General features: G+C 39.2%; 7 protein-coding genes across 11 annotated transcripts in view; 5 read left to right on the forward strand and 2 right to left on the reverse strand.

Moving 5' to 3' along the window:
- Positions 1-27,132: 27,132 nt before the first annotated feature.
- LOC106551680 (cytochrome P450 4A2) lies at positions 27,133-42,607 on the forward strand. Its single transcript, XM_087719708.1, has 12 exons — positions 27,133-27,306; positions 27,805-27,949; positions 28,959-29,003; positions 30,848-30,975; positions 31,735-31,865; positions 31,980-32,134; positions 32,862-32,968; positions 35,106-35,296; positions 37,034-37,167; positions 39,456-39,520; positions 39,813-39,895; positions 41,553-42,607. The coding sequence occupies exons 1-12, from the start codon at positions 27,133-27,135 to the stop codon at positions 41,719-41,721; spliced, it is 1,527 nt and encodes a 508-aa protein (XP_087575834.1). The 3' UTR covers positions 41,722-42,607.
- Positions 42,608-49,167: 6,560 nt separating this feature from the next.
- Positions 49,168-74,373, reverse strand: LOC106557169 (cytochrome P450 4B1). The gene is made up of 12 exons (XM_087719709.1): positions 74,114-74,373; positions 70,579-70,723; positions 65,726-65,770; positions 63,419-63,546; positions 62,809-62,933; positions 60,221-60,372; positions 59,724-59,830; positions 56,620-56,810; positions 56,053-56,186; positions 52,318-52,382; positions 51,714-51,796; positions 49,168-50,996 (listed from the first exon to the last, which is right to left on the reverse strand). The coding sequence occupies exons 1-12, from the start codon at positions 74,270-74,272 to the stop codon at positions 50,825-50,827; spliced, it is 1,506 nt and encodes a 501-aa protein (XP_087575835.1). The 5' UTR covers positions 74,273-74,373; the 3' UTR covers positions 49,168-50,824.
- A 2,855-nt stretch (positions 74,374-77,228) lies between these two features.
- Positions 77,229-94,995, forward strand: EFCAB14 (EF-hand calcium binding domain 14). Of its 4 annotated transcripts, none has more exons than XM_087719710.1 (11): positions 77,229-77,767; positions 79,400-79,548; positions 82,040-82,185; positions 83,331-83,429; positions 84,440-84,549; positions 85,133-85,235; positions 86,753-86,944; positions 87,044-87,124; positions 89,082-89,187; positions 90,026-90,157; positions 90,900-94,995. In XM_087719710.1, exons 1-11 carry the CDS (start codon positions 77,535-77,537, stop codon positions 91,073-91,075), a joined length of 1,527 nt encoding a protein of 508 aa, XP_087575836.1. In that variant the 5' UTR covers positions 77,229-77,534; the 3' UTR covers positions 91,076-94,995. The 4 variants fall into 4 exon arrangements, with proteins under 4 accessions (XP_087575836.1, XP_087575837.1, XP_013931803.1 ...); XM_087719711.1 differs by having other exon boundaries at positions 90,029-90,157; XM_014076328.2 differs by lacking the exon at positions 85,133-85,235 and having other exon boundaries at positions 77,231-77,767; positions 84,440-84,550.
- Positions 94,996-95,596: 601 nt separating this feature from the next.
- TEX38 (testis expressed 38) lies at positions 95,597-98,084 on the reverse strand. Its single transcript, XM_087720763.1, has 2 exons — positions 98,002-98,084; positions 95,597-96,152 (listed from the first exon to the last, which is right to left on the reverse strand). The coding sequence occupies exons 1-2, from the start codon at positions 98,082-98,084 to the stop codon at positions 95,597-95,599; spliced, it is 639 nt and encodes a 212-aa protein (XP_087576889.1).
- Positions 98,085-101,039: 2,955 nt separating this feature from the next.
- Positions 101,040-116,809, forward strand: ATPAF1 (ATP synthase mitochondrial F1 complex assembly factor 1). The gene is made up of 9 exons (XM_014076327.2): positions 101,040-101,304; positions 101,826-101,934; positions 102,811-102,855; positions 104,015-104,077; positions 105,969-106,019; positions 106,244-106,291; positions 106,828-106,923; positions 114,493-114,600; positions 115,378-116,809. The coding sequence occupies exons 1-9, from the start codon at positions 101,084-101,086 to the stop codon at positions 115,576-115,578; spliced, it is 942 nt and encodes a 313-aa protein (XP_013931802.2). The 5' UTR covers positions 101,040-101,083; the 3' UTR covers positions 115,579-116,809.
- Positions 116,810-130,017: 13,208 nt separating this feature from the next.
- Positions 130,018-131,898, forward strand: LOC148044603 (zinc finger BED domain-containing protein 5-like). The gene has a single exon (XM_087720764.1). The coding sequence runs from the start codon at positions 130,018-130,020 to the stop codon at positions 131,896-131,898; it is 1,881 nt and encodes a 626-aa protein (XP_087576890.1).
- Positions 131,899-139,793: 7,895 nt separating this feature from the next.
- The window catches only part of MOB3C (MOB kinase activator 3C), a 55,041-nt gene continuing 50,655 nt past the window's right edge, over positions 139,794-144,179 (forward strand). The window contains exon 1 of one of the 2 annotated variants that reach the window (XM_087719714.1): positions 139,794-140,102. The gene's annotated coding sequence lies outside the window, so the exon portion shown is untranslated. The remainder of the gene's footprint in view (positions 140,103-144,179) is intronic. The other variant, XM_087719713.1, reaches the window with a different exon arrangement.

Raw genomic sequence — 144,179 nt, forward strand, 5'->3', positions numbered from 1 at the left:
TTCGTAATCCACAGCCTTTTCTTTTTTTTTGGCTGTGGACAGAGATTAGATCCAGCGGGAGCGGAGCTTTTATCTCCAGCCAGTTCTTCTCAGCTGCCTTTTTTTGGCAGCCCAGACAGGCTAGCCCCCCCCCCAGGACAAAGCAAAGTTTTTTTCAAGCTAGGTTAATACGGGCGGGTCCCACTCCTGTGAGATTTATGCTTTTATTACTATCTTAAATACCAGCACCATTCGTCTTAGAGACTTCTTTGTCTAAATGGACTTCAAAATGGCGATTTCCCCCCGTTGGTGATTGATAGCGGATGTACTTAGCCGGTTTTACCTTCCTGCAGACCGCTCCTTAACAAAATAAACTCTTTTTCTTTGGAAACAGAGGGGAGCAAAAGCGCTGCTTATCTGTTTATTTATTATGGCACCCAGATCAAAGAAGCGTCTTGCTACAAATGTGCCTAAAGAATCTAAAGAATTTATATTGGAACCACAGCCTTTGTCTCCTATGCCCTCTACTGGAGAATTTTTAACACAGGAATATTTCTTTAAAATGTTTAATGATTTAAAAAAAGAAATTAAGGAATTTGTATTGGAACTATATGATGATTTAAAGTCTAAAATTAACCAAATGAAGGCAAATACGTTCGCAGCCGTGTCTGCCCTGTCAGATTATTCTGCTGAAATAGAGAATAAATTGGAAAGCTTGGAGAAGGCTAATTTTAATTTGACTACTAATATTCAAATATTACAACAAAAAATTAGAGACACTGAAGAACAGCTCATGATGATAAATTTTAATAGGAAGGCATTTGCAATAAGAGTTAGAGGATTCCGTGAAAAGGAGCAAGAGAATCTGAAACAGACCTTTGCTGAAGCCTTCAGCCATGCGGTGGGAAGCCCGAGACTTAACTTTGATTGGTAGATTCGGAAAATCTATCGCCAGAACTCATTGGTAGCGGAACAGTGACAGCTCCCGAGGGACATAATTATATATTTCTCCACAAAAGAATCCAGAAATGCGATTGTGCAAAAGTTTCATAATAACAGTCTCCGAGTTGATGACCAGGACCTGATTGTCTTCAAAGATATTCCTTTCCAGATGCTGAGAGCAAGAAGGGACTACGCCTTTTTAACTAAAGAGCTTAGGAATCAACAGATTCGATACAGATGGGAGGCCCCTGCCGGCATTACGGTCACATTTGAGAATCAAAGATTTCGTCTTAACTCTGTTTCGGAGGCCCGAGATTTCTATTGTAGGACTTTGAAGGCGGGACTTCCTGACTCACTTGGAAGAGAGGAGAGACAAGCGGAAGGAGAAGGCAAACGGCAGGCCGCGTGGCTGCAAGATGGAGGGGGTAGCCTTTCCTCCCTCAGAGAAGCAGAAAAACAGAGATCGAGAATTTAGACATTTTAAAATATTTGCCAAAGTTGTGGACCGAATGGGGGTTTGCGACTTCTCTCCGGTAGAAAAAGCGGATTAATTCTTATTAGAAGGGAAAGTTGGGTGAAATTACTTTGAGCTAGATCTTAAACTAATGTCAGTATAAATTTGATAGTGGTAAACATCAGACAAGCAAGGGATGAGGGTAAAATATATGCGGAATGATTTACGTTGTTTAAAGCTTATTAGAAGAGGAAAAGCCGGTTGGGATTATCTTAAGATAGATGTAAAATGAATGCGGAATGAATTATGTTGTTTAAATTTTGTTAGAAGGGACTACTTTAAAACAGAAGGTTAACTGACTTTTGTTGAAAGTATTATTTGAATATGTGGAATGATCCATGCTATTTAATTCTTATTAGAAGGGAAAGTTGGTTGAAATTACTTTGAGCTAGATCTTAAACAAATGTCTGCATAAATTTGATAGTGGTAAATATCAGACAAGCAAGGGATGAGGGTAAAATGCATGTGGAATGATTTACGTTATTTAAATCCTATTAGAAGAGAAAGTCGGTTGGGATTATCTTAAGATAGAAACTGATTTTTGTGTAAAGTAATACTTGATCTACGCTGCTTAAACTTTACTAAGAAGGGGAGGCTTGGTTAGATTATTTTGAATTATTGTTTGAAAAGGAGGTTAAGAAAGATTATTTACGCTGTTTAAATTTTATTAGAAGGGAAAGTTTGATTATTCTTCTGTAAAGTAATATTTGAATATGTGGCATGAACCACGTTGCTTAAATTTTATCGGAAGGGATCAATTTTGGTTAGACTGTATATTGATGCCTACACAAATTTGTATAAATGTTTACCTGAATATAAGGTTTAGGAAGAGGAACGGGAGAGTCTACAGAAGGTTGGGGTAAATAACAAAGAAGTAAGAGACGAGAATAAAATATAGATAGAATGACTTATACTATTTAAGCATAGATAAAGATGGGTGGCTGAGATCAACACAAAGAGTGGTTTCTTTTTTTTTCTTTTTTTTCTTTTCTCTTTTCTTTTCTTTCTTTGTTTTCTTGTTTTTCTTTCTTTTGACATATTACTTTTATTTTTAATCCATATGTATACAAGATATTTTAGACAGAAGGTAGTGCCAGGTGTGGGCCCTGGGAAGTCGGGAGGATTAGGGATGGGGATTTGTGGGGGGGGTGGGGGGGCGTTAAAATAGTCTCAATAAGAACAAGAATGTATTTATATACGGTGGTTTTTTTTCTTTTTTCTTTTCTCTTTTTTTTCTTTATATATATATATATATATATATATATATATATATATATATATATATATATATATATATATATATATATATATATATATATATATATATATATATATATATATATATATATATATATATATATATATATATATATATATATATATATATATATATATATATATATATATATTTCCTTGGTTTATTTTACTTTTATCAGATTAAACAACACTCGAATAAAGGCATACACCAAGGAGGGAGATAGAGGGAAAGAAGAGGGAGGAGTAAGGAAGGAGTAAGGGGAATGTAAGGAGGGCGTGTGGGGAGTAAGGGGAGAAGGAAGGTTTGAGGGGAAAGGGAAGTAGGAGGGGAGTGTTAGAGGGAGAAAGGAAAGTTGGAGGAGGTAGATGGGGTGTATGGAGGATGGAAGTGTTAGGTGGGGTTGTGAATGATGAGTTGTGTTGCAATGCACGTCAGACAACCAGCACGTTGGTGCGGCCATGATACCCCGTTCGCACAAGATAGCGTGCGTTCGGGGTGTGTAGAGTCCCAGGGCAGATGCCCTGCCAAGTAAAGTAGAGAATTCTGATCCTGCGAACTCGCTTCCACCTCGGACTGTTCTACCCGTTGCAGCCTGCGCTGCCATTTGTCATCCCGTGAGCATGCAGTCTCTGGTATGGGATGCGCAGCGGGGTGACGACTGTGTGGAGCGACGAAAGGCGGAAGTGGGGCCGGCGTCCCCATGGACTTTGGACGGGGATCTTTTGAAGTGTCGGGGCCGTCTATATGTCCCCGCAGGGCACATCCGTCGAAAAGTGCTCTCGAAGATTCATTGCGTGTCTGCATCAAGACATTGGGGGTTTGTTCGGACGTTGCGCCTGGTCTCCCGTCAATTTTGGTGGCCCCATTTGAAAAATGATGTCCAGAGGTGCGTGAAGTCATGTGCCCAGTGTCATTGGGCCAGGTCTCCAAGGAGAACTCCACCGAGATTCCAGCCTTTGTCGACTTTGGTCCCCGCAGCACTGGACTTTGTCTCTAGGTTCCCAGTGGGGTACCAGGGTCTTGGACCGTGTTCCAGGGAGGCCATCACCAACCCTCCTGGGCTGCACCCCGATCATCGAAACCGGGGGAAGGGCTCTGCGGGAGGGGATTGCGTGGTGGCTCAGCCAAAGCTGGTAGCGGTGCCATCAACCTCTGACAGTAGGGGGCTGGGGGGTCGGCCTTGCCGAGGGTGGAGGACCCTGGACAGGGTGTTAAGGCTCGGCCGAAGCTGGTAGAGCTGCCATCAACCTCTGATGGTAGGGGGGCTGGTGGGTCGGCCTTTCGGAGGGTGGATGAACCTGGACGGGGTATCGACACCGGGAAGGGTGGAAGGAAACATGGTGGCCACCGGATACCTAAGGAGTTCCGGTTCAAGGGGGCTATGCCTCCAGAGGTTTGGGACTCATGAAAGAGGCACCAAGGGAAATGGGTGCGGGTCTTCTTGTGGACACGTCATTCCCACCGCATCCAGACCATCGGACCCCGGGAAAAGGGCCCTGCGGTGGGAGATAGTGTTGTGACTCAGCAGACGTCTTCTGTGAGTCTTTTCAGGATGCAAGATTAATGATGCAGCTGGGGCTCATTAGGGGATATTCTGGGGATAAAAGGATGGATGGTGCCACGCCCTAGTTGCAGGAGTCAACGTTCCTTGGTTTGTTCAACATTGATTGATGATCAGTCATGGTTTATGTAAGATACACTTGGATAAGTGCTTTGTTTTCTGTAAGCCTGATTCGTAGAGACTTTGGGAGAAGTGCATTGCTTGTAAGAGTTTTGTTTTGTATTCTGTTATCTAGTCAGAGACTGTATTTATGTTATTTTTGGGCTCGCAGCCAGTCTGAGTCGAGAACTGATAAAGAGAGTTCCTTTTAAGTTTGTCTGCCTGCCATTTGTTAACGAGCGGAGAAGGGGGGACAGAACAGAAACCAATCCTTTTTTAGGATTGACTTCATACTAACAACCAATCATTTGCTTTCTAGGGTAAAGAAGACGAAGATATGTTCCAGATTCTTATCAGATTATAATCCGGTTTGGATGGAGTTGTGTGCATGCGCAAGGAAGATGGCTGCCTGAGCTTTACCGCTCAGGTTCCTTGAGGAAAAACGGCTAAAAGATACAGAGCCGAGGTTTCGAGGACTGAATTGGGGTGATAATAAGGCAAGAACAACATAAGGGGGATCCGGGAGAAGCAGCTAATGGAGGAAAACATCGCTTCAGAAACAGCTGGTCTCAGAAAATGCCGCTGATCCTGCTGACATCCCACCAGCTCTGGCCGCCATTCTACTGGCTCTAGCCACCGCGACTGCCGTTTTACCTGCTCCGGGCGCTGGCCTGGCACTGCTGTTTCGGGGGGGGGGGTGACTCACCACTATTCCACCTTTTCCGGCCATCATTCCATCTACTTCGGCCGCCGCAGCCTGGCCCTGTTGCTTCAGGAGGGCCGCCGACCCTGCCACCGTCCCGCCTGCTCCGGCCGCCACGACCACCATTTCATCTACTCTGGCCGCCGTGGCCTGGCCCTGCTGCTTGGAGAGCCACCAACCCTGCCACCGACCCTGCCGCCGTCCTGCCTGTTCTGGCCACCATTATTTCATCTGCTCCGGCCGCCGACCTGGCCCTGCTGTTTCAGAGGGGCCATCCACCCTGCCGCTGTCCTGTCCACCCCGCCCACCATGACCACCGTTCTATCTACTCCGGCCGCCGCGGCCCGGCCCTGCCGCTTTGGGGGAGCCGCTGTGTTGTGCCGCTGTGCCTGTCCTGTTGCCTGTGGAGCCCGCAGAGCCGTGAACTGGTGAGTCTGTGTCAGTGTGACTTGGGACTGGGCGGCTGGCCTTTTTTTGCTGCCGCCATTCCCATCCTGGACGCAGCTCCCCCTCCCTCCCTTCTTCTTCTTCTTTCACCGGGGCTCTTGGACATCGTTACTGCTGGGCATCTCGATCGGTGTGGGCCCTTTTCTGTTGTTGCCCTGGCTACTGCGGCCTTGGCTCTTTGGCTCTTTGACCTAAAGCATGCCAGGCCAGGAGGAACTGTTACTGTGCCGGCTGCTTTGTACACTGTTCTGTGACATACGGCCCCACAGAGAGAGAGGACAAGGATGAGGAGAATGGGGAATCTGCTCTTCCCAACTAGCACCAACTTTCCCAGTCCCCTCAGACTTTGGCACCATTTTCAGACTATGCGGGGGAAAGAACGAGGAACCCCTCTCCCCCAAATTATTACTGGCCCCAGCCGCCTCAGACTGCGCTGACCATCTTTGTTTTGCGGTTTCAAGAACGGGGTTTTAACTAGTGTGCTGAGTGTATGACTGTACGATTGTGAGAGTGAATGCGCCCACTTTTAATTTAATTAATTTAATTACTTTTATTACTGTATTGTATTTTTATACTGTGGGGTGTGTCTGAGCAGAATGTTTGTTGAGTGAACATGATAGGACTGGGGGTTCTCCGGAGACCTGGAGCCTCCGCCACTGAGTGCAGAAGCAGAAGTGGATAGGGGCCCGGATCTGCCCCTCGCCCTAGAGTGAATGGTGTGTGTGGCCTGCCGGGAAGAATGGGGGCCATGGGAGAGGGTGGGGTCTATGGGTGGGGGAGAGGGTCGGAGCATTTCAGTTATGACCAGGAGGGGCAGATATGATGGGAGCTGTAGGGTTAGCCATTACCGGGGACGAAGGACTCGCTACATTACAGTGATTCCTTGTTCCGGCCCCTCAGGCTCACCTCAAGAACCTGGTGGCAGAGAAGATCAGGGCCCTGGTCTCAGGTTGCTGCTGCTAAATGCCAGGTCTGTTGTGAATAAGGCTCCCCTCGTCCAAGACTTAATATTAGACAAGGGGGCAGACTTGGCATGTATAACTGAAACCTGGCTGGGCCAAGAGGGAGGAGTCCCCCTTTCCGAGATGTGCCCAGATGGGTTCCAGATGCTCCACCAACCATGACACCAGAGAAAGGGGTGGGGGTGTAGCAATGGTCGTCCGGGAGTCATTAGTTCCTCGCAGGATCTCTGCCCTGGAGATTGTGGGGTGTGAGTCTCTTCTCTTGAAGTTGGACCTAGGGGTTCAAGTGGGCTTGTTCTTGACGTACCTACCTCCCAGCTGCATAATGACAGCCCTGCCTGTGCTACTAGAGGCAGTAGCCGGGTTGGCAGTAGAGTTCCCCAGGCTAATGGTGCTGGGGGACTTTAATTTACTGTCTCTTGGTGAACACTCTGAGGGGGCACAGGAGTTCATGGCTTCCATGACAACCATGGACTTGACCCAAGTAGTTCAGGGTCCAACCTCGTATTTGGACTCGACCTCGTATTTCTCTCGGGGCAGTGGAGACGTGATCTGGAATTCAGGGGAATAGAGACTTCGCCCTTGTCATGGTCAGATCACTCCTTGCTGAGGCTTGACTTCAGGAAACTACTCCCCCATTGCAGGGAGGTGGAACCGATTAAGTGGTTCCGCCCCAGGTGCCTGATGGACCCGATGGGATTTCAGAGGGAGCTTGGAGAGATACCTGACTCCCTTGCCCACAATCCAACCGAATCCTTAGTCGCTGCCTGGAATGCTATGGCGACTGAGGCACTGGATTGGATTGCGCCTTTGAGGCCTCTCCGTGGCAGTGGATCCAGGAGGGCACCTTGGTTTACCGAGGAACTCCGGGAGATGAAGTGCCAAAAGAGACGCCTAGAGCAACGTTGGAGGACTAGTAACTCTGAATCTGATCGAACACTACTAAGAGCCTTTATTAGGACTTACCTAGTGGCGATATGGGCAGCAAAATGCATGCATTTTTCCGCTCTTATTGCGTCCGCGGAATCCCACCCAGCCGCCCTGTTCAGGGTGACCTGCTCCCTCCTGAAATGTGAGGGGGTGGGAGAACCCCTGCAGGGAAGAGCTGAGGAATTTGTTCAGTTTCTGTCGGATAAAATCACTCAGTTTCAGACAGACCTTGACTCTGCTTGGGCAATACCAGCCGAGATGCCGAGGGTAAGTCTAAGTCGGATTTCCTGGGATGAGTTCGAATTTGTCACCCCTGAGGAAGTGGACAAGGCCATGGGAGCGATGAGCGCCTCCACCTGCTTACTGGACCCATGCCCCTCCTGGCTGGTCTCAACCAGCAGGGAGGTGACACGAGGCTGGCTCCAGGCGATTATCAACGCATCTTTGCAGGAGGGGTCTTTCCCGCAACCACTAAAGGAAGCGGTGGTGAGACCCCTCCTCAAGAAGCCATCCTGAAAAACTACCGTCTTGTCTCCAACCTTCCTTTTCTGGGGAAGGTTGTCGAGAAGGTGGTGGCGCTTCAACTCCGATGGACCTTGAATGAAGCGGATTATCTGGATTCCTTTCAGTCTGGTTTCAGGCCTGGGTACAGCACGGAAACCGCTTTGGCCACACTGATCGATGATCTCTGGTGGGCTAGGGATAGAGGGCATTCCTCTATCCTGGTGCTTCTTGACCTCTCAGCGGCTTTCGATACCATCGACCATGGTACCCTTCTGCGATGTCTGGAGGAGGTGGGAGTGAGAGGCACCGTTTTACGGTGGTTCTCCTCTTACCTCTCCGGCAGGTCGCAGTCGGTGTTGGTCAGGGGACAGAGGTCGACCCCTAGGCCCCTCAAATGTGGGGTGCCGCAGGGTTCAACCCTGTCTCCCCTCCTATTCAACATCTACATGAAGCCGCTGGGTGAGATCATACGACGGCACGGGATAAAGTACCATCAACATGCAGATGATACACAATTGTATCTATCTGCCCCGTGCCAGCTCAGTGTAGTGGCAGACGTGATGTGCCGATTCCTGGAAGCTGTCAGGATCTAGATGGGGATGAAGAAATTGGTACTCAATCCCGATAAGACCGAGTGGCTTTGGACGTTGCCCCCGAAGGACAGTTCAGACAGTCCATACTTTATCCTGGGGGGTGAAAACTTACACCCCTCAGAGAGGGCCCACAATTTGGGGGTCCTCCTGGATTCACAGCTGACTCTGGAACACCATCTGTCAGCTGTGACCAGGGGGGCCTTTGCCCAGGTTCGCCTGGTACACCAATTGCGGCCCTACTTGGACCGGGGGGCACTACAAACGGTCACTCATGCCTTTGTCACCTCAAGGCTGGATTATTGCAATGCGTTCTACATGGGGCTACCCTTGAAAAGCGTTTGGAGACTACAGCTAGTCCAGAATACAGCCGTGCGAGCGATATTGGGTGTACCAAGATACACCCATATTACACCTGTCCTCCGTGAGCTGCACTGGCTGCCAATTGGTCTCCGGACGCAATTCAAGGTGTTGGTTATTACCTTTAAAGCCCTACATGGCTTAAGACCAGCGTATCTGCAAGTCCGCCTACTGCCACACACCTCCCAATGGCTAATAAGATCCCACAGGGTGGGCCTCTTTCAGATGCCGTCAGACGGACAGTGTCGGTTGGTGGGCCCCTGGAGGAGAGCCTTCTCTGTGGCTGCTCTGACCCTGTGGAATCAGCTACCCCCAGAGGTCTGGACCTTACCAACTCTCATGGCCTTCAGGAAAGCTGTTAAAACTTGGCTGTTCTGGCAGGCCTGGGGCTGTTGACCTTATTGTCAAGGTCCAGCCCCGATTAGAATGTATGCGTGTTGTGAATTTTTAAACTATTCTTTTATTTTGCTTTTCTTTTTCTTCTTTCTTTGTAAGCCGCCCGGAGTCCTCTGGGATTGGGCGGCCTATAAATTTAATAAATAAATAAATTGAGTTGGGATTTGGGATGCAAGCAAGAAGGACTTGGAGATTGAATGAAAACTTATTTAGATATGAGAAAAATATTAATGAATGTAAAAAATTGTTAAGAGAATACTTTGTTTTTAATATGAATAAGGGTACATCTATGGAAATGGTATGGGACGCAAGTAAAGCGTATATGAGAGGAGTTCTGATAGATTTAAATAGACTACATAGACATAAACAGGGGGAAAAGAGAATTTAACTTGAAGAAGAAATTAGGAAGAGAGAGCAGGAGTTAATTCTAAAACCAGGAGACAAAAAGATTAAAGAAGCAATTACCTTATTAAGAGAGCAATTTAATATGCTGATGTCAGACCAGGTAGCTACTAATTTGCTATATGCAAAACTTAACACTTTCTGTAATGCAAATAAATCTGGTAGATGGTTAGCATATTTGATTAGGAAAAAACAGAAATCTCGCAATATATCAAAATTACATTATAAAGGGAAGGAAGTGCATCAACAGGATGAGATTCAAAAGGCCTTTCGTGAATTTTTTACAGGATTGTATATGAATGATAAAATACAAGGTTTAGCTATAGATAGATACCTGGATAAAGAAAAAATACCTATAGTTAAAGACGAGCAGAGGGAGAGATTGAACCAACCAATAACTTCAGGGGAAATTTTCCAGGTAATCAAACAGGTAAAGGTAGGGAAAGCACCGGGTACAGATGGCCTGACATCAGCTTATTACAAAAATTTACAATTAGAAATGGTAGAACCTCTCAAGGAATTATTCAATAAGATCCAAATGGAAGGGAGGGTACTCCCATCTTGGAAGACAGCTTTTATATCCTTGATACCAAAAGAGGATCAAGATCTTACTCAACCAAAAAATTATAGACCTGTATCATTACTCAATATAGATTATAAATTTTTTACTAAAATACTAGCGAATAGGTTAATGTTGGTTATTCAGCAATTGATTCATAATGATCAAACAGGTTTTACTCAAGGGAGACAAATGAGAAGTAATGTAAGACTAATTGTTAATACATTGGAATATTTGGGAAAGAATAACCCAATCCCTGCTGTGCTTATATTTTTTTTTTTTTTTTGAGAACTTTTTTATTTTTCTTTAAAAAAAAAACACAAATATGTCATCATTTGTCAATCATTAAGACATTGAAGTACAATTTTTTTTTTGTTGTGTATACCCCTCCCTCCCTCCACCCCCCCATCCCCCCTCCTCCTTCCCCCCCCCGACTTCCCAGAACCCGTACACGGTATGGATTTTTAACTAACACAGTCTAAAATCTATTGAGAAAAAAGAAATAAAGAAATTAATGACATTCTAGATTGAACTTAGCTTCTTCTTACTGAACTGACTTTTAACAGTTTAAATCATTTCTGATCTTAAGCATAGGCTAACTGGAATTTCTTAGTCCCGTATTTATTTTGTATATAGTCAATCCATTTTTTCCAGTCTCGTTTATATCTCTCATTTGAATAATCTTTGAGATATGCCGATATTTTAGCCATTTCAGCTAAGTTTGTTACTTTCAATGTCCATTCTTGGATTGTAGGCAAATCTTCCTTCTTCCAATATTGCGCCACCAACAATCTTGCTGCAGTTATCAGGTGCAAAATCAAATTGGTCTCTACCACTGTAAAATCAGTACATATACCTAGTAAAAATAACTGAGGAATAAACTTTATCCTTCTTTTAAAAACATTTTGCATGACCCACCATATTTTTATCCAAAATGCCTTAACCTTTTGGCAGGTCCACCATATATGATAATATGTAGCATCGAGAGAACCACACCTCCAACATTTAGGCTGTACATTCGGATACATAGAAGCCAACTTTTTAGGATCTAAATGCCATCTGTAGAACATCTTGTAAAAATTTTCTCTCAGATTTTGAGCTTGTGTAAATTTCACATTTCTTACCCAAATTCTTTCCCATGTATCCAACATTATTGGTTCCTCAATATTTTGAGCCCATTTTATCATACAATCTTTAACTAATTCTGTTTCCGAATCCATCTGTATTAATACATTATATATCCTCTTTATATGCATTAAGCTTTGATCTCTTATTTGTTTAAACAGATTATCCTCAACTTGAATAAAACCAATTTTTTGATCTATTTTCCACCTAGCCTGTAATTGCCCATACTGGAACCATGTTTGAACTACCTTCTCCTCTTTTAATACCTCTAAAGATTTTAATTGTAATACCCCCCTTTCCGAGGTAAGAAGCTGTCTGTAAGTAAATCTGTCCTGTTTTTGTGCTGTATTCATATTTTCAATTGCATGTCTAGGAATTGCCCACATGGGTATCTTGTCATTTAATTTATATTGGTATTTCTTCCAAACCCGCAGTAAAGCATTTCTTAAAATATGACTTTTAAAGTTCTTATCCAATTTTTTGTTGAATAACAGGTAAGCGTGCCAACCAAATACCAGATCGTGTCCCTCAATGTTCAATATTCTATCATTGGTTAAATGAATCCAATCACTAATTACAGATAATGCCACTGCATCATAGTATAGTTTTAAATTAGGTAGTTTCAGTCCTCCTCTCTCACGTACATCTTGCATTATTTTCATCTTTACCCTCGGCTTCTTTCCTGCCCACACAAATTTGTTGATACCCTTCTGCCATTCTAAAAGGTTCGCATCTTTTTTAAGTATAGGTAACATTTGGAAAAGAAATAAAAATTTTGGTAAAATGTTCATTTTCACTGCCGCTATCCTGCCCAGCAAAGATAAGTGCAATTTCTCCCATTTTTTCATCTCTGTCTGTATGCTATGCCAAAGTGGTTCATAATTATGCTTATATAACTTCCCATTTGAAATTAAAATGTTAACTCCAAGATATTTGACTTTTTTAACTACCTCACATCCTAGCATCACTCCTAATTCTTCCTTTTGTTTAATATTCATATTTATAGCTAATGTTTTGGTTTTTCCTAAGTTTATTTTAAAGCCAGACACTTGACCATATTGATTAATCGTATTCATTAAAACCATACTGGATTCCTGCGGTTGTTCCAATATTATGACCAAATCATCCGCAAAAGCGCGGACTCTATATTCTTGCTGCCTAATCTTGATCCCTTTTAAGCCATCCAAGCCCCGTATTTTATTCAACAATACTTCCAAAGTTATAATAAACAATAATGGGGACAAAGGACAACCCTGTCTTGTACCTTTTCCAATTTGAATAGAGTCTGTTAAACTTCCATTGATTATGATTTGTGCTGTTTGCTGTTGGTATATTGCTTTAATTGACTGTAAAAAATTATCTCCTATCTGCATTTTTTGCAATATCTTCAGCAGAAATTGCCAGTTAACTCGATCAAAGGCCTTCTCAGCATCCAAAAATATAAACGCAGCAGGGATCTGGTTGTTCTTTCCCAAATATTCTAATGCATTAATAATTAATCTGACATTACTTTTCATCTGTCTCCCTTGTATAAAACCTGTTTGGTCCGTATGTATCAATTGTTGAATGACCAACATTAACCTATTTGCTAATATTTTAGTAAAAATTTTATAATCTACATTCAGTAATGAAATGGGTCTATAATTTTTGGGTTGAGTAGTATCTTGATCTTCTTTGGGTATCAAAGATATAAACGCTGTCTTCCAAGATGGAGGGACTTTACCTTCCGTTTGAATCATATTAAATAATTCTCTAAGAGGTTCTACCATTTCTAACTGTAAGTTTTTATAGTAAACCGCTGTCAAGCCATCTGTACCTGGTGCTTTCCCTGGCTTTAATTGCTTAATTACCTGCAGGATTTCCCCCGAGGTTATTGGTTGATTCAATTTTTGCCTGTGTTCTTCTCTAACTGAAGGTATTTTCTCCTTGTCTAAATATTTGTCTATGTCTAAACCATTAATTTTATCCCCTTTATACAGTTCTGTAAAAAATTCCCAGAAAGCCTTTTGAATCTCTTCCTGTTGGAACACCTCCTTCCCTCTGTAAATCAGTTTAGATATATTTCGAGTTTTCCTTTTTTTCCTAATCTGATAAGCTAACCATCTGCCAGGTTTGTTTGCATTACAAAAAGTATTGTGTTTTGCATATAATAAATTAGTAGCTACCTGGTCAGAGATCAACATGTCAAATTGAGATTTTAATATGTTAATAGTTTCCTTAACCTTTGTATCGTCTGGTTTCCTTGTTAACTCCAGCTCTTTTCTCTTAATTTCCTCTTCCAGTTCTGTTCGTTTTAACCCTTGCTTATTTCTATGTGTTTTATTTATATTCATCAAAACTCCTCTCATATACGCTTTGCTTGCATCCCATACAAATTCCATAGATGTACCCTTATTCATATTCAAAACAAAATATTCAGATAGTAATTTTTTACAATCATTAATATAGTTTTCATATCTAAATAAATTTTCATTCAGTCTCCAAAACCTTCTTGCCTGCACTACCCTTCCCAACTCCATCCAAACTGGGTTATGGTCCGAAAGGACTCTAGCTGCAATCTTTGTTTTCTTGACCCTAGAAAGCAAATCATTAGTGGTTAGAATAAAATCAATCCTTGAAAGGGATTGATGCCTGTCCGAGAAGAAAGTGAAGTCATATTCCTCTGCATTTCTTTCTCGCCAGATATCTCTCAATTCAAAATCATCCATAATGTCAAAGAAGGATTTGGGTAACTTTGCTCGCATCTTGGTATTTAGGCGGGAAATCTTCTTATCTCTCTTAGTGTCTATCACTCCATTCCAGTCACCCAATAGTATACAGGAACTATAGTCCCACTGTACTAATTTAGCATGAAGATTTCTATAGAATCTATCTTGCTGTTGATTGGGTGCATAAATTCCCAAAAGTAATGTCTTTTTCCCTTCTAAGATCAAGTCTAAAGCAATATATCTTCCGAAGGGATCTGCTTCTATTAATTCAGCTTTCATATCTTTTCTTAAGTATACAACTATACCATTCTTCTTTTCCATAGCAGAAGCTGCAAAATGTTGACCAAGTTTTGAGTTAATCAAATATTTTTGATCAGTTGACTTGATATGAGTTTCTTGCAAACAAATTACATCGTTCTTAAACTGTTTAAGATAATGAAATATTTTCTTCCTCTTCTGTGGAGAGTTCAGTCCGTTGACATTCCATGTTAAAATCTTAGTTGTCATCTTTGGTTGGTTGAAGCATTTTTAGAGCTTCCTGCACGGCCTGTTTAACCTTAGGTTTAGCTCCTCCCACTGCTTCCAGATTTGTTGTTGTAGTTCCTTGATCGATGGCCGATAATTGTTGATACTGTTGCTTCTTAGCTTGTTTCTCCATACGTCTAGTAGTCATGCGGCTAGGTCTTGGTTCCATAGCACCTTGCACTTCTAGAGAAGAGAGATGCTCCATCTTGTCTGGTGGTTGTGTAGTTTGCTGTCTATCCTGTCCTTCTTGTGGTCTTTCTCTAGGTCCAGATGGTGCAGGGTGTCCGGCCTTCAATATATTATAATAAAAATCTCGGGCTTTCCATACAGAGTTGAGGCGGTACCTTTGCTTATCAAATGTAAATATGATGCCGAATGGTGCATCCCATCTATACTGTATCTGACGGTTTCTGAGTTCTTCGACCAAAAAAGCGTAGTCTCTTCTGGCTCTTAACATTTGAGGTGGTATCTCTTTCAAAACAGCCAGGTCTTGACCGCCAATTTGAAGCTTAGTGTTATAAGACGCTTGCAGTACCATATTTCTGAACTCTCTTGTAGTAAAATATATAACGATGTCTCGAGGAAGCTGCTTCTGCTTTGCCAGCCAGGAGTTAACGCGGTAAGCTTTGTCAATTTGCCAGCCTTGGTTGGTCCCTGGTCTTCCCATCAGGCGGTCAAAAGCTTCCGATAGGATCTGTTTCAGGTTCTCCTGTTTCTCCTCACGCAGCCCCCTTACTCTTAATGCAAGCTCCATTTGTCGGTACTGTATCATAATAATTTCTTTTTCAGCATTTTCCACTTTTTGTTCCACCACCTCTGTTTTCAATGTCAAGTTAGCATTGGCATCATTAAGAACCTCTAGAGTATCTTCCACTCCAGAAATATGTTCTGTTAATACAGTTACAAGACTCAGCATGTCGTCTCTAATTTTATCAACCTTAGCCTCAAATTTCTCATACAACTCCTGTTTAAGTCCTTTTATTTCGCTTTTAATTTCACTTTTAATTTCTTCTTTCATTTCTTTTATTTCCTCTTTTCTCTCCTCTCTATTATCTCTAAATTTATCTTCCATTTTAATTGTCTGTGCATTAAGAGCCTCGCTTAGATTACTCAGAAAAAATTCTTTCGTTAACACATCCCCAGCAGGGGGCGTAGGAAGCGGAGGCTGCAGCTTTGTGCCAGGCACTGAGGGTGTGCCCCTGGAAGTAGAGGGTGAAGACTTCAAGTTAATATTTGGTTTAGAGGCCATTTCAAAATTTGTCTGCCTGCAGTTAATAAAACTCTATCGCCTAAATATGCAGCTTTAAGTAAAGAGGCTTTTATTTTGAAGTTTAAGGCTTGGCAAAACTTTCAGTGAGTAAACATTGTAACAAGACCGTTCAACAGATTCATCACCATTTAACTTCCAAATAACAAAGTTAATGAAGGAGTAAAATTCTTCTATTGTGAAACCAAAACATTTGATAAGCTATCTCTTTTGTTTTGAATTCTTTTGAAGTCTTGTGAGGATTAGCAAAAAGTGTTCGTTATTACCGGAGAAACCAGCCTGCTCGGCGCCATTTTAAAAGCCTCTGAGTAAATAATTTTTCGGAGGAGAAAAAGAGAAGAAACTAAAATGTTGATAAGCAATTATTGTCCTCGCAGTAAACGGATTCAGCTCGTGATAAGATTAAATCAAACAAAACTTAGAGCAGAGTGGGAGAGACCTACTTTGTCCTGCACAAGGCAGTTTGAAGTTCCCAGCACGGACAGCCGTTCTGCCTTGGGCTCGCCCCCCTTTCCTTGCAAGCACAAAAGCTGCAAAAATCGAAGAGCATTTGCCAGCAAAACAGTTTCTTCTTTCCCTCTTGCCTGAAGGATAAGAAAACCTGATAAGACGTCAGATGGAAGATCCTCTAAACAGGTACGTAGCCAGGAATTCGGAGGCAGCTGATTTTTTGCTGCCTTCACCAGTAGGCCCTGTGCTTATATTTTTAGATGCTGAGAAAGCCTTTGATCGAGTGAATTGGCAATTCTTACTGAAAATATTGCAAAAATACAAATAGGAGAGCACTTTTTAGAATCAATTAAAGCAATATATCAGGAACAAACAGCTCAAATCATAGTGAACAGACTCATTTAAAATTGAGAAAGGTACAAGGCAGGGTTGTCCCTTATCCCCATTAGTGTTTATCATAACTTTGGAACTAAGTATTTAAGTATTTAAGTATTTAATACATTTATAGGCCGCCCAATCCCGAAGGACTCCGGGCGGCTTACAGAAATACATTTTTTAAAAAATAAAGAATTAAAAATAGAGAAAAAAACAGATTAAAAGATCACTTCATGCACTCAATCTAGGCGGGGCTGGACCTCATTCATGAGGTCAACAGCCCCAGGCCTGCTGGAATAGCCAGGTTTTGGTAGCCTTTCGGAAGGCCGTGAGAGTGGAAAGGATCCGGATCTCTGGGGGTAGATCATTCCATAGGGTTGGAATAGCTACAGAGAAGGCCCTCCCCCGGGGAGCCGCCAGACGACATTGTCTGGTCGACGGCACCTGGAGAAGGCCCACCCTGTGTGATCTTATTGGCCGTTGGGAGGTATGCGGCAGAAGACGGTCTCGCAGATATCTGGGTCCTAGGCCATGTAGGGCTTTAAAGGTAATAACCAGCACCTTGAAACGTGTTCGGAGACCGATAGGGAGCCAGTGCAGCTCGCGGAGGATAGGTGTAACATGGGTGTATCTTGGTACACCCAATATTGCTCGCGCGGCTGCATTCTGGACCAATTGTAGTCTCCGAACACTTTTCAGGGAGCCCCATGCAGCCCCATGTAGAGCACGTTACAGTAGTCGAGTCTTGAGGTGATGAGGGCATGAGTGACCGTTTGAAGTGCCTCCCGATCCAGATAGGACCACAACTGGTGAACCAGGCGGACCTGTGAAAAGGCCCCCCTGGTCACAGCTGACAAGTGATGTTCTAATGTCAGCTGCGGGTCCAGGAGGACATCCAAGTTGCGGACCCCCTCTGAGGGGTGTAAGGTTTCACCCCCCAGGCTTAAAGATGGAATATCTGGACTGTCCTTGGGGGGCAACATCCACAGCCACTCGGTCTTGTTAGGATTGAGTGCGAGTTTGTTCACTCCCATTCAGACCCTGACAGCTTCCAGGCACTGGCACATCACTTCCACCGCTACACTGAGTTGGCACGGGGCGGAGAGATACAACTGAGTATCATATTGATGGTATTTAATCCCGTGCCAGCGAATGATCTCACCCAGTGGCTTCATGTAGATATTGAATAGGAGGGGGGACAAGACCGAGCCCTGTGGCACCCCATATTTAAGGGTCCTAGGGGTCGACCTCTGTCCTCCAACCAACAACGGCTGCGACCTGCTGGAGAGGTAAGAGGAGAACCACCGTAAAACTGTGCCTCCCACTCCCACCTCTTCCAGCCGTCGTAGAAGGTTATCATGGTCGATGGTATCGAAGGGCACTGAGAGGTCAAGGAGCACCAGGATAGAGGAATGTCCTCTATCCCTGGCTCGCCAGAGATCATTGGTCAGCGCGACCAAGGCAGTTTTGGTGCAGTATCCAGGCCTGAAACCAGACTGAAAGGAGTCTAGATAATCCTGCAGAGACATGTTCGTGATCCTCTGGAGCCAGCCTCCTGTTACCTCCCTGCTGGTCGAGACTAACAAGGAGGGGCACAGGTCCAGTAAACAGGTGGAGGCACTCATCGCTCCCATGGCCTTGTCCACTTCCTCAAGGGTGACAAGCTGGAACTCATTCCAAGAAGTCTGATCAAGGCCCTCTCTCGGCATCTCCGCTGGTACTGTCCAAGTGGAGTCAAGGTCTGTCCAATCTGAGTGATTTTGTCCGACAGAAACTGAGCAAATTCCTCAGCCCTTCCCTGTAAGGGTTCCCCCGCGTCCTCCTCTTTCAGGAGGGAGCGGGTTATCCTAAACAGGGCGGCCGGGCGAGATTCTGCGGATGCAATGAGAGCGGAAAAATGTGTACATTTTGCCGCCTGTATCGCCACTAAATAAGTCCTAATAAAGGCTCTTAGTTGTGTTCGGTCGGATTCGGAGTTGTTGCTCCAAAGTTGCTCTAGGCATCTCTTTTGGCACTTCATCTTCCGGAGTTCCTCTGTAAACCAAGGTGCCCTCCTGGATCCACTGCTGCGGAGAGGCCGCAAAGGTGCAATCCGATCTAGTGCCTCAGTCACCGCTGTATTCCAGGCAACGACCGAGGACTCTGTCAGATTGTGGGCAAGGGAGTCAGGTATCTCTCCAAGCTCCTTCTGAAATCCCAATGGGTCCATCAGGCGCCTGGGCCGGAACCATTTAATCGGTTCCACCTCCATGCAGTGGGGGAGTAGCTTCCAGAAGTCAAGCCTCAGCAGGAAGTGATCTGACCATGACAAGGGCGAGGTCTCTATTCCCCTTAGTTCAAGATCACGTATCCACTGCCCCGAGAGAAAGACGAGGTTGAGCATGTGTCCCGCTGTATGAGTCGGACCCTGAATTACCTGGGTCAAGTCCATGGTTGTCATGGAAGCCATTAACTCCTGGGCCCCATCAGAGCGTTCACCTAGAGATGGCAGGTTGAAGCCAGTACTATCAGTCTGGGGAACTCAACCGCCAGTCCAGCTACTGAGTCTAGGAGTGCAGGCAGGGCTGTTGTGACGTGGCTGGGAGGTAGGTACATCAAAAACAAGCCCACTTGACCCCCTAGGTCCAACTTCCCGAGAAGAGACTCACACCCGACAGTCTCTGGAGCAGGGATCCTGCGAGGGACTAATGACTCTCGGATAATAGCTGCCACTCCCCCACCCCTTTCTCTGGTGTCGTGGTTGGTGGAGCACCTGAAACCCTTCTGGGCACATTTCTGAGAGCGGGACTCCTCCCTTATGGCCCAGCCAGGTTTCAGTAATACATGCCAGGTTTGCCCCCTTGTCTAACATTAAGTCCCGGACGAGGGGAGCTTTATGAATCACAGACCTGCCATTTAGCAGCAGCAATCTGAGACCAGGGCCCTGACTTCTCTTGTCACCACGTCCTTGAGTTGAGCTTACAGGGCCGGAACAAGGGATCGCTGTGATGTAGCGAACCCTCCTTTCCCGGCAATGGCTAGCCCTGTAGCTCCCGTCATACCTGCCCCTCCCGGTCGTAACCAAGATGCTCCAGCCCGTACCCATCCCCGTAGACCCATCCTCACCTCCCACAGCCCCCGTTCTTCCCAGCAGGCCATTTGTACCATTCACTCTAGGACGAGAGGTGGGTCTGGGCCCCCATCCACTTCTGCTTCTGCACTCAGGAGCCGAGGTGGTGCAGTGGTTAGGGTGCAGTACTGCAGGCCACTTCAGCTGACTGTTATCTGCAGTTCAGCGGTTCTAATCTCACCGGCTCAAGGTTGACTCAGCCTTCCATCCTTCCGAGGTGGGTGAAATGAGGACCCAGACTGTGGGGGCGATATGCTGACTCTGTAAACCGCTTAGAGAGGGCTCAAAGCCCTATGAAGCGGTATATAAGTCTAACTGCTATTGCTATTACTCAGTGGAGGGGGCTCCAGGCCGCACTCTCAGTCCTCTCATGTATACCGCACAGGCATTCTCCTCATACATACCCCACTGTAACCGTTAAAAACATATAATAGTACAATAATACAAAAATATAAAATTAAATTATAATTATTCAACTAAGTAAATATTTGTAAAAGTTTGTTTTTCAAAATTTTCATTAAAAAAAAACAGATAACAGATTAACAGAGTTGGAAAGTACCTTAAAGATCCATGATGGCAAACCTATAGCCTGTGGGCCACAGGTGACACACAGAGCCATATTTGCTGGCATAGCAGGCCTCAGCCCCGGCACGCATGTGCATGCTGTCCAGCTGATTTTTGGCCTTCTGGGGGGCCGAGGTGGTGCAGTGGTTAAATGCAGCACTGCAGGCTACTTCAGCTGACTGCAGTTCTGCAGTTCGGCTGTTCAAATCTCACCGGCTCAGGGTTGACTCATCCTTCCATCCTTCCGAGGTGGGTAAAATGAGGACCCGGATTGTTGTTAGGGGCAATATGCTGACTCTGTAAACCGCTTAGAGAGGGCTGAAAGCCCTATGAAGCGGTATATAAGTCTAACTGCTATTGCTATTGTTGGGTCATTTTTCGCCTTCCCCAGGCTCTGGAGGCTTTCCTGAAACCTGGGGAGGCCAAAAAACAGCCCAATGGGCGGTTGAGCCATTGGGCCTGTTTTTCACGTTCCCCAGACTCTGGAAGCTTTCTTGAAGACTGGGGAGGGTGCAAATGGCCTCCCCTAGACAGCTATGGGAGGCTGTTTTCACCCTCCCCAGGCTTCAGGAAAGCCTCCGGAGCCTGGGGAGGGCAAAAACTCTCCCACACACACGCCGAGGAGAACACACACATGCATGGGGTGGGTGTTGCGCATGCATGTGCAGGTGGGGGGGTCATGTGCACATGCACAGGTGGGTGGGCACGTGTGTGTTTGTGCGATAGTGTTTGCGCACACAATTTTGGTACACCTTTAGAAAAATGTCATTACTGTTATAGTCATCTAGTCCAACCCCACGCTACAGCAGGAGACTCTATACCTCTTCTGACAAATGGCAGTCCAATTTCTTCTTGAAAAGTGTCTGAACTCCTTGTGTAAAAAGGTTATTGATGCCAAAAACATTTTTAAATGCTGGTGTGACAACAGCCCCATAGTCAAGGACATGGTCATGAAAGGGACAAGATTTGGGACAAATCCAAATATTCCATAGAACACCTACAATCTCCTTTACAGCAGAAAAAAGGAAGCAGAGATTACAAAAAAATTGATATTCCTGGCAATCTACAGGCCTTATTTGCTTTGACTAAAGCCAAGACTCCATCATCAGAAAAGCACTGGATTTAAAAAAAGAGACCCTACTTTGAAATAGCAGAGTAGAAGCCATTGAATCTTGATGCTCATCTCAGGTTTGTAAAGGAAACAAAATAATAGAATGGCTCTCCAGACTTCTGAAAGAACATTCTGTGGGTAGATGAGTCCAAAGTGGATCTTTGGGGTCTACTTGGACATTAGAAAACTAGCAGAAACCAAACCCCACTTTTATGCTCCAAGTCTTAAGATATATTCCATATTCACTCTATCCTGGTGGTTAGTAAGGTTGAAAGAGATTTCATTTCCTTAGAGTCTTGCAGAAAAATCGGGTGGAAGAACGGCGGATGACTTCTTTCTATCGGTCCACAATAGAAAGTGTCCTCACATACTGTATAACAATATGGTACACTGGTTTAACAGCTGCGGACATGAAGGCACTATAGAGAGTGATAAATTTGGCACAAGAAACCATTGGTTGCCCTCTAACTAAGGTGACCAGATTTTCAGATTGGTAAAGAGGGACACCTTTGACAGGGGGGGGGGAGGGGGGCTTGATTAAAAATTTTATACGGAGCAACAAAAATTTTCATATAACACAAAAATAGTATTGTAATATTTTTTTTATTTCAACTACAATTTAAAAATATAAATTGTAACTGTTGCCAAACATCAAAATTTTGATCGTGTGACCATGAGGATGCTGCAACGGTCGCTAAGTGTGAAAATGGTCGCTAAGTGTGAAAAATGGTCATCAGTCACTTTTTTCAATGCCATTGTAACTTTGGTCACTAAGCCCATTACACCACCTTTCTTGCCACAGTTCTTAAGTGAATAACTGTAGCTGGTATTTTGTATTTTGGATAGAATCTTTTTTTAAATAGTCTAAGACAATTTAAAAAAAGAATCCACACAGAATCAATTTTAAAAAAATCCTATGCACAATAAATAAAATATTATTTTAAAATACATTAAAAAAATAAAAGAAAAAAACCCAGCTCACTTACCAGCAGGCACAAGTGAGCACTCCAAGTCAATCCAGAATGATGTAGATGTTAATACAAAGAACTGAGCAAATTAAAATTGTGAAATTAGTCAGGGAAATATTTTTCAAAGAAACTTTGCCACCATTTTTTCCATACGAGCCGACCTCCAACCTCCGTGACCCTCCCCTCCAGAAAATCCAGGAAGGAACACTCACTACCTCTCTAGCCAAGTATTTCCTGGAGCTCTATGGTACTTGGTCATTTTTTCTTATAAAATGAGGTAAAAGGAGCAGGAGGGGGTCCGTTTTCTTGCTTTAATATTTTAATATCTTCAATTAAAGTACTGAGACAGAGAGAGGGATTAGACAGGGTGTCTTTTGTCTTGCCCTGGTTAGGATTTTTAAGCAAATCCACTGGTCTTTCAACATGAAGCCAGAAAATCGGGACTTTTTAAAAACGCCCCTGGACACGGGACAAATTGTTAGAAATCGTGACTGTCCCGCTGAAATCGGGATGTCTGGTCACCTTACCTCTAACACCACTGCCAGGTCTCTCTGTTTCGGCAGAGAAAGATAAATACTTAGGGATGATTCACACCCTGGGCAGTGTCTCTTTTCATTTTTACCATCAGGCAAAAGACACCAAAATATAGCCAGCTGGACAAACAGGTTTAAAAACAGCTTCTACCTATGAACTGTCAGACTCCTAAACACAATATAGCACCACAAGCAGATTAATACAACAAATTTCACTGGTGCCAGTGTAGTGTGTAATATGTATATACCTTAATATAAGATCAAACACCAGAGTAATATACATGTTGCACAGACTATGACGTATATATGGAAATGTATGACTAGGGTTCCCCCCCCAACTACTTGTATAAGGATTATTCTTTATATTATTCATGTTGTCTTGTATTCTTGTATGGACTGCATCAGTAGAAACGAAACCAATTTCGTTGTATACATGTAAACATTCAATTCACTAAAACCTAAAATCTTCTGGTTCTTAGAAAAAAAGTGGTTATAATTTCATCCAAAGAGATCCAGAAAATCCTCTACTGGTAGATAGAATCACCAGGAATCAGCAAACTGTTAGAATAGCTGTAAATTCAGTCGTTTTATTTTCCTTACCTTACTATTCTTTACCATGCCATTGCCATTACTGTCTAGACCATTTCATTATTTCTCATCTTTTTCAGCAGCCACCATCTGTTTTGAACCAAAAGAGACTTCATTTTCATTTCTACTGCATGTGAACCAGTTCCTAAAGCATGTATCAATGTGTCTCTTGTGATATTCTAGATGTCTAGATTTCTTATACGTATTTTATTTTTGCTGACAGCTTCCATTCCTTTATTCATTCATTAATTGGATTTTTTAAATGAGCATTTATGTTTCCAAACCAACTCTGTTAACTTTTTCCCTAGTTGCTTAAATACACAAATTCCTTACAAAGCATAAGCAGTGGCTTATAACCAGTAGTTCCACCGCATTCATGTACCATTTTTTGTACTTTCAACTTCTTACCTATGGTACATCTTTTTTGGGTTTCATTGGCTACATCCAATTGCATCTTTCTCACTTTTCCCTTTTCTTTTGACCTATTTTCTATTCCTTCATATGCTTGCTTCATAGTTTGATATTATCTGTGTATCTATATGCTGAAGCATCATAATATACTTTCGTTGTATTGTTCACTTATTTTTTAAATTAAATCCATATTTATGCAGGATCCATTCCATTTTTTTTACCCCATTGTTTCTTCTTATTTTACTATAGCCACAATTTAAGCATCATGTTCCATTACATTCCTCAATTCAGGAGTACAGTACCTACCTAACTTTCACTTTGATATTGTTTACTCATAGCCATTTTTGGATTACTCCATGAACATGTACTCTTTACAACAGGCCACATAACATCCGCTGTCTTTTTATCAGCATTTGCACATCTTCAAAATTCTCCCTGTGTTTTCCTGTCTTTAGTAAATGTTCCAATAAGATGCACAAAATTAATGACTTGCTTTATGTTTTCAATATTATGTATATCCATTTACTATTCATTCAATTTTCCCTGTTAAATATAGCTACTTTGGTCTTCAGTACATTACTTTTAGATGCATAATGACTCATATAACATAATAACATTCATTGCAAATAATTACACAACATTCTATATAGATTTATTCATATGGTAAATCCATTAAATTAGCAAGAAAATTTCCCAAATGCTTATCTTGCTCTCTGCTCAATGTTGAACTATTAGCTAAGCATTTCACTTATCCTGATTCATGCCCTGTTTCTATTACATGTCTCTTTCATCACCTTTTTCTTAATTTCATTGCCTCAATTAATATAAATTCATTATTTCCCCTCTTACATTCTAAGGTGCAATTTTTCATTGCCAAGGTTGCCACCAAATGGTCCTATAGATATTGACTTCTGCTGTGCATTATGACTTTAATTAATCAAGGATTTCATGATAGTTTTCAGTAAGAGAAAGTATAAACTAGGTCACCAATCTTAATTGTACCTGCAGCAAACAGTAAAAGCAATAACAATCAATTATTTTGGCTGGTGTGTCAAAAGCCCAATCAGAACCAATATTGTGCTCATACTTTTCTCATCTGATTTTCAGGCTCTTCACTGAATAGGATAATAGAAACTTCTGTGCATGTGCAGACGTGTTGCACACACGAGCAAGTGCATGTGGAAGCATGCCTGAACTGGTAATAAAAATATTTGCAACCCACCATCGATCCTTCCATTCTCCACCATTCAGTCAGAACTGAAGAAGCTTATCAAATGAAAAACTAAATGTTTTCAAGCAAAATTAGAAAGTTCAGTTGCCTTTTGAAAAAAAGCACCTTCGGGTAAGTAATTTTTAAGTATTTTAGGAAGACTCTTCCTCTCTTGGCTTAATTCTTAAATTCTTAAATCTTGGCTTTAAAAGAAACTTTTTCTGTTGCTGTCAAGGGGACTAAAGTTGGCTCATGAAAATGTGTAATTACAGTACAGTAGTCGTGTTGTTCAGTGACAATATATATTTGCACTGATGTGGATGTTTAAAAGAAACCCCAGATTCTACCATTTGCCATAATCAATTAAATACCACTTTTTTGAAGTTTATAGTTTGGAACTGTAAAGAAGCCCCAGTTTTAAAATTTTGTCCAGGCACTTAGCAACTTCATAAAATTTGGAGAAGCAGAGAAACTAAAAATGGCTAATGAAAAAATTACTGTATTTGGAAAAAATAACTACCTTTAGTCCTTCATAGACATTCTCCGCATCCTGCCCATTTGCAAAATAAAGTTATGTAATGACACTTGTTTTGAAAGCCCAAGGGCCGCAATTTATTTTTCAACAGCATGCCATGTAGAAACTAGTATTGATTTCATCTCATTAATAATTTCAACATTGGATCAAAATTTAATTTCACATCTATATTCAGTTACTTCATGTGCTACATCTTCTGTTACATTAACAATTCAATGCTGTAATGAAATTTGGAGACGTCAATGGAATTTAGGCACTTTTCCCTTCACTTCCGCAAAAGATCATCCTCCGTCTTTACTTACCTGCTCTATAGTGTCCAAGTTTGGATGAGCAGGCGATAATTTTGCAAAAATGGCTTACACTTATTGATCATTGCTAGCAAAGAACTTGTGGGAGGAGGGAATTAGAAAAACAGGCTTTCCCTATAAATGCACTGAATTATCTTCATGGTGAAGAATTGTTGTTCCTCAGTACACCAATGCAAAAGAGTTGGGAAGACATATTCAAACTCCGGAAACTTTATTTATTTATTAAATTTATTTGTCACCCATCTTTAACTTCCTGAATGGTTCAGAGTAGTAAAGCCACTCTCTCTCTGTCTCTCTCTCTCTCTCATTATGCTTTCTGCTAATCATTATGTGTGTTTTCATCATGTTTTGGTAAGCATGGATTAGCAGTCAAGAGATCCAGTGCTTTGGGTCAAATCAGTTGCTTACACAAACACTTCCCTACCAGTGGTGGGTTGCTCTTACTGTCAGCATGTGCACACTTTGCCATTTGCCATAAAAACAGGTATAGACCTACGCTCTCAGCTTCTGTACCTGCAGCAACCCACCTCTGCTTCCTACTAGATACTAAGCTCACATTTAAATCTCAGGGGGGAAAACCAGAGTTCAAATAAAATTTTTCCAAGCAATTACAGAAAATTCCCATCAAACAGTTTAACTCATGCTAAGATAAAGCCATATCTGTGATCTCCAAGATTAGGAGTGTCTGACCTTGGCAACTTTAAGACTTGTGGACTTCAACTCCCAGAATTCCTCAGATAGCTATGCTGGCTGCAGAATTTTGGGAGGTGAAGTCCTCAAATCTTAAGTTGGCATGGTTGGACACTCTGTCCAAGGGTATGATTCATCTCACAAAATGTCATTTGAGTTTACTGATGAAAGAAGGAGAAATCTGTTGACATCTGCTATTTTACTCATAACCACTTCTAAGGCAAAGGTTAGATGAGATTATAAGTTGTTTGAAAGCTTTACCTGGAGTTCACTCCCAAGCAAGTGATTAATGGTTGAGAAAGTTTATGTGGAAGTGGTCCAAGTACAACAAAAGACTCACTTGAGGAACACCCATTTTGCAGCTTATTGGTGATGACATTCATCCTCTTATTAAACCCAGCCAGTAAAATACCATAACACCATTGCAGAGGCTTCAGCCTTGTGTGAGCATGATGGAGAAAACATCAGGTTTCCACCAGTTCACATTTATTTGTTCTGCATTTTGTCTTGTTTATGTCCTGATTAAAATCATCCAACTGTTTTACAAGAGACAAAAGCAGCTTAAGGCTTATAAGAATTTCCCAGGCCCTCCAACTCACTGGCTATATGGCAACATCTATCAGGTAAGAAGCAGCAAAATATATGGTGAGGTGATGGGGCAGAAGAAGACAGGGAATTTCTGTCGTGATTAATTGCTAGTGTATCTTGAAATTATTTAAATATTGTAACTGTGCCTTAAATAATATTGAATATTCTTAAATCATTGGTTCTGGTTCCGTTATTATCAGATGAATAACTTCATTCTGGTGCCCGTGTTGCACAAAGTAATCTAAGATGCGGTTAAGTTATTTATCTATTTTATTTATTTATATCAAATTTATCTAATTGCTCATCTCTCTAATTCAGAGAATATACTATATTTTCTTAAGTGTGCATTATATTATGAATGCCTTACCCATTCTTAACTTTGTTTGCATTACTCAGGCTGAATGAAGTGGATGAATATTCTGACTCTGATGAGTGTGAGGGTTTAAACACACAGCTTTGCAACTATACTGTAAACATGATTTATTTTCTTTCTTTCTTTCTTTCTTTCTTTCTTTCTTTTTCTTTCTTTCCAGATACCTAGTCAGAAAGAAGAACTAAAGTATATGTTGGAGTGGTCTGAACAATATTCTTATGCTTTTCCAAGATGGTTCGGGATATTTTTTTCTTCTGTAATTGTCACTCACCCAGAATATGTTAAAACTTTGTTTGCCAGAGGAGGTAAATCCATGCCAGTTAGAACAATGACTATTTCCCATGCAGTTATGCATATAGAGAGATTTACTAGAGAATAGTATCCAGGCTCTGTTGGATTCTATCAGAGCTTCAGTACCTTTCAGCTTCTTCTATAAAGTTTATATTGATAGTAATATAAGATGATGCTAAAAAAGACAAAAGTGAGTTACCTTCCTGTATATATTTGGCAATCACTTTATACACTTAGTTAAGAACTCTTTTAAACCTCGTAATCATTAAAGTATTCTCTTCTCTACTGCAGCTTAAAAGACCAACTTCAGAAGAGTAAAAAATAGTGTTATCAAAACTGAATGATTTCCATTAAACTTCGCTAAACTCTTCCTTGCAAACATGTATAAAGTTGTACTGTACATTTGTATCATTTTTCTTTTGTTGTGATCCAATGGTTAATGTGTATGTGTATGTGTATGTGTATGTGTATGTATGTATCAGTAGTGAGATACAACCTCTACGCCCCTGTACGGGCGTACCGGTGCCTGCCGGGAGCACCAGGTACTGTTCCGGTACGGTGCTCTGGAGGGCCACCTGCCTGCCCAGTTCCTTACTGGTATTTTAGCTCTTCGGTGCTTCCGTGCATGTGCACAGAGTGTAAGGCACCTGCGTGATGCTCCACCGAGCAGCTGGAGCATTGCGGAGGTGTCATGGAGGCATCACGGAGCATCGCAGGAGTAAGGACGCATGCACACGCTGCACGCATATGCACGTGTGCTGTGCGCATTCATGTGGCGGACGCTGGGCCCCGTTGCACCGTACCAATTGCAACAGGATCCGGAACCCACTACAGGTATGTATGTACATACATACATACTGTATCTTACATGTTAGAATTACTGTTTCTCTCATATTTGTTTAATGAAAGAAAGATGCAGTAAACTTCCAATGTGGACTTTCTCTATGCCAAATACATTAATTATTTCAGTATATATTTAGAATTGTGTTATAACTTTGTTCTGTTCTTCTTTGAATTTTCTAGATCCAAAGCCTGAATTCATCTATGCACCTTTGATTCCTTGGATCGGTATGTGTAAAAATTAAAATCAGTTATAAGTATTTTTTCTATTTCCCCTTTTTTTTAAAACAGTTCAATTGATCATTTAAATGTTGTTATGTTGCTTGTTTTAGTGTAGCTTTTTAATGTTAATTTGATCTTCTCCGGTCTTCTGCAGATTGGTTGTATATAATGGGACCAAAATCTGGAACTATATTCAGAACCACACCCGAAAGTTATCAAGTTGCGGAGGCTTGATTTAATTTACAAGAATTTCAATTTGGTCAAACAGTCTGATCATCACATCTACACTTTAATGAATGAAATGATGTATTAAGGAAGGTCACCCAATGGCTTCTGTGCCTAATGGAGGACTAGAACCAATAAAGTAATACCTTCTCAGCCCAAATCAGTATCAGATACTTCAAACAGTTTGTCCTACTATGTAATGATAGCTTTGTTATATGAATTGCAGTTGTTATAACAATACAAAACAAGCTCACCCTGCAAGTGGGACAACGCCAGGAAGAAAAACAACAGAGTATAGAATAACAGAATAACAGAGTTGGAAGGGACCTTAGAGGTCTTCTAGTCCAAGCCCCATTGGAGTGCCATTTCAGACAAGTGGTTGTCCAATCTCTTCTTAAAAAATCTCCAGGGTTGGAGAATCCACGACTTCTGGAAGCAAATCCTTCCACTGATTAATTGTTCCAATTGTCAGGAAATTTTGACTTAGTTCTAGCTTGGTTCTCTCCTTGATTAGTTTCCATCCATTGCCTTCAGATGCTTTGAAGAATAGGTTGACCTCCTCTTCTTTGCGACAGCTCTGAGATATTGGAACACTGCCATCATGTCATCCCTAATTCTTCTTTTCATTAAACTAGACATACCAATTCCTGCAACCGTTCTTCATATGTTTTAGCTCCAGTCCCCTAATTATCTTTCCTGCTCTTTTCTACACTCTGTCGAGAGTCTCAACATCGTTTTTATATCATGGCAACTAAAATTGGTTTCATATTCCAAGTGTGGCCTTACCAAGGCATTATAAATGGGTATTTAACACTTCATGTGATCTTGATTCTATCCCTCTGTTAATGCAGCCTAGGACTGTGTTGGCTTTTTGGCAGCTGCTGCACACTGCTGCCTCATATTTATATATATGGATGAAGAAGGGATAATTTAAAAAATAACTTTCCTCTTTAATTAGCATGAAGTGCTGTGGATGAAAGCCAACTCAGATAAATTTTAAACCAACTATCCATTTGTATTCCTATGCAATTTTCCATGGAGTAAGTATTCTTATATAATCTGCTACATAGAAATAAAAAAGCTCATACTGCATGAATAAAAGCAATTTCTTCAATTCAAAAGCTTCAATATCTGATTCCCCTAACATTCAAAGAATGGATGAAAAGCTACAAAGAGAAGAAAAGGTAAAGTTTACCTATGTTTCAGTTGAATAAGCAAAAGAGAGATAAAGAAATAATATTCCTTTCAGAAATTCTAAGACAACTTGAAATGATATGCAACAGTCCTTGAGCTCTGTGCTTGAAATATGCCCATCACTGTGTCAAATGAATATCAAAAGAAGCAATTCTGGTTGGTCCGGACCCATTTTTAAAACCCTGCTGTCATTTCTGATGAGTTTTATTTTATGAGATTTTGAAAGATGGGCCTGGACACTGCAGGTGCATTGACTCTGTCTTAGCACTTTCAAATGTCTCCAGCATGAGATTAATTGCCTATCAAATTCTGAGTGCAAACAATCTCTTAGCTCAGTCAGAGCAGATGGAATAATATCATCATAATTATCACCACCACCACCACTACCACTTCATTCAATGTAATTTATCTTTTTCTTTTTGTACCTCTAGGAAAAGGACTGCTTGTCTTAGGTGGCACAAAATGGCATCAGCACAGACGGTTGTTAACACCAGCTTTTCACTATAATATTTTGAAGCCCTATGTGGCATTAGTTGCAGATTCCACCAAAATTATGCTGGTAAGGAAAGTCTTTTTTCTCCGAGGTTATACAAGCAGATGCAAATGGGACCATTGCCGCCCTGAGTCTCTCGGGAATAGGGCGGCATATAAATGGAATAAACATTTCAAACATTTCATTTCATTGTAAACTGAGCAGGACCATTCTTAGCTAGCTCTTGGATAGGCAACCATCAGAATTTCTAGGACTGTAAAATACAGGTAGTCCTTACATTTCATTTAGAGACCATTCAAAGTTACAACAGCACTGAAAAAAGTGACTTATGACAGTTTTCACACTTATGACCACTGCAGCATGTAATCAAAATCCAGATGCTTGGCAACTGACTTATATTTATGTTGGTTGCAGCATCCTGGGGTCTTATGATCATCTTTTGTGACCTTATGCCAAGCAAAGTCAACGGGGAGGCCAGATTCACTTACTAGCCATGTTACTAACAACTGCAGTCATTTACTTAACAACTGTGCAAGAAAGATCTTAAAATAGGGCAAAACTCATGAAAGCACTGTCTCACTTAGCAACATAAATTTTGGGCTCAATTGTAGTTGTAAGTCAACGACTACTTATAAACTAGTCCAGAACAATTCCAGAAAATGAGAATGGGAAATCTCTTCCATGTTGTTGCTAAGTAAATAATATGGACATAGCTGTGTCTGAAGCTGAGCTGAACTCAATGGTACATTGTACAGCAGTTCACCAAAATGGCATATGGCATGGGAATTCGATAAACAGCTGATACAGTTCTATTTTCCCCACTAGGATAAATGGGAGAAACTGATTGCAAAGGAGCCCATGAAGTCTTTGGAGATGTTTGACCATATTAGTTTAATGACTCTTGACAGCATCATGAAATGTGCATTCAGTCACAAGAGCAATTGCCAAACTAACAGGTTAAAACTTTTATAATAGTACATTCTAATAATATGAGTATTGGAGAATGTTGCTCATATTTGTGTAGCACGCGTTTTTTTTTGTAAACAAAATGCTTTTTTCCCTTCCATTAGAGACCTGGATTATTATGTCCAAGCTGTGTCAGACTTAACTTTCCTGTTGTTTCGGAGAATTACCTCTACTATACTTCGGAGTGATTTCCTATATTCATGTACCTCATCAGGACAGTGTTTTAAAGAGGCTTGTAAATTGGCACACCAGCATACAGGTAACTCTTGTGTTCTTTGGTAAAATTAAATTAAAATTACTATGAGCTCCCAGGTTATATGAAGACGGAGGAAGAGTGGCTGTAGCCTAAGGTCATCTTTGGTGGACTGTTTCACTAATTGAAAGCAAACATGTTGAAACCACTTGGAGGGAAACTAATGCCATTATATAAGAGCTATTATATGACAAGTAGAAATGTTTTCAAAACATTGTTTTATTTGGCAGCAAAATAGTTCAATCTTCACTCAAAAGTTAATGACCTGTATAGATTGTGGTATGATGCTTAAAACAGCATATATTAATTTTTCACTTAGTTCATAGCCTTATCCTTTACATGTCATCTTGAAGTTTCATAGACTTCAATAAGGCTTATTATAATATAAGCAATGTTTTCTGATTCTTCTAATTATGGGAATAAGCATCATTATGGCCTTGAGATATGTCAGTGAAATCCTTGATCTGCCAACACACAATGACTTTTATTCATCACTACTCAAAATTGAATAGCATCAGAAAGACACTGTTGAATTTACTTGGAGCCTAATAAGGGATTTTGGTGTATACTTATTTGATTATGAATAGTTCTTAGCTTGCATATTGCAATTTTTTTTTATAATAAAAGGAATCAAATTAATCTCTCAGAGCTCTTTTTTCCAACATGATAAAACAAGGCAAGCACAGTGAATTTCTCATTCTTGGCATTAACTCCTCTTGTATTAACTTCATAGAAAAAGTAATTGAAGAGAGAAAGAAATCACTGCATAATGAAAGAGAGCTTGAAAAGATGCAAAAGAAGCGACATTTGGATTTTTTGGACATTCTTCTTTGTGCCAAAGTAAGAAACTAGAGGAAAAAATTTTTAACAGCCTCTTGTCTCACACTGTTATGAAAGTTATTAAAACACAAAATGAAATATTGTTTTGTTACAATTGTTAAGTAGAACAACCTGGACATAAAATTGATGTGCTAATGAAAAACTGGTAAATCGGAATAGGTATTATAATAAACAGCCCAATTAATTTGAATCTTTGTTACTGACTTATTTGCAATGTCTGTAAAAAAAAACAGATGAGAAAGTCAACAGTGCCAGAGAAAAATACAGTTAAAGCAACCTATATTTAAAAAAGCTTGCAATTTTTATACTAGAGATAGGAATTTTCTCTATCAAATGGTTGCTGACTCAAAGCATTTGCACAAATAAATTGTGGAACAAATGAGGCTGCCAGGTCAGGGAGTCAATATTCTCCTTAAAAGTTGCAGAGAGGGGAAATTTCATCAGATCTGTTATTGCAGCACCTAAGAGGAGCAAAGTCTATATGGTAATTCTGTTTTTTTGTTTCTATTATCGGACAAAATGTTCAAGGCTATAAAGAGGAAAGCTTCCCTGTTTTCCCTTTTATATCACTTTCCCATGCAGATGCAATGGGAAAACAGAAACAATTCTCATTTCCTTTAGCGAGGCAACACTGGGAAATTTGCTAACCAGGGTTAAAGGCAGGGGTGGGTTGCTACCGGCATTACTGCTGGTTCGGTGTGCAAAATTTTTTGCATGCACATGCACTCCCTTTGCTCACGTGCATGCCAAATGTACGCTTTGTGCACATGTACATTTGTACATAAAAAGGTCTGTGCATGCGCACATTAGAAAAGGAAAAAAAAATTTTTTCCAATGAAGATTGTTCTCTGCATGCGCAGAACTAAAAATCAAAATGGTGGTGCCACCGATAGAACTGGTTCAAGGGCGTGGCAGGCCGAGTTACTACCTACTCGGTCAAACCGGTCCAAACTGGTAGGAACCCACCTCTGATAAAAGGCAAATGGTCATGTCCTGCCCATCTTATCAGGAAATCAGCTTATCATTTTTGAAGGACATGCCCATGTGACTGTTGCCTTGGTTTCATTCCCAACCAATTGCAGAGAAAAAGGTTTTCCTTCTACCAACATTTTGGCTGAGACGCGGTCTATTTTATGGCATTTTATTGGTCAGGGTGGGATAAAGAGTCTCTGAGGTATACAATTTTTTTTTAAAAAAAAGACCCTATTGTCATTTTCAATTGCAGAAATGAAGATAGATGGTGGGGGGGTGGGGTGAAATCTCACAGTTCCTTGCAAAAGTAGCACTGAATGAATCAGATGTATTGTAGTATTATTTTGATAAGACAGGAGAAGAAAGTAAAATAAAGATAGCTGTTTATGTCAGGATGCTTTTTGACACTTCAAAGACTAAAGCAATATACATTAACTGAACCAAAAGGAAGAGCCCTATTTGTCTTTGTTCAAACCATAGAATAATAAATCCCAATAATATCAGTGTATCTGAATCTATATATGTAAAAGCGAAATACACTCATGCATCATCACGAAATCTCCAGAACCATAAAGCCTACAAACTTGAAATTTGGCATGTATGTTCCTCTTGGCTTCTAGGTGCTTGGTAAGAAAAGATTTTTTGAAATGACCATCAAATCATTAGTATTTCTTATATTATTATTAACACACTCTGATGTTAAGGTGTTAGATGTTCTACTCCCCCTCCCAACCTGAAAATAACTCTGTTCCAACTGCCACTTGGACATGGATGTGGCCAGTGTGTGCGGCCTGGGAGCTTGGAGAAGAGCCTGAGGGAGAGAAGGAGTAGGAGAGGAGAGGTGTCTGTAGGCAAGCCTGAGGGAGAGAAGGGGATAGTAGAGGCTTCTGTGGAGCCAGCCTGAGGGAGAGAAGGGGAGAGGAGAGGCCAATCGTAACTACTCATTAATTTTTAAGCTGTAAGTGTTGATTTATCAAGCCTGATCACATAGTTTCATAGTGGAGCATGGGTATTCAGCTAGTCCAATAATATCATAAATTAAAAACTCATTTTTAACACTTTTGTTTTTGGTCTGATTTTATGATGACTTAATTTTATTTTATTTTTCTCTAAATGAATGCTCATTGAAGGTGCCCCTTGCTGATTGTCCTTCTCTGTTTATCAGTATGAAGATGGAACTGGACTATCTGATGAAGACCTCCGTGCTGAAGTGGACACTTTCATGTTTGCAGGCCATGATACAACAGCCACTGGCATCTCTTGGCTACTGTATATAATGGCTAAGCACCCAGAACATCAGCAGAAATGCAGAGAAGAAGTCAAGGAAATCTTGGGGGATCGGGAAGACATCCAGTGGTGAATACAGTATTGTTTGCTTTAGATTTTTTTTCATTGGTGACTTGATTTAAGCATAACACTACACGATATCCATTTAGAAAGCATTTTTAAGCAAACAAAAATCAGAACACTTGGAGGCTGCCAGGAGGATGAATTGGTTAGATGGGATGTTTAATCCTTTCTCTGATATCACCATATTCTGTCTTTTTGAATCAAGAGGAAGCAGAGGGAAGGACAACCACCAACATGGTTCTTTATGTTATGTTTAGACCCACAGGATTACCTATACTGTAGTATCACTGTCAGTCAGTGTGATCATTATCTATGGCAATGTGCTGCAATAGACATTATTATTTCCATTCCATTGTGCGAGTTTAGGATTAGGAAGGATACTGCTACATCTTGTTGTCTGTCTACTGCAAAACTTCTTCTGCACCCTATTTCTTTAAACCTACTGAGGAAAGAACAGCTGGAGGTGGAGGTCGTAGGGAGGAAAATTGCCCATCTACTTGTTCATCCTCAATTAAAGCTCCCAATTCTATTTTTCCCAATAAAAAATAGACTATTAGTATCTTAGAGTTCAGACTATTATTCTTGCAAGAGAATAAAAGGCTTGCTACACATAGTACTCTCTTAAATGCTAGGTAGCAGCTCAATTTGCATACTGATTTTATACACCAAATCATTTATTTAGAGTGTTATAAGATATGTAGAAAAGATGAAAACAATTGGATACAATATGATACCTGAACACAAAACATAACACAGTCATAATTAGGTGATTATGATTCAATGAGAATATGTTTCAGGCAAACATATTAAAATTAGCAATTTTAAATTTAAAATATTCAGAAGTTTAAAGATTGCATTGTACCTTTTCTTCCTCCTTATAGTTCAGTGAATTAGGTGGGTGTCTGATCCACTTTTAAATATTATCTGGACATCCTGCACTTACTTCAGCCCTTTTTCTCTGGGCAACAAGGTTTGTATACTTCCATCAAGGTCGTCTTCCTTACTTTTTGCAGTGAGACTGGTCCATTTCCCATTCTCCCAAGGAAGGACTGACTGTTTATGCTATTCTTCTTTATAACTTTTGTTACTCTTCTAAGAAGTGGCATTATAGAAATTAGTTTGACCTTTTAGTTTCCAGAAAGGCAGGTTGGGTTGTGTAAGCCTTAGCTTTCTCCCACAGGGTCAGGCTAGATGCTCTGGGAAGATAGATGATGATAGCAGGAACTACCAAGACTCTAACCCAGGGGTCAGCAATTTTAAACCCTCAAAGAGCCATTTGGACCCATTTCCCACAGAAAAGAAAACACTGGGAGTCACAAAACTCTTCCCATGCCTGACTATTTCCTGAGCAGCCACAAAACTAGCATATGTTCCATTGTGAATTCTTACTTCCACTCCTTGCAGTTACCTACCAAAAGACAAAACCTAGTACCTTTGGTGCACATCGAAACTTTCCTTGGATGGTGTAGAATGGCAGTGGTGGGAGAGAAGGAGGAATAGTACTTTATATCATTGCAGTTAAGAATAAGTTAAACTTGTCTCATTCATGCCCTTGGGATGAGATGAAGGCAATGTCACAGGTGGAATTAAAAAGGTGATACCATGAGATATTGGGGCCAATGTTAAGTGTAAGTAAATAATAAATTTGCTTGATTGAGTTCCAGCTGATTCCAAAGCTCCCTTCTTTGGCACCTAGCATTTTACTAATAAAAAGGTTAATTGATTTTTCTTTATAACTTTCAGGGATGATCTTGGTAAGATGACCTATACCACAATGTGCATAAAAGAGAGTCTCCGTGTATACCCTCCAGTTCCAGTGGTGTCCCGAAAGCTCAGCAAACCTATTACTTTCTTTGATGGACGCACTTTGCCTGAAGGTTTGCAATTTTTTTATTTAAAAAATGTTTTTAATGTTTCATTCCATTATGTGCTGTTCAATGTTGGATGATGTCTAAGCTTTCAATATAAATACAGTTGGAAAAGGGCAAAATCACAGTAATAATGATAAAATGTTCGACACACTCTGATTTGAAATCTTCCCTTCCAATCTTCCCCCTTTGCCTTCTAAGAGACACAGTTAAGAAATTTTAATTCATTCATACTGTATATTGCAGTGATGGGATTCAATTTTTTTTACTGCCGGTTCTGTGGATATGGCTTTGTGGGCATGGTGTGGCTTTATGGGTGTGGCAGGGGAAGGTTACTACAAAATCCCCATTCCCTCCCCACGCCACTAACCTGCTTTCCAGCTCTGTTCTCCTGTTCAGGGCAACAAAAGAAGATCGGCTGAGAGGCTGGGAAGCAGTAGGGGCGGGACCAGCCTATTTGCCGGTTCTCCGATCTACTTAAAATTTCCGCTACCAGTTCTCCAGAACCTGTCAGAACTGGCTGAATACCATCTCTGGTATACTGTAGTAAAATGCAAATCAGCCCATGATAGTTACTATTAAGAATTTGCTTGAATGTAAACTTTGGAAAAAGTGCAGAGAAAAGCAACTAAGATGATTAAAGGCCTGGAGACAAAAACATATGAAGAATGGTTGCAGGATTTGGGTTTGGCTAGTCTAGAGAAAAAAGAAGGACTGGCGGGGAGGAAGATATGAAAGCAGTATTCCAGTATTTGAAAGGCTGCCACAAAATGGAGAGGGTCAACTTATTTTTTAAAGAACCTGAGGGCAGGACAGGAAACTATGGAAACAATGGAACTGGAGGAGAGAAACAACCTGGAATTAAAGAGAAACTTCCTAAGAGTGAGAACAATTAACCAGTGGAACAGCTTGCTGTCAGAAGTTGTGGGTGCTTCATCACTGGAGGCTTTTAAGAAGAGTCTAGACAATTACTTGTCTGAAAGGGTATAGGGTCTCCTGCTTGAGCCAGGGGTTGGACTAGAAGACCTCAAAGGTCCCATCCAACTCTATTCTGATTGGCTAATATTCTTTGCCTATTTAAACCTCTTCAAAATAGTCCAAAATTAGACCAAGAGTTCTGAAATTATATAAATTAAATATTACATTATGTCTATAAAACTATACTGATAGTACATCTAACTTATTCTAGTTAGAATAAGCAATTGCCATTTTAACAAAATTATTAAAAACACTAATTTCAAGCATTCTGAATTAATTGAAGTTCTCTGACATCTTTGTTCCAAGAAGCCAATTTTTAGGCATTACCCTGTTTTCCCAAAAATAAGACCTCCCTGGATAATAAGACCAACCAGGCTTTTGAGCGCATGCACTAAAATAAGCCCTCCCCTAAAAGTAAGCCATCCCCCCAAAAAATATTGCAACACAACAGCAGCCACAAGGTGACCACACTAGCCACCTCCTGGACCTCAAAAATAATAAGACCTCCCCAAAAATAAGGCCAAGTGCTTATTTTGGAGAGCAAAAGAAAATAAGACACTGTCTTATTTTCTAGAAAACACGGTAGATAATAATTAATTGGAAGCTTGCAAAGCAAACTGCCAAGGCCTAAGCAAAGTAAAATCTTGGATGAGAGTTCTTGGATAAGAGATTATTAGGAAATTTGGGGCTACAGTTTAACTTGACAAAATATCCTAGAACAAAACTGTGGCAAACCACATCTATATTGTTCCCTGAAGCCTCCGGAGGACTAAAAACAGCCCTACGAGCAAACTCCTCCAGAGGCTTCAGGGAAGTCTCCTGAAGGTCCCTGAAGCTTCCGGAGGGCTTAAACTGATCCTACGAGCAAACCAGAAGTGACTTCTGGCTTTCTCATAGGGTCATTTTTTGCCCTCCGGAGGCTTCAGGGAAGCCTCCTGAAGGTCCCTGAAGCGCATGTGCACTGGGGGGGGGGATTGTGCGTTGCACTATGGGTGGGGCACACCAGCGTACGACCCTCCTGCGCTCTCCCCTTATGGCATGCAAGCCAAAAAAGGTTCGCCATCACTGGTATAGATATTTATACTTCTATATGTAGGATTATCTATCTACCATAACACAAGACAAATCCATTGAACAGGTAATAAATTAATAAAAATTTGAGCAATTTGCCTAGGAACATTTTGCTTGAAAAATGTAAACGCCAAACCTTTCTGGCTGGGTGGAACTGGCTGCAGAATTCTTCTCATCCTGTCTTTTGATCTTGTTTCAACCACTGAGAATGTTTTAATTGCTGTCTTCTCTGGTTCTTTATTTTACAGATATTATAGTTGCAGTTGACATTTATTCTCTTCATAAAAACTCCAGCATTTGGCCAGATCCTTTGGTAAGTAGTTTTTTTTTTTTAATGAAATGATGACAGTGATAAAGGGTTATAAATAAATAAAATTTGTCACACTTAATCGAGACTTTTATAAGTACACAGATTCTCTGTAGTAGAGATAATCCCCATTTATCAATTTTATTGACTCACTATATTTTCAGAGCAAAGCATAAAGTGATTCTGAGATGCTTCAATAGCTTTGTAATAGCACAAGTACTGTAATGAGAAAAAGGGTTGTAAGCATAGCAGATTCACTTTTTTCTCTCTCCAATTTTCATTGGTTTGTTTATTCCAGGAGTTTGATCCTATGAGGTTTTCATCAGAGAACACCTCTAAAAGACATTCTCATGCCTTTATTCCTTTTGCAGCTGGATCAAGGTGAGTCTACAATCTATTTTTTAGACTATTGGTTTCAGTGGTGGGTTTCAAATTATTTTAGAACCTCTTCTGTAGGTGTGGCCTGCTTTGTGGGAGTGGCTTGCCGGCCATGTGACTGGGTGGGAGTGGCTTGGCAGTCATGTGACTGGGTGGGCGTGGCCAACTTGTAAAATGTGGTGAAACTCACTTAACAATGCTCTTGCTTAGCAACCAAAATGTTGGCTCAGAAACTCTGGCATTTGAAGCACGCAAGTCTTAAAGCTGTCAAGTTACAAGACCTTTGCACCCCTAACCCTTTAGAAAAAAACCCCAGGGGTGTTCAAACTTGACAGCTTTAAAACTTGTGGACTTCAAGTCCCAGAATTCCTCCTCTTGCTCTTCATCTTGATGATGTGCGGACAGACGGGGGAGGGAGCTGGAATCGGTTCTAAACGGCACTGTAGATTTGTGGAACCTCTTCTTTAGAAGAGGTTAGAACTAGCAGAAACCCACCCCTGATTGGTTTTAAAATGAATATCTCTATCAGTGTTTCTCTTCCTTGGCAACTTATTTGGACAACTGGATGCAAATTCTGAAGAGTTAAGTCCACACAAGTTGCAAAGGGCGAGAAATGCTGTTCTATGCCTATCCCAAGCATTGTTATTTGCTGTCTTTTTAGAGTCTTATGAAATGTTCTTACAGCTAAGAATGACAAACAGATATGTTAAAGGAGCAAAATAATCATCCTGTCAGCCTCTGCTTTGCTGCTGCTTCGGCTGCCATTGAAACAGGGGAGGGGGGCATGGTATTTGAGAAGGGAATACTAATTGTGCTGGAGGAGGATCCTGGAGTTTGCTGCCTCTCTTGCTGCGCATGCGGAGGAGGTTTCCCGCCAAGGCCAACGGCACCAACATTCCATCTGGGTGATGCCTTTCGAAGTTATCTCACACCTGACACTTGGGAGAATTATGATTGGACTGTAACTGGGATGCCAAGGGGTGGGGAATGGGTTATTTTATATATCAATCGCTTTCGGGCCTAAATAATCAGTCTTTCACTTTGCTACGCTTCTAATCATTTATAATTAGTAAAAGTACACTTGATTTCTATCAATGGAGTCTCATGGTTTTCTTTCCTAATTATTCAATGGAGGAGTGCTGACACATCCCTCAAAACTATACAATTGATGCGGCTGGTTTTTTTTAATTAAGTGTGAAAATGTTTTCCTAGTTAGAAGGACAGACCTAGTACCTGCTGTTGTGTATTTTGCACTGTATTTAGAAGCCTTTCCAGATAGAAAATTTCAGCCAATGGTTGAAAACTGGGCATAATTCAAATATGATATTCACTTGCTGATTATAATTTCCTATGGTGCTTTCCTGCTTAGTGATTTCAGTTAAATGAGGCCCCTGTAGAATAAATGCTTGCACTGAAGAGAAATATTTCATACATTCACACCTTGTTTTAATTGAATCAATATATTGTTCTCACCTGTTCAGTTTTTAAGATATCTGTAAATGTTTGCACTTCTCATTACACTCTATATTTAATTTGCATGCTTACTAACTGGTACATAACTGAGTAGGAAAACCCACCCTAACTTGTTCTGAATGTCAACCAGCCTCCTTTTATTTTGAGTATAACACAAAGGGTTTTCTTCTCTCCTTTTTCTTGTTAGGAATTGCATTGGACAGCAGTTTGCCATGAATGAACTAAAAATAGCACTTGCTCTGACACTGCTTCGCTTTGAACTAATACCCGACCCAGAAAAAACTCCAATTCCAGTCCCCCAGGTTGTCCTCAGATCTGAAAATGGAATACACCTGATTTTAAAGAAACTCGACTGATCCTGAAAAATTATTGCAGGAGTTGATGCCAAGAGGCTGTAAGACAAAGATGGGGCATTAACAGACTATGCAAAGTCACCAAAAGCATGGTGCATACACCAGCTTTTTTAATCGTAATATATCTCTCCACTTCGCCCAAAACTATTCTCATTTTTAACTTTAATTCCTTTTAAATGCTTAAAAACTCAGCCTTCACTATTGTCAAAGGAATGCATCATAACCTATTTGTCATGGAGTCATGTGTTGCCCTATCTCAAAATGTAAAATGTTGACTGGAAAACTCTGCTAACAACTTATACCTTAATATTTCATACAACAATTGTCTAACAGTAGCTTAATTGTAGAATCCAAGCCTTTAATCTCAAATTGTTCCATGCCTGTGATTCCCCCATACCTTCAGATGATTGCACTTCTTCCGTCCGTTGCTGCTCCATGTACACATGACAGTACATAATATAGGGCAGCTGCCAGATGTATACAATCTTTTATGCTTCAGTGCCCATTAAACTGGATGCCCAAGCTAGATAACAAGTACGTACTATAGTGAATGGGATCAGAGAGGCTCTTACTGAGTTGTATGCTGATATAAAAGTCCCTCCCTCCACTCCCCCAGTCTCTTGTCTGCTATTGCTCTCTAAAGAGCCAGAGGTGGGATTCTGATAACATCTGCTTCAGTGGTGGGTTCCTGCTGGTTCGGCCTGGTTCGGCCGAACCGGTAGTGGTTTGGCAGCCTGAGTCGCTGGAACTGGCAGCAACCCGGGCCTGCCAACGCCCCTGAACTGGTTCCCCAGGTGGCATTGTATGCACCACCATCTTGTTTTTCAGTTCTGCGCATGCACTGAATAATTTTAACTGCACTTTAATTCATCTGAGTTGTGACAGAACAATGCCGAACACAACTGGAATAGGAGCGATTGTAAAGAGAAAGAAACTAGAGGATCTCTAGACATACACAATAAACAGATGGGGGAATATATTAATGGCTTATCTTTGCAACAGCAGAAAACTTGGGAAGAAAAAAAAAACAGATACTCTATTTTAACGAGCACACTAATAACCCAGGGCTGGAAGGTCTTGTCACTGTTTTCAAGATATATTTTTCTCTAAATCTTGTATTAAATCTCCTTGAAAACTTGTTTAATTGATTGTGCCTTTTTCTGTCCCTTAAATTTGGGGAGAGGAATGCAGGCAAGGTACACCTTAGAAGATAAAATCTGATAAAGGCTGGTGGCTTCTGGGACTGGGATGACCAATCTAATTTTAGGATTTTGTCCAGAAGCCTCATTCCTACAAATGTGACTTTTGATAGATAGCACATCACTTCTTTTATAAGAAAGTGTACAGGAAAGGAGGGATGTAAAATGACTGCGAAGCCATGTACATAACCTTATTGCTGATCAACACTTCCAGCTTGCCTTGGTTTAAGCAACTATACTAACCATCTGTGAAGAATAGGAATTCATAGATATAATTTTTAACCATCTCCCCATCCCACAACAAAGAAAGGTTCCATGTGTCTTCTCTTGCACCACAACATATTTAGCACAGGTATCAAACTCATGGTGTCATGTTACCGTCATGTGATGTTTCGCAATGTTTTCCCCTTTGTGGAACTGGAGTGGGAGTGGCCCACTGGTGAGATTCACTTACCTTTGCTATTGGTTTGCAAATGTGAGCACGCTCGCATACGCCACCTTCTGTGCATGCGCAGAAGGTCGCACATTACATCAGAGCGGATGGGTGGAGCCTCCAGCAGCTGCTGGTACCGGTTCGCCTGAACCAGTAAGAATCAGCCGAATACCACCTTTGGTATGGCCTACGCATGATGCCTTGGGCCTGTGCGCCACCAGTTTGACAACCCTGATATACAGTATTTCCCAAGTCATGCTGCTTTAAGCTGTGCTGAACAGTTACACTGTTTCATGGTCAAAGGGTGAACTTTTGTTATTTTTTTTCCTAGTGAACTGATAATGTAGTGATTTTAAAAAAAATCAGGTGGAATTGTCAGAAGTTCTGTGAATTCCCAATTCTAGCCCCAGTAACAGAACTAATTACCATAAATGTAGTGTTTTCCTTTTTTTATATACATTTTCTGGTGCACATACCAGACTGGAAGATACTAAGTAGAGAACTCATCAGACGGCAGCTTATAGAAAGTTTCACCTGTGAAAACGATGTTGCTCTAAAGTCCCATAGAAAGGAAAGGGAATTGCTTTCTCAGAACAAAGGAGAGGATCAGGGGAGGAAAATCTATTAGCCTGTTTCTCTGAAAATAAAACCTAACCAGAAAATAAGTCCTAGCATGATTTTTCAGGAGGCTCATAATATAACCCCTACCCCAGGGGTGAAATGCTACCAGTTTGGGCCGGTTCACCCGAACTAGTAGTAAAAAAATGCTACCGGTTCATAGAACCAGTAGTAAAAAATACTAGAAAAAGGGGAAAAAAAGTTTTGATGATCACATGTCACACAGCTGAACTTTTTTTTTACTTTTTGAGCAATTTTTTACTACAGGTTCTCTGGAAACACGGGGGTGGGGTCCGTTTTTGCTCCCAGCAGGCTTCCCTAAAGCCTACTAGGCCAAAAATGGGGGGGGGGGATGCTGAGAAAGAGAGAGAGAGAGAAAGAAAGTAGGGAGAAGGAAAGAGAACCAAAGAAAAAGAAAGGGAGGGAGGGAGGTAAAAAAGAGAGGAAGGAAGGACTATAAACCTGACACTAGATGCAGCTTCAGAAGATAATCCAGGGCTGGAAGGGACCTGGAGGTCATTTAGTCCAATCCTACTCCAGCAGGACATTGTTAAAGTGAGTTTCTGTCTTTTGATCCCCCATGATTACATAGTCACATGGCCCCACCAAGCCACGCCCACAGAACCAGTAGTTAAAAAAAATAGATTTCACCACTGCCCTACCCCCCCCCAAATAAGCCCCATTAAGATTGTCAGCCAGATGGATGCATTTAGTACCATATTTTCCCCAAAATAAAACCTAACCACAAAATAAGCCCTAATGCATCTTTTGGAGCAAAAATTAATATAAGACCCAGTCTTATTTTGGGGGGAACACGGTAATAAGAGGTTGATGTATCCACTCTCTGGGCAGAATACCTGACTAGCATCTTTGCGAAAGCTGACAGCATTTTCTTAAAGAGGATTCATTTCCAGTTTGTTTCAGTCTGGGAGACAAACAGCATAAGACTGCTGTGTAGGATTACCCATAGAGTACTCTTTATTTTAATCAGCAAAAACAAACTTTATGGCTTGGTAGTAATCCTTTTTTTGAACAGAAGCCTTAGATATAATGCAAACTGCATGGCATGCACAAGAAGTCCAGGATAGAAGTGTATTGACAAAGCAAAAGATTGGCAAAGAATGGTGTGAAGTCATGTTTCCTGTTGCACATACAGGTTGTCCTCGACTTACAGTTTATTTAATGACCATTCAAAGTTAGAACAGCACTGAAAAAAGTGACTTAAGACCGCTTTTCAGAGTTACCACCTTTGCAGCATCCCCATAGCCATGTGATCAAAATTCAGACGCCTGGCAACTGGTTTATATTTATGACCGTTGCTGTGTCCCAGGGTCATATGATCACCTTTTGTGACCTTCTGACAAGCAAAATCTGTGAAGAAGCCAGATTCACTTAACAACTGGGTCACTAACTTATCAGCTGCAGCGATTCACTTAACAACTGTGGCAAGAAAAGTTGTAAAATGGGGCAAAACTCACTTAACAAATGTCTCGCTTAGCTACATAAATGTTGGGCTTAATTGTGGTCGTAAGTCGAGGATTACCTGTATAAGAAATATGGTATGCTTCTAGAACATCTAGGAGACTTCCCAAATGTATGGGTTTGGAATAATAAAGGGCTGTGCTTGAGTTATCCTATTAGGATACTTAAAGAGATCCCTGTGCCTCCTACCCTGATGGGAATCCAGGAGGCCTTCTTTTCTTAGGCCTTGTTGGAGGGATTTTGTGTTAGATAGGGTGAGCAGATGAGGCAGGACTAAGGCTTCAGTGACAACAACAGCTCTTTATTCAGCAAACTATGTACAGATCCAGCACTGGCCTGACGGCTAGCCCTTTTATAGGAGCTGTCAGACGGCTCAGCCCATCAGCTTCGAGTATTTTCCCGCTGGTATGGAGGACCTTGGTAGACCCTATTGCTCCAGTCTCAATGTCTAACATTTTGCATTTAGACAGTTTGCATTTAGAACTGTCCAGGTGGAAGTTGATTATTTTGTATATCTTATACTGTGTATAATATATTGTTTTAAATTGTGAGCCTCCCAAGCTCCCAGAGACACTTTGGAGTCAGGGTCTAAATTAAGGTGACCAGATTTTCAGATTGGTAAAGAGGGACACCATTGACCGGGGGGGGGGGGGGAGGGCTTGATTTAAAATTTTATATTTTGTCAAAAGGTCACAAAAGGCGATTACATGACCCCAGGACACTGAAACCATCATAAATACGAATCTGTTGCCAAACATCAAAATTTTGATCACGTGACCATGAGGATACTGCAACGGTCGCTAAGTGTGAAAATGGTCGCTAAGTGTGAAAAATGGTCATCAGTCATTTTTTTCATTGCCATTGTAACTTTGGTCACTAAATGAACTGTTTGAAAGTTAAGGCTAGCTTGCATTATAATGCCTTATGCTAGCTTACATTTTCAAGAGAGAGAAGCTAAACTCCTTGTTAGAATTGAAATAGAAATGAGTAGAGTAGAGTAGAGTAAAGTAGAATAGAATAGTTTATTAGCCAACTGTGATTGGACACACAAGGAATTTGTCTTTGGTAAATATGCTCTCAGTGTACATAAAGAAAAATAAAATAGTAGGATAGTGGGATCCTTGCTGCACCAAGCTCAGAAAGCAGGAGATCCCACCATCTCCCAAGCTGGGAGGAGGTGTGTGAGGTGAGGGATCCTAGGTGCACCGAGCTCTTTCTGAAAGAGGAGGTGTGTGAGGTGGGATCCTAGGTGCACCAAGCTCTTTCTGAAAGAGGAGGTGTGTGAGGTGGGGGATCCTAGGTGCACCAAGCTCTTTCTGAAAGAGGAGGTGTGTGAGGTGGGATCCTAGGTGCACCAAGCTCTTTCTGAAAGAGGAGGTGTGTGAGGTGGGATCCTAGGTGCACCAAGCTCTTTCTGAAAGAGGAGGTGTGTGAGGTGGGATCCTAGGTGCACCAAGCTCTTTCTGAAAGAGAAGGTGTGTGAAGTGGGGGATCCTAGGTGCACCAAGCTCTTTCTGAAAGAGGAGGCCCGGGGCGAGTCAGCTGCAGTGCAGCGGGCGGCGATCCCACCACCATCCGGCCGCTCACTCGCCCCGCCTGTCACTTACTCTGAGTTCGGAGAAGAAGTGGCGGCCCCAGGTGGCTCTTTTCGCAGAGGCTTTCCCACGGCTTGTCCGGAAGTGGGGCTGGAAAGGCGAGCTTGCTCCCCCGCCCATCTGCCCGCTTACTCGCTACGCTACCCCGCCCATGCGAGCGGCAGTGGATGGGCGGGGGAGCGAGTTGAAGAAGGCGCCAAAATTAAGCGGGATCTTTTGGGAATGGCCCGGGACGCGGGAAAAATTATGAGAAGGCATGCCTGTCCCGCCAAATGCGGGACGTCTGGTCACCCTAGTCTAAATCTAATAAATATATTTTAGACCAAAAGTGTTCTTGCAAATAAAGATGGCAATGTGCAGCATGCCATAACTATTTTCATATAAATATTTTTGAATGCAAAATGAAAGATAGGAGGAACTTGAAAGTCACAAAGAAATAGATATAGTTTATTGAAAACCCCAACTTTAAAACTTGAGATTTCTAAACTTCTATGGGAGCTATCAGATTTTCTCACATAACTCAGTAGAACATTAGATATTCCAAGATCATTTGAGTGGTTTCTCAAAGAAGACAGCATCCCAGTAGCCATAGATATAACCATCTTCTTGTCTGTGAATCTCTCTTTGCACAAGTGGAGAAAATCCAATCCCAGACATCTCGATTACAACAGTAGACAAATCCATTAATGATAGCTTTATGTTGTTGGGAGTCACATCAGGGCAGTTAAGGATCTATTAGCTCTGTTTTTAAGTCACCTACTTCTACTGAAATAAGTAGCTTGTTTCCCCAAAGCAACTCAGAAACTGTGCTGATCCATAATTCAGTTTAGTTATTTTCCTTCCCATAAGTAAATAGGATGGAAAGTAAAACAAAGAGATATGAGAATGAAATATAGCACAATAAACAAAACTGCTCTCTCATTTTGCAAAAGGTCCAGCGTCTTGCACTGTACCAGTGGTGGGGATTCAAATTTTTTTACTACCAGTTCTGTGGGCGTGGCTTTGGGGCATGGCATGGCTTTGTGGTGTGGCTTGGCTTGGTGAGCGTGGCAGGGGAAGGTTACTGCAAAATCCCCATTCACTCCCCACCCCACTAATATGCTTTCTATATCTTTTTTTCCTGTTAAGGGCAACAGCTGGGAGCATGGGAGGCAATGGAGGTGAGGCCAGCCTATTTGCCAGTTCTCCAAACTACTCAAAATTTCTGCTACTGGTTCTCTAGAACCTGTCAGAACTGGCTGAATACCACCTCTGAGCTGTACTATCACAGTTCTTCCATATTGTTGCCTGAGGACATTTCTGGTCATCTGATGATATAGCATTCAAGAAACTTAAGCCATACTTGCTGGGAAATAAATACCATATTTTTCGGACTATAAGACGCAACCCCCCCCCCCCAAAAAAGTTGGCCGAAATATGTCTGTGTGTCTTATAGAACAAATATGGGCCCATTTTGGGGGCCCCAAAGTCGCCCCGTGTCCTGTTTTTGCCTACCCTGGCACCCCAAAGGCCATTTTTGGCTTCCAGAGGCCTCTGCAAGTCACATTTTTGGCCTGCAGAGTACTTCTGGATGCAGGGGAGGGCAAAAACAGGACATGCGGAAGCAAAACACTTTTTTTTCTTGTTTTCCTCCTCTAAACCTAGGTGCGTCTTATGGTTCGGTGCATCTCCTAATCCAAAAAATATGGTAATTTCTATGAAGTTTTATTTAACATATCATGGAATGAACTTGAGGATTTAGGTGAAGAGATACAGCCTAGGAAACAATTGGACAAGAGAGACAGAAGTCGTCCCCCCCCCTACTGCCAGTATTCAGAGAAATTATCTTCAGAGTAATTTAGGATCAAGCAGTTAAAAGTGGTGGTGGAAAATGTAAACTTACAGACATACAATATTCTCCTAAAGAAGCCTTACAATAAAGTAGAATTAGTTCATCTTCTTGCATTTCCTGTCTGGATTACCTGGGACCTATGGACTTATACTTCGAAGGAGGAAGGCAAGGAGAAGTTACAATTATGTCCTGAGATCAAAGGAAACTTTACTTACCACTGAATTAAATGTTCCATATTTGCTGTTGTCGTGCACTTCATATTTCATTCAAAGGTGGTTTGGAACATTATAGTTTGAATACAATTAGTTTAATAATATCCAGTATGACAAAGCATGAGACTTTAGTTACAAATGAATTTTCTTTTTGATAATCAAATACTGTGATCATATTTAATATAATAGTTCCAGGGGCATATATTCTGGCTTCTGTCTTGGCCCAACTTGGAGCTGAATTACTCTACAATATGAGTGACTGAAAAAACTGACCTACATCAAGGAAGGTCATACCACTGCTGTCAGCACCTCTTCATTGGGTAATTAGGAAAGAAGACCACGAGACTCCATAGGTAGAAATCAAGTGTACTTTTACTAATTATAAATGATTAAAGGCATAGCGAAGCAAAGACTGATTATTTAGGCGCGAAAGCGATTGATATATAGAATAACCCATTCCCCACCCCTTGGCATCACAGTTACAGTCCAATCATAATTCTCCTAAGTGTCAGGTATGAGATAACTTCAAAAGGCATCACTAAGATGGAATGTCGGTGCCGTTAGTCTTGGCGGGAACCTCCTACGCATGCGTAGTCCGACAGGCAGCAGAGCTCCAGAATCTTCCTCCAGCACAATTAGTAAACCCCTCTCAAATACCATGCCCTCCCTCCCCGTTTCATGGCAGCCGAAGCAGCAGCAAAGCAGAGGCTGACAACTGCTATATATCATGTGAGAAGAAAGAAATTAAAGTCTATAACTATAGACTGTAAGGGGTATGGTGGCACAGTGGTTAGAGTGCAGTACTGCAGGCTACTTCTGCTGACTGCCGGCTGACTGCAATTTGGCAGTTCGAATCTTACCAGGCTGAAGGTTGACTCAGCCTTCCATTCTTCCGAGGTCAGTAAAATGAGGACCCAGATTATTGGGGGCAATATGCTGATTCTATAAACTCCTTAGAGAGGGCTGTAAAGCACTGTGAAGCAGTATATAAATCTAAGTGCTATTAATATGGTGATAACAAAAGACTTATAGCTGGATGCTGAAGGCCACTCAAGTGTTAATCTTTTATCTTCCCACACAGTTTACTCATGGCATTTAAAAAAGATGTGAAACAACTACACCTAGAGTTTTGGAAAAACACAGCATCCTTGGTCATGTTCATCCAGGTGATAATTTTACATATGTAAGTCAATAAAGAAGTGATAGTGATAAAGAAAAAAATAGAATAAATGTATTAGGAATAGGAAAGAAATACCAATTTCAAGACTACTGACATTTCCATTCATTTTGTGGACAAGGGGATCTACTAAGAAAGGCAAGAGGGATTAACTCATGACTAAATGGAAACACTAACACTAAAAAAATAGTGACTTAATTACTGAGTGAAACTTTTGTTAGTGTTGTAGTTAATTTAAGAATGAATTGATAGTAGAAGAATCTCTTGGGCATTCAATCTTTCATCAGGATAAAATCTGGTTCCTGGTAATTATTGCAAATATTCTATTATATACATTCTGTTTTGCATTTTCAATAAATTAGCAGCCCCCAGAGATATTATTATTATTTTAATTCCCAGCCACCATAATGAAAGTCATTATTAATTTTTTGAAGAGCAACAGAAGTATTCTTGGAAGTATAATCTCAAACCATGTACAGAGCACCTGGCTGGATGAGAAAATTATACAGAAGCCCTTACATGCTCCCCACATGAATTATTTCCTCTATTAATTATAGGTTCACTCCAGTTTCTTCAAGCAAACATGAATTCCTTTGTCAGAACGCAAGACAACCAGAGGCACTGGAACAGGCGGAGGCTTTGACAGATCAAGTGACAATTCAAACCGAAGCAAAGTCATAGCAAGAACCACTTTCATCTCATTCATGGCAAACTGTTGTCCAATACAGTTTCTGAAAGGACAAGAAAGCTTGTTATTAAAGGCACATCTATCTGTAAAATAATTCCTAAATTCTTAACCTTCTCTTTAGATCGCAGTTCCCTAAACTAGTATTTTACGGTTGCCTTTGGACTCTTCAATTCTCCAAATTCTCTGATAGTTAATTTATCTTGCCCAGACTTTTCTTTGAAATATACTACTAGGAATGATAGCAAAATTCTAAGATGTTTCTGGGAAGATGCTGTGGTCTTCTATAGATATCTTATAGGTTACTTTCCCCATTTTTAAAGACCTAGAAACCCTTTGGATTGATAGTCTGAGAAATTATTACCAATAATAAAAAGGAGAATGGAGTACCCTGCAATGAGTATTACTTTTTCTACCACCAAGTCTTCTGTCAGCAAAGGCAATGAAAACAATAATTCTATAAAGGAGAAGACTTACTGCTACCATCTAGAAAGGCCTCTAAATATACCCACCTTTATATACTCTTTTTATGCTCACTTTTCTTTTTCTCCTTTAGTAATAAATATCAAAAGCAGGTCTTTAGAACCAAAAATTCTACTGAAAGAATGCTTGTCTCAGCACTAGATGATTCACCTACCAAAGAAATCTGCTCCTAAGGATCACGATGTTGGCTTCATTGTGTTCAGCTCAGTTTTGGCAAGACATGGATAAAGACATTCTGGATCAAGTTAATGTGCTTTATATCTATATAATATAAACTCACCTTGGCCCTGCAGCGAATGGAAGAAAAGCATGAGAATTTCTGCTAGATAAATTCTCAGGAGAAAATCTCAGTGGGTCAAACACCTAAAACAAGAAAGGGGTTGTTTCAATAGGTGGTTACAAAAGAAATATCAAGTCATTTTAATTGACCAGGTTATTAGAGAACATCAATTTCTATCAAGTGCCATAAAAAGAGAAAATTAGAATCACTTTAGCTGGTCTTTGAACACATTACAAAGCTGTCTTAAACTGAGCCAGACCAGCAGATCAACTTGTTCAGGTCAGTCTACTGTACAATTATTCTTTCAGCTTTCAAGCAAGAGATTTTTCCAGTCTGTATCTAGAAATGCTACAGACTGAAACTGGGACCCTAATATGAAATCTACTATTGCCCCTAATCTGAATATATATATATATATATTTGAGTTGCTGTGTTAATACTAAATGTTTTGCAAAATGAAACTTTTGCATTATTTTTATAGATTATGTTTTGTATTAATCTTAAATGCCATTTAGAAGTGACAACTCTCTACTTTATTCTAGTCATCCCAAAACATGTGGCTCTCTTTTGGAAAAAATAATTGCAATGTCACCGAATACTGTACCTCTGGATTAGGCCATATACTGGGGTTCTTGTGGATTAGGTGAATGCTTATCACAACCCAGGCACCTGTGAAACAATCAATATGGGAAAAGGAGTCATATTGGATTTCATGCAGTGAGATGGCAATAAAAGCTCTGATGGAGGAGGAGCCAATCTCCCTACAGTACGGACATGTGGTCTCGATGTTCTGAGACTGCAGCCGATACTTTTGCCATTGGGGGGTCCAATCAGACCTAAATTGTCCCAAAGAGACAGTGAACAGGAAGACCACGCCTTGCTGATATCAGGGACAACACAAGTCTCTGATTGATACAAGAGAAGGACTTCAAACTGGTGACAAAAGGCAGCCTGGGCTGATGAAGTGGGGACGGCTAAGGAATGGAAGGAAATAGAAAGAGAAAATGTGATCATCTGGTGAATCCTTTCTGTTTTGAAAAAAAAAACTGCCCAAAAGAATCTCTTTTTTATGCTAAATTAAATCTTTAAGCAGAAAAAGTTAGCGGCAGAACTGATCTTCATTGTTTTGTTTTGGTTAGTATGCTTTTCTTCTTGTAACTATTGAAATGCTCCTCACAATTTTTTTTCTCTCTCTCCCCTCTTCTTAAAGTGAACGGACTGGTTTTTCTTCTTCGGCTCCTTCCTGCTTTATTTTTCAACTTAAGGAGTAAAACCTCTCTAACAAAAATCTTCTATTATTTGCTATTAAACTCCATTTAAGAACTTTGTCCCTCCTAAATCTGAGACAACACAAGAAAGTGAAAAAATACTAATTCTGCTACTCGAAGGCTACAGGCTAGAGCTCTTTTTGAAACCACGCATTTGTTCCTTTGATCTCACTGTCTTCGTCCTTCAAAGCTCTGTAACTAAAAGTGATAAGAGCCAAGGGCACAAATTGTTTACCACAGTTATCTCTTGAGAGCTTTATCGGCACTGGGACAGGGGAAAAAACAGAACCTCTCTCTTGTGAAGATTAAAGCTACGGTGGCAGTAATTTACAATTTGGAACATGGAGGAATTTACAGAAGAGGAAACTTTAATTTTGCAAAAGATTTGGGATGCAATTCAAAAGTTATTGGTAACTTGGAGAATTGATAAGAAGATAGAGTTTATACCGGAAAAAAATGAGGGAGATGGAGCTCCAAAAACTGAAGAGAAAAATGAACACAAAGATAAGAAAACTAATGATATGATTTCTGAAATGAAAGTGGTTAAAAGTGAAAAAATGGGATTTTGGAGGGGGGAATTCGATGGTCCGGAGCTCTACCCAAAATTTCAAGGCACAAAAGAAGAAAAAAGAGAAAAAATGATGGTTTTAAAGAGAAAAATCTTATCAGAAACAAGATTGACAATCAAAGATAAATCAATTAAAGTAGCAAAAGGGCGCCGAGATTACCTGAGAGATCCAACAGACAACAAGGTGCAGAGTCCATAAAAACTTTACCAAGGAAATAAATAGAAAATTAACTCCACAAATGGCAAAAGAAATAAGACTACATGCCTTCTGGAAGGACACAGGTTGATATATGAAAATTGATGATAAAAAATAATAATAGCTAAGTTTGATGATTAGTAAGTAGGAATTTAGTAATTTTTTAGATTGCTTGCTTAAATAAATAGTTGATAATGGTAACAAGGTATATTTCTATGTTGGCTGGAGGTGAGGAAACTGGATATAATAAATGATTTTGTTAACAAATATTAATGATAACAATAATAATGAAATGATAAGAGTTATAGTGAATGAGGTATATATGTACTGGTTTAATATAAGGAATTTGGATATAAATTTCAAACAATGATTTGGGAAAAAAGGTTTAGAAATTTAATTAATTAATTCTTACTTTGAATATGTTATAAAGGTGTAATGTTATTGAATATATGAAAGTAGATAACAAAAAATGTAACTAAGTTTTATAATTAGTAAGTAGTAATTTAGTAATTTATAGATGGTTATATTAAATAAATAATTGATAAGGGCAATAAGGTATACATATATGTTGATTTGATGAGAAGAAAATAGATATAACAGTAAAGGATTTTTGTTAACCAATATTAATTATAACAACTAACAATGGAATGATAAGGATAAAGGATACAGTTAGTGATATATATATATGTACTACCATAACAAAAGGAACCTGGACACAAATTGTAAACAGTGATTTGGGTGTGGGGGAAGGGCTTAGAAATTTTGTCAACTCATTTTTCTTTAGAATATGTTATAAAGGTTTAAGGCTATTGGATGACTCTGTAATAATTAATGAAATGCCATTAGGTGGTTGTGCTTTTAACTATGGATTATTCTAGGCAAAAGGACACTAAAACAATTTCAGTCAAATGAAAACTATGATATATTGAAAGTAAGACTCATTAAGAACTTTGACATTTGATATGAATGTAAGTAATGATTGTGGAAGAGATGCACGAAAGCTAATGGTAACCAATTGACACACTTTCTACAAGATGTAATGTAAGATGATTATTTTTGTGTGTGTTGTTTGTTTAATAAAAAAATTGTAAAGAAAATAAAAAATAAAAGGTCTGATGGACTCCGGACTGGAGGTTTTGTGTCCATTCACTGATGGAAATTGAGACTGCAATACGGTACACAAATAGTAGGAACTTGACATTTCCTGATGTTTCTGAACCAAAACAGTAGAATTTCTATTAATTGATTTGGGTATTTTGGAAGCTTTCAGTGCCTTCAGCTATACTATCTTTCTAGTAAGGCTGCTCAACAAAACAAACATGAATTTTCTGCCAGATCTTTTGGGACTATTATTCCAAATTCCGTTCCTAGCGGATAAAGATACTTCAATCTGTCCTAACGTCTACCCAACCCCCCTTGCTGGATACATTATTGGGCCTTTAGACAGTGGAAGGAAAGGGACTGGTAGGCTCAACTGTGTACATGTTGTTTTGGTTCATTTTAAGTTTTGTTAGTAAGCTAGCCTGAGTATTATAGAACTGAAATAGAGATTCCTAGCTAAATAATAAACAATCAAATTAGAAACAAGGTAGTTTAGAGCAGTGGTGGGCTTCAGTTTTTTTAAGAACCTCTTCGGTAGGTGTGGCCTGCTTTGTGGGAGTGGCTTGCCAACCATGTGACTGAGTGGGAGGGGCTTGGCAGCCATGTGACTGGGTGGGCGTGGCCAACTTGTAAAATGTAGTGAAACTCATTTCACGACGCTCTTGCTTAGCAACCAAAATGTTGGCTCAGAAACTCTGGCATTTCAAGCGTGCAAGTCTTAAAGCTGTCAAGTTACAAGACCCTTGTACCCCTAATCCTTTAGGGAAAAAAACCCAGGAGTGTTCAAACTTGGCAGCTTTAAGACTTGTGGACTTCAACTCCCAGAATTCCTCCTCCAGTCATGTTGACTCAGGAACTCTGGCATTGAAGTGTGCAATTCTTAAAGCTGTCAAGTTACAAGATCCTTGCACCCTTAACCCTTTAGAAAAAAAAACCAGGGATGTTCAAACTTGACAGCTTTAAGACTTGTGGACTTCAACTCCCAGAATTCCTCCTCTCACTCTTCATCTTGATGATGTGTGGACGGGCGGGGGGGAGGGAGCTGGAACCAGTTCTAAACGGCACTGTAGATTTTTGGAACCTCTTCTATAGAAGAGGTTGGAACTGGCAGGAACCCACCCCTGGTTTAGAGACAAATTGTATGTGTTGCAATGATGCAGCTAAAAAAGATCTATAGCTATGAGAGTAGAATAAAATGATTTGAACCTTCAGGTAAAGTTTTCCCATCAAAAAATGTAACAGGTTTGGTTAATTCTCGGGATACTCCAGGTACCGGGGAATAAAGGCGGAGACTCTCTTTAATGCATAAGGTGCAGTAAGTCATCTTATTAAGATCATCCCTGGAATATGTTGAAACAAAGTACATCAATAGGTTAATTACAAATCAGATAAGTTATTTAAAGCCAACCCTAAGGATACTCTGTATTGGTAGTTGTCATGCTAGTGCTCAGATTCAATGTCCTCAGTAAAGAGAACATAATCACAGCAGCAGAACCAAGACCTAATAAAATGCAATCAGTGGGCACCCTTTTAACCTCTATAACAATGTTTCTCAACCTTGGCCACTTAAAGATGTCCGGACTTCAACTCCCAGAATTCCCCAGCCAGCTGGCTGGGGAATTCTGGGAGTTGAAGTCCGGACATCTTTAAGTGGCCAAGGTTGAGAAACACTGCTCTATAACCACCCAATACTTACAATATCACTCACAGATATCCCACATCTACCCACTGAATACTGATGCCTATAGGAAATCTCTCCAGTAAAATACTTACCACTCGATTGTGTCACGATCTCCCAGAATGGATTTTATCTCCTCTCTACATCTTTCCTGATGCTCTGGATTTTGTGCAAGGCAATACAGAAGCCAAGACATCCCGCTAGCTGTGGTGTCATGACCTTCAAACATGAAAGTGTCCACTTCAGCACGTACCTCTTCATCAGATAATCCCATGCCATTTTCATCCTAAAGATTGAGAAAATTCTAGTGATAAGACTTTATCAAGGAATTCATTTTTTCACTAGGCTCATACAAGACTCTAAGGAATAAATATATTTTGTTTCATTTTTGGCTTAAGAGTATTCCAGTTAAGTCTTCCAGTTAAGGAGCAATGGCAGACCAGATGTCCCTGATGAAACAGGCATGGCATTGCGGTAGAGATTAGTGGCCACATGGCAAATTCCAGGTAAAGGAGAGAACATGAGATAACCCACTTGTACTCCAGACAGCTGTTCCTCATGAGTAGACCGCAGAAATACTTTGTTGTGGGTGGCTGAAATTCCCTGATTTTTATGAATTCTAATTCGCTGGGGGGGGGGGATTGTTTGACCACTAGAGGGAGCTAAGAAGATAGCTAAAATCAAGCACATTTTTAGAGACATATTTGAAAATTATCTACGGAAAACTGTTCATATTATAAATCAATTATGTTCTAAAATATACATAAAATGATACTTTATAAAGATTAATAGGTTCAAACAGATATATATATATATATATATATATATATATATATATATATATATATGTGTGTGTGTGTGTGTGTGTGTGTGTGTGTGTGTGTGTGTGTGTGTGTTATATTTGTGCTGATAAATAAATAAAGGGAGACTAGTATAGATCTATTTCAAGCTATTTAGCTCTCATCAGCTAGCCATATCCTTGCTGGGAATCGAACCTGTTCTCTATTGCCTCTTAGGCAGATGTGTTAACCATTGAGCTACAGAGCTCGACTCCTTATCAGCCAGGCCAGGTTATATATACCTTTCACCCTGGCCTGGCTGATAAGGAGTCGAGCTCTGTAGCTCAATGGTTAACACATCTGCCTAAGAGGCAATAAGAGTACAGGTTCGATTCCAAGCATGGGTATGGCTAGCTGATGAGAGCTAAATAGCTTGAAATAGATCTATACTAGTCTCCCTTTATTTATTTATCAGCATAAATATAACAAATGTAACAAAAAGGCAACAGTAAAAAATATTGGGTTTCTGTCTGGATGGTCTCTTGTGACGAGCCAAAGACAGAGAGTGGAAGTGTGACCTTCCTCCCATATTTGGGCATACCAGGGGTTGTGACTTTAAAAAAAATATATATATATATATATATATATATATATATATATATATATATATATATATATATATATATATATATATATATATATATATATATATATATATATATATATATATATATATATATATATATATATATATATATATATATATATTGGAAGCAGTTAGCTTCCTCCCATAATTGGGGCTTACCAGAGGTTGTAAAAATCTAATAGATACCTTTCACCCTGGCTTCGCTGATAACGGATAAGAGCCTGTGGCCTAATGGCTAAGTTGTCTGCCTAGTATGTAATATAGCCCAGGTTCAAATCCCAGTAAGGGTATGGCTAGCTGATGACAGCTAATAGCTTGAAATAGATCTATACTAGTCTCCCTTTATTTATTTATCAGCACAAATAAAACACACACACACACACACAAACACACACACACATATATATGTATGTATGTATGTATGTATGTATGTATGTATGTATGTATGTATGTATGTATATAATTTCCTACAGCAAAGAAAGAAAAAAAATAGAGATGGTTACTCTCAAAGTTTCACTCAAAGAAAATGACATATCTAATTTTGTGGATGCGCGCAGCACACATGCATATGCGCAGAGCATACGCATGCGTCTTGGCACTTCTGCGAGTCTCTGCGACACACTGCTCAGCAGAGTGTCACACAGGTGCTGTATGCGCTGTCCATGTGTGCAGAAGAGCTGAAGATGTAAAAGGATGGTAAGAAGCAAGGGCGGGCGGGTGGGCCCTCCGGAATGGTATCCGGTGCTCCGGGCTGGCTCCGGTATACGCCTGTAGCGGGGCATACCACCAGCAACTCACCACTGGGCTAATAATATATATTATTGTGTAAAAGTAAAAAGTTGAGGCAGTAATGTGATCATCTTCCACTGTGCTAAAAAGAGTCAGAAGTCAACTTTTTTCTCTTTTTCCCCTTTACCCCACCATGTTTTTTCTTTTCCCTTTTTCATTCATTAGTTTTCCATGATTTTCATTTTCTTTCTATTTATATTCTGATAAGCTAATAACAATGTCAAATAATAAAGTTTAAGCAGATATAAGAAAGTTTCGAGACAATAAAGTGGATAGTTTTTTGTGTGAAAGTGGTTTTGAATAAATTGGAATTAAAATTGACAAACTGCCCCTTTATGGGAATGTTTTTTTTTATTTACTATTAAAGAGTGCAGGCAATTGGTAGATTTAAAAAAATAAAAAGTAAAACAAAGTTTAAAATGGAATTATACATAAAAGAGCTGCATATATTACTGAGATGTATGAACGTCAGTTGAAATTTGAAATGGAAGAAGTGAAAGAATATAAATTGGGCTGAAATTTTTGGTTATAATATGCAGCTGGAACAATACAAAAATATCTACCGTGTTTCCCTGAAAATAAGACAGAGTCTTATTTTTTTGACCCCCGAAATAAATACTTGGCCTTATTTTCGGGGAGGTCTTATTATTTTTGAGGCACAGGCGGCAGCAAGCATGGCTGCTGGCATGGCTGCTGCAATGTTATAATATTTTCAGGGAGTGCTTATTTTGGGGGGAGGGCTTATTTTAGCTCATGCGCTCAAAGGACCATTTGGGCTTTTTATCAAAGGAGCTCTTATTTTCAGGAAAACAGGGTATATCCATGTGAGTTATCTTTTGAGAGTTTCAAAACTTCATAGCGTGAATTAGAATTGCAAGGTTCTTATTTGATTATATAAAGTCTACTGGTAGTAAAATTATTTAGAAATCATAGTCACAACTAGTATAATTAGCTGGTCAATGTTTTCCTCATTGAAAATACTTACTTTGGCACAGAGAAGAATGTCAAGAAAATCCAAGTGCCTCTTTGCCTGGATCTTTTGAAGTTCTTCCTCAGCCTTCAAAGATTCCTTTCTTTCCTTGATTACTTTCTCTGCATTGGAAACATTTGATGTTAACAGCTCACCAATTCCAATTTTTAAGCTTGTTCGTGGTAATTCTTTAAACAGAAAGAAAATGCCAAACTGTACGTTATGTTAACCTTTTTAATTAGCTATTTTTCTTGTAATAGCACACCAATTGAGTGGTTTCCTTAGCCTTCCCTGAAGTGCATTGCAAAATTTGAAAAAATGCACACACTGAAACAGTAACATACTAAGGAAATATAAATTACAAAGAAGCACTTAAAATGATGGGTTGCACTCTGCATGATTTCTTCTTAAATGGTTGTTTAAGATTTCCTTGGTTTTTTTGTTCATTTTGTTTTCTTTTTACTTTCCTTTGGTTCCAGAACACCCAAAGCCAAAACATTGGGAAAAAATACCTGTATGAAGGTGAGCAACTTGGCAGGCTTTCCGAAACCGAAATCCATGAGAACTGAACCAATATAAAAGATCACTGAGACCTACAATATGGTGCATCCTGGCATATATCAAGAAGCAAAGCTCAAAGACAGCTTGAACATAAGAGTTTTCCCTAAAGGACAGCAGGAAAATCAAAGGATAAATTCAGGATTTTAAATATGAATACTGTCACTACTTTATAGTCTTCAAACAATACTACAGGTAGTCCTTGACTTATGACCACAATAGAGCCTAAAATTTATATTGCTAAGTGAGACATTTTAAAATGAATTTTGCCCCATTTTATGACATTTCTTGCCATAGTTGTTAAGTGAATCACTGCAGGTATTAAGTTAGTAAGAAGTTCGTTAAGTGAATCTGGCTTCCCCATTGACTTTGCTTTGAAAGTCACAAAAGGTGATCCCAGCACCCCAGGACACTGCAACCATCATAAACCAATTGCCAATTCCCAAATTCTGAATTTTGATCACACGACAGTGGGGATGGTCGTAAATGTGAAAAACAGTCATCAGTGACTTTTTTCAGTGCCGCTGTAATGTCAAACATGCAGGTTGTTTCAATACATGCAGGTTGTTTCAATAAATGCAGGCTTCAATGAACTGTTGTAAGCTGAAGCCTGCATGTATTGAAAGAACTCAGTGAAGTTTACTTCTGATTTTACATAAAATTACATCATAAAGCATTAAATTTATTTTATGTTATTAAAGCTTTCATTCAGCTTTCTGGACAATAGTCAGTGGTAAATATTTAACAACCAATTCTATTGCTACCATCTTAACCCTAACCCAACATTCTGCTAAACGCTGTGCTGCTCTACTCATAACCACATCACAAAATTCCAGAAATGTAACAATCAGTTCTCATGAGCCAATGCAAGCAGGATGCAGCACACCACTGATAATAAGTATTATAGACAACACAAGGTACAGTGGTGGGATTCAATTTTTTTTTATTACCGGTTCTGAGGGTGTGGCTTGGTGGGCGTGGCATAGCTTGGTGGATGTGGCTTGGTGGGCATGGCAGGGGAAGGATACTGTAAAATCTCCATTTCCTCCCCACTCCAGGGGAAGGTTACTGCAAAATCCCATTTTCTCCTAATCAACTCAGGCGGCAGACAATAAATGGGGGCAGGGCCAGTCAGAGGTGGTATTTACCGGTTCTCCGAACTACTCAAAATTTCTGCTACCAGTTCTCCAGAACCGGTCAGAACCTGCTGGACACCACCTCTGACAAGGTACATCTAATAATACTTCAGGAATGTTATTTAAAAGCAATTCTGACTATTCATTAACTAATACAGTATAAATTCCCCGGGCATTTTATTGCCACCAACCCACCTAAATCAGGGGGTGATTACTCTGCACCACAGGCTGCAAATAAATGTCAACTCCTGGTTTAAAGTCCATGGCCAAAATCTGTCAGAAAATCACTGAGCCCTGAAAGCATAATTTTCTATTGATTTCTGAAAATGGGGGTGGAATAGAAAAGACACAAGGAGTTGTTAAGTTTCTTAGTGTGCTTACTGTATCATAACTATCATGTCATCCTTTAAAAAAAAACCCACTGCAATAGACAAGTGTTGGAAAAGTAGCTTTGACCACTAGCATGACATTATTATTTTGCCCCCTTTCAGCCCCATCAACCAAAAAGTATAGGGAATCAGTCCCTGGTTGCAAAACATTTGATTATGTGTACATGTGTCTTTGTCAGTGTGGACTCCAGGCGACTGCCTGGACGAGACTTTCTAGGAAATATTTTTTTGAGATGGTTTACCATTGCCTACTTCCTAGGGTTAAGAGCAGTGGTGGGTTGCAGGCAGTATGTCCCGATACAGGCATACTGGACCCTGCCCAGAGCACCGGATACCGTTCCGGTACGGTGCTCCAGAGGCCCACACACCCGCCCAAGCTCCTTACTGGTCTTTTAAGTCTTTGGTGTTTACGCACACACACACGGCACATACAGCGCCTGGGTGACACTCAGCTGAGCAGCTGGAGCATCACAGAGGCTCGTGGAAGCAATAAGACACATGCACGTGCTGCGTGCGTCCATGTGGATGCCGCTGGGCCCGTTCCAACCGTACCAGTTGGAACAGGATTCAGAACCCACCACTGATTAAGAGGTAATGAGTGGCCCAAGGTCATCCAAACTGAATTTGTTCTGAAGGCACTAGACTAGAACTCAATCTCCTGGTTTGAAGCCTGATGCCTTAACCACTATACCAAACTAACTCTCTAAACCTTGATTACTCAATGCATTGAAACAATGTATAATGTATACAAACAATGAGACAAAAATGGTTCTTTTCGGGGACTTAAATGCATTTTTTATTTGATTCCAAAAGAAGAGCAACTGATGCATATTAAATAAAGAGGACAGTCATGAAATGTGTAAGTTGTGATTCTGTATATGTGGGAGGGTAAGTAGTTACAGAATACAAGGATGCTATGTTTTGTAACAGATACTTGGATCCCATTAAGTCATTATTGAATATGCTACTAACCAAAGAAAGGAGATTTTAAGGAGTTAAAAGAAAAGCAATACCAACTTGTACATTTGACAGTTGCTGTTATAACCAAAGGCACATTTCATGAGGCTATCAAGTGTCATCAAGCTCACATGTTCAAAGAGTTCCACTGATTTCTCCTCCACGATCAGTTTTTCCCATTTATCCTAAATCAACAGAAGGAAAATGAAATATTGCTGTTATGTTATGTTGAACCCCTTAAAACAGGGGTGTCAAACTGGTGGCCCACAGATGCATCATGCACAGGCACGCCCACTCCCGGCTCTGCAAAGGCAAAAAACATTGCAACATGTCACATGATGTCACATGACGTGATTGAGTTTGACACCCTTGCCTTAAAACAAGCAAAACTAAATTATTGTATAATATATTCTATAAATCTTTCTACTCTAATGAATCGGAGAATGACCTCTCTATTTTCTCAAGTAATTATTTTTCTGGAACATTGATTACTTTTCTTTTCTGATTATCTAATGCAATGTTTCTCAATCTTGGCAACTTTGAGGTGGGAGATTTCAACCCCCAGAATTCTGTAGCCAAACACACACACACACACATATGCACACACCATTTCAGCTGCCAGTAAACCATCCACAGAAAAACTTTTAATAAATCAATTATTAATACCTACCAACATCACTTTTGTAGAGTCTGCAATCAGGGGAACATATGGCTTTAGTACACTAAAGTGGAAACCTGGAGTTAGCAATTTTCGATGTTGTGCCCATTTGGGTCCATGCAGAACTAATAAACCTTTTCCTAAAGGAAACAGACACTTCCAATCAAATAAGAAAACGGGTGGAGGAAGGCATATTATATACGTCTGGCACCTAACGCTACTTATAATAAAGGCAGGATGAAAAAGAAATCTAATAAAAAATAAACAGTTCTGTACAAAATCTTGTTACATCTAGGTAATCTCCTATAGTTTACAGAAACAATGAAACTTCATTTCCATAAAAGTTTCAATAACTATTTCATTAATTTTGTACCAGGTAAGTGGTGCTTTATGCTCCTGATGTACATACAAAGAAATAAAAGTAAACAGATTTCAAACGTCATTACAATTGAGTCTATAGTAAGAAAATTTACTATAATCATAAACCAAGATACATTATGTAATGTGGGGATTAAAAGTTCTTATTGTATCCCTTTCTGTGACTCATGTTTACATTTCTACTTTATTTCGTAGCTGATTGGTTAACCTGAGCATTCTTGATAAGCATTTTCTTCAGATTTATTTTTTGCTTTAGAAATGTTTTCTCCTTTGCCTGTTTCTTCATGGGACATTTTCAAACAAGTGTTGGGTAGATATTTGTCAGGTATGATTTAATGGATTCCAGCAATGAGCAGAGAGTTGGATTAGATGGCCTATTTGTCTCCTAATGTATACATTATATGATCGTTATATCTGCTTGTCTACTTTCATTGCATTGCATCAGAAATATTGTACAGCATAGTAATTAAAACTTGAAATGCAGAATTGTGCCCTAATGGCTCATCCAAACAACCATGTAGATATAGCTTTCCTCCATGTTGTCTTTGCAGACTGACTCATCAAGAGAGACTGAGGATCATGAAAGGCAAAGTTCTTTTGGAAAGAAATTATTTTGCAAAAACCAGTACTTAAAATGTCATTTGAGATTCTCAGTCATCCAGGTCATAGTTGTCCCAAAGGTGCTGTTTCCAAAACGCAACTGGAGTTTCTTTGGTTTTTTTTCTTTGAAAACATTTTACTTCTCATCCAAGAAGCTTCTTCAGCTTCAGCTTCTTCTGTCTTTTGGAAAAAGCAGCTTTGGGTAGTACTTAAAATCATTATCATCAGTTTCATGGAGACCCATTGGTGAGCATTAAATATACTGATTAGTAAGAAGAAGAGTAGGCAGGTAATACAGGGATTAAGAATCAAACCATTGGATGTTCCTCCCATGATCAATGTCTCTTTATACTAAGAGACCCCAAATCCCGGGACCAGATGCCAGGGGGTGGCACAGCAGTGTTGGCAAGACACTGACCTCTGAAGATTTCTCCTCCTTCAACATCTACATGAGACACTTTATATACTTTCTCAAAGAAAACAGTACTTTAATCATTTTTAATTCCAGGATTTCAGTAGTCAGTAGACGAATGCATTATGCACAAGTTAGCAGGATAAATAAATCTGAAGGCTCACTCAGCCAATCTGTGGCACCTGCAAGGATGTATGTGTCTGAACTGGTACAATGGGCAGAGTGGAATATTGCAGTGCAAACATTGCCCTTTCTGAATATGTATGCAATTCTCTGTCCAACAACCTGATGATTTTTAACTTCCTTTAGATGGCACTGCAAGTCATTGCCCAGAAAAACCAATTGAAAAAAAAACCTACCAACCCAAAGGGGTCTTTTTTTTACTCACAAATGAAAGTCTTGCTAAAATCAAGGCTTCTATGAGAATCTCAATTTCTAATGTAAATTGTTTATTTATTTACTTACACCTCTACTTCCAATAACTCTCTAGACATCTCATGACCCTATTCAACTCCTTTGTAAATCATGAAGAAGTGATAGGGAATAATACAATAGTAATACTGAAATACGTACGTATACAACATATTTGGAATTTTATTATTGGAGAATACTTAATAGTTGCATATATATTTTTCAGAAATCATTATATTAAATAGCATATAGACTCAATTCTCTATCATAACATATTTTGTCTGTTTGATTATTATATATAATCAAACACATTTCCAAAGAAGTGGAAGCAAGCAGACATTAAAATAAACAAACAAAATAAAGGTAAATATTGTCTTTCTTTAGTGATAAAATATCTATGACAAAAGTTTGACAATGTAGAGCTCCTAAGGGGGAGTCTTTAGAATAAAATTATAAACAATTTTATCTGTGCTAACTCATCAATTGTTCTTCATCATGGAGAACTGGAATATACATACCGATCCATGGGACTATGTTCCGATAACTAAAATTATCTTTTGGTTCTAAAAGAAGAGGAAAAAAAGAAGTAAATTATAATTAATTAATTACCCTAGGCTGTGATTAGAGAAAAATACATAAATCACTGTGAAAAAAACATCTACTAACTTAAGGAAATAATAACTAGGTAATTTGTGGTTATGTTTATGGATAAAGAACTCATAAATAATATTATAAATTAAAATATGGGGATAATATATAGTTATCCTTACTTTGCATTTTTAATGCTAACACATAACAGAATGACTCTCCTTCTTCCCCCAATAATTTTCAGGGTGTTCCTCAGATTAAGATAACTGTTTCTCAGAACATACTCCATTACTTTCTAGACAATATGAAATAATGCTTATGTTCTCTTGTGGTGTAAAAAAATACAACTGAAACAACTACTGCACAAACTACCCCTCTATTTGAGAAGAACTCAGACTTTGTTTTCTGCCACATAAATTATTTTCCCTTCTTTACTCAGCTATATTCCAGCTGATAAAACTTTGGGAATTTATTACTTAAATTACATGGGCAACAGGAACCCATATTCCCAAATTATTGAATAACTTCAACAGCACAGTATCAGCAGTAGAATTCTTCAAGTTCTATAATTTCCCAAGATTTGAAATGGACACTTAATGTTAGAACTATCATCAAAAAGGAACAACAAAGAATGTTTTTCCTGTGTCAACTTAGAAAGTTCAGACTGCCCCAAGAGCTCTTCATATAGTTTTACTGAGGAATTATTGAGTCTGCCATCTGTATTTTGATAACTCTCTGGTTTGGTAAAGCAACTAAACAAGACAGGCAGACTCCAGTGGATAATAAGGACTGAAGAAAAAAAATTGCAACCATCCTGCCTTCCACAGAAGGAGATCTGAGAAATTAACTGCAGACCTCTCACATCCTAGAAATTAACTGTTTCAAATTCTCCCTTCAGGCATTACATGCCAAAACAACTAGACACAGGGACCGTTTTTCCCTTGGGCCATCATTGTGCTGAACATCTACTCCCCATAGTATTGTCTTATGTCTAAGTATGTTCATGTTATATGGCTGTATTATTATTATTATACAATTGTATCACAGCAGCCAGTTGTTTCGCCGGATTTGGCATTGGTTACTAGTTGGGCCCCACCCAGGAGCCTAGGACGTTGTAACGTATTTTTGTAATATGCGTGCAGATCCAAGCAGTGCGGCTTTTTGCATTTGACTGATGGTGATTTTGTCAATTTTTAACTGTTTTAAATGTAATTCCAGTGCTTTTGGAATAGCACCCAGTGTGCCAATTACCACTGGAATTACCACTGCTGGTTTGTGCCATAGTTGTTGAATTTCAATTTTTAAGTCCTGGTATTTTGCGATTTTTTCATGTTCCTTCTCGGCGACCCTGCTATCACCTGGTATTGCGATGTCTATGATTGTGACCTTATTTTTCTCAACCAGTGTGATGTCTGGTGTATTATGTGCCAGTATTTTGTCCGTTTGTATACGAAAATCCCACAAGATCTTGACCATCTGATTTTCGGTGACTTTTTCAGGCTGATGTTCCCACCAGTTTGTTGCTGTTTTAATATTATAATTTTTGCACGAATTCCAATGGATCATTTGTGCTACTGAATTGTGCCACAATTTATAATCAGTCTGCGCAATTTTTTTATAGCAGTTGAGTATGTGATCAACAGTTTCATCAGCTTCTTTGCAAATTCTGCATTTGGCATCATCAGAGGATTTTTCGATTTTGGCCTTAATGGCATTTGTGCGGATAGCTTGTTCTTGCGCAGCCAGGATTAGTGACTCTGTTTCTTTCTTTAATGTACCTGTTGTTAACCATAACCAAGTTTGTTCACTGTCCACTTTATCTTTTATTTTTTCCAGAAATTGGTCATACAGTGCTTTGTTCTGCCAACTCTCCATTCTTGATTTTATCACATCTTTTCTGTATTCTTGTTTCGTCTGTTGGGCCTTCAGTAGATTTTTGTTCTTTACTTCGATTAATAGATGTTCTTGACTTTCTTTTAAATAATCAGCCAGTGCATGTTTTTCTTCTTCAACTGTTTGCTTCACTTGTAATAATCCTCTGCCACCTGATTTTCGGGGCAGGTACAGTCTATCAGTATCACCATGTGGATGTAAACTGTAGTGCATTGTCATTAGTTTCCTGATTTTTTGGTCCAAAATGTCCAAATCAGCTTGTGTTCAGTTAACTATACAGCTGTGTATCTTATAACTGGTATTGCCCAGGTATTTATGGCCTTGATTGTATTCCCACCATTCAATTTAGATTTCAAAATTTTCCTAACTTTGTTGGTGTACACTTGCCTGATAATAGTTTTTACTTCTCCATGCTTGATGTTATCCAACTGCAGAATGCCTAAGTATTTGTAGGCTTCATTTTCGTTGCATTTAATTAGTTGGCCATTGGGCATTTCAATTCCCTCACATGCAGTGATTTTGCCCCTTTTTATGGATACAGTGGCGCATTTTTCCATGCCAAACTGCATTGAAATATCGGTGCTGAATACTCGGACTGTGTTTGTCAATGATTGGATTTCTATTTCTGACTTTCCATAGAGTTTCAAATCATCCATATATAGTAAATGCGAATTTTTTTCAGCTTCTTTGGCTGTTTGGTAGCCTAATTTCATTTTTTTAAAGATTACTGATAGTGAGATCATTGCAATGATGAAGAGAAGAGGTGAAAGTGAATCACCCTGGAAAATTCCTCGCTTGATATTAACCATTCCGTAGATCTCATTCCCTACTGCCAACTCAGTTCTCCATTGTTTCATCGCCTTTTCAGTAAAGGATGTAATATTTTTGTTAATGCCAGTTGTTTCTAAGCATTTTATGATCCAACTATGTGGCAGTGAGTCAAATGCCTTTTTGTAATCAATCCAGACCAGATTCAAGTTTGTTTTTCTGTTCTTACAATTTTCTAATATCATTTTATCAATTAGGAGCTGATCTTTTGTGCCCCTGCTCCTTCTTTTGTTGCCTTTTTGCTCTACTGGCAAGATGTTGTTTGTTTCCAAATAATCCATCATGTTATCTGCAATAATGCCTGTGAGTAATTTGAAGGTTGTTGGCAAGCATGTTATTGGTCTGTAGTTTTCAGGTGTTGTTCCTTTAGTTGCATCTTTCTGAATCAAGTATGTTTTTCCAGTTGTCAACCATTCATCAATTTGGCCCTTTTGTAAAATTTCATTTAGTTGCCTGGCCAATATTGCATGTAAACTGGTCAGATATTTGAGCCAGAAACCATGTAATTGGTCCTTTCCAGGTGATGTCCAATTCTTTACCTTTTTTACTCGATTTTTGACCATCTCAGTTGTTATTTCTAATACTTGCATTTGTTTCTTGCCAATGCTTTTCTCAAAGTCATGTATCCACTTTGCTTCCTTATTGTAGTCCTTTGCATTTTCCCACAATTCTTTCCAGAATTCAACTGTGGCCTGCTTTTCTGGTTTTTCACTTTTGATGTCACCATTCACATTAAGACTTTGATAAAAACACCGTTGGTCTGATCAAAATTGCTGAATTTGTTTATATTGGATGATTCGTGCCTCATATCTTTCAATTTTTCTAGCTGTTGCTGTTATCTGCTGTTTTACAATCTCTACAGCTTCATTGATGTTTCTTGTATCCAATCTATATCTTCTGATTAGCCAATCTATGATTTTGTTGTTTTTAAGCCGTTGCTCATGCATGTTTTTTAAGTTACTAGCATCTGCCCTTAATTTTTTGACTTTTTGTTCTAATCGGATTTTCCACTTTAGCTTTGATGCTTTTTCTGTTGTGTGACTAGGTACTTTGATTTTACCGCCTAGTTCATTAATGACTATTACAGCTGCGCTGTATATTAACTGATTCGTTTCCAAGATGGATCCCGATTCAATTGTTGAAAACACTGCATTAACCATTTTCATGATAGGGGCCAAAATTTTCTTAGGCACAGTTTTTAGTGATGGTAAACGTTGCCTTTCCTCATTAAGCAGAAAATGCAATCACACTTGGCCAATAAAGAATTCTAATATCCCTTGCCTGTTACTACTTCAATATTAGCCAAGCCATTTGTATGTGTGTGAGTGTGTGTATGTGTGTATGCACACAGACACACACTAACGCACACACACCTCAAAACTATTACAGTGTAAAGCAATTCGTCAACTAAGAGAATACCGGTATGTTATTTAAGTAGATAAATATTTATGCAAATCTTCTATGAAAAACAGCATCATACCATATTTGTGGGGTTTTTTTTCTTAAAGGTAAAGGTTCCCCTTGCACATATGTGCTAGTCGTTCTCAAATCTAGGAGGCGGTGCTCATCTCCATTTGAAAGCCAAAGAGTCAGTGCTATCTGAAGACATCTCCGTGGTGATATGGCTGGCATGACTAAATGTCGAAGGCGCACGGAACACTGTTACCTTCCCATCAAAAGTGGTTCCGATTTTTCTACTTGAATTTTTACATGCTTTCGAACTGCTAGGTTGGCAGACGCTGGGACAAGTAACAGGAGCTCACTCCATTATGCGGCGCTACAGATTCAAACTGCTGAACTGCCAACCTTTCTAATTGACAAGCTCAGTGTCTTAGCCACTGAGCCACTGTGCCCCTTTTTTTCCTTACGGATAGATAATTGGAGGTGACATTTGTGTATGCAATTTGCAACTGTACCAACAATCAACAGTGGTTGCGAAACTTTGGATTCATAAATTTGTTTTGGAATATACTTTCCCAGTTACTGATCAGTTAATGTACATCTGCAATGAAGTATTACAAAATTATAACAGCTAATTAATTACGATTGTTGTGTCCCTTACCCGTTCGAGCAAGTATTGGTTTTGCATAATCAGGATGCGTGATGTTCAAACATGCAATGAACCTGCCAAACCACAGAGGAAAGGCAAATGGATACAGACAACTGAATTTCTCTACTTTTCTGTAAACTGCAGAAATAGGTGAAAGCTGCATTGGTGCAAGAGAAAGAAAAAAACAAGAAACAATTATATTTGGTAAAATATTGTAATGAGCTATTTGGTGTTTTAAACTTATTTTTTCAGGCCAAAGGCTTCACTTGGCCTTTAAGTAGCATATCAGGAGCCCCTCCCCTAAAAGCAGGTGTAGGAGCCAGGACAAAAAATGTTTGAAGCCGAATAAAAGAAAATATTATTTACATTTAATTTAATTAATGAAACATGAAATGAACAAAATACAGTTGTTGTTATTGTACTCTATGTTACATAATTTCTCTTTCGATCACATTAAACATTAGCATTCAGTTGCAACTTCTGGAAGAGACAGACCTCAACTGAGCCTTTTAGGATCTCCTGCATCTTGGAAACTTAGTTTCTGCTCTTGTAGGCCACTATGTCGGATATTACTATACATCAATCCAGCGTAATACAGGATCTGAAACAAAGCTGAAAATATCTGGAGCTCTGTGCAATTGGCTGAACAAATATAGAAACTGGGTCTGCAAATCAGATTAGCCCAAAATCAAAGTAAATAACGTTAAGGTTCAAAGCAATGTGCAGCCAGAGAGGAGGTACTCAACCTTTTTCTCCTGATCAAAATATGAAGAAAGTTACAGATATAGTGATAGCAATTTCTCATGCCTGCACTTCAGGTTTTGCTGGCCACAAATGGAATACAAGGGAATATAGGCAACCCATTTTAATTTTTTTATTTGGAAACTAAGAGGCCAGAAATACTAGGAGCAGAAAAACAGGTTTTATTGTCATCCACCCTGTAATGGGAAGCTGGGCTGTACTACTTACTTTCTATGAATAGTTGTAGGGAGGTTTGAAAAGAAATGACAATAGACATAAACAAGTATAAATGCATTTAGCCCAAGTGTACAGAAATATGGCAGAAGTCTTTTAAGATCATTCAAAGAGATTCTGCCTTAATGAACTCCCTATAAATGAGGCTGAAGAATTTCTGTTATATTTTCCAAGATTTCATATTTACCCCATTAAAATATCTTAGTGAAATCTGGGTTGCTGTTCTTGCTTCCCCGATTCTGCCAAAGTTGACACATTTGGCATAAGGAGGTTTGCTTCATTTTGGCTTTTTGCACTGGATGAATAATTCTCTTATGAATAATAATTTAAGGTTTTGATTATTATACATCATGAAGCTGGTATCAACTCTTAGGGACCACACAAATGAATTTTCTCCATTTCTTGATTGCAAAGTAAGTGCAGAAAAGCATGGCACGACAAAACCGCGGTCCACTAAAGCACACCCGATTAAAGCGCGTACCTGACGTCATCAGCAGCGCGACAAATACGACCGCGGAGAAAAAAGGGCGCTTTAAAAAGCACTTTTAAAGCAAGCCGATTCACGTAAAGGTAAGGGTTAGGTTTAGGTTTAGGGTTAGGTTAAGGGCTAGGGTTAGGTTTAGGGTTACGTTAAGCGTTAGGGTTAGGTTTAGGGTTAGGTTAAGGGTTAGCGTTAGGTTTAGCGTTAGGTTAAGGGTTAGGTTTAGGGTTAGGTTTAGGGTTAGGTTTAGGGTTAGGTTTAGGGTTAGGTTAAGGGTTAGGTTTAGGGTTAGGTTTAGGGTTAGGTTTAGGGTTAGGTTTAGGGTTAGGTTAAGGGTTAGGTTTAGGGTTAGGTTTAGGGTTAGGTTTGGGGGGGTTAGGTTTAGGTTTACGCGTTAATTTTAACTTTACCGCTCACAGCGTGCTGTTTTCGTCGCGCTGTGATGACGTCAGGTACACGGTTTCGTCAAGCGCGCTTTAGTCTACCGCGGTTTTGTGGTGGAACCCAGAAAAGATGTTACCGGTAGGTAGCAGTTAATGGACACAACGTCATTCAGGGAGTATTATGATTCAAAACTGATTTGTATGATGAACTTCTAACTTGCATATAACATTAACTGAAAGTTCTGTCAACCAGGCAATATAGCCATGCAAACCTTGGTTGCATATTGTGCAACTGCACAAGGAACATGAACCATAAATTATATTAAGAAGGAAAACAACAACATTAACAATATAGAGCACTTCCTATTTACTACCCCTCCCTCTCTAGAAAACTTAATATGCACATAAATCTATGTGCATAATAATGAGAAAGGATTCAAGTCCTACCTTCCCTGGCATTACTAACTGTTTTTAAGGACATGATCTCAAAATATCACCTCCATCTCACCCCAACACCCTACAGAGGCTGCCTGTAAATGTCTTTTGTTGTCCTGATTTGCAGGTAGAATTTCCTTCTACATATACTTTCCTATAGGGACAATCTATAGGCATCATGGAGACATAGCTGAGGATGCCTGCTCAGCAACTGCTCACCTTCAACTGGCCCATCAAGAGTGCTTGGGAATGCTTCCTTTCTTATCTGACAGTTGGGCATTGCCTTCCATGACCCGTTCGGGACCATGACTGTGGGTTAATTGTAGGCTGTATCTTTGTACAATCTTTATCCACTTTTGTGTTAGCTCTAATCAATAGCCACCCTTACTTTTCCAATTCCCTTTCTCATTAAATTAAGTACTGCAAAACCCATGCCATCAGTGACACTAGGAACAAACAGCACAGAAGTTTAATAAATCATGTTCTTGTTAGACAATATGAGCAATATGAGATTTATAATACCTAAACTTCAGCCCCTAAGACATCCCTAGTCCTCCACTTGAATTGGTCAAGAAACTCTGTCATGCTCCTGCTTATGCAGATAATCCTTGATTTACGACCATAATTGAGCCCAAAATTTCTGTTGTTAAATGAAACATTTGTTAAGTGAATTTGCCCCATTTTACAAGCTTTCTTGCCACAGTTAGGTGAATCACTGCAGTTGTTAAACCAATAATGCAATTGTTAATTGAACCTGGCTTCCCCATTGATTTTGCTTATAAGAAGGTTGCAAAAGGTGATCACGTGACCCCCAGGACACTGCAACTGTCATAAATATGAGTCCATTGCCAAGTGTCCAAATTTTGATCACGTGACCATGGAGATGCTGCAACAAAGTGTGAAAAACAGTGGTAAGTCACTTTTTTCCCCAGTGTCCTTGGGGTTTATTAACCATTAAGCAGACTAAGCACATGATTAGAGCACCAGGCCCAAAGGGGGCTCCATAAAGTTGAGAAAGAAAAACAACCCAATGAAGATTTGTACGATATGTACAAAGAAGAGGGGCACCAAGATTTGTCAGTGCTTAGGGCACTAGTGAGCCTTCATCCGCCAGGGAAGTTGAGGACCCACCTGTAATAAGATAGAAGTACTACAAATTTTCATATCTCTCTCTCCCCACCCTCTCTCACACACTCACATTCACACTCACGCGCGCGCGCACACACAAAAGGGAACAACACCCACCCACCCCAGCCTTCCACTCAGCCCTTACCTCAAGGAGATGACCGTAAAACCAATGGGAAGGGGGACCCGCAAAACTATCCAAAGCTTTCAGCAGCGCCTGTCTTCGGCGATGCAGCCGGATGATTTTGATCAGCACGTAGGTCAAGCAAAACACAGCAACCAGGTGCCAAACCCGCGAAAGATCCATCGCAAAGTAAAGGGGTAACTCAGGGTCGGGAGGAAGGGCTGTCCGTCCGAGAGACAAAATGGCTTTTCCCAAGGAGAGAAAGCTACGAGGAGCGATGCTCGTTGTTGACTCTTTATTGCCTCAATGGAGAGTTGGCAAAGGAGAAAAAGGGCATCCGAAGCGGCAGGCGGTGCTTCCTCGAAAGTCAACGGAGCTGGAATGTGGTGGGGAGAGGCACGTTTCGGCCTCTAACAGGCTTACGAAAGAAAAGCTCGGGGCGCACCTTCCGTGCAGAGGGGTGTCTTTGTAATAGCAAGTAGAGAGGGGAAGCCGCAGGGAGAATTGCGTCCTATTGAACCCGTCTTCAAAGCAAACACGGTAGAGCCACTTACTTCTGCATCCTTTCACCCACCCTTTGGTCTCTCAAGGCTATGACGGCTGTCCCTAAACAAGTCTATAAAGCAGTACTTTGAAGTTTTGTTAATATGTATTACTCACCATGATGAAACAGCAGCTCTTTTTCCCTTTTTGTTTATTCAATTTCTTTTTGCCTGCCAGCAGGTTTCACTCACCAATACACTTACTTCACTGTTTCATGCTTCCACCCAATCTCCCAGCAAATGGGTTAGGATCGAGGTTATCAAATATTAGGTAATAGTTTCCTTTGTGAATTTATACCTCTATGTCTGATTACAACTACCAGTGGGAAAACTGTTTTGAACATTAGATTTAAACACTAGTGACAGGCAAACAAGAAACAAGTATGACAATGAATAGCCTTAACAAGAGAGCAAAAGTTACCTGCTCTCTTGGAGGTTCTCTCTAATATGTCTGCTAAGGTTAGAAGAATAAGAAATATTTTGTTGTGGTATTTTGTTGTGATAATTAAAATAAGTATGATTATTTTTTTACACCAAATAAAAGGGCAACAATAAAGAATGTGTGCTTCTCTTTTGATTACTTTCCAATCATTGTTTCTTATCCTTCCCTCTTGTGCTTTGTAGAATAATTTCCTTGTAATCTCCTGAGTACTAATTAACTCTAATTCCTGTCAGAGTTTTGAGATTAATTGTAGAAACCACAGCTTTATTAAGGCAATACACATTTTCCAAAACTTCCAAAGTCAACATTTTCCAAAACTTCAACTAACAAGTTGTTACAAAAGGGAATGGGGAAAGGAGGTGGCAAAATGTGGCTGATGTTTGAACTACGGTACATTCCCATCAGTTTACACACTTTGATGCAGTAATTTAAAAAGCCACATTATCCTCACATTCCCTTTTCTGAATTTCCAACCATCCTGACTGGAGAGTTTGGGTGAATTTAGAAGTTTGCAACTACATTGTAAGGCCTTTTGAGGGGGGGGGGGGCAATTTTCTCTATGCTGTTTTGACTTTTTTCTTCCCACTAGTCAGCATGTCTTTTTTTCCACCCTAAGTAATTAATGACATTTTTTTTTTTTAATTTGTCAACATGTACAAGGTAACAGGTTTGGTATAGACATGGGCATTTTTTGCATGAGATTGGTACAAATAGATGGACATAAATAAGTATAACATGGCCATGAACACAAAATGAGTACATATCAAAGGGAACAGTAGGATAGGGATGGTAGGCACAGTGGTGCACTTATGCATGCCCGCTTAGGGACCTCTTAGGAAATGTGCGAGGTCCATGGTGGACAGTTTTAAGGTTAAAGATATGGGAGTTTGAGGAACTAACAACAGAATCAAGTAGAGTGTTCCAGGCATTGGCTCCTCTATTGCTGAAGTTGTATTTTCTGCAATAGAGTTTGGAGCAGTTTATTTTGAGTTTGTATCTATTGTTTGCCTGTGTATTATTGCGGTTGAAGCTGAAGTACTTAGTTGTTTACAGGTAGGATGTTATAGCAAATAATTTTGTGTACTATGCTTAGAACATAGAACATAGGTGGCGTAGTTTGCAGTTGTCCAGGCCTAAAATTTCAAGCCTGGTAGCATACGGTATTTTATTGCAAGCAGATGAGTTAAGTACTCTTCTTGTGAAATACCACTGGACCAGGGGTGGGTTCCTGCCAGTTCTAACCTCTTCTATAGAAGAGATTCCACAAATCTACTGTGCCGTTTAGAACCGGTTCCAGCTCCCTCCCTCCCACCGCCTGTCCACACATCATCAAGATGAAGAGCGAGAAGAGGAATTCTGGGAGTTGAAGTCCACAAGTCTTAAAGCTGTCAAGTTTGAACACCCCTGGTTTTTTTTTTCTAAAGGGTTAGGGGTGCAAGAGTCTTGTAACTTGACAGCTTTAAGACTTGCGTACTTCAGTGCCAGAGTTCCTGAGCCAACATGACTGGAGGAGGAATTCTGGGATGCCAGATGCCAGAGTTTCTGAGCCAACATTTTGGTTGCTAAGCAAGAGCGTTGTTAAGTGAGTTTCACCACATTTTCCAAGTTGGCCACTCCCACCTGGTCACATGGTTGGCAAGCCACTCCCACAAAGCAGGCCACACCTACAGAAGAGGTTCTAAAAAAATTTGAAATCCACCACTGCTCTGGACCCTCTCTATTGTATTAATGTGCAATATACAGTATGGATTCCAGGCAGGTGAGCAGTATTCAAGGATTGGTCTAGCAAAGATTTTGTATGCCCTAGTTAGCAGTATAGTATTACCAGAGAAAAAAAATTAATAAAATAAGGTTGACAACTCTTAATGTCTTTTTGATCTATTCAATCACGTTTGCAAGTGAAGTGTCATTCTAATCTAATGTATCCCATTTATCTCTCTATTAGTCCTTGCCCCTTTAATTGGTTAATTTATGTACATTCCTCGCTGTGGGCGGGTATTAACCGGTTCCACGGATGTAAATGTCACTAGCCAATGAAAAAAAAGGGCTAACATAGCCCAATAGGAAAGTAGGCAGTGCTAAGAAAAACAATCGTTTTATCCAATAGGAGGAGGCGATACTGGTAGGTCCTTGCCCACGAGCAAAACCCTCCAATCGGTGTCTCCGGTGCTAGCAACTAATGGTTCCAATCCGTGGGTCGGCGAGGAGCAGGAGGAAGCGATGCTCTTCCCACGGCCATGGCTGGGGCTCCTGCGGCGACAGCTAAAGCCGGCGGGAAGAAGAACCGGGCAAAAAGGCATCGCCGAAGCCTAAGAGATCCGGCCCGGCCATCTTGAGACGCCCGTCTGGGCGGTGAACGTCGGAAACGCTGAAGCTGGCGAGCCGGGGCCCCGAGTTAGGCGCCCCTCCTGCGTTGCGGAGCCCGGCTCTCCAGAGCCTCGCCCCGGCTCAGCAGAAGAGGATGAAAAAGCGCAAGGAGCTGAACGCGCTCATAGGCCTCGGCGGTGGAAACGGCGACCGGGGAAGCGGCACCGGCGGAGGCGGCCGGCTCAAAAAGAAGCACCCCAGGAAAGGCTCTGCCTCGGGTCATCGCTTGCTCCGCACCGAGTCTGCCGAGAGCCTCACCAGCAGCTCCTCCGATCCGGATTACGGGGACAGGTTCGGACTGCCGTCCTCCCGCGCCCGCTTTCCTAAGTGAGACCCGGAGAATCCAAGGAGAAGGGGAGAAGGGGAAAGTAGGGTTGGATAGGCAGGTTAGGGGAACCGAAGATTGTATGTTGTGGGGGCGGTCAGGAGGTTTAGGAAAGGAAAGGGATGCGGGGCTTTATGGAGGAGGAAGAGACAGACATCGGTTTATACAGGTAGTCCTCGACTTACAACAGTCCGCTTAATGACCAAAGTTACAACAGTACTGAAAAAAGTGGGACTATTGACTGTTTTTCACCCTTAATAACCTTTGCAGCATCCCCATGCATCACATGATTTACATTCAAATGCTTGATAGTTGACTCACGTTTATGACGGTTGCAGTGTCCTGGGATCAACTTTTGCAGTCTTCTGAGAAGCAAAGTTGATGGGGGAAGCTAGATTCACTTAACAACCGGGGTACGAATTGCACTAATTGCAGTGATTCACTGAACAAAGGTGGCAAGAAAAGTCCTAAAATGAGGCAAAACTCGCTTAACTAATTTCTAACTTGGCAACATAAATTTTGGGCTCCATTGTGGCCGTAGGTTGAGGACTACCTGTAATCCACTCAGAATTTTGAAGAAGCCAGGTGTTGAGAAGTAAGGTTGGATTTGGAATTACTATAAATTGAAAAATAGAGCGGTTGGAATAGCAATATTAACATAGCCTCCAATCTGTTGCTCTGAATTTGTGTTGGATTGTAATTCCATCACTTCAGCTGTTAGCTGCTTTGGATTGATGGTAGTTGTAATCATAACTCATTTGGAGAACATCAAATTGCTGATAACAACTGGAACTGAAAATGATTGCTGCTAGTATGACTACAGTCACAGCAAAACATTTTGGAGAATTAGCTTCCCTGACATAGAAACTTAGATGTGTTACTTGTACAACTTGTCCTGGTGTTATTCTTGGGCTCTGCTTAATGATGCAGGCATGGGGAAGAAAGATAGTGTCATTCTTTCTGCTTGAGTATTGTCAATTTGCAGACATTATACTGTTAATTTGATTCCATAATATGATTTTGGTTGCAGTAGTACATAAACATATCAAAGCATAATCTGGTTGTATTGGCATTTGTTGTACATTTGTTTTTCCTTTGTAATGTTTCTACACATATTCCTGTGGGATAAGGTACTTTTTTCTTGAGTTTTTGTTTAATGTATTCAACTTCGCAATTCTGTCTCAGGTTAATGTAGAATAACATTATTTGTTCTTCTCTGAGTTCTATGCATAATTTTATATGCTTCAGTCATATCTCATCACACTTTTTAAACTAAAGTATCTCAAATATTGTAGACTTTTCTTATATAGATGTTTCATATCCTTGATAATTTTGTTTGCTATATTATGCTTTTGCTTTTTTTTAAAGCTGTGTTATATTTTTCAAGTACAGTTACCAGAACTAAACAATATTTCAGATGCAGACTCGCCATATATTTACACAAGGACAATACAATATTGGCAGTTCTGTTTTTATTTCTAATTTTTCATAGCATGGAATTTCATATTTGGTATAGTATAAATATATAGAGTTAAAAAGTATGATTGCTTCCTATGTTGAATTTAGTAAGGTATTGGTTTAGTGTAATATTTAGCTGTGTTATCAAATACCAATTTAAAACATTTTTAATAAAGGGGTGACTACCTGCGATGCTGCAAACTCTGCTGCCCGTTATGTACTTTTGTCATCCTGGCTGCGTGTGTGGTGGCCTGTGTTGGATTGGTATGGATGCAAGTTGCTCTCAAAGAAGATCTGGATGGATTAAAGGAAAGATTTAGAACCAGTAAGTTCAAATCTCAAATATTTGCCATCTCTAAGGGGGAGATCTTTACTGGGAAGAAATTAGCATATAGTTTGCCTTTAGCTAGCATTCATTATGGGGCAAAATCATATATTCCCATTTTCTTAAAAATATTCTACCAAAATCAAAAATAAATATCCTCAGTTTTGTTTTAAATTGATAGAAGGTAGCATGTTTTGACAAACTTTCTTCTTTATAGAACATCGTGCTGTATAAAGTAAGTAAAGAATGGATGGATGTTCATTTCAGAGAGCAGGAATATTTTATATTTTCAAAATTCGGAACAACTCTGTTTCAGAAATAGCTGCATCTGTCTTGGTTATAATAGACAACCTCTGCACCAGGGAGATCCTAATTGCTGTCCTCTCCTACATTCTAATTTTGATATGGACTATGCAGATTTTATATTTCAGTACAGGTAGTCCCTGACATACAACCATAATTGAGCCCAAAATTTCTGCTGTTAACTGAGACGTTTGTTAAGTTAATTTAACCCTGTTTTATGACCTTTCTTGCCTCAGTTATTAAGTGAATCACTGCAGTTGATAAGTCGCTCACCTGGTTGCTAAGTGAATCTGACTTCTCCATTGACTTTGCTTGTCAGAAGGTTGCAAAAAGTGATCACATGACCTTGGGACATAGCAACAGTCATAAATATGAATCAGTTGCCAACCATCTGCATTTTGGTCACTTAATGGGGTTGCTGGAAAGGTTGTAACTGATAAATGATCATAAGTCACTTTTTCAGTGCTGTTGTAATTTTGGACAGTAACTAAATGAACTGTTCTAAGTCAAGGACTATGTGTATTGTCATTTTTTTTCTTCTTCACCCTCCACTTCTGTGTCTTAAAATATTTCCTGATGAAAATATTGAGAGCTTATGCTTTTTTTAACCTTTGGGTTAAAAGATGTAATTAACATATTTTGTGATTGGAGTTTGGAATTAAGAAGCAAAAAATGAAAAGGACCTTGGAGTAGTCCACCTCCCTGCCCAGTAAAGGAATGTACTATTACAACATCTGTGATTGGTGGCCCTCTGTTCTCTGTTTAAGTAGCTCCAGCCAATGAGAATTACCTAAAACAGTTGTTGAACTGCTATTGGAATCTTAGTAATGTCATTCATACTTAAGAAAACAATGTTCTTTCATGTAGGGAGTTGGTGGGTTATATTATACTTAATCATAAGAACTCAATAGCATGAACATAAATGTTTTTATTTGCTAATGCTAGTATCCATGATTAATGTCATGATTAACAGACTTTCCATTTGTGGGTTCCTTTATTAATGCATCTTCTACATGCAAACAATGTTTTTTTTTTTACAAAACTGCAGAAAATAGTGTCTTAAGCATAATAAGCATTAATGCTTATTAAATGAAATCAAATATTTTATGGTCAATTTTAAGGCATGTTTATGACAATTTGATTGCAATCTATAATAAAAGTTAAAATGTTTTAATCCTAGAAGCTTATTTATTTGCTAGTTTACAACAGCTTGCTTCTATTATCGGTGTACTGGATTTCAACTTCATTATTACTAGCAAACACTGAGTTATATGTCATCAGTTATGGATTAGAAAATTATAAGTATATTGGCATAGATATTTACAGTATATACTACTGAAACTCTGATTGTCATTACCTTTAGCTGAGCAAAAGGGTGCATCATAAAGCAACATTTTTTGAACATTGTACCTCAAATGGGCTAATTTACAAAATCCAGGACCCGTGATTCCCAAAGGAATGAAATTTAGAAAAGATGTGGCTGCTTCTGGCGATGCTAGTTCCCTGCTAATTTCTTCCTGCATGTTTCCTACAATCAAAATAAATGGAGATGCCGGGAGGGAGGGGGGATGGAAAGCGAGGGGAAGGAAGGAAGGTAGGTAGGTTATCTGATGCTACCTACCAACTTCCCACACGAAAACTCGATGGGGAAGCAGGCAGGAAGTCAGAAGTCGCTCCCACTCCACAATTGTTTTGCCCACCTATGGTCTTTGTTTCTTTGTTTAGATAAAGAAATATCTTTGAAAGGATGACCCAATAGGGCATGAGGTGTCTTGTATTTTACTGTTTTATGAAAAATGAGCACAATAAATGCACACGGAAATGTACTTGAGACCTGGAAGAAAATGTTTGTTTTTTATTTGAATTCTATTCTGTTTTTCTACTCTAGCAAGTTTCTAAGACAAAGCAGAATCCCTCCAGAATCTTAAATTTTAAGTATAAGATTAATATAATAATAAGAGATAATGTTTTTAAATACAAGACAGTGGAAACCAAATGCAATTCCCATAACCGGCTCTTCTGCATATTATGATAATGATAATGGGCTTCTAAAGCTGGGAATATCTTCAAAAGAACTTATGCATATTCATAATGAGAGTCATAGCGTGTTAAGATATTCAGAATTAGAGCTTGAAAGAAATTTTGCTCATGTTTTCAGATTCATTAAGTATTTACTTTTCTATTTTAGTGGAATCTAATCAAAAAACCTCATTTCAAGAAATTCCCAGAATGACTGAAGACCTCCTTAACAAAGAAAAGGAATTGGAAAAAATTAAGAATGGAGATTTGGGGATAAACAAAATATGGATAAATATCACTGAAATAAGCAAACAGGTAAAGTGAACAAGCATTTATTCAAGTAAAGTTGCATCAAAAATAGTATTAAATAGCACTTTTAATCACTCAATTTAGTCAGTTCATATTTACATTCTACTGAACATTTTCTATATTGAGCAATAGTATGTCCAACCATTCCTTTGTTTACCAATAGAATTTAGAATTCTTTATTGACTAAGTATGATTAGACACAAGGAATTTGCCTCCGGTGCATAAGCACTCAGTGTACAACAATAGTGATAGATCATTATCATAAGTCATTTAAAAAATACATTCATCATAAAACATTAGATACAACACTTAGTGATAGTTTTATTAAGCAATCAACATAAATTATACTAATTAAGCAATCAACATAAATCATACTAGGATACTAAGTAAACAATATAAATGATAAGATACAAGCAACAAAGTTATAGTCATAAGAAGATAAGGAGAAACGTAATAGGGAAAATGAGAATAATGATGATAATACTGCCTTTCTTCATAGTTTTAAGTGTTGTGGGAATGAGTTGTTTAGCAGAGTGATGATCTGGGTGGAGAGGGAACTTCTTGTGTCTAGTTGTTCTGACGTGCAGTGCCCTATAGCGTCGTTTTGAGAGTAGAAGTTGAAAGGGTTTATATCCAGGATGTGAGGGGTCTTTCACAACTCTCTTTCTGGCTCGTGCAGTATACAGGCCCTCAATAGAAGGCAGGTTGATAGTTATTGTTTTTTCTGCAGTTCTAATTATCCGTTGAAGTCTATGTTTGTCTTGATTGGTTGCAGTACCAAACCAGATAGTTATGCAGGTGCAGATGACAGACTCAATAATTCACCTTGAACTGTATCAGCAGCACCTTGGGCAGCATCGAGTGGTGGAATTCAGCCAGTTCGTACCACTTTGGGAGAACCGGTAGTTAACTTTCTGAGCAGTTTGGTGAAGTGGTGGTTAGAAGAAATCATTAGGACAGAGAACCGGTTGTTAAATTATTTGAATCCCACCACTGGCAGCATCTGTAATTCAGGTTTCTTCCATTGAGTCGGTTTTTAGTCCTGGTAACTCAACAGTAACACATTCATCACATGGTCTTGGGATGAACCTTTACAACAGAAAAGATTAAAAAACTGTCCTGTAAAGTCATTCTTTTATTTGTGATTACAGATATCTTTGTTGATGTTGGCAGTAAATCATCTCAAAGAAAATATTAAATCTGCTTCTGATTTAATTAATCTTCCTGTTATAGTGGAAGAGCTTCAGAAAGTATGTATTATATTTAATACTAATCTATCTTTAGAATTTTTTGTGCTATAAATAATTTGACAAGTACAGAGCTTTTCATTGTGTCCGTCCTTTCTAATAGGAACTATATTTTATCACATTGTTAATCGCTATTTATTTGAAAATGTATGAAGAAAGCATAAAAGCATATTTGTAAAACTATTGAAATCCTGCTTTCCAGTTCCTGTGACTAGACCATAAAAAATGGTATATTTCACCAATGATAAAAATCACTTGTAGGAAGAATATGTGACAATTAGTAGTGGTGATTTCAGTGTCTTTGCAGTATTGAGGCCCACTAGTAAAACTGGGCATCAGTAATGTATTCAGAATTGTTGTCCTTATATGTTTACAGCCAATATTATGTTGGCTTTCCTGGAAGTAAGTTCATTTTTCTATATGTAAGTTAAGTACAATACTATGGACAGGTTGTATTCACAGCACTTTATATATTTTTCCTATAATCCAGAAAGTAGTTTTCATCATACTTTGTGATCTGATAATAGAACTGATAATACTAGAGGTTTATGTTTCTAAACACTTTTGCAAATATATGTTTGCATGTTTTTCTCAAAATATAAAAACAGTTTATCGTAGGATGTATCTTTTCTTGCATATCCAAGCACATAGAATGCTTTGTGTGTATATGGCAATATATATGATGATGTCTGGTTGTGTGTATACACTACAACGTATACTTTATATAAACTTTGATGTGGAAGGGATTTCAATGGAGCAATACAAAGTGACTTACTTTATCCACCACCTGATTCCATATTCTTCAAATGTGATACAAGTTCCCAGTTAAAATGTATCCAAGAAAATAAATTATTATACATACTGCGATAAATGAGATTTGTTAATGCACATTCTTTGTGTTTAATGTAACCAATTAAAATTGGTTTACTCATTGGAGTAAACACATTTGAATTTCAATTAGTTGATCAATGAATGTCTGATGGTAAAAAATTTGCTGTTGGTTTCTTTCCTAGAGTGTCGCTACTATAGGCAGCACGGTGACTAGTGTTCATCATGATGTTGAGGCCATGCAAGCAGCAATTGAAGAGCAAAAGAAGACTTTAGAAACTCTCCAAAAAGAAATAGTAAGGATGTATAGACATTTCACAAGAGTACATTCGGTAGCACATCCTATAGGAATTTCAGATTTGGTATGCAATTTAAAAATAAAAGGGGCGGAAGCTTTCTCTCCCCCCGCCCCCTATTTTCTTATTTTAAAACCCCCATGGACTTATTAAGAGAAAATGATGTTTATAGTTCACCATTTCAAGTGGAATATATTTTATGTTCCTATATGTTTGTTAAACTTTATCAGGTCTTAAAACCAATTTAAATTTAAACTTCAATCAGATTTGTAGATATTGATTGTTTATGCAGATGGAAACATTTTAATGTTAACATCACATTTTAGGCAGTTCGTTATTCAGACACTTGACTTTTCTAGCTATAACTCTGCTTAATATTCTTCCTGCATAAAAACCTTAAATTCAAATTTAATGTCAAGTAAAGCATATGCCAGTATTTTATGGCTGTTCACAAAAGGTTGACTGTTTTCTTTTTGCTTTCTTCTCCTTCAACCATTTGTGAAATATAAATAAGCGTTATGCTTAATGGGTCATGAATATCCAAATAGTAACTGGTTTGAACATATATCTTAATATATTTCAAAATGAACACACAGAAGATGTTAGACAAAAGCATTTACCTTCCTTTTCCTCCTCTTCTGTCCCCCAGATAAATAAAAAGAATATGATGAACATTTGTAAACAGGTGCTGCTTTTTTGCTTTTAAAAGCTTTGGAAATCACGGTTTCAAAACTGTTCTGTAAAAATAAAGCCAGGGTAGCTTTGCATTGTTATATTCCTTAGTATTATTTTTGGAGCACAAATGCTGATATTTATAGTGCCTCTAGAATGAAAAGACTAAGTAGTCAAGAAGCTGTTGCTGTTGCTTCAAATGCATCTATCATATAATCGTTGAGAGTAGTTGCAATATGATGATGATATAGGTATCGCATCCACAATAGAAAAAAGATGCAGTTTCTGTAAAACAATTATTCAGTGTTTAAACACTCCCAAGTTTCTGACAGTTACTGAATTGGTTCCCCTATCTTCCTATTAGCCACCTGGCATAGGATGATTAATTTAGAATTCTTTCTTGGCCATGTGTCACCAATAAATACACAAGGAATTTGCCTCCGGTGAATAAGCTCTCAGTGTACATGCAAAGTCATTTTAAAAATACATTCATCATAAAATATTAGATACAACACTTAGTGATAGTCTTAGATATTAATTAAGCAATCAACATAAATCATACTAGGATACTAAGTAAACAATATAAATCGTAGGATACAAGCAACGAAGTTTTAGAGAAAGGTAAGAGAAGATGAGAATAATGATGGCAATACTACCTTTCTAGCTAGTCTGACAGTGTTGTGGGAGTAAGTTGTTTAGCAGAAGGAATGGCATGTGGGGGGGAGGAAGAGACTGTCCTCTTATCTGACTTGCAGTACCCTATAGCGTTGTTTTGAGGGTAGAAGCTGAAGCAGTTTATGTCCAGGATGTGAGGGGTCCATAGATATTTTCACAACCGTCTTTCTGGCTCATGCAGTATACAGGTCCTCAATGGAAGACAGAATAGTAGCAATTGTTTTTTCTGCAGTTCTAATTTTAAATTTAATTATTTAAATACCAAGAAAAATATGTTCATAAAACCTCAGTGGCATTCTAATACTTTAATGATTGTGCAGAATCCATAATAGCCACTGAAATTGGCCTGCATCAGAGAAGAGGTACATGAGAGAACATCTATTTCTGCTTCTGTCTTTGACTTATGATTGAGCACATTTCCCTTGCTAAGCATGACAGTTAAGTGAATTTTGCCCCATTTTACAACTTTCTTGTCACAGCTATTAAGTTTGCTTCTTTGCTTAGCAAAAGGTAGTTACACGACCCTAGGACACTGCAAGTATCATAAATATATGCCAGGGTCTGGATTTTGATCATGTGACCATGGTTTGCTACAAGGGCGTAAGTGTGAAGGACAATCATAAATCATTTTTTCAAGTACCATTATAACTTTGATCAATCACTTAACAGTAGTTATAACTCGAAGGCTAACTGCTTATTCCTTTGGTACACAGTTTGTTCTTGTTGAACTTGAAAAGGCTACAGACCATAGTTTACAGTGTACTAGATTCATTAAGATTATGTTCTGCTTATTTTCAATAATTTTGTTGCATTGCTTTTATAGTCAAGTAATCAAATTGTTTTTCTATTAAACAGGATAACCAATATCTACATATCTCTATAGAGGAAATGAACTCTACCCTAATGTTACATCAGAAATTGAATGATTTAAAATTTTTCAATCTGGATTCCACAGTCACCAATCTAAGCTGGAAAATCACTTCCTTAGAAAATCATATGTTTGTTGTGAATAAATCGGAAAGCAAAAAGAACCTTACCTTTGGTATGGTAAGTGTCTAACAATTTTGGGAATTAAACACTTGCAATATGTTATCGTGCAGGATAGTAAGCCACAAGCAAACAAGTGCATTATATTGTCTCTTGCAGGTGAGTAACCTAACTACCTCGGTAAATATGAATAGTAAATCAAGAAATGAAACTACTGCTGAAAAAATAGAAAATATGGAGGTAAGTTTTGGTGAACCATAGTGAAGGTGATTTTTAGAGCCCCCTTGAATTGTCTTCCTGACTTTGAGGGTAAGAAGGGCAAGGTAATCAACTCAAGTGAAATGTCAGAACAATTGAGGTTCATAGCCCAAATATATACATTTTTCTCCATTCACATTTTGTAAAAACAAAAGTCCCCAGGTGAGCTGAAATGTTGAAAAGATTATATTGGTTCAGCCTTGGGAAAAAAATAAGGATAAACTATATTGAAGTAAATTTACAGTACTGTGTGCCTTCAAAAGTTACACGCACACTTTTAGTTTCTTTATAAATCTACCCACAGAGAAGAAACTCCATTACTGTATTAAAAAGTAACAGCGTTCCGTGCGCCTTCGGCATTTAGTCATGCCAGCCACATGAACATGGAAATATCTTTGGACAGCGCTGGCTCTTCTGCTTTGAAACAGAGATGAGCACCACCCCCTAGAGTCGGGAATGACTAGCACATATGTGCAAGGGGAAACTTTGCCTTTATTAAAAACAAATGGAAGCACTGTAAAATACATTAGCTTTTACAGAGGTTAATATTAAATCTTTAACTGCTCCAAAGCTGATAAAACACAATATATTTCTTTGTTTATTTACCTATATTGAGTTCTATTTAATTGAACAGTGCACAATACTCATGAAAATGTGTTCGTGTGTCTCTCTCTATCTGGGAAAACAAAGCATTTTTGTTTCAAACTTTTCAGAACTTTAATTATATGGTCACCAATTGACTGAAGTGAGTTTGGCTGTTATTTAATACTGAACGTATACGTTTAGACTTTTAAAAAATACTTTAAAATATAATAAAATATTTTTCTATGAGGCATTAGAACATCACTTCAACTTTCCTCTTTGTTCAAAACCTTAGATATAATGCTTTTGAAGGACATGCATACGCAAGGCAAAATATACTCAAAAAAACATTCTCAAAAAATCAACTTCCTGTTCCTAAGTATAATTCTCATGCTGCAAAACTACTCAGGTTATTTTATGTTGTAGCTAATGACTAATGAAACTAATTAATAAAACCAGGGTTTAGTCACATTTTAAGAATATGAGAAACTATAGAATAACCTTAGAGCAGAGATTTATGCAAGAACTTTAGCTTTAAAATATGAGGAGAATGCTAATTTTACCAATAAAATGGAAGTCACTGTGTGTTTATGTCAATCATAGATTGATAAATTCAGTATACAATCATGTAAAAGATGTACAGCAGGCAATTGTTTTAATTTAGTTTATTCAACTTATAGAACTATGGCTTGGTATGACAATACCTGAAATTAGTTACTCTTCATAGGAATTTGTTCTGTCCCCCCTTCCTCGCTCATTAACAGACGACAGGCAGACAAACTTAAAAGGAACTCACTTTATCAGTTCTCGGCTCAGACTGGCTGCGAGCCCAAAAATAAACATAATTCAAGTCTCTGACAAGAATGCAAAACAAAACTCTTACAAAGCAATGCACTTCTCCAAGTGTATCCTTGAATCAGGGTTACAGAAAGCAAATCACTTCTCCAAGTGTCTCTCCACTAAACCACAACCGATGATCAATGAATGAACGAAGGAACGTTGACTCCTGCAACCAGGGCGTGGCACCATCCATCCTTTTATCACCGAAGACCCACTAATGAGCCCCAGCTGTATTGTTAAACTTGCATCCCGAAAAGACTCACAGAAGACTGCTGCTGAGTCACAACAGGAATTAATATAAAATTCCTGCTGGGTTTTGACATGGCCAATTCCTTTTTCAACGTAGATAGTTCTGAAACCATTAAAATTAGAGTATTTGCAGTTACAATATTCTCATAGGTAAAAGGGTACATAAATATACTTGCTAGAAACATATTAACTACACAATATATTTTGTATTAAATGCATTCAAAAAGAGCAAACAGGGCTTAGTTTTTTTTTAATTGGTAATCTACAGAAAATAGAAAATGGAGAATCTCAGGTATCCAAACTAAGAGAAAAGCTGCAGTTGATTAATGCTCTGTCAAGCAAATCAGATAGTGAACGATCTGAAGCACTTAAAGGTAAACATCTCATATACATGTCATTTTGCATATTGCATTACATTATCAAGCTAAATTCATTTTATCATGCTTTAATTACTAACTTACTAACAAATTATTATCTGTTTCCCAATGCATACTTGAAGGCATGAAGATCTATTTACTGGCTAGCAATTGAATTCAAGCTTCTGAACTAAATTTTTGGTTGTCATATTTCATAGAATTGAATATCATTTTCATCATTTATATGTTTGTCAGCTTCCACTTGGGGCCACCCTTGAAGACCATTTGGAAGCTAGTAGTAATAGAATGCAACTGACCGGTGCTGCATAATATAATTACATTACACATTTCCTCATGATCTGTATTGATGGCCACTTGGTTTACAGGTGCTTGCTATCATCTTTAACATCCTATATGAGTTGGATTTCTTAAAGAGTATCTACTCCAGATGGCGTCTAGGTCACCTAAGGTAGACCTACTGAGAGTCCCCATTTATCATGAGCTACAATAGGTTTTTGAGATATATAAAAAAAATCAGATCAAAATTAATCACAGGTTTTTTTCCAACTTTAATCAAACATAAATTGTACAATTCAATTGAAAAAGAAACTGAAATTGATGATCTGATTTAAAAAAAACAAGTAATAATTCTGGTCTTTAACTTTCCAAAAGGCAGTCACTATATGTTTATTATTTACCTTAGTATGAGTAGAAGTAGAATACATTTGAAATCTGCTAATATTGCTTGTGACTGCTTTATACCATCTAAATGAAGTCCCCCTCCCCCACCTTGATGCATAAAATTTGCTATTATCAAATAAGAAAAAGAAATGACACCTATAAAATTACTTGACAGTAGAAAATTCACAGAGCATCACATCAGAGCCTGCAAAACTTCCAAGAATTTCTTCAAGATCACTTGGCAATAATGTTGAGAGAAGTCGACACCCAAGAAGCTTGTCCTTACCTGGAATATCCAGCATAGAAGGTAAAGTTGAGTTTTTAGACATGGAAAAAGAACCCATGTTTTGTGTGGAAATGATTCTAGAAATTAATAAATTTGGATCTACAGATGTCAAAGAGTTGTCTTTACAAATTTAAGTTGAGAGTCTACATTTAAAAATGGCAAAATGAATGAATATATAAGGATTTATTTATGATGGTAAATATTTGATTGTGTATACCTCTTTGAGATGGGATAAATAGCTGTTAGTTTCAGGTGGTATGAGCAAGGTTGGGATTACAGAGAGATACTTAATCCCATTATCAGTTCATCGGTCTCTTTGAAGTTACTTCAAAAATGTTTGTTTGGATCATGTTAGCAAAAAGTCATTGCTTTTGCAGGACCCTTATTCCTTGATTTGCTTAAATACCTTTAAGCAAAGATATTGGTTCCTGCCATATCCAATTGAAAATATTAAAGCAACAAAAGAATATTCTGAACTTGGCTAAAATGTATAAAAATAATATAAAATGGGTTGTTACACTAGTGTGCTCTGAATACTTGAAGCAGATAATCTGTTATATTGAGACAGTTGACATACATTAATATTTAGCCATTATCTCTTTCCAAATGTTTAGTGCTGCTTTTGCTAGTTTAATGCATACATATGACATATCATACGTATGCATTCACGAAGTGCGTGTGAAGCGAACCGGTTGTTCGGCAGGTAGGAACCACCACCACCCCCGCCTTGAACAGTTTTTTATAATTTTTTTTGTCTTTGCAGATCTTCAAAATTTATTCAGGACTTCTAGCCAAGGCACTAATGACAAGTTATCATACCAGGACCTGGAAAATCTGGTTGGATCTACAGGGCATGATCCACAGAGTTTTCCGGAATTTGATGAAGATGGAGATGGAAGATATTCTATATCAGAACTGAAAGTAGCATTGGGTCTATAGTAACTTTTCTTATAAACACAGTATTGAAGGACTACCGTAGCTATTGTTTTTTTTTAAACAACAACTGAATAAGTAAAAGCTACTTATAGCACTTTTCCCAGTAATCTACTAGTCTTTGAAGTTAATTTAGTGTATCAATTGACAGCTTTTAAATTTTTTGTTCTTTGGAAAACAGTGAAAAGCTTTTATATTTTTATCTGTTGTAACAAGATATGTTGACCCCTGAAGGTTTTTCCAACTTTTGAGGCCCTGATCCAGGGGTAAATAGCCATGCCTAAGTCTGTTTATGCAAACAGGGCCTATTAATAGCAAATACATTATTGCATTGGTTTGGATTTCCACAGAACTAGGGACATTTTATTTGTCCTGGATCACAGCCCCAGGATTGCATTGGATTGAATGGAATAGTTGTAATGAAAATGATAATTGCACCTTATGACGAATAATTTTATCTCAGAGTTCTTATTTCCCTTATAAGGGAAGCTCGTCTTCAAGTTAAAATATGTGTATATATTGACAAACTTGATTTTATATTTCAAATTTGCCTTAAATTAGCTGCACTTTAGAATAAAATATAAAAATCTGATTTGCCGGATTGGAATCTTCCGTTTGTAAATATTTAAACTAGAATAACTTATACGTATTTGGATCTAATTTTCATCAAAAGTAATCAATGTTCCAGTTTGTATTAAGTAAAAGTCAACAATAGAAAACATTTCTTCTTCCTAGGAATTACACTTGTATGACACTCCTTTCCTATATTTGTTTGTGACTCACTGGAAAGTTTTGTGCTATTCAAGTTTAACTTTTATGCTGAGACCTCAGTTCTTGAAATTGAGATAAAAAGATATTCTGACAGGTTGTAAGAATAATAATTTCTTCTGATTTTAAACAGATCACAGATTGTTATTTTCAGTTATAATAATTTTATGAACAAGAATTTCTGCTGGAAACATTGCAATATTTACTTCAGTTTTTCTTATTGTATTGGTGATACTTTATTCAATTAACTTTCCCCAATATAATAGAGAATTAAAAGTGGTGTTAATGGTTAGCATAGTTAATATTATCAGTAATTAGGATTCTCTCAGAGAAGAATGAGGTGATAAGGACCAAATTATATTTTGTACTAAGTACATCTTTGCGTTTTCGCTCTATAGTTGGCTGATTGATTTTAACATTAATTCCAATGTGAGGTTCAACTGGATTGAGATTGGGGCATGGATGTGCTATTTTCTCCACATTATAATTAAACCATCTGCTTCTTAAATTGCAGTTTGATAAAGATTTCTACTAGGAGTACAGTATCTTCCTATGTACTATGGCTATCAAGATTAGTAAGCTTTTGCCTTATTAAAAAAACATGTGTTTGTGAATGTGAAGTCACTTTTGGTGATGTAGCATGAGCTATAAACTTGGAAATTCAAAGCATTTTAAGCTGCTGTTTTGTTTGTTATTGAAAACATCAGGTGTTGTCAGGCAAACAAATCGTAGGATTTCATTTAGAAAAAGCCTCAGATTAACATTATTCTCTGTACAAACCAAACACAGCAACGTTTTCTAATGTGCCACTATTACTGTAAAACTATTTTAAAAGGATATGTTCAGTAGAGTGCTGTCATAGTTGTTAGCTTTCTTTACAGCTTTTAGTTTAGCAAATTTAAGTTCTCAGGAATCTTCATTGCCCATCACAAAATTCAGGCTTCCTGGGAGAATAATGGCAGTGGTTTCTATCAAAGTACTGAGCACTGATGTACTAGAATATGATGTAAACAGATGCCTTCCAAAAATTTAATGAACAGTTTTTTGAAAACCAGATTCCCTTATCTAGATAATTATCCAGAATGCAAATTGTTTCCTTAAGTTTCTATGTTAGCTATACCCATTAAAGCTCAAAATTCATATTGCAAGGTAACTGAACACCAATATTCTTTCGGATAAAATTAGTTTTATATGCTTTGTGTATAAAAACCATTGACCAAATAAAGCAATAACAAGTAAATATAGCAGTATTTGTATGTGTGTATGTCATACGATTGTATAGCAAAATATTGAAGGTATTTTTTTAAAGGTGGCTTGTTATGATCCACTTGAAAAGAATGACTTTTAATCACAGTATTAAGTTAATTATCATGAGCACTTTTGGGGATTGTTTTCAGATACATTTTTGTTGTAAGAAATCTCACTCTAAAATTTCTGATCCAATTTAGAAGCTGAAGTCATAGTCTCCAATAACTTAATACTGTACCATAGGAGAAATATGCATTTGAAAACTATCCTACATAAAGAAATGCTTTCATTAGAAAAAAATACCTAAGGTTAATTCATACTTTATGTTATAGAGCAGGAAGGAAGGTATAAGGTATCACTTGAATGACTTCTGAGGATCCTTAACATACGAGCATTTCCCCATTCCTCACGTGTATATGTCACCACTGGGAAAGAAGGCATTCATATTAGGCAAATTTAGGGTCATGAAGTGATGAATTGTCTAAATTCTGAAGTGCAAAAGCTTGCAAATTTTCCCTATTTGCAAGCATTTCAAAAAGCTAACTTCATATAAAATCTTGAAATAATTCTATCTTGTTTTTGAATGTAATTAGAGCCTTCAAAATACATTGTTTGTCTTATGAAGTATTCTAATTTCCAATATTTGTACATTTAGAAGTAAATTTATGCAAATTATCAGCAAAGCAAAATAAATATGGCAATCCGAGTACTATAAATTGGCTCAGATAGCGCATTCTTTAAAATTATTTCAGGTTAATTAACAATATGCATAATAGCTGTACAGAAGAATTGATTTGAAATTGAATATGCAGCATTCTTCCCAGAGGTGAGCCTGCCTTTTTAGGGAAGGTTATGTAAGGAAGAGTAATGGATAAACCTCTGGTCAAAATCCTAGCATTTCCCCCATTTTATCTTCATCATCCTTAAGGTATAATACTCTTTTGAACTGATGCCACAAGTCATATCACGTCTAGCCATGCTGAGTAAGATAGCTAGAAGCCGTAACATATTTTAGAAAAACACAAGATTTGGAAATGTTCACGTGGATATTAATCTAGTTTTTATTTCCAGTGTTCATCTTCATAAGTGCCCATGAAATGTACTCATCTCTTTAGATTGGTAATAACAGAAGGCTTCAAATGACTGTTGGACTTATTGAAATGCTTCCAATGAATATATTATTTTAAAAAATTAGGTTATTCAGGTATTTCACAACAATAGAATCCCCTAAAAATATTAGGGACATTCAGAATAGAAAGAATAGGGACAGGGTAACGTAACAGTGGAATGTATTGTATCTTTTCTGATTGCACAAAAATTCTAGTGGCACTTCAAAAGTAAAAATTACTTGATTGCAGTTTGTTTTTTTGTTCATATAATCATATGTAAAGAATTAACAAAATTAAATTTATAGAAAAGGGTAGTTTATTTGTATGGAGAACCATAACATTGTAAAGGAAAAAATTCTTAAGGGTTTTGAAAGATCTAAACCTATTTCCCTTGTATGGGAGTGTTGGCTGTACTTAAAAGTGGTACTGCTTTTTATGCTATTTAAAAAAAGTCTTGATTTTATATCTCCAAAGTGAAAATTGTCCTTTTGAATATGAATAACTAATCCGATCTTTAAACTGTTAAAACAATTTTCTGCTATGAATCATAGTGTTCGTCTATGGAATTTGTTCTTTAGAATTTGTATTGGAATCCACTGCACTGAAAGTACACTGGTTTTACATTGTATAAAAGTAATTGATTTGCATTGTCCTACTTAAACTAATTGAAATGGTTTATAAAATTGGGCCTCACAAATGTGCAAAAGCTCTAATGGAGTGGATGAAATCTGGATTTAGCTGTTGCATTTTGCACCTATTATGCATTGTGAATGTCAGATCTAAATAAAAGTTTGTTTTGGGTCTGATGGTTATTTTATTTCATCTAGAAAAATATGTTATAGGATAAACTGAAGCATTCATCTTTCTTTATTGTTGAAAATGCAGTTCACTGGAAAAAATTCTATTGTGTCCATGGGAATAGTGTAGTACATGATAAACTGATTTGCGAAACAGTTGCTCTTCCCAGATTTACCTCTTGCACTGGAAAAAATAGTTGCTTCAAAATATTCACTAAGATGGGCCGTAATTTGTATTATAGTAAAGATTTCCATACCATTTGCTTTTTGATATATCTGGATATTGCTCCTATATATTAAAATATATAGAAGCTAAAATTAGAAGTATCGCCGTGTAATATTCAGCTCTTTTGGCAATTGGGATGAAATGCAGATTTGGAAATCTTGGGAGAAGCATATATTTCAGTTTCATAACATATGAAAGGATTCTGAACACAATTTAATTTCTAAAGAAATTAATTTCTTTCTACCCTAGCTGTCAAAGGTAGATTGTCTTCCCAGTATTAAAACAGTGCTTGAAAGAAAACGGAAATAGTTTGAAACTGATCTTTAATCGAGTTCTAACTGAGACCACTTAAGAATATTCCAATCCGTGACATAGACTGCTAAGCAGAAATTGTGCTACCTATACTGTAGGGATCATTTTTCAAGATGGTTGGCTTTAGAGGTGAGCTGAATGGTGAACTTTCTGTTGGAATGGCAGAGCAAGGGTAAGAAGCTGAATGCGCAAGCAGCGGCGGCAAGTGAGAGAGCGCACAAACACACGCAACTTCTTGAAATACCGGTTTGTATGGAGCTGAATCTGGAAGTGGAGGGTTAGAATTGTCATTGCTCTCCACAATATTCTCACTGGGCTTGTGCATGCTTTGTGGCTCTGGGATGTTATTGTGATTGCAGATGGCTGCATTTGTTCTAGGCTGGGCTTCATTAGCCTTGTGAGCCAATGCATGTTGAAAATAAGACTCTGCTTTCAACTGTTTCATCCAGACTTTTGCACGGCGCCTCTGAAGGATTTGTTTTCGCCACTGAAGGAGCAGCATACATGTGAACAGCAAGATGTAGCAAAAAGCTAGGCTTCCAAAATACACTGGCAGCAAACCTATAAATAGGTCATAAAATAAAATCCAGAAGAGAATTGTTACATATGTCACTTGAGTGTTACTATTACATTACTGTGAAACTGTTCAATAAAAAAAAAATACTGTATGTGTTTTTTTTAAAATTTTGGCTAAGTACCCATGTTGTGCAATCCAATCATTGTAATTATAGTTGTAGTTTGTAAATTGGGTTTTAATCTGTTTGAACTACTGAACTTTAGTTAAGACACTAGAATTAAAACGGATCAGGCACAGCATTGTATGCACACTGTGTCTATTGCTTGCTGCTGGATCATTCACCTAGCTTTCCAGTAATAAAAAATAAACTTGCAGATGTTTAGTTCAGAAAAGACACTGGGCTACTTACCACTAGGGATAATCATCATTTACTGTAAGTTTGGATTTTATCATGCCTTTATGCAAAGAAGATGAAGCTGCTCTCTTTTCAGGAGGAAAAAACCAAATGAGTAGTTGAAATTGATTCTAATGGAAAGGAATGGAAGAGAAAGTCAGATTCCAAAGCTTACGATGAGACAATGGTCACCAGGAGACCATACTGATGGCCTAAGAATATACATTCTACTTTCACACCCAGTTGAAATATCTACTTTCCTGGAACATAGGTGAAAGGACTTTTAAGTCAACAAAACAATACTATACAGGAAAGGATAAACTTTCTAGTAACCTTTGTCTTCCTTTTCAAGATAAGGAAATGCTTGATTGCCCATACTTCTCTTATGCAATCCAAAAAGCTACAGGCTGACTTTTCTCTCTGTGTGTGTGTGTGTTTTCTTTGAAAAAGACCTGTTTGTGGTACCTGCCTCCAGACTCTGGTCTATAGAAATATTAACCTCTTTAACTGGAAATTCTGGTAGTTGACTATAAGACCTCCCAAACAGGCCAAATGATTATTTTAGGTCAGGGATCCATAACCTTTTGGTGCTTAAGGGCATATCTGGAATTTAGAGAACCTTAGGGGAAAAAAACCTGCTGGGGAGGATGTATCATTCAGGAGAAGCTAACTATCAGGACATAGGTCTATGGAGATTGTCAGTAATTCAGGTCATAGTTATCTCAAAGATGCTCCCCCCACACACACACACAAAAGCCAACAGGACTGATTTTTGAGGACGAAGATGAAGATGTTTGCCTCTCATCCAAGAATTTCATCAGTTGTGACTTGATGGGGATGATGCATATATCTATCCTTCTATCCCCCTAACCACCAGTCACAAATGATGAAGCTTCTTGGATGAGAAGTGAAGCGTCTTCCTCAAAAAACAATCCAGTTGCCTTTTTTGAGGGGGGGGAGTACCTTTGGGACATTGGTACATAACTATTTACAAAATGCCTGCTACCTGAATCACCTCATAAGATGCCTAGCTTTATTCTTTTTGTGAGTAAATGGGCATATTTCTGAACAAAGCACTTTTATATCTCTAAAAAAAAGGTTACAAGAGCCATGTGGTGCTCAGGGGCATATTTTGAAAAGAAGATGATGCTGGAAACCAGGAGTTTATTTTGCAGCATATGAGCTTCACCTGTTAAAAGAATTATTAAAGAATGTATTTTTTTAGGCAGAGCAGAGAGTTTCTAGATGATGTGTTGAGGACCTTATATTTAGATTGTGAATTAGAAAAAAAAAATTATAAGTTAATATTGCAATCCCCACCTGACAGAAATTTATAACCTTCTAGGAGTTCAGCTGAGAAGCAGATGGACAGGGGACATAAGAATAGCAGTACTGTGCATAAATCAGGCAATCTGTGCATAAATCAGACAATCTGTTATAATCATTTATCTTTGATAATGTGCAGTGGTGGTTGCAACAGTGATCCTGTTGCAACCGGTATGATGGAACATGGTCCGGCATTCACCACATGAATGTGCGCAGCACATGCGTGCGTACTTACCACCTGTGATGCTCTGCGATGCTTCCATGACGCCTCCGTGACACTCCAGCTGCTCGGCGGAGTGTCGCGCAGGAGCTGTACATGACTAAGGTGACCAGATATCCCGATTTTGGCAGGACAGTCACGATTTATAAGAATTTGTCCCGTGTCCTGGGGCGTTTTTAAAAAGTCCCGACTTTCTGGCTTCATGTTAAAAGCCCAGTGGATTTGCTTAAGAAATCCTAATCGGGGCAAGACAAAAGACACTCTGTCTAACCTCTCTCTCTGTCTCTGTACTTTAATTGAAGATAAAATGTAAAAGCAAGAAAACGGACCCCCCCCCCGCCCATTTTACTTACTTTTATAAAAAAAGATGACCCAGTACCATAGAGCTCCAGGAAATACTTGGCTAGAGAAGTAGCGAGTGTTCCTTCTTGGATTTCCCGGAGGGGAGGGGCACGGAGGTTGGAGGTCGGCTCGTGTGGGAAAAATGGTGAAATATTTTTTTTTGAAAAATATTTCCCTGGGAGACTAATTTCACCATTTTAATTTGCTCAGTTCTTTGTATTAACATCTATATCATTCTGGATTGACTTGGAGTGACTGTCTGCTGGTAAGTGAGCTGGGTTTTTTTCTTTTCTTTTTTAATGTATTTTAAAATAATATTTTATTTATTGTGCATAGGATTTTTTAAAATAGCTTTATTTTGTGTGGATTCTTTTTTTAAATTGTCTTAGACAATTTAAAAAAAGATTCTATCCAAAATACAAAATACCAGCTGCAGTTATTCACTTAAGAACTGTGGCAAGAAAGGTGGTATAGTGACCAAAGTTACAATGGCATTGAAAAAAGCGACTGATGACCATTTTCACACTTAGTGACCATTTTCACACTTAGCGACTGTTGCAGCATCCTCATGGTCACGCAATCAAAATTTTGATGTTTGGCAACAGATTCGTATTTATGATAGTTTCAGTGTCCTGGGGTCATGTAATTGCCTTTTGTGACCTTTTGACAAAGTCAAATGGGGAAACCAGATTCACTTATGTTACTCACTTATCAGCTGCAGTTATTCACTTAAGAACTGTGGCAAGAAATGTGGTATAGTGACCAAAGTTACAATGGCATTGAAAAAAGTGACTGATGACCATTTTTCACACTTAGCGACCATTTTCACACTTAGCGACCGCTGCAGCATCCTCATGGTCACGTGATCAAAATTTTGATGTTTGGCAACAGTTACAATTTATATTTGTAAATTGTAGTTATGTTGAAATAAAAAAATATATTACAATACTATTTTTGCGTTGTATGAAAATTTTTGTTGCTCCGTATAAAAATTTTAATCAACCCCCCCCCCCCCGGTCAAAGGTGTCCCTCTTTACCAATCTGAAAATCTGGTCACCTTATACATGACGTGCGTGGAAGCCCCAAAAAGCTCAAATACCAGTAAGGCGCGCGGGCGGGCAGCTGGGCCCTCCAGAGCACCATACTGGAACGGTGGAACTGGGTGGAACTGAAGCAATTACATGTGGCCTGAAAGATGCCCTCTGCAGGTGCTCTTGCATTTCTTGTATTTGTCAAGTATTTGTATATGATCCTACATGAACATATCAACAGGTGTACACACATACACATAGTAACAACATAATTGCTGTGTTGACTATTTATTATACTTTGGTTGGAAACATGCAGAAGAGGCCTTCATCCTGCAGTGGATAGGCAATAGCTAAGATGATGGTGATGGTGATGATGATGATGATGATACAAGTACTTGAGGTAGAGCAATCACTAGTCAAAAATTTCTGCACTCTGTCCATCAAAGCAACTGCTATGGAAGATATCATTGGGCAACACAACAAATATGTTTGTGAGAGCAACTCCTCAAGGAAGCAAATTAAGAAGAGCAGCAACTGATGGTATATTTATCATGCTGTAACACACAACCAGAGATTTCAATTAACAGTTTTAATTAAAATGCTGTATATCTACAGTACTGTGCATATAACAAAGACTCTTGTTACTAATGCAGTTGCAACTTTTTATCATGAAAGATTGGAAAAGCAACATGATTTTATATTTCTGTTCTGGTTTCCAACAAAAAAAATTAAGTTGATAGCTATAAAAATTCCCTACTTTAAATTCTGTGAGTGAAAATAAAAATATTAACTTTTGTGCAGGTAAAACTTTTTACATACTGTGCAGAGAAATATGGAAGGCCCTTGGCAAATACAAGAAGTAAAAGTTTGGATTAAATACTGGTAAAGCAAAAGGAGGAAAAAACACTTTTTTTTTGCAGGTGGGTTACCATGCCCAAAAACTTTTAAACTTGAATGGGATGTACCACCAAGTGTCCAATTTGTAGTGTAACCAGTTTCTAACTGACAACTCTAGAGAACACTTTTATTATCCAAAATTGCAAACGTTTAAATATTTATGCTGCCAGGGTTGCACAATTTAAATATTTAAATAATTTTGTGGTTTTTGTTACCAGAAATATGAGTAGTTTCTCAACACAAAATTTACTACAAGGAATATTCAAGTGCCTTCTCAGATTCCAGTAGCAGACAGGATGCTGAAGTTCTCAAATTTTGCTATTCACAGGAACTGGCCTAACAGCAGTTATATTCTTTGATTATCCCTTTGACGAAATCTGATTGAAAGGCTTTTTATGTAACAAAGTTCTGAAAGAAACATAAAATAATTATGTTTCACTGACTTTGAAATTTTCTGCTTCTTCCAGAGCAGGGATCTTATCTGCCAAGATAAATATACTGTAATATATGCAATAATTGAAATGTGTGTTCATTTTCCTGGTAAGCAATGCAATTATCATAGAAAGAGTATAGCCTTATTCAGGGGTCCGCAAACTTGGCAACTTTAAAACTTGTGGAGTTCAACTCCCAGAATCCTCCAGCCAACAGATTGGAGACGCTCTCTTTAATGGGCTCGCTCTGAGTTTGTATTATCTCTAACATTTAAAATGTGGCGCCCATCGCTCTCCCCTTTCTTGCCTGGGCGGAACCTTTGCGGCGAGTGACGTAAACGGGCGGAGGGAGTTTCTCGTTGCTCGCGGCCACGGCAGAGGGGGGCAGGGGTCGGCATGGCAGCGGGGCATCTGCAGCAGTTCTGGGGGTCGGCGGGGCTCAGCCTGTCCCGCGGAGTGCTGATGAGTCGCTTCGCTGCTCTTCGGCCTCTCGGCCTTTTGGTCCCGCCGCGGCCTAGGCCGCTAGTCATCGGGATCCGCGGGCTGGCAGACGAGAGTGGTCTGGGCGAGAACCCTTTCTTCGAGAAATACCGAACTAAGATCCAAGAGCTTCGCAGGTATAAGGCAGCGCCGAGGAGCCGGGCGCCGTTATTTGTGCTTAATCCCTTTTTTGGGGGGTGGGAAGAAGTGGGGATCTGAGAGTAACCTTGAAGTGGCAGCCCTAAGAACGTCCTTTCTTTGCCCGCCTTTCCCTGCATGCCTCCCAAAGGCTTTCGAGGCATTTACACGCATTCAAGTAAACAAGTCCAGAGTCGAGCTATATATCCCGCATTCGGGTTTACAGCAAAGCTTCAGGTCAAGCCTTACTCGTGTGCATGCAAGCTCTTCTGGTTTGGGGGCTGCTATAAATACACAGTAGATTTGCTTCCACAAGTCTTCTGGTGAAGCTGGTCTCTGACGGATATTTAGAGTAAATATCATCCTGCTGTCATCCTGCCCTGCTTTTTAATAAGTTACCAAGACAAAGTATGGTAAAGAGGTCACACATTTTTGGTATATGATAAAGGAGGTCACACACTTTTGAGGCTGAGGTGTTATCTGTGTGCAGTAGTTATAAACTCTTCTAATTTTGATTCAGATCCAATCCAGATCTTTTTGAATCTCGCATGGAGCAAAAGAAAGATTTGAAAAAGCAGCCAGTGGGATTCTCAAAACAGGCAGAGTTTGTCAGATGCATGGAGGAACAGGCAAGGCTGATATCAAATATTTCATGTTTAGTGTCTAATCCAATACATATTTTATTAACCATCAGAGGAAATCAGGGTTAGAAAACACTTTTTGCTATATGGAAGAAAAAAATCCTGACTCTTGTTTCCACTGTGTGCCTGTGTATATGGTTATGCATGTATTTCAACTGTACAGAAATAGATTAAACTTTTTTTTCTGTTTTTACTAAACATTCCTTTATATTGAATAGAGGCATGTATAGTCACAGTTGGATCCTTTATCCCTTTTTTTTGTTAAAGTAAGGCTTCAAAAAGGAGGCCCTCTTGCAAAGAAGACTAGTAATTAAAATTTGAAATTTTAATTTGAAATTTGTTTGGACATTAAAAATAACAAAAATATTAAGATCTATCTTAATAGATCTATCTTTTGGATGCATGTTTGATATGTACATATAAACATACATACACACGCACCTTTTATGTTTTCAGATTTACTCTAGTATATACAGGAAGGATGCATTGAGTTTGAGAAAATACATTAATATCAGCAGCATAATCTTTCTCTCCCTCATTGCTTTCTGATTGAATGGAATACAGGTTATTTCAAGATTTGGGACAGCCTTATATTAAAGTGTAGAAGTATTTTCCAGAAATAACTATGTCAACCAATAGGCTTCATCTCAAAATTAACTCATGTCTTCTACTGATACAAAACTAATTTCTAATTGAAAATCAATTGTATTTTACCCAGTCCCTTGACTTTGCACTTCAACCAGTTATATGTTATACGTGCCTCCTTGAACTATTCTGAAATCTAAGACAAAATGCTTAACTCTAGAAAGATTATAACAACTTTCATGGTGCTAATTCTAAATTAGTCTTAATATTTAATTTTAGACTGCAAAAGCAGGAGAAACTAAAGCAGGATTCACAAAAAATAAGGTAAATTATATTTTAATTAAACCTATTTTTTACTCTTATTTACAGTGCCTATTTTGTGAATGGTGTATTAGATTAGGGATCTAGATCTATCTGAGGGATTTTTCATAAGATGTGTTATAGAAAATTCTGTCATTGGCATCATTTAGCTTTTGATAAGCTATCATGGATATGCTTTCTTTCATCCTGAGAACAGGGCACTGGATTTGATGTTTATTTTATATAGTAATTTGCTATTGAACCAGCATAGTAGAGTGACTAAGGTCTTGGATTTTTCATATTGGGAAATGAGAAATGTGAGAATATTCTGGATTTTACCAATAAAGAATATTTGTAGCTCAGGGTTTGAATGAGGAGTCTTTAGTGCTCTCTGAACTTGTTTTTTCCCCAGACATTTCGTTACTCAAACTAGGTAACATCACCAGCACTGATGATGTTACCTAGTTTAGGTAATGAAACATTTTGCAAGAAAACAAGCAAGCAAGCTCAGAGAGCACAAAGGATCCCTCATTCCGGATGTTGCAAAAGGCAATATTTTCTACTGATCAAAGGATGCAAGGTTATATATTACTGTGGCAGAGATTTTGTAATATTTTACAATTTTGTACAGATTATATTATAGTAATATATTTATTAGTAACCTTAGAGCTATTGGTAACTATAAGGTATAGAGATTTTTTTCCTCTTTTTTAGTTTTTTGGAGCTGTCTTATTCCTATTTTTATTTTGCTTTGTTATTTATTTATTTTTAAGTTAAGTTTAAATATTGTTTTACTAATTATTTATTATAAGAATGTAAAATAAAAATTTACAAATAAGTTGAATCTAGATTGGTATGGACCCTTCCCATTCATCAATCCAATGGTTGATTTTTAGCTATTTTGAACAATGGTTGATTTTGAGTTTGCTTTCAACCCGCCTTTCCTCCAGATTGTTGTTGTTGTGGAATAAATGTATGAGACACCCAAATTCATACCACATTGAACTATCAGATAAAAGGTAAGATATAAATTCTATAAATTAGATAACTATTATTAGAAGTGGAGAAACTTTTTCCCAGTTACATTGTATGTGTCTTAGCCTATGAGGAAACAATGTTTGTTTAGTTTCTTCTTACATTGATGACTTAGAGTGCAAACTTTATGTTTTATAATTTGTTTCAGACACTTGATTCTATTCTTAATGTTGAGATGATGAAACAGAAGAGGCCTGAAGAAATAAAGCAGGTGATAAAAATGGAATCCTTAAAAGGACATTTTGTGTAACTTTTAACATTTTTAAGTTAATGAAACCTGTTCTTTGTTAACTTTTGAACAGCAAACATTTACAACATTGAAGTCCTGTGTTCAGTGCTGTTGCTCATATTTATTTGTTTGGTTGTTTAATTAATTTATATTGCCACCTATTCGCACATGGAGACTCAAGGCAGCTTATACAATATAAAATCTCATTTAAAATAATAAAACTAATAAAAAAGAATCAAATAAATTAATATAATAAAATCACCCCCACCCATCCTGCCCTGACGACAGCAGATCACACAAACCATTTAATGGGGTCCATCCTGCTCTGGGTTCCCCTGGCCCGCTGTTAGAATCAGGTCTTCAGCACCTTACAGAAGAGAGTTAGAGTGGGGGCCATTTTAATCTCTGGGGGAATGATGGTCCAGAAAGAGAGAGCCACCACAGAGAAGGCCCTTCTACTAACTCCCACTAGGTGTATCTCCCTAGGGGATGGGACCCGCAGCATTCCCTGCCTCCCCGCTCTGATGGATTGGTTAGATGTGACTGGCAAGAGACTGTCCATCAGATAACTTGGTCCCAAGCCATGAAGGGCTTTAAAGATGACAACCAGCACCTTGAATTGTACCCAGAAGCAAATCAGTTAGCTTCCTGAATGCAGATTGTCAAGTCAGCCTCCCTCAGCAACCAAGAAAGAAACCACTTAATTCCATTTTGCAGAATTAAGAGTACTTTTACTAGTTATGAAAAGGTAACAGCTAAGCAAAGCAAGATCTGAGGCAAAAGCGCGCGTAATCATAGATATCAATATGTGACCCAACCCCCTCCCCCTGGTAACCCCATCCCTAGTCCAATCTGCAAATCCCTCAGGTGTCATGTGAGTTCCATCTTCAAAAAACATCATCAGGTTGGTATGCAGGACAGTTGGCCTTGGCGGGCCCATTTACTATCTCCAGCATGCGCAGTAGATGGTGAGAACAAAACTCCATTTTCACAATCTCTCCTGTACTTAAAACTTCCCTTCCCAAATATCATGCCTCCTGCTCCCCGTTTCAATGGCAGCTGAAAGCAAGTAGAGAAACAGAGGCTGACAGAGATACTTGCTCTGACAATTTAACAATACCATAATTTGTCTTGTGTATGAATTGTCCTTTTATATTTAAAGTCTGTAGATTAGTCTACAGTCTTATCTAATCTTAAAGAGACATATATATGCACAGTCCCTCTTGTATGACATAGTGAAGTCCTTTGGTTGTGATAGAAACATGAATTAATATAGTCATATTAATATATTAATTTGAATTTATAAATAAATAAATATTGGGGTTTTTTTTAAAGCCCAGAGCTTATTTCCATGCAGGATAATGAGGAGAAATCAATTCCCATATATTTTCCCTCGAAATCCTATTTGAAGAATGTTTGGGTTCCTCTGCATGGTGAAATAAGATGATGATGAACTTTTTAAAAATATGCCCAGACCAGAGGTTTTTGTCCAAGCCAGTTCCTTAGAGTTCATCCTTACATCTTTTAGGACTGAGTAAAAATCTTCTTAGAATGAAAATCCCACTGAAATCAACTCGCAGTTATCCTACAGACCTCTTTAGCTTTGTTATATGTTTCATTTAGTAAGTTTTGGTTATTTTTCTTACTAGTTTTGACTATCTGAACCTTAAATAGAGACATGAGTGAAAAAAAACCTGGATAACTTTCCAGTTTGGCTGTTGGACTGGAAACAGCACCAGTAAAAACCAGTAAATATTTCAATTGAGAGATCATTTTAGTAATATTGTGTGACTAAAGTTACTGCACTGAATTGAGATTCTTTTGATTTCCATTCACTGTCTTTGAAATAATTGGCACAATCCCTTTTATCCAGATATGGAAGCAGTATTTTTCTGGAGAAGACACAGTTTATGCTGTTATTCCTGTAAGTAAAACAGTAATTTTCCCCATCCCAACTTCTCTCCTGTTTAACTTAGTGGAGCCTTCAGAAATTAAATTACATATTGCTGAATGTGCTGAAACAGTTTGCAATTAATATTCAGGAGTTTGATCACTTGCTATCATTAGAAACCACCTCAAGTGGTGGATGATGGGGTGTATTTTAATATTGAGAACTATATGAGCATGTTTTCCCATTTCTTTCCAAAGGGAAAAACTTTTGATGTCATCTGGAAACGAGTTCAAAATTGTCCATCTGTAAGTATAATTTGTGTGTTTGGGAAGGTTCTTTGTGGCCAGAATCTGTCCTTTCACTATTCTCAATATAAAAATGTTATTACTGATAGTTTGATGTTCCAGTTGTGATGGAATTTAGATAAGCTCCTCTTAATAGATTATAGCCCTGATAATAAGTGGGTGTTCCATCACTGTTGGTTTTTAAGAAGAGATTGGAGAGCCATTTGTCTGGAATGGTATAGGGTGCTTGAGGAGAGGACTGGACTAGGAGCCCTCCAATGTCTTTTCCAACTCTGTTATTCTGTTTATAAAAGTACTTCAGTTCAAAAAGTGCGCAGCATACTAAATTGTTGCAAAGAACATTCTGTGGGAACATCAGGGGCAGATAAAAAGTTTCTGAGGCTTAGCAGGAAATGAGGAAATGAACATTTAAGATGTGTCATTTTCCAGAACTAGTCTAAAATGAGTGCTCATTTGTCTTCCTGAGTCTTGTGTTTTACTCAATTTGACTTGGATTTCAATAGACCAATTTTAATTCCCATCCATCTTCAATCCAGTTTCTTTATGCGCTGCCAAGGAAGGATGGGTATGAATTTTTTGTTGGACAGTGGTCAGGAGCAGAACTTCATTTCACTTCTCTGATAAACATTCAGGTAGGTGGAGGTTTTTTTTCCCCTAAACATTCATTTCCAGGGGCAGTCTGAGGAATTAAGAAAGGAGGAAGAATTCTCCACACACACACCCCCAAAAAATCTGTATATGTCACTGCTTTAAACCCACTCCTTAAAACAAGAATTATTTCAAGTGGGCACTGATAGAGATGTCTGGATCTTTAAGGGAAATTGAATTGGTTTTGAGCTCTCTGGTATATTTCTCTTGTGCAGGGTTTTTAAATTGCAGAAGATGAATTTTATTCAAGACTTTGGTCATTTATTTGGTCTTACTGTGAGATGCATAAAACAGACAATTCTCCAATGCTTGATTCAAATGGGCACAGTGCTCCCAATCAATTAAGCCTTGACAGTTCTTTTTATAGTAAAATTATTTAGTGGAAGTGGATATGTTTTTTATATATATAATTTTTTTTATTACATAGACAACACATACACACAACAATGAAAAAACAAAAACAAAAAAGAGAAGAAAGAAAAACACAAAAAAGAAAAAAAAAACATCATCACATACAGCATGTCATTTGGTTACATTTATCATTCTTATACATTTATTATTTCAGTTAATAGGTTATAATTTAGTATCATTTCTTATTCCCTTACCTGTGCTAATCTATCCTACATTTCCCCCCACACACAAACTTTGTATCTCTCTGTTATATATATATTTAATACACACAACAATAATAAAAAAACACACAAAATGAGAGAAAAAAACACAAAAAGAAAAAAAAACATCACATACAGCATGTCGTTTGGTTACAGGTGTTTTAACATCCATATTCTCGAATAATATTTACCATCTCAGACTTTTCATCTAGTATAACTAAATACCTCATTCTACAATATATATTCAGTTACCATTAGTATTATTTTTTTCCCAGAAAATATACTTATGTTCGTTATTATCCTTGTACTTCATACTTTCAAACAGAGGTCTTATTCCTTCATTTTTCAACAAAATGTCCTAAATTGTCACTACATATATATACCAATTTTCAATTATTCCCTTATTAAAATTATTTATCAGCAACAGGATATCATTATAATACGTTCTTAACATTATACATTATATCACCAGTCCTCTATTAAATATACATAGAATCATTATTATCCTTATCCTTTGTAAAGCAAAAAATTCTAAAATATTCAATTCATAGATATATTAATTTTTCATTGTATCATTGTTAGTTTATTTCACAGCATAGCTGTATCATCATTTAACTTCTTCAATTAAAGCATAAGTATATCATTTTTCATTTCCAAGTTTTTTTCCCCCCTAGCCACCGATAAAACAAGTCCCATATCTTATAAAATTGCTCGTCCTCTTGTTCTCTAATTTCAAGTGTCAATTTACTCATTTCAGCACAGTCCATTATTTTTCGGATAAGTTCTTCCTGTTTTGGTATTGTTTCATTTTTCCAGTTTTTTGCAAATATGATTCTGGCTGCTGTTAACACATTTACAATCAAATATTTTAAGTCTTTATTGTAGATTTCTGGTATGATCCCCAATAAAAAGACCTCTGGTTTAAAGTCTATTTGTTTGTGTGTCATTTTCTCCAACCACATGTGGATTTTAGTCCAGTATCTTTTAGCTTCAATGCAAGTCCACCACATGTGGTAATATGAACCCGGTATCTGATGACATTTCCAACACTTTTCTGATTTATTTTTGAACATTCTTGCAATTCTAGTTGGGGGTAGATGCCACCTGTAAAACATCTTATACAAGTTTTCTCTATATGCAGTAGACATTGTCATTTTATAATTTTGAGACCACAATTTCTGCCAATTCTCTAAGTCAATCCCATACCTAAAAAATTTTCCCCAAGCTATCATAGTTTCTTTAACTTGTTCTTCTTGCAATTTAACCTCCAATAAATATCCATATAGTTTTTTAATTACTTTTTCATCAGTACCTGTTAAAATTTTGTCTAATTCAGTCATTTTATTGTAAAAACCTTTGGTTTTTTTATCTTCATTATATCTAGATTGTATCTGTACATATGAATACCAGTTCATTTCTATCCCTTCTTGTTTCAACTCTTGAATAGATTTGAGTTCACCCTCTGCATTCAATAATTCAACATATCTAACTGTTTGTTCCTTTTGATATATTATTGGATATGAAAATGCTTCAATTGTTGATATCCAGACTGGAATTTTTAACTAGTGTAATCTTTTTACCTTTTCCCAGTTTGATAACAATGCCTCCCTTATATAATGTCTTCTAAAATAACCATGTGCTTTAGTTCCCTTATACCATAAGAAAGCATGCCATCCCAACCATAAATCATGACCTTCTACATTCAATAATCTAGAGTTTTTAATGATATCCACTCCTTAATCCACATCAAGTTTGTTGCTTGATAATATAGCTCCCAATCAGGTAGGCCAAATCCTCCTCTAGATCTAGCATCTTGTAGCAATTTAAGTTTTATTCTAGCTTTTTTCCCTTGCCAAATAAACTTCAAAACTATTTTATTTAAATCTTGAAAAAAATCCTTACCCAATCTGATTGGGATTGTCTGAAACAGGTATAGAATTCTAGGTAAAATGTTCATTTTAATTGTAGAGATTCTTCCCATCATTGATAAGTGCAGATTTTCCCATTTCATCAGATCAGTCGCTATTTGTTGTTTTAGTCTAGTATAGTTGTCCTCCTTAAGAGTGCTACATCTAGGTGATAAATATATCCCCAAATATTTAACCTTACTTGTAGTTTGAATCTGCAAAGTTTCTGACAACTCTTCCTTTTGTGTTGCTGGGATATTCTTTGTCATAATCTTTGTTTTATCTTTGTTTATTATCAAGCCTGCTACTTTTCCATATTCCTCTATTCTTTCTAGCAGTTCGGGTGCTGTTTCTAATGGATCTTCAAGGATAAAAACTAGGTCATCTGCAAACGCTTGTAGCTTATACTCTTCTCTCTTAATTTTCATTCCTCTTATTTCTTCTTCTTCTCTGATCTTTCTGTTTAGGACCGCTAATGTTAAGACAAAAAGTAGTGGTGATAATGGGCAACCTTGTCTTGTGCCTCTCTTTATTTCAATAGGATCTGTTAATTCTCCATTTACCATTATCTTTGCTGCTTGTTTCTGATATATCATTCGTATGGTTTGAGTAAATTTCTTACCAAAATTCATCTGCTCTAGTTGTAAAAACATAAATTGCCAATTCACATTGTCAAAAGCCTTCTGCGCATTGAGAAACATCAATGCCATTTGTTTTTTGGGGTGGGCCTCATAATATTCCAAAGTGTTCAAAATCATTCTCATGCTGTCTTTAATTGGTCTTTCAGGTAAGAAGCCATTTTGATCTGAGTGGATGAAGCCATTTAAATATTTTTTAAGTCTCTCAGCTAGTATAGATGCAAATAGTTTATAATCTGAATTTAATAAGGAAATTGGTCTATAATTCTTAATTTGTGTTAGATCGGTCTCTTCCTTAGGTAGTAATGTAATATACGCTTCTGACCATGACTTCGGTATTTTGCTCTCAAACATCAGTTCATTCATGACTTGTAGGAGTGGAAGGGTCAATGTTTCTTCAAATGTTCTGTAAAATTCCACAGGTAGTCCATCTGGTCCTGGGGCTTTCCCATTGTTTTGTTTTTTAAGTGCATCTGTTAGCTCCATCATTGTTATTTTACTTTCTAACATTGTTCTAATTTCATCTGGTATCTGGGGGGGATTAGCATCTTGTAAGTACTTTTTGACTCGTCCCTCCTCCACCTTCTCTTGTTCATAGAGCTTAGCATAGTAGTCTTGTATAATACTTTTTTTCTCAATATTTCCATACTGAATTTGTCCTTGTTTATCTCTTAATTGGAATATTTTCTTTGTTTCTCTCTCTTTTTTCAGCTTGTATGCCAACCACCTGCCTGGTTTATTCACATTTTCAAAGTAATTATGTTTAGCACCTCTAATTTTTTGTGCCAGTTCTTCCTTTTCTAGTAGGTCCATTTTATGTTTAATTATGTCCATTTTTATTTTGACATCTTTTTTTTGTGGCGCTCTCTGTAGTTCTCTTTCAAGTATTTTATAATCATTATCTAAAGCTTTATGCATTTGTCTTTTCTTTAAGTTTCTCTTCCTTGTGTAGTCTATTATCGAACCTCTAATAACAGCCTTCATTGTGTCCCAAAGATTCTGCAATGATGTATCTTCTTCCCTATTTTCTTTAAAGAAAAGGACTAGCTCTTTTTCCATTTTTGTACAAAATCTTTTTCTTTCAATATAGTATTATTTAATGTCCATCTAGATCTTGCCCTTTGGCCTTTCCATTTAATTGAAACTGGATTGTGGTCCGCCCAGGTACTTGCTCCAATCTCAATTTCTTTTATATCAACTCTGCTGAGGCCCATATCATATCTATTCTAGAAAATGATGAGTGTCTATTTGAGTAAAAAGTGTATTGTTCTTTTTTAGCATTTCTTTCTCTCCATATATCTTTTAGATTTACTTCATCTATCATCCTAAAGAAGGATTTCGGCAGAAGCTTTCTATTTAATTTTTTTTTGTTTTGTGTGTTTTATAGTCCATATTTTGATTCACAATGCCGTTAAAGACTCCCATCATACAAATATCAACATAGTCTAAGTCCAAATTTTTTTTATGTAATTTTTTATAGAAGTGGATATGTTAATCACCCCAGACACTGAACCTACGCAAGTCAAAATTAGCTGATTAGGTGGTGATTATGTCTAGACAATTAATAAGCCAGGATACGAGCAGACTTTTTGCAGGACACATCACAGTAGCAAATAAATTAAATCTTCACTTTACTATAGCACCTGGAATTAATGATTCTAGCATACTAAACTATGGTTCGAAGCCTGTTAATAATTATTGCTTGTTTTGAGAGGTAACATGGAAACTTTATAGCATAGAAGCTTGATTGCTCTTGCCTCAAAACAAAAGCAAAATGGGTCCTTGAATTGTCAGCAGATCCTTGTTAAAGTAACATGTTTGTCTGGACTCTTCCAGTGTGGAGGTAACTTTGAGCTTAAGTTGAATAAGGTTTCCCCGAGCAACCATGGTCTCTAGATCAGTCTTTTTCAACCAATTGCTTAGACTAGTCAATGAACATGCTATATGAGAAGTAAGAGAGCTGTAATTGAACTTTGTGCTTGGAATGACATCTTAATCTAGCCAAAAATCAAAATGTACAGTACTGTGCAAAAGTTTTAAGCAGGTGTGAAAAAATGCTGTAAACAAAGAATGCTTTCAGAAATATAAATAATGATTGTTTATTTCTGTCAATTTTCAAAATGCAAAGTGAGCGAACAAAAGAAAAATCTAAATCAAATCAATATTTGGTGTGATCACCCTTTGCTTTCAAACCAGCATTCATTCTCATAGGTACACTTGCACACAGTTTTTGAAGGAAGTCGGCTGGTAGGTTATTCCAAACATCGTGGAGAACTAACCACAGATCTTCTGTGGATGTAGGCTTTCTCACATCCTTCTGTCTCTTCACGTAATCCCAGACACACTCGATGATGTTGAGTTCAGGGCTCTGTGGAGGCCATGCCATCATTTCCAGTACTACTTGTTCTTCTTTACTCTGAAGATAGTTCTTAATAACTTTGGCTATATGTTTGGAGTTGTTCTCCTGCTGAAGAAAAAATTTGGGGCCAATCATACGCCTCCCTGATGGTATTGCATGATGGATAAGTATCTGCCTGTATTTCTCAGCATTGAGAACACCATTAATCCTGACCAAATATCCAACTCCATTTGCAGAAATGCAGCCCCAAACGTTTAACGAACTTCCACCATGTTTCACTGTTGCCTGCAGACACTCATTATTGTACTGCTCTCCAGCCCTTCGACGAACACACTGCCTTCTGCTACAGCCAAATATTTCAAATTTTGACTCATCAGTCCAGAGCACTTGCTGCCATTTTTCTTCACCCCAGTTCCTATGTTTTCATGCATACTTTAGTCACTTGGCCTTGTTCTCACGTCGGAGGTATGGCTTTTTGGCTGCAACTCTTCCATGAAGACCACTTCCGGCCAGACTTCTCCGCACAGTAGATGGGTGTACCTGGGTCCCACTGATTTCTGCCAGTTCTGAGCTGATGGCACTGCTGGACATCTTCCGATTTCTAAGGGCAATAAGCTTGATGTGTCTTTCATCTGCTGCACTGTTTCCTTGGCCAACCACTGCATCTACGATCCTGCTTTGAAATCTTTGTCTGGGAGAGACCTTGTTGATGCAGTATAACTACCTTGTGTCTTGTTGCTGTGCTCAATCTTGCCATGACATGAAACTGTCTTTCACAACCTCACCTTGGTAGCAGAGTTTGGCTGTTCCTCACCCAGTTTTAAGCCTCGTACACAGCTGTTTCTGTTTCAGTTCATGACTGGGTTTCAACCTACGTGTGACATTGATGATCATTAGCACCTGTTTGGTATAGTTGGTTGATCATGACTATAATCCTACAAAATCCCTGACTTTGTGCAAGTGTACCTTTGAGAATGGATGCTGGTTTGATGGCAAAAGGTAGTAACACCAAATATTGATTTGATTTAGATTTTTCTTTTGTTAGTTCACTGCATTTTGAAACTTGACAAAAATAAACAATCATTATTTATATTTCTGAAAGCATTATTTGTTTACAGCATTTTTTCACACCTGCCTAAAACCTTTGCACAGTACTGTACATACCATATTTTTCGGAGTATAAGACACTCTGAAGTAGCATTTGGGGATGAAAACAAGAAAAAAAAATCTGCCTCCCAGCAATTTGCCTCCTTGCAGCAAACAACCCATTTCAGTTTCAGCACAGTCTGATTAGCACAAGCAGCTGATTATTGGGCCTCCCGACGATCAGCTGTTTCAGGCTGCAGGAATTGCCATAGCCTATTGCCCCCATTTTCGGCCTCCGCATCTCATTTTTCAGCCTCTGCACACCCTGTTTTCGGCCTCCGCACACTCCATTTTTCGCCATTCCAGGTGGTGGGGATCAGAATGGGCAGAAAATGAGGCGCGTGGAGGCCAAAAATGGGATGCAAAGCCTGAAAATGGGGCATATGGAGGTGGCAATAGTAATCCCTGCAGCCTGAAACAGCTGATGGTCAGGACGCCGATCCAACCGACAATCAGCTGTTTGTGCTAATCAGGCTGAAGCTGAAACTGAAACTGAAACAGGCTGCTCGCTGCAAGGATGCAAATTACAAAGAGTAGGGGTAGGCAGGGCTACATTCGATGTATAAGATGCACCCAAATTTTCACTCTTTTTTTAGGGGGGGAGGGAGGTGCATCTACATTTCTGTTTTTCTGTTGACTTCCTAGTATTAGAGTATTGGAAGGTTTTAGATACACCTATATACAAACATTTCTGTGCATATACCAAACATGAAACATCAAAGAAGGAAAGAATTCTGAATAGAAAATGCTCAATAGTACAGTATTTTCTTCTTATATCTTGTAGTTGCCTGTGAATCTTTCTCCTGATTGGAGTCTTAAAATGATTTGGTTATTAAAATGCTTGTTGAATACTGCTATCTTTATATAATAGTGAACGTTGTATTTGCTGCAGGCTCAAAGTGATGCTTCTCCCAGCCAGATGATTTTGTATCATTATCCTGAACTTCAAAAGGAAAAAGGAATTGTACTGATGACTGCAGAAATGGATTCTAAATTCTTGGTAAGTGAAACTTAGCAATGAACAGGTTTTCATGACAAAAAGACAGTTCCTTGGTTTGTTAAAACATATAGCATACAACAAATAGCATAAAAGTGGAATTCTGGTATCATTTTGTCAGTCTTGCTTATTGAAAGCACAGAATGGATGAGCATTTCTAAGTATACCAGACAAATATTTTTATACATATTCCACCCTCATGTTGATACCAATAGAAGAGACTTCCAGATGGCCAGCTAGCAGTTTACAAAACAAATATGTAAACTTGTGAATGTTCGGTAATAGCTTGCAGAGTTAATCTGGACTACAATAGGACTGGCCCATTTTTTTTTTCATTCCTGTTGCCCCCCTTCTCTCTCTCCCTCCCTCTCCCTCTCTCTTCCCCCTCTCTTTTTGTCTGACTAGTATTGTGATAGTTGAAGCTGTACTGTTGCTGTTACACATTTGTGTTCTACTTCAAAGACAAGACAATTGGACAATATTCAGGACTGGCTTAGAAATGCCCCAGAATTCATAAAAGAGCCACTGACCTCATCATCAGAATGTTCTTTTCTCTTTCATAATCAGTTCTTAATGATTTGAAATGCCTCCAAATACTAAAACACTGTGCCACTTTTATAGCAGCTTCGTCATGTCTGTTACTATATAATTGTCCTGGCGTTAGAGCACAGTAGTAAAATGAAATTAAATTTCTGGTACAAGGTGTAAAACTTTAACGCTCCTTGCTTTTCCATTGATGAAGCCCCATAATTCTTCTAACAACATACATTGTTTTCACAGAATGTACAGGAAGCCCAGTGCCTTGCCAGCCAGGTTCAGCTTTTCTATGCCACAGACCGTCAAGAGACCTATTGGTTGGTGGAAACATTTAACCATCAGCCAAATGAATTTAAATATATGTCTGTAATAAGTGAGCTTGAACAGAACAGAATTGGGCAAGAGCTGAGGCCTCAGGAAGATGTGCCCTCACCAACCGCTTGAGAGGTGTAGCGGCTTTAACCAAAGACCACCGGCGTGGCAAGACATACCACCAGAGTTGCTGTTTTTTCTCCAGAAAGTGTCATTAGAAACGATGCCCTTGGGACTCAGTTGGGAAAAGAATCAGTTATAAAGGGAACTACTCAATACTGTGACAATGTAGAGGCCCTTGTCCATTTTATATCTGAATGCTAGAAGAATGGATAAGCATTTATGAACACTATATGAATCATTTGAAATTTCCTCCTCCCAGTTGCACACAGCTTATTGGGTTTTAGCATTTTTGAAGTTTCCATATGTCTGTTGTTCAGCAAAAAATGAAACTGAAAAAAAAGAAGAACCAAGAGGGCCTTTTCACAATGGGTATGAAAATTCCCTGGACTTAATTAAAAAGTATTTTACTGTGAGTGACATGCTATCATTTTCAGCCTGCATGAGAAGAAGTTCCCACCTCTTGAAACAGAAATTCAGAACAAGACCAAAGCCCAAACATGTCTAAAAATGTATCAGCTAAAAATGTGAGGTAATTTGGAAAAAAAAATGTAATGGAGTGAGATCGATTTGAAATGAAAGACTGTTGAGTATTTATAACTGTTAATCTCTGTAATTCTAAGCAGTGGGATAATATTGGGATAACGAAGTTGTGGGAGAAAAACATATTGAGACCTTTAATTGCAAAAAATGGGAATTCTCCATATTTTTTTCATCTTAGAAATTACCCAACATATGCTAAAACTGGATCTAACATCACCTTTGCTCTTCATTCATGAAAATAGAGTGTACTTTCTATTGCTTTACTTTCTCTGACTTTTCATGCTTTTGTAATGAATCACTTCACTGATAATGGGAGCAAGAAAAAAGGCACATATCGGAATAGGAGCCAGATGGACTCCTTTTCTTGGGCTTGCTTCAAAATTAAATATTGTTAAGGAATACTGCCAAATATTTTATTTAAATAAGATGGGAAAAGCATTTGGAGATTCTGAGAATATTTCCTAAAGATTTCCCTCTGTGTTTTAATTATGTAGTCCAGCTTATGTTCACCTATTGAACAATACATGCTGTCAAGAAAATCCCAAATTAATTTCTCAGGCGAATTGTTCAGAACATGTTATGTGATTCTCATTCTCTAAAAACCAAAGCATTGTAAAGACATAAATGAAAATTAACACATGCATTGATTAATTTATGAAATCTATATTTTTGCTTTGGAATTAAAACAGTATTCTGCAGACAGATGATGTATTTTTTCCTTTGTGTTCAACTGGCATCTTGTTTGTAAATTTCCATCAGTTCAGTATACACTTTCAGTACTTAGTTTACAAGACTTGAAATATCTTACGTGCAGACAGACATAGAAGTCAAATCTCACGGTCCTATGGATTCTGTATAATGTCTACATAAGACATCAGGCCGTTCTCATTCAGAATTATAGACACATGGAACAGAATGTGTTTCTATTTCTTTCCTGGTTTTAATTTTATTGGAGGAGAGAGCAGATCAGGGACTTGTGAGGACTAGTAATAAAACTTATGTTTTAGATACACTCTTTTCCCTTCAGGTTGATTTACTTATCATAGCAGCAGTGAACTGAAGTGCTTCAGAGACAGAGGCATCAGTGTTGGCGATAGTTTAGGAGTCAACAGCTATTCACAAACAGTTGTATTCTGTAAATTTCATGACAGAAGCATCAGTGGAACAGCATGCTTTCAGAAGTTGTGTATGCTCCACCACTGGAGGTTTTTAAGAAGAGATTGGATATCCCTTTGTCTGGAATGGTACAGGATCTTCTGCTAGAGCAGGTGTTGGATTAGAAAACCTCCAAGTCTCTTCCAACTCTGTTCTTCTGTTAAATAATTTTTAATACAGTAAATATAAGCATTATTAAATATTAATAAATCTTAAATTTAAAGCAGGCTTAATATAATTTGTAGAAACTCATCAGTGACTTCCGCTTTGATTTCCACCTTTAAATATCACCATATTCAGGATATTAAAAGTTCTTTGAATGTGCTGATTAGGATTCAGTCAACTTTAGATTCAATCCTACATAGCTCAACTAAAAATTAGCTTGCGTTCATGACTGATTTGAAAAAGATCATGCTCTCTGCCACTATTGTAATAGTACTTTTCAGCATTTCTACGAATATTCTCTGTCTCTTAATACCTTCAAAGGTGAGATGAGTGATGATCAATGAAAACCCCTGTCTGGTGTTAGAATTTTCAAGAAGTTCATCCCAGTCTGACCCTCTTCTGTGCCATTTGAAAATTCCTATATAAATCTTATGGTACTCACTTTGTCTTAGTAGTTTGCGCTCTTAATTTGAAGTATAAATACAAAATATAAGCTTCTTTTGAGAAGTCTGTCCAGTGAAGGAGCAAAGTACTAACTAAAATGAGAAATAAAAATGCCTTTTCTTCTTGTTAACTAGTTACTCTAGTCATAAATTCTTAAAAATGCAAGTAGCTAAGATTAGATGGCTTGCTCTTTGATTAATATCTAAAATTATTTAAAGCACTATATGAATAAGTAGCTTAGCACGATATTTATCCTAATCAATGTCAAAATATATTCCTGAGGGACAAAACATTAGAAAATAAGGGATGGGATCCTCAATGTTTGGTTGCATACTGATTTAGCTGCATTCACAACTTGTTCATAATGTCCGTCTTTCACAATAGCAGTTCTTAGTTAAAGAATGAATTCATCTTAAGCGCTTGTTCAGCTCCTGCTAGGTTGCACAGATACTGTCTGCGCTACTGGACGAAAATGCAGTACTGCAAAGGCATATCATAGAAGCAGCCACTAGAGGACAGTCTTGCCCATACCATCTCATATTTTATTCTATTGCTGTTGATTTTACTCTGAAAATGTACAAGTGACAACACTGTAATGAAAAGAGACAGATGCAGTGAAAGATACAGCATGTAGGGTTTTTTTCCCCAAGACCCTCAAAAAATAGAGCCACAAGAAACACTTTGGGGAAGTTAATGCCTTTTGTCAAAGTGATATTTTTGCTGTTTTCAGAGTTTTGCTTCCACCATGTGGAATACACACATCGCACGGCAGGAGAATGAACTTAAAACTGGGGATGATCCATTATGTAATCAGTTTATACAGTATCATCATCTTTCTCCCATAAGATGAATAATTTCTCCTATTTTTTGATACAATGGTGTAGTTACAGCCTTTCCATAATTCTTGCAGCTGTCCCTATAAAAACATATCTTCAGTTTGCCCAAGTTGGGAAGTTAAACTAGCTTTTTTCTTCTTTGGGACATGACAATTACAGGAAAGAAAGAAAGACTGAATGGGGTTTGGTTAGCAACAGGAAGAGCAGGAGTCAGAAATGAGACTCTAAATAAAGACAATAAATTCAGACTCGCCCATTTAATCCTTTGGGAGCAAGAAATTGTATTCTACAAACACCACATAAGTATACACTTGTTCTACTGACTTAACAATGGCTTTGTGATACAATGGTTTTCATTGTGATATTGCACTAAACAACAACAGTAAATTTTGCTTAAGAAATTTCCCTTTTCAGAAAAAAAATAGTCTCAAAATTGTTCTCATTCATTTGGCATGAGTACACTGTTGTCATTTTCTCCTAAGTCCTTTAGTTACCTTTTCTATTGCATTTAGAAAATAGATATTTATTACAATATTGATTCTACAGGCTACTTGGGACAAGATATACTTATTATATGAAGTTAATTAGCTGCCTGTTTCTATTATACTTTATTTAAACAAGCAAAACGTAATAATTGGAGAGAAATCCAGTGAGGTGGTGGTGGTTTTTTTCTTAATGATGGCAATATCTTTGTTTGGTGGATCTCACACATGCCTTCTTCAACATCCTCTTTTCAGAGCGCTCCAGAAAACAAAGGGACTATCCAGAAGAAGGTTTAGGGGAGGGAATCAATGTACAGAAGAAGAAACAATAAAAACCTATAGTTACAATATGCCACCAGACTTGATGTTCCATTTCATCTATTGTCTCCCATGACAAGAAATATTAGATACATATAGAATATAACATAAAAATATTTTAATAGTATTTTGCTCCTGCTATTTTATGTATTTGTTTGTTGTGGAGCTACTCCAGGGGGCTTATAATAATAAAAAGGAAGAAAAATGAAAGGTGTGGAAACAAAGCAGAAATGAAATAATAAAACAATAAACAATGACAAAAGCATTTGTCATTGTTTTAGCCTATTTTAGCCCTTGAAAAGCTAGACTACTTTTATCAATTTTTGCCGTGCCTTGTTGACAGTATTCATCTTACTTCCTGTTCAAATGTTACATTTGGGTGCAGGCTTATAGCAATGACTATAGTTTATAATCATTAGTTAGCTAATTAATTATTAACTATAGTTAATAATAATTTCCAAGGTTACTGTTCAACAATGGTTGAACTCACAGTTTCCCAGGTTCTAGCCTGATGTCTTTAGCACTATACCAAATGGGCTCTTAATAATTTTTTTAAGGTGATGCAAAACTCTTTTGATTCACTGATTCATTCATTTTCCCCCCAATGCTGTGATCTTCTTATTTTCTCTAATAGTAAAGTTTGTTATGGAAGCAGCAGATCTATTCTACAGCATTCTTGAAAGATTTTATTGTAATACCTATATAATAATTTATAGTGTCTAAAATCGACTTACAAGCTTCAGGTTACTTGGAATATTGCCTTTTTGAAAGGTAAATTAGAAAGGGCTGGGATAAAGTTGAGCTAATTGTCTTGCTCAAGTTTCTAAAGCTTTTAACAAATATTGAGAGAGGAGATATAGTTACACCACCCTTGGAACGTTGTAACATTTGGTTGAAAACACTTTTGATTGCTAGATTTTGTACTAAGAATTGCATCAGGGTTACAACAAAGAGATGATGCCAATTATGTAATAACCCCAAAATAAAAACTACAGAGAAGTGGCTCTTGTGGCTTTGAGGAGTGAGTGGAAAAGCTGTCCTCCAACATGATATTTCAAGGAAATCATCCAAACATTGCATTTGGTCCTCTTATTGATATGGTAAGGTCTTGTGACCTTTTATAAATTGACAAGGAAGTATCTGGTTATTCTTTACAGTGTAAGTGAGAGGTGGCATTGAGCAGGTTCTGACCAGTTCTGGAGAACTGGTAGCAGAAATTTTGAGTAATTCGGAGAACTGGTAAATACCATCTCTGATTGGCCCCGCCCCATCTATTCTCTGCCTCCCGAGCCCCAGCTGATCAAGAGGGAATGGAGATTTTACAGTATCCTTCCCCTGCCACGCCCACCAAGCCAAGCCCATCAAGCCACGCCCACAGAAGCATGGCTTGATGGGCTTCAAAAATTTGAATCAATTTCAAAAAGTTGAAACGGGTGTAAGTCTTGTACCACCAGCTTCTGCTTAAGATTGGATTTTTGATGAAAACTGGGGTCTCCTTTTTTGCCTTTTGTTCTCATAAAGAGACTATGATTCTCTTCAAATTCCAAGCCTAAGCAGGCAGTAGAGATTCAATAATCTCTACTGAAGTGATTCAATAAATAATCACTTCGACCTACTGGAGGACAATTCGCAAACAAAGCCCATGCTTTTGACAACAGGATGTGGCTATCTCCATATTCAGCAGCTACTGCAAGCTGATTGCCCTGACCTCTTACCCTGCTCTTGACTTGATTTTATAAAATTACATGGTCTCTTGGCACTGTTCAAAAATTGGGTAGACAAGTTGTACTATCTCTAAGAGAACCTACTTGTTCCCAAATAAATCGCATTATTTACGTAGATGGAACATTCAGTACAGCCTTGGCAGATTTTAGAGCCCTGGAGTGGGACATTGGTTTGATAACTCCCATTTCTTTTTTCTAAGCATCCGTAGGAAGGAATAACTAGCAGTGAAGTGGCCCAGGAAAAGGAACTCATAATTCTCAATTCAAGTGCTTTTTTTAATTAAAAGTTTTTCATTGGCTATGTTCACATAAAAGGCCCAGGATCAATTTAGCTGGTTTCACAGGACATAGTGAACTTCAAACTAAGCCCCTGAGATAAACTGGGGTTACTTACTTTGCTACTCTCTTGTAAAATACCAGAGTGGTGTGTAAGGTGCACTTGAGTCTAGAGCAGTGGGTCTCAACCTTCCTAATGCTGTGACCCTTTAATACAGTTCATCATGTTGTGGTGACCCCCAACCATAAAATTATTTTATGTTTTCCGTATTTTTTTTTTGAAAATATGTTTTTTTCCCAATGGTCTTATGCCCTGTGAAAGGGCTGTTCAACCCCCAAAGGGGTCCCAACCCACAGGTTGAGAACCAATGGTCTAGAGGCTTCAGAATTATAGAGATGGCTGTGGAGAATTATTTTAAAGGGCTCCTTTAGAAGCTTGGAGGCCTAATGGATAATGAACATGTGGCAGGGAAAGAGGGGTTATAGTAACATTATAGCTGAATTGGAGCACTGTAACACTGAATAGAGGGACACGGTGGCTCAGAGGGACGTGGTGGCTCAATGACTAAGACGCTAAGCTTGTCGATCAGAAAGGCCGGCGGTTTAAATCCTTAGCACCGCATTACTTGTCCCAGCTTCTGCCAACCTAGCAGTTCGAAAGCATGTAAAAATGCAAGTAGAAAAATGCGTTCTATGCATCTTTGGCATTTAGTCATGCTGGCCACATGACCATGGAGATGTCTTCGGACAACGCTGGCTCTTCAGGTTTGAAATGGAGATGAGCACTGCCCCCTAGAGTCAGGAACGACTAGCACATATGTGCAAGGGGAACCTTTACCTTTACCTTTAACACTGAATAATGGAGTCAATTAACAGAGATTTTCCCAAAGGTGTTTTTTCAAAAGGCAACTGGACTTTCTTTGTTTTTCCTTGAAGATGTTTCGCTTCTCACCCAAGAAGCTTCTTCAGTTCTGACTGAAGGGATTAAGAGGAATTTGTTTTTTTCCCTACCAGCCAGTATTAAACACTTACTTCTGCCTCATTGTTTTCCCCTTCTTACTTTTTATGTTCATGCTTCCAAAAAAAACCCCCCGAAAGATTCCTCAGACAAACAAACAGGTTTTGAGGTTTGGGTTTTTGTAAATAAGAAAAAGTTGAATTCTAGCTGCCTCAGACATAACTGAATACACCCTTATAACTGTAGAAAAACAGTAGTATTCTTCATTAGCGTGTACTTTCTAAATTCACTTACAAGATCAGCCCTTCCCAAAATACATCACAATAACCCTAGAATTCACAAAGTTATGAATACCATAATTGAAGAGAAACTGCATAATGTAATGCATGCATTGTACAATTTATTTTCAATTATGATATCCATAACTTTGTAATTTTATGCCTGGGTGTCCTAAAGAATAGAGACTGTTCAACTAGTGCTGCTTTATTAAATCTAGATAAACATGTTTGGACTTTGCTGAAGATCTTGTTTGGGTTTTATCAATTCCCCTTGTGCTATGTGTCTACAACTGCTATCTTGTTAGCAGTCTTGTTTTATCCTTGTTAAATATGGGATTAAAATAAATAACTAGTTTCAGCGACTCCCTAATCTTGGTCCTTGAAACTGGCATTGTAAATGCTGTGTGCAGAAATCTTATGGATAAAGTTAAGACATAGTTGTGTTTCGCTGACCCACAATCTCTGTCCAAGCTAAAGTTGAGTCTTGTGGTGGAGGATTATTAGTCTATGCGTGGGCATGGGTGAGAAAAATTGAACAATCAGTAGTCATATACTTTAGTGGGAGAAAATTCAGTTTCATTAAAGTGTTCAGTAATGCTCCCCGCTGTTAATTACATATGTGGTTTACATATGCTCATAGTGACAGAGGAAACTCCTTCAAAAGTTGGATGGACTTCTTCAGATCTTTGATGGCACATATAATCTCTAAAATCTTTCTTATATTGAGCAAGAGACTCCCTTGGATTTATCCCTGTGGTGCTTATTTTAAAATATTTTGAAACTTTTATTTTGTTTATAAACAACCAACTATTCTTCCAGAAGTTACTGTGTTCTCTTTATCACTGTCCTAACATGTCTCGGCCTTTCTATCAATTTTCAGCTGATCTCATTAGTGCTTTCCTTTACAACTTTATAACAACTTTTGCTGATTCCCACACATTTTCCATTCATACTCTAAAAATGTATTCATTGTATTGATGTTGTTCTAGAAATAATGTACTGTATAATTCAGTAATATAGATGTTATGTTAGTAAGAAGCAAATCACAACTGCATTTACAGGAATTAGAACAAACCATATAGCTAAAAATACCATATAGTTGATTCTCCACATAAGTACAAAAGGTGTCAGATGCTTTTCATGCAGATTGATCCTAATCCAACGACTACATTGGAGACCGAGTGACAGGAACCTTACTGTTGAAGTCTTCAGTGGACATGTTCAAGCATCTGATAGAAGCAGAACTGTTTTGATTTCAGAGAAAAAGTAGCTCAGTCCCAAGAAACAGAAATCTATGTATCAGTTCTGCTTTTGACAAATATTCCTCACCACTAGCATTCCAAGTGCCTGCACTGCAAGAAATATGTGATTGCTGGATGACAACTCATGTCAGCTTAAATTGGGGCAGAAATCAAGTTTTGGAAAGCTGCTGGAGGATATGAATTGGCAAGCTCTAATAGGACTCAGAATTACTGTTTGGCAGTGTAAGTATTTTTTATGAAGTGCTCTAATGTAAATCAATTAAGGATGTCTCACTCAAAAAGAGACGTTTTGGATGGAAGGAACAAGTCAAAGGAGAAACAATGCAAAAGAAGAAGCTAGTCATTGTCTCAAGACCCTAAAACTTGAATTCTCCTTTCTCTTAAATTGTTTGCCTAGAGATCAGAGGTGGTATTCAGCAGGTTCTGGAGAACCAGTAGCGGAAATTTTGAGTAGTTTGGAGAACTGGCAAATCCCACCTCTGGCTGGCCCCAGAGTGGGGTGGAAATGGGGATTTTGCAGTATCCTTCCCCTGCCACGCACACCAACCTACGTCTATAGAACCAATAGTAAAAAAAATGAAGTTCACCACTGGCCCCACCCCCATTTATTCTCTGCCTCCTGAGTCCCAGGTGATGGGGAGGAAATGGGGATTTTACCCTTCCCCTGCCAGGCCCATCAAGCCATGCCCACAGAACCGGTAGTAAAAAAAATTGAATCCCACCACTGCTGCAGATCAGTAGTTGGAGGCCTTCAGTCTTTACCTCTTGCAACACAAGGGGAATTTTATCTTGGAGTGAAAACAATCTCTTCTGCTTTGTTTGTTTTGTTTTTAATAGTGTGCTTGGTTTTCCTTTTAATCTCATTTTGCCTTGTGTAGATAAGAGAAATTTGCAGTTGGTGAATTACCTTCTTTTTGAAAAAGAGGAAGAGGAGCCTTTTTTCATCCAGGGCAGTTTTGTCAATCACAAGGAGGGTAAATGGATCACAGCTTCTCTTTTAGGCTGCCTCTGTGATCCCTTGACCCAAATCAATGTGCTTTTATGACTAACGAAGCAAAATCTTCTTCCCAGTTGCCCAAATGTTTATTTTTCTGCAGAAAAGGCGCTGCTTCATCCTCAGGGTGCTTTCTCATTTCTGTGGGTGGGGTTAGTTTCCTGGCAAAGGGTGATTTTGACTGGGGTTTTTTTTTCCTGGCAAAGGGTGATTTTGACTGGGGGTTTTTTTTCTGGCCAATGTGAGATTATAGATGCTGTTTTTCTGCCTATTCAATTTTTCTCCATCAATCTGCTCCCTCCCTCCTTCCTGATATGTTTTCCCTTGAAAATTATTTGAAGCAGAGGAAACCTGTGTTACAAAGCACTGAAGAAACTATTTTATAATGAGAGACTACGCCCTTACTTCCTTCAACTTTAAAACTCAGGAAAGTAATATCAGGATGGAAAAAGAAACATTTAATCTGTATCTCTCTCCCTCCCTCCCTCTCTGCTTCCCCCCCCCCCAAACGAATGCCAAGCCCAGAATTCAGATGCAGAGATTCTCAACACTGCAATAGTAAAGACCTCTAAATAATAACTATTTCACCTGCTTATACTTGGAATAAGATTGTGTTATTAGGCCTATTGATGGGCAAGAAATGAATAAAGCATTTCCTTTTCATGGTTAAGGTTTAAGCTCTATGCTACAGTTATCAAGCCTTGTGGTACTGCAACTTCCCATTGTGCCTTGCACACATGAAGGATGGGAGCTCAACCCTGCCCCATGGCAACACATGGGTCTCGAACATGACTTGCTGTCCTACCCAACATCCTAAACATGCGAGCCACTGTCATCCTACCTGTTACCTTACATTAAACAAGAGCTCTCAAACTATGGGTTAAGACCGTAGGGTCAATGGGGTCACTTTTTTTGGAAAACCTTGCTGACCTTGTACAGGGAGAGTGGGAGCTGTTGCGTCCTCCTGACGCAGCCGGCAGCCAAGCCACGCCTCGGAAGAACCCAATTGGTCCAGGTGCGGCTGGCTGCCTGTGGGAGAATCGCGGCTCTCCCATTGGCTGGCCGCCTGACAGCTATTCATATAAATAGCTGTCAGGCGGTGCTGTCCAGCATGTGTGTTCTGATCTGACAGTTGTTCTGTTCCTGTTAAATAAACATTGCTGAATTTACCTCACCCCTCTCTCCGTACTTAAAACCTGGCGACCGGCAAGTCCCCTGCCTTAATCCTCATGGGCCGCTGCCTCCGCACCACCCTGGACCGACTACATGCCCACTTCGCTCTCCTGTCTACGTCCCTGGCAGCTGCCCCAAGGGCTTTCCTAGTGGGGGAGGAGGTCTACGCCCAGAATTACTCGGGCGAACCGAAGTGGGTGCCGGCCATGATACAGGAACTAACGGGGCCCTGTTCCTACAGGATCCAACTTGGTGATGGACGAGTTTGGCGGTGCCATATAGACCAGTTGCACTGCCATGCAACCGCCCAGCTGTCCGGACCGCAGGGTCTGGCAGCTCCGGCCGCTCTGCCAAATTCTGGCCTCCAACCGCAACCGCAGGCTCCAACGCACAACTCCGGTCTCCAACTGCAACTGCAACCATCAAGACGCGCTCCTCCAGGCGGCCCTCCACCACCAACCACAGCGACCGCTAACTTGCCTGCTAACTCCGGCGCAAGGCTAGGGGCTGGGCCTCCGGTTCCGCTCCACCTCCTTGGCGGGACTCCTCCACCACGTACGTCGTCTTCGGCGACCACACCCGAACTAAGGCGTTCCCAGTGCCTGCGCAGTCGGCCAAGGTACTTGGACAACTACGCATGCGCCATCCGGGGGGAAGGGGTGTTGCGTCCTCCTGACGCAGCCGGCAGCCAAGCCACGCCTCAGAAGAACCCGATTGGTCCAGGCGCGGCTGGCTGCCGGCGGGAGAATCGCAGCTCTCCCATTGGCTGTCCGCCTGACAGCTATTCATATAAATAGCTGTCAGGCAGCGCTGTCCAGCACACGTGTTCTGATCTAACAGTTGTTCTGTTCCTGTTAAATAAACGTTGCTGAATTTACCTCATGCCTCTCTCCGTACTTAAAAGGAGCACTGTCAACCATTGTCCTGGACTTTCTCCTCACATGAAAGGACCCCCCAACTGGGTGTTTGAGGGAAGGTTGAGTCAACCTTGAGACAGTTGGGATCGAAGGAATCTAACTCCTGGCAACGGGAGCAGAGTTAGCCTGCAATACTGCATTCTAACCACTGTGCCATCATGGCTCTTATACCAAGTAGTCCTTTTCTTTGGTGGTGGTGTTAAAAAAAAGTTTTACTGACCCATGTGATTCAATCTTGTGAACTACTTGCATCATCTTGGAATAATATTTTAATATACATAGGTAGGTTTATGGGGAATTTCCTAAAATGATAAAGATGTTGATGTTATGCTGAATTATAGCCAAAACTTTAAAATCTGAGGATCTTTCAGGGGTTATAGTTCAGGGGTGGGTTCTGGCAGGCACTACTGGTGGTTTGCTTGTGTGCGCTTCGTGCAGGGCAATTAAAATTGTTCTGTGCATGCCAGGGACGTGCAGTCAGGGGAGGTGGGGCCTCACCAGTATCATGATGAAAAGAAAAGAAAAATTAAAAGGAAAAAGGCTAAGGTAGTTGCTGCCAGAATGACTCTGCTTAGTGCAGGGGGGAGGCGAGAGAACTACGGGTCTCCTTTGCATAAGGAATTTTTCGCCTTTTAACCCTTGCTCAGAGTTAAGCAAGGGTTAAAACCCTTTCTCAGAGTTAAGCAAGGGTTAAAAGGTGAAAAATTCCTTATGCAAAGGAGGCACGTGGTTCTCTGCCTTCTGGTCTGGGAGCAGCAGCTCTTGTCTAAGTTGCCTTTTTCTTCTTACATTTTCATCATGGTGGACAAGAGGAGAGTTGAAATCCTCTGACACAACTGGAAAATGTGGGTCCGAGGGAGGGGGCAGGGGGGAGGAATTCAAAATTCCAATTATCCATCCCCTATAATATGCAGCTATAAAGTGATATTTGATGTTTGACTGAGTATAAGTGTAGTAATATGGGACATCATTTTGAAATGGTCAGTTTCCTATAGAAAATTATAATTATTCTTGAACACTTCCCAAAATTCACTGCAACATGTATGTATTATTTGGTTAACCAGTTGAAACAGAAATAGTTCCCCTGAAGAATATTTAAAGTGGTAAAAAGAAGCTGACTTATTCAAATGAGGAGCCCTGATGAGGCTGGAGCGAGAGCCGCAGAGGCGAAAGGCGAAAAGGGGTGGGGGTGGGTGTTCCAGGAGACCCCCTCCCCTTTTTGCACTCCGCAAGCCAGGCCCGCAGCGGCAAGAGGCTCAGCTCCGCTTCTATTGCCCCCCCCCCCCCGCTCCAGAGAAGCCGGCCGCGGGCCAGTCTCTGCAGCCCCGGTTCTGTCTCCAAGCAGCTCTGGGAGGAAATTGATTAAAGGTAGGTTTTAAAAATGTGTAATTAATCTGTTTTGAAACAAACATATTTTCCATTAATCAGAAGATGAAGCAATACACTTTGGTAGATGTTTCATGGCATACGTGAAAGGAGCGGAAGTAAAGGCCCTGTGGCCCTAAAGTAAATATTAGCATTTTTTTAAAAAAATCCTCTTTTTATATTTTAGAATAAAATATGATGCTATTTATTCTATTGGTGTTCTCCCTTCAGCATTTTGCTGGGTGAAGGATGAAAAATTCACTGCATGTCCAACTCACATCATGTAACACATAAGAAAATACAAAGCATGATATACAAGAACCAATATCATGTTCCTTCACAGATGCAAATCTATATATAACGTTGTAGTAATCACATGTACCCTTTTGAACCAGGTTATAATTTTTAGAGTAATATTTTTTTTGTTTCCCACAGTGGGAAGACTGTAACTTAAGTTAGAGCAGTGTTTTTCAACCACTGTGCCGCGGCACACTAGTGTGCCGCGGCACAGTGTGAGGTGTGCCGTGGGAAAAACACTCGCCCCCCTCCTCCCCCTCCTCCCCCAAAAAATCGTTTTTAAAATGCGCTTTCTGAACTCGGCCTCTGTTGTCTTGAGAGCCTTCGGGGCGAATTCGCTTAATCTCACGCCGCCGTCGTCCCTTTCACCCGAACCAGAGCTAGGGCAAACCCCATGGCCGTTGCACACGTGCGTGATCCTATTTTCTCCAGGGGACGACGAGCCCGAGGAAGAGGGAGCCGCGCAAGAGTGGGGCTTGTCATTGCAGGCTCTGGGCTGACCCTGCCTGAGAGTAGCTGCAGCTGCAAGCCAAGAGAAATTGAGAGAGAGAGAATGTGTACGTTGCGCTCTCCAGAAGGGCTAGGAGTGGGTCCGGCGGCTAAGGCTAAGCAACGCGCCCTTCGCCGGGACTGACAGCCGCGGCGAAAGCAGCCCCCGCCAGCCGGCCCTCGCTTTTGTCTGCTGGGTAGTGAAGGCGGCGGCGGCGGCGGAGGAGGAAGCAGCCCGGCGTCGCTGCTCGTCTTTCCTGCTCTGTGCGTGGGAGAATGTGTGTGTGTGTGTGTGTGTGTGTGTGTGTGTGAGAGAGAGAGAGGTAATTCATAAAATCCCTTCCCCCTCCAGCCATTCTTCCCCTTTCCTACAACTGACATTGGGTTGTTTTTTTTTAAATTGTGGCGGAGGCTGTTTGCTTCAACGTGGCTTGCCTCGTCTTTTGGGGCGGGAGGAGGGCTCTGCCATAATTCCACATTAGCCAACAGTTTTTCCATGCTAGAGCTAGAAGTGTTGTGTAAGCCCAATCTATATGAGAACCAATAGAAATTAGTGGATGAATTCAATAAACCATGGTTAACCATGTATAAATGTCTTGTGGAAACATTCCCATGTTGTCCTATTGCAAGTAGATTCGGTGTGTGTGTGTCAGGGTGGAAGGAAAATTGAAGTAAGATTATAAGCACAGTTGTAGTTTTAGTAGTTTTATTTAGAGGCAATTTCACTTAATAACCAAGTTGCCAGTTCCAATTGTGGTTGCTAAATACTGCAGTGATGGACAAGTTTTTGAAAAGGAAAGAACTGGACTCTGAACAAAATTTGCAGCCAGATGAGAGCCCAAGTATGAGTGGGGATCAAAAGAAAGCAAAGATGGTTAGCTCAAGCAAATTCTCTGGCACAAGGCAATATAGCGAAAGCTATATTTCATTTGGATTTACTTTCACTGGAGATGCAAAGAAACCAACTCCACTGTGTGTGGTGTGTGGTGAAAAGCTATCTAACAGTGCTATGGTCCCAAGTAAACTTAAACGCCATCTCCAAACGAAACACCCTTCGCTTCAAAATAAGAATGCGGACTATTTTGTTCACCTGCGTGAAAACACGGAGAAACAGGCAACTTTAATGAGAAAAACCACAAAGGTAAATGAAAGAGCTCTTAAAGCTAGCTATCAAGTTGCTGAACTTATAGCCAAGTCAAAAAAGTCGCACACCGTGGCAGAGACATTAATACTTCCCGCCTGCAAAGCTATTGTAGAGGAGATGCTAGGACCTGAAGCAGCTAAGGAAATAGCCAAAGTCCCACTCTCAGACAACACAATTTCCAGACGTATTAATGACATGTCTGCAGACATCAAAAGTGTGGTTTTGGAAAAGATCCGTATCAGTGAGAAATTTGCATTGCAACTTGACGAGTCTACTGATATCAGTGGACATGCTCAACTTTTGGCCAATGTGCGTTTTGTGGATGGTGATGCAATTAGAGAAAACTTCTTTTTTTGCAAGGCATTGCCAGAAAAAACAACAGGAGAAGAAATTTTTCGGGTCACATCAGAATACCTTGAACAAGGAGGACTTAAGTGGGAAAACTGCACAAGTGTCTGCACCGATGGAGCTGCAGCCATGGTCGGGCGCACCAAAGGCTTTGTAAGCAGAGTGAAGGAAAGAAATCCAGATGTGATTGTTACACATTGTTTTTTACACCGTGAGGCCCTCGTAGCCAAGACTTTACCAGCAGACCTAGTTCCTGTGTTGGATGATGTTGTGCGCATGGTAAACTTTGTAAAGTCACGACCCGTGCAAAGTCGCATATTTGCAGCTTTGTGTGAGGAGATGGGAGCGAAGCATAAAACCTTGCTGTTTCATACGGAGGTCCGGTGGTTGTCGCGTGGCAAGGTCTTGGTTCGTGTGTATGAGCTGCGGGAGGAACTTAAAGTGTTTCTGACAAATGAGAGGTCAGATTACGCAAAGCTGCTTGCAAGTGATGAGTGGTGTGCAAGGCTGGCATACCTGGCAGATATTTTTCATCATCTGAATGAACTGAGCACACGAATGCAAGGCCGAAATGAAAACCTGCTTACAAGTGCAGATAAAATAAATGGATTCCGTTCAAAGGTGCAACTCTGGCATCAACATGTGGAAAGTGGCAATCTTGAAATGTTCACACTCACCAAGCAATGGCAAAGTGTTCACACTGCTGCACTGTGTGAGATAATAGTTAAACATTTAAAAACTCTCGAGGAGAAGTTGTCATTTTATTTCTCTTCAGTCTCCACTGAATGCCTTGACTGGGTTAGGGACCCTTTTAGCTCAGCATCAATTGGTGGAAAGGACATGACTTTACAGGAGCAGGAGGAACTAACTGAACTGAGACAAAATCGTGGTTTCAAGCTAAGATTTGCTGATCTACCTTTGGACAGTTTTTGGTTGGATACTGCCAAGGAGTTCCCCGTTCTGGCAAACAAAGCTATTTTGACATTGCTCCCATTTTCCACTACATATCTGTGTGAGATGAGCTTTTCAAGCCTGACTGCTATAAAAACTAAAGACAGAGAGAGACTGAGAGCTGTTGATGAAGAGCTACGTGTGTGTCTTTCTTCGATTCCTGCCAGAATATCAGCTTTGTGTTCAGAAAAACAGGCCCAGGTTTCGCACTAAGTAAACAGAAATATGAACAATTATAAAATAATTTCTTTTTGTTTATTTGATTCCTATTCAAGAGAATTACTTTATATATAGTCAATATAGGCACAGAGTTAATTTTTTTTAACATTTTCTAATGGTGGTGTGCCTCGTGATTTTTTTCATGAAAAAAGTGTGCCTTTGCACAAAAAAGGTTGAAAAACACTGAGTTAGAGAACAGGTTTTACATGAATATTAATCACATAATATTTCCTGATCACTATTCTGTCTTAAAGGTAAAGGTTCCACTCGCACCTATGTGCTAGTTGTTTCTGACTCTAGGTGTCAGTGCCCATCTCCATTTCAAACCTGAAACGCTGTCCGAAGACATCTCTTTGGTCATGTGGCCAGCATGATTCAACATCGAAGGCGCACGGAATGCTGTTAATATCCCACCAAAGTGGTCCCTATTTTTCTACTTGCATTTTTACATGGTTTTGAACTGCTATGTTGGCAGAAGCTGGGACAAGTAATGGGAGCTCACTTCGTTACGCAGTGCTAGGGATTTGAACTGCCGAACTGCCGAGCTTCTGATCGACAAGGTCAGTGTCTTAACCACTAAGCCACCGCATTCCTGTCTTCTGTCTTAGTATCTGGATAAATGGCTACCAAATTATTCAGATTCTAGCCCCAGTATCCTAGTATCCTTCAGATTTAGTAGGAAACCTTTGTCTTTCATAGGCAGCATGGCATGCTGCTTAGGGACAATAAGAGCTGCCCAATTTATCTAATAAGGATCAGGTTGGGGAACCCTAAGGTGACCAGATTTTCAGATTGGTAAAGAGGGACACCATTGACCGGGGGGGGGGCTTGATTAAAAAAATTATATTTTGTCAAACATGACCCCAGGACACTGAAACCATCATAAATACAAATCTGTTGCCAAACATCAAAATTTTGATCACGTGACCATGAGGATGCTGCAATGGTCGCTAAGTGTGAAAAATGGTCATCAGTCACTTTTTTCAATGCCATTGTAACTTTGGTCACTAAATGAACTGTTTGAAAGTTAAGGCTAGCTTGCATTATAATGCCTTATGCTAGCTTACATTTTCAAGAGAGAGAAGCTAAACTCCTTGTTAGAATTGAAATAGAAATGAATAGAGTAGACTAGAGTAATGTAGAATAGAATAATTTATTAGCCAAGTGTGATTGGACACACAAGGAATTTGTCTTTGGTGAATATGCTCTCAGTGTACATAAAGAAAAATAAAATAGTAGGATAGTGGGATCCTTGCTGCACCAAGCTCAGAAAGCAGCGATCCCACCATCTCCCCCACATCTCCTCGTTCTGAAAGAGGAGGTGTGGGGTGGGGGATCCTTGCTCACCAAGCTCAGAAAACCTCCTCTTTCTCCCTCTCATTCTCTTTTTCGGGAGAAGGAGGAGAAAGGACAAAAAGGAGAAAGAGGGAGAAATGGCTTCAGGGAGAGCGGCGCCCGGGAGAAGCGGGCAAAAAAAAAAAAACTTCAGACGGCTGAGCCGCTTGGGCCGGGACCGAGCCTCCTCCTCGCTGCGCTGCTGCCACCGCCAGAAAACCTTCGCTCTCCCTGTAGAAAAACAGCGTGCGTTGGCGCGCGCACGCATAAGAGGGGAGGGAGCTTTGCCCCTCATCGGGCGCTGCGAGCGAGCCGAGTGGAGAGAAGGAAACCACTGCCCTCTAAAGGCCACATCGGGAACAACACTTCAGAGAAATTAAAACTTTTTTTAACGGCATGCTTTTAAAATTGCTTTCTTTCTTTTGGAAAATCGGGACTTTTTGAACACGCTGCGGGACACGGGACAAATTATTAAAAATCGTGACTGTCCCACCAAAAGCGGGACGTCTGGTCACCTTAGGGAACCCTGACATACATAATATTGACACATATCCCAAATCTGACTTCTCTTTGAGACAATTTTTATTGTTCCTTATGCATGTATGTAGAACCATAAAAAATATTAAGGGGGGCGGAGCCTGGATGCCGTGACGAGACGACGTGCGATCTCAAAGCTCTGAGATCACACTCGATAATTTTATTGCTGGGTGGTTCTAACGAACCTAAATCATCCTGAAGAGATGGTGAACAGGAAGATTACATCTTGCTGATTTTGGGGATATCGCAAAATCTCTGAGAAAAGCAGGTTTAAAGTCTTCTGCTAGCAGTAAAAATTCCAGTCCTTCAAGACTGACAAAGTCAGGGCAATATGGAGAAGTGTTAAGTGCTAAGCTGGTGAGAAACTTTTATTGTTTTTTAAAAAACGGACTGCCTAAAAATTTTAAAACTAACTCTAATCAAAGAATAGAAGAACTTAGCGGTGATTTTGATTTTTGTAATGGTTCTGGACAGTAGTTATCTTACTTTTTAAATGTTATTTACATGGGTTGATTCTAAGTAAACCTTTTCAAATGGACGGACTACTCTAACATTTCTTCTGATTCTCTGTAAGCTATAAATTGACTGTTTACACCCCAACACTTTTATTGCTTGGCTGTTCTGGCTTAAGATCTGATAAGATTGTACAGCTATTCCTTTGTACTTTGCTTTCACTGCCGAGTGTTTTTAGTCTTGCTGAGCTTTCAAGAAAAAATACAACTGCGTGTAAACATGGCATCTCTTCAAGCCTCTCTCCAAGCGATACTTTCAGCTTTGAAGAGGGTGTTTGATACAGAGGAAAGAATTGAAAAAAAATTGGATTATCTGGTGTATTTGGCAACAAATTGTGATGAAAAAACTGAGGATGTTTATCAAATACAAAATAAGAAGATGGAATTTCAAAAAATTGAAATGGACAGATATAAAGAGTTTGAGCTTGTTGATATTCATGGCAATTGGTTTATTTCTGAGGGAGGAAAGAATGGAATATTTGAAGAGGAATTAAATGGAGAGAAAATTTATTTCAAACGACAGGACATAGAAGGAGAAAAAAGCATTAAAGAACTTTTGGACTATGAAATACTATTTGCAAAATATTTGATAACACTGCTGAGAAGTAAAGACAAGCTGATAAAGGAAACAAAAGGTGGGCGTCAACATTATATGAGAGATACTATAAACAAGAAGGTGCAAAGATCATTTCGTACAAACTTGTTTAAAAAGATGTTTGGAGAATTGGATCCACAAATGGCAGTAGATATAAGATTGTTTTGTTATTCGAGAGATACAGGTTGATAGATGGAAGAGTATAATTCAAAATTAGCTAATCTTAGCTAAATCCAGTGGTAATAGGTATAGTTAAATAAAAATTGATAATGATAGTAATGTATACAATGTTGAGCTGTTATGATAAGTAATAATTGGATATGAGAAGGGAAGGTTAGAAATATTTTCGGACTATATATAAAGATTATTAATAACAATAATAATTATAATAAAAACAAAATTAAATACAGTTACGTTTTAACTAATAGGGGGATGTTATGATATAGGATATAGTTAAATAAATAAAGAAAGGATAATGATTATAAATTATATACATGGAGGATTAGAAAATTTTGGTATTAAATATTATGGATGTTTAGCTAAAACAGGATATGAGGATTTAATGTTAATGGAGGATTTTACAAATAAGTAAATGAAATGCCAGTATGTGGTTATATATTGAATCTTGGTATATTTAAGGATGAAGGATGTTTAAATAACTATAGTCAAATAAAAGTGGAGGTATGATGATGTTAATATAGTAAATATTTGAGTTAAGATACTTGAATTAATATGAATTATATTTGATGATGGTGGAAGAGATGCACAAAAGCCTTTTGTAACCAGCTGATACACTTTCTATAATATGTAAAGAAGGAGGAGTTGTAAAATAAATAAATAAATAAAAATTATAAAAAAATATTAAGATAATTTTAGGAAGCAGAGTTAACAGCAATTCCCTCTGAACCCATATTAAACTCATTGATGCTTTTTTTTTTGAAGATAGCTCTATGACTGCCGTGTGGATTAAAATAAATTAAATTCAACCAGAACTTTCCATTTTTAAAAGTTCTCAGGATACTGGATACTTTCCAAAGCCATCACTCCAGCAAGGGGGGGGGGGGATGGACTGTTATTTAACAAACCAGAATCCACTAATGTCTTTGTCAGCTGATCTGGCCTGCCCTATCTTTCCCATGTGTATATATAAAGAGACCAGATTTTCAGATTGGTAAAGAGGGACACCATTGACGGGGGTGGGGGGTTGATTTAAAATTTTATATTTTGTCAAAAGGTCACCCCAGGACACTGAAACCAGCATAAATACAAATCTGTTGCCAAACAAAATTTTGATCATGTGACCATGAGGATGCTGCAATGGTTGCTAAGTGTGAAAAATGGTCACAACGTGTGAAAAATGGTCATCAGTCACTTTTTTCAATGCCATTGTAACTTTGGTCACTAAATGTTTTCCCCCTCCTCGAGACACCTCACTTCTTCCTTCACTCCTCTTGCTTATTTACCTTCACCTTATCCGTCTTCTGCTCTTTTCCTCTCTTCCTTCCTTTCTCCTTCCATCCTCTCTTCTTCCCTCACTCACTCCCTTCTTCTTTTCTCTTCCTTCCTCCTTCCATTCTTTCAACTTCATTTCTTTTGCCTATATACCTTCTCTGTCTTTCTGCTCTTTCCATTTCTCTCTTCCTCTTCGCTTCTGTTCCTTCCTCCTTCCATCCTTTCACCTTCCTTCCTTCCTTCCTATTTCTTCCTTCCTTCTGCCTATCTACCTTCACCTTCTCGGTCTTTCTGCTCTTTCCCTGTCTTGTTTCCCTAAAATCTTGTGGCTCATCTTAATTCAAAGTGTTCTCTCTTCCTTCCAGCCCATTTTTCTTTTCTTTTTTTAAGTTTACAAAGTAATTTTCACCAATTCAGTGGAAAAAAGAAAACAGACAGCCCTCTGTCTCAATACACACATTCAAATAGAGAGAAGTTCCCTAACGATGGGCTCTCCAGCACAAGCCCCAAAGCTTGGAAGAGTAAACCTCTGGTTCCAGTGAATGATACAGATTGTATTCAGGCAGTTCTCTGTTCCAAAAAAATAATAATCTTGCAACGGGCTCTCTCCCACCCCCAGCAACAAACATTCAAACATCAGCCTTAGGCACCAAAATGCTTCTACAAATGGAAAGCTGGCCAAAGGCCAGAGAAACTCCCAGATTTGGAAATACCTGAGTACAAACCCAGGCAGTCCTGTGGGCTCAGACTCTCTTCCCTCTCTCCAACTAATTCCCTAAATTGAGGGCAGCGAGTCTGCAATAAACTACACGGCCAGAAAGGGGGGGGAGACACACACACACACACACACACAGAACAAAACCCATTAAATATGATCAGACTGTAACCAGCTTTAAAACATCCCCACCCCTAATTGAGATACACTGGACAAAGGTCTCTTAAGACCCAAGAAGAGAGTGTGAATGGGGTGGGTATGTGAAGGAGAGAGAGAAAGGAAGAGTGAGAGTGATTGTGAGTGGTGTGTGTATGTGAGACAGAGAATGACTGAGTGTGTTTGTGTGTGTGAGAGAGAAAGGAAGTTGAGCGTGAGTGGGGTGTTTGTGTGTGTGAAAGAGAGTATGATTGTGTGTTTGTGTGTGTGAGAGAGAGAGGAAGAGTGAGTGTGTGTGAGAGAGAGGTGGGGGGAGGAATCCCTGCCCTGAAAAGGGAGTATCCTCCGAAGAGAGCAAACAAGCCCTTTGCGGGCAGGAGGCGGTGAGCGCTACTTCCCCAAGGAAGCTGCGCGCCTTTTCTTTTGCAAGCGTGTGACACAACTGGCCCGGGAAGCTCTGCTGCCTGTCCGGCCGGTTACCAACTATTAGGCCTGAAAAGGCGGCTCCCCGCGAGGATGGGCCCGCCGTCTTAAGTAAGGGCGAGAACCGGGCTCGCCCTGCGTAGCTCCTGAAGACAGTTTGCGAGCCATGCCTTTCCTTAGAGGATCTCCTGCAAGAGCCGCTCGGCGAGGGATGTGCTTAGGTGGCTGAGGGTGGAGAAGTGCAGCGCCATCGTCGCCTTCACTTTTTCTCCCGCCTTTCCCTCCCGTTGACCGCCAGCCGGAGGAGGTGGAACCAGGGCGGGGGCACAGAAAGGAGGCTGGGAAAGCTGCCCCAGATGGCTTTCTCACACACAGGACGGGCGCGACCTGGGAGACACAGGGAAAGGCGCCCGCTCACCAACCCGCCCACCATTGGGCTCCAGGGGCAGCACTTTCCCAGCGCTGCTGCTGCCGTGCTGCTTCCTTCGCGCCCTGTGGAGTTTCTCGCACACAGGATGGGCGCGACCTGGGAGACACAGGGAAACTCTGCAGGGCGCGAAGGAAGCAGCGTGGCAGCGGTGGCGCTGGGAAGGTGCTGCCCCCAGAGCCCAAGGGTGGGTGGGCTGGCGAGCGGGTGCCTTTCTTGCACACAGGACGGGCGCGACCTGGGAGACACATGGAAAGGCGCCCGCTTGCCAGCCCGCCCACCCTTGGGCTCCGGGGGCAGCACCTTCCCAGCGCCGCCGCTGCCGCGCTGTTTCCTTCACGCCCTGCGGAGTTTCTCGCACACAGGATGGGCGCGACCTGGGAGACACATGGAAAGGCGCCCGCTCGCCAGCCCGCCCACCCTTGGGCTCCGGGGGCAGCACCTTCCCAGTGCCGCCGCTGCCGCGCTGTTTCCTTCACGCCCTGCGGAGTTTCTCGCACACAGGACGGGCGTGACCTGGGAGACTCCTGCTGCCCCCGGAGCCCAAGGGTGGTCGGGCTGGCGAGCGGGCACCTTTCTCGCACACAGGGAGCCGAATGCTTTTGAGAGGGGACGGGCACGACCTGGGAGACACAGGGAAACTCCGCAAAGGGGGAGAAGGAGAGGAGGGCCGTCTCCTCCCCCCAGCCACCATACTGTGGAGGGACAAAGGCTAGTGGAGGAGGCGGGGTGGGGGTGGGGAAAGCCAGACCGTGGCCTCCCTAGGGCTAAAGGCCGCCGCCGCCCACCCGAAGCGGCGAAGCCTCCCGATTCCCACCGGTACCGTTACTCACCAGTTAAGCAGCAAGCAAACGGCGAAGACGAAATGAAATGGAGACTCGCGTGGCGTGCTAAGCTAAGCGGACTCCAGCCAATCAGTGAGCTGGCTGGGATGGAAAATTTTAAGCACGCGGCGTGTGCTTAAAGTTTTCCATCCCAGCCAGCTCACTGATTGGCTGGAGTCCAGGCCAATCAGTGAGCGGCAGGCTGGGCTGGCTTAGATTTTTAGTGTAGAACGGAACGAGCGAGCGAGCTAGCAGCTGATGGGCGGGGGACCGAGCGAGCTGCGAGCACCAAAATAAAGCGGGGTTTTTTGAGAACGGCCCGGGACGCGGGAAAAATTATGGGAAGGCGTGCCTGTCCCGCCAGATGCGGGACGTCTGGTCACCTTATAATAGTCTATGTGTTTCAAATCAGCCAAGCGATCAAGGAGTACACAAAGATGGTTAGCCTGCAAAATAAAGACTTGGGAATTATTGTATTTTCTGCCTCTTCTGTTAGATGCATTTCCTATCTGTTTTTGCGCTCTTTAGCCAAACCTCTTCTCTCCCAACATTGCAAAAAAAGTTGGGAGTGTGAGCTGTCTTATTACCTGGTTTTGTTTGTTAAATAGAGAAAACTTCCTCCTGGCTCTTTTGTAGCTGAAAAGCTTATCTCTTTATCTAGGAGTTATGAAGAGCAGGGGAAGTGGTGTGATGCAGCAGAATTTCAGTTTCCTTGCTGATCTTCCTAATAATGTGGCCTTAAACTTCCTTTTAATCTGGAGCCAAGAAAAACAAAACAAAACAAAACAAAAGCTGAGGCTGGGTGTTGAGAATGGTGTGTGTGTGTGTGCGTGTGTGTGTGTGTGTGTGTGTGTGTGTGTGTGTGTGAAAGAGAAAGGGGAGGGGGAGAGCATTTCACAAGGATCTTTCTAGCATTGAAGTTTCTGCACAAGAGTGTAAGAGGCGTAGCTGGGGGAGGGTGAAAGAACTGATGTGTTGCAGCAAGACAGCTGAAGTTCTCTAGACACAATCAGGATATGACATCACCTAGGAGAAGGCAAAAAGAAAGAAAGAAAGCAGAGTATTTAATGAAAAGCCCAAGAAGGATTTCGTAAATGAAAATACTAGATGTCTGAATTCTGAACACACCAGTAATTTTACAAGAATTTCAGGAATTTCTTTTGGACATTTCTGGAATAACGTACAGAAGGACATTTTCTTTGGATCAGCTGTGGAATCGTGGGTGAGTGTTTTCTGTAAACAGTTGTTTTACAAAGAACTTTGATCAAAGCAGGACAAGAAGCCAACCCCTACAGTGGATCTTTCTCTTGAATTGATGTTGTTTATAGCTTAGCAGTGGCACATTTGCAGCTTTGCAGTCCATCTTCAAATATACACCAGAGTAGATTTCTTAACTTTACAACTGTTAGTACTATATAAGCTAACTGCTATGGATCTGGACAAGTTCTGCCTTGGGATAGAGGAAAACTCTAGAGAAGTGAGTGGATTATACTAAAATCTTTTTAAATCTTTACAGTGCCCAAGTTCTAATAGTTTCCTGTGGTCAGAGTGGAGTGGAGCTGTTTTGGAGCACAAAATAAGGACTGTTTTTCAGATCAGTTAGGTGCTCCTTGGTTGCTCCATGGCAAAAAAGGTAAAACACCATATCTAATAAACTTTCTAAACAGACTGAATCATTACAGAATGGAGCAAACTGAAAATGAGCCTCTGCGTGTTTGATGCAGAGACTACCTTAACTAAAATAATGCCATGTTTCTGGGTGTGTAAAGGGAACATGCCATTTACAATTCCCTGGGGAGGCATTTGAGGAAACCTTTCAATTTGCTGATATTGTTATAGAATCTGTCAGCCTAAAGATTTAGTGTTTCCAGTCAGGCTTTTACTGTACAATTATCCTTAACAGTGGTCCAAGGCAGTCAGTGCATTCTTTCATTTTGATCATCTCATCTTTCTCCTTTCCTTCTTTCAATATGTCCCTTTCTGGAGAAAATCCATTAAGGAAGAAAAGTAGAATCCCTTGACTGCTAGAACTAAAAATGAGTGGTTTTAGTACCACTACATTCAAACTTTGATTATTTGGGAATAAATCCTATTACTATAAGGGGGTTTTCTTCTGAATATATACGCAGATACTATATTGCCAAAGAATTTGTATTCTCTACAGAGGGGAGGGCATGCTATACTTCTGCTCCCCCCACATTTTCCACCATAGCTAATCATTGCAGGTGGAAAAATCAGTCCAACTAAGAGAGATATTTATATTGATACTATTAGTTGCCATTTGGATGCTTCTGGAGAAGCCATCATTCCTCCCATTCCAAAGCTCACCATTTCAAAAGACATACAACAGAGAATATAATTCACAAATATGCCAGTCACTGGCAGAGTGAGATAGACAATGTTTATGGTAGCTCAAGCACAATTACACACACACACACACACACACACACACACACACACACACAAATATACATATACATAGAAAATTAAGGGAGAAAAGTCCTTAATAGTAACAACATTCAGGTTTTATGGAACAAAGTGATATAAAACTTTGACACAGGTTTTGAGCAAATCTGATAGCATAAATATATTCCCATTATACAAATCCATTTTGGGCTAAGCAGTATCATGCTAAGTGTAGAAAATTTGTAAGAAATAGCAAGTCAATGATAATTAGAGTCATGAAATTATAAAAAGATAAGGAAATATAAATTTGCAAAAACTAGTTTATACCAGGATTAGTCCTTATACTGTTCCATAGTTTTTTTTTATTTTTGACAACAAAGAGCTGTGGTGGCTCACCAGTTAGAATGCAGTATTGCAGGCTGACTCTGCTCACTGCCAGCAGTTCAATCCTGACTGGCTCAAGATTGACTCAGCCTTCCATCCTTCCACGATCGATAAAATGAGGACCCAGTTTGTTGGAGGCAATGTGCTGACTCTGTTAACCACTTAGAGAGGGCCGTAAAGCACTATGAAGTGGTATATAAATCTAAGTTCTATTGCTACTGCTAATAATCCTGGTTTCCAATATGTCTATATAGTAATCCATAAACTGCCTTTTATCTTTAAACTTATCCTTCCTTTGTGAGAACCTCATTAGCTCCATCCAGCTACAACTTTTTGGTATTGTACTTTAGGCTCAGCTAGAACTGTAACATCAGCTAGTATGTGAAATATCAATATCCGTAACAATACAAGTGTAAACTTTGGCACATGATTTTGAACGAAAATCTGATTTGGAGTAATAGGGTTACTGAGTTCCTCCATTCAGAAAGCTATTAGAATTAAGGTTGAGTATTTTTACGCTGACAGTGATTTCATGTGATAATTTTCTAAGGGCAGACTCCTTAATATGTAATAATGGGGATGCTTAGCTTAAGGAGAGTGATTGAGAAAATTATATGAGCTACAAAGTTATAGGTGCTTAAACTTCCAAATCAGTGTACACTTGATTATGTTTAACCTAACTGTCCATGTAAAATTGGCTGTACAGTCTGACTTTCTGAAGCAACTTACTTTAGCATTATATCACATGAACAATGCATTAATAGACATTGGACACAAATATGCAATCTTTTTATCCTAGAGATCAATTTCCCCCCTCTATGTCTGCTCCTGTGCTATCTTGTTTAAAATTAAGCCCTACCCAAAGCCCTTTAAAATGAATATGCACTTATTCAACACTAGCTTTGGACAAAAAAAAAAGTGCTACTGAATCATGGGACCATAACTATGGGTAGGAGCAGTATTTCCAAAGAACTGTTCCTTCAGGGTTATTTCACATCACATGGGAACATCTATGATGAACCTATTAGATATTGTTAGTTATTTCCACAGTACTTGTTCAGCATAGAAAGTTTGTTACTATTGTTAGTATTTGTATTTGTATTGTTTGTTACTTTTGATTCCTTCATCTCTGCAATCATCCTAATGAGGTACAGCATGTCAGACTATACCAGAGGTAGTATTCAGCAGGTTCTGACTAGTTCTGGAGAACAGGTAGCGGAAATTTTTAGTAGTTTAGAGAACCGGTAAATACCACCTCTGACTGGCCATCTATTCTCTGCCTCCCGAGTCCCAGAAGATCAGGAGGAAATAGGGATTTTGCAGTAACCTTCCCCTCGGGTGGGGAAGGAATGGAAATTTTACAGTGTCTTTCCTCTGCCATGCCTACCAAGCCATGCCATGCCCACCAAGCCATGCCCACAGAACCGGTAGTAAAAAATTGTGAATTCCACCACTGGACTATACATATTTTATTATCTATTATAGGCGTCCACCAGCTTGTTACCTCTTGTTATGAAATATGTAGTACAATATTCTGCATGCCTTTTATACATTTAATGAAAAATTAAACTAATTAAATTATATCATTTTTACTCCTAATAAGAATTGGCTTGAAACTATCATATCCTGGTGCATCGGAATGATAACTGTTCTGGAGAATGATCAGTTCATATCTAGCACCTTCATACATTTTCCACATGAAAAGATCTCCTGGGTAGAAGCAGCAGTAGGGCTATGCTGTTTAAGTATGCAAGATTCCAGACTCAACTGAAAGATCAGAGACTTCTAAACAGATATATTCATGCTGAGTGCGAGGCTCTTAAGGGATAGAGCTAACAGTAATAGCACTTAGACATGTATACCGCTTCACAGTGCATTACAGCCCTCTCTAAGTGGTCCTCATCTTACTGACCTTGGGAGGTTGAAAGGCTGAGTCAACCTTGAGGCTGGTGGGAATCGAACTGTCAAACTGATGGCAATTGGCAGTCAGCAGAATTAGCCTGCAATATTGCATTCTAGCCACTGTACCACCATAGCTCTAATGCCATAATCCATCTCTATTTTTTCACTTGCAGAAAGCATAACAGGCCCCCACTGTCTTTTGTCACATTTAAAAGCAGTCTGTTCAGTCTGCTATGGTCACAAATGCTTGGGGCAGGTATTACAAGTGGAACACCTACATAAGGAGCTGAAGGACCTTATCAGTTGGTCTCATTGTGCAATGTTGAGAGGCTAACTGAGCAAGCCCTCCTCGATTGCTTATGCTAACCTAACTGCAATAGTGCCTCAACATGATGGAAATTCCATCTGTAGACCAACTGTAATTCCTTTACCACCAGAGATATTCAGGGAGATATTACTACATACCAATTTTAATGACTGGTATGGCATTGTTAGCTCATATAACTTGTCCTCTACCCAATAATGAAAACTGTTGTCCAATCATTTCAAGATGATTGGATTAGGTATCTCAATATTCTGTACCAAACATTTCAACAATAAATAAGCA

Source organism: Thamnophis sirtalis, unplaced genomic scaffold (genome assembly GCF_051295495.1).
Source record: "Thamnophis sirtalis isolate CommonGarterSnake01/CBP01778 unplaced genomic scaffold, rThaSir2_p1.2 scaffold_7, whole genome shotgun sequence".
Taxonomy (NCBI): domain Eukaryota; kingdom Metazoa; phylum Chordata; class Lepidosauria; order Squamata; family Natricidae; genus Thamnophis; species Thamnophis sirtalis.

Excerpts from the sequence above, each read along its gene's own strand:
- LOC106551680 (XM_087719708.1), top strand. The coding sequence starts at position 27,133 with ATGATGGAGAAAACATCAGGTTTCCACCAGTTCACATTTATTTGTTCT. Across the intron at positions 30,976-31,734 it reads ATTCCACCAAAATTATGCTG|GATAAATGGGAGAAACTGAT; the intron begins GTAAGGAAAGTC and ends TTTCCCCACTAG. Across the intron at positions 32,135-32,861 it reads ATTGGCACACCAGCATACAG|AAAAAGTAATTGAAGAGAGA; the intron begins GTAACTCTTGTG and ends TTAACTTCATAG.
- LOC106557169 (XM_087719709.1), bottom strand. The coding sequence starts at position 74,272 with ATGGATCTTTCGCGGGTTTGGCACCTGGTTGCTGTGTTTTGCTTGACC. Across the intron at positions 65,771-70,578 it reads ACCAATACTTGCTCGAACGG|AACCAAAAGATAATTTTAGT; the intron begins GTAAGGGACACA and ends CTCTTCTTTTAG. Across the intron at positions 63,547-65,725 it reads GAACATAGTCCCATGGATCG|GAAAAGGTTTATTAGTTCTG; the intron begins GTATGTATATTC and ends TGTTTCCTTTAG.
- EFCAB14 (XM_087719710.1), top strand. The coding sequence starts at position 77,535 with ATGAAAAAGCGCAAGGAGCTGAACGCGCTCATAGGCCTCGGCGGTGGA. Across the intron at positions 84,550-85,132 it reads GAAACTCTCCAAAAAGAAAT|AAATGAACACACAGAAGATG; the intron begins AGTAAGGATGTA and ends TAATATATTTCA. Across the intron at positions 86,945-87,043 it reads AGAACCTTACCTTTGGTATG|GTGAGTAACCTAACTACCTC; the intron begins GTAAGTGTCTAA and ends TGTCTCTTGCAG.
- TEX38 (XM_087720763.1), bottom strand. The coding sequence starts at position 98,084 with ATGTACAGCTCCTGCGCGACACTCCGCCGAGCAGCTGGAGTGTCACGG. Across the intron at positions 96,153-98,001 it reads ATCGCAGAGCATCACAGGTG|TAACACTCAAGTGACATATG; the intron begins GTAAGTACGCAC and ends GTAATGTAATAG.
- ATPAF1 (XM_014076327.2), top strand. The coding sequence starts at position 101,084 with ATGGCAGCGGGGCATCTGCAGCAGTTCTGGGGGTCGGCGGGGCTCAGC. Across the intron at positions 106,292-106,827 it reads GAGTTCAAAATTGTCCATCT|TTTCTTTATGCGCTGCCAAG; the intron begins GTAAGTATAATT and ends TCTTCAATCCAG. Across the intron at positions 114,601-115,377 it reads AAATGGATTCTAAATTCTTG|AATGTACAGGAAGCCCAGTG; the intron begins GTAAGTGAAACT and ends TTGTTTTCACAG.
- LOC148044603 (XM_087720764.1), top strand. The coding sequence starts at position 130,018 with ATGGACAAGTTTTTGAAAAGGAAAGAACTGGACTCTGAACAAAATTTG.